The sequence below is a fragment of the Cyclopterus lumpus genome, chromosome 21 (assembly GCF_009769545.1).
Source record: "Cyclopterus lumpus isolate fCycLum1 chromosome 21, fCycLum1.pri, whole genome shotgun sequence".
In the NCBI taxonomy this organism is placed as follows: Eukaryota; Metazoa; Chordata; class Actinopteri; order Perciformes; family Cyclopteridae; genus Cyclopterus; species Cyclopterus lumpus.
In genome coordinates, this window is record NC_046986.1 from 24,669,364 (window position 1) to 24,813,542 (window position 144,179).

Consider the following 144,179-nt stretch of genomic DNA (forward strand, 5'->3'; position numbering starts at 1 on the left):
ACAAGTGTTTTCACATGCTGCATCATCGATTTTAATACTCAAACTTAGAGGCCACTTCATCTCCTACAGCTGTAAAATCTAAAGTGGTCTAAAAGTGTACTCTTCAGTCCCAAAAGACACTGATATCACTTGAGGCAATTTATCAGATTTCACACAGCTCCTTTTGGAGCCACAAAAGGATTAATATTAACAGTACATTGCTCTGTTCGAGACATAAGCATGTACTGGCTTGCTTGGGGGGGTTGGGGTAGAAGGCTCGGGAGGTTCAGCCCTGTTAAATACCAATTACAAAATACTTAAAGGGAATTGTATTTAAAATATAAGTAACAGCAATACTGCCAATCTCTGAATGAAACCTTTGGAGTTTTCCCTGTTCCGATGTGAGGTCCAGGGACAGGGATTGTATGTGTACAGATTGTAAAGCCCTTTGAGGTTAATTTGTGATTTTGGCCTACACAATATGAACTGAATTGAAACCCTTTCAAATATGCCATTTTGGCAAAAAGAAAAATCTTTAGGGGTACAATAGTAGTAAAATGGCTTGTGTTGCACTGTGTGAGGTCAAGTTATAAGTTACCCTGACACAAAACCCAATGACGTTGAGACAATGTGCCGGAAGTGCAACAATGCAGACTCATTCCTGGGTTTTAAGACACATTCCTGCAGCAGACTTATTAGGACTTCAGCCATCATGACAGTGATGCAGAAATGTTATAAGGTCCAACTAAGTAACACTGCCACTTTTACAGAAAAAAGACTCAGGTTCTTATTAAGACATGAGACTAACATCTGTTGCAATCTCATTAGGTAATTGGATAGGGCCACTAAAACATTTACAGTTGCCTGTATTATATTAGAGGAACCCTATGGAGGGTTGGCCACTGTGCTATTGTGCAAATGAAAGGGGGAACATAATATGTGCAACAGAGGAGGATCACTCTCCCCGGATGGACAGAAGCAATAGATGTCATGTGTACAAATGAACAGAGTTACAGAGTTACAACACATTTAATGAATATGACAGAAATGCATGAATAATTAGTAGGCATGGACCACGATCCAGATTTCCACAATCCATGAAACAGAAGGGTGAAGAGAGGAGAGGGGGCATCAGCAGGCCTATGGCAGTAGGCCGGCCCACCAGGCAGGACCCAGGGCCAGCTTTAGACACATCCAGGTCCAATGGACCCTATGAGGCGAGAAGGTACAAAGACTCTGGGGAAGAAGTAGAGTTAGTAATGTGCAATGAAGAGAATAAATTTGACCAAAAGGAGAGAAGAGAGGAGCTCATTGTATCCTAAAACATCCTCCAGCAGCCAATACGCCTATAGCAGCATAACCTGAGCCAGCCCTAACTATAAACACTATTAAAGAGGAAAGTCTTAAGTCTCCTCTTAAATGAGGTTACTGTGTCTGCCCCCCAGACTGAAAGTGGAAGCTGGTTCCATAAAAGAGGAGCTTGATAACTGAAGGCTCTGGCTCCCATTCTACTTTTTAGGACTCTAGGAACCACGAGTTTGTCCGAGTTTAACATCAGGAAGTTGCAGATCATCCATGTTTTTATGCGTTTAAGACATGGTTGAAGTTTAGCGAGCTGGTTGGTCTCCTCTGATTTGATCGATAGATATAAGTGAGTATCATCTGCATACCAATGAAGGTTTATGGAGTGTTTCCTGATAATGTTGCCACAGCATATATAAGGTAAATAAAATTGGTCCTGTTATGGTGTGGTGAGTTCTCGGACCCAAATGCAGTGCCAGGACAGCAGAGTTCTTTCTTAGACCAAGTGTTTTATTTCAGAGAGGGAGAACAAGAACAAATAACTAGGTCCGGGTGTAGACAGAGAACATAAACAATTGTCAATTGGAGGCACGTTCCCGCGCTCCGTGAAGCGGCTGGTGGTAGCGGCAGCAAACTGAAAGTAAACGGAAGCGTGCACCCCGCCCTCCACTTCAGGCCGGAAGGTGGCCGTTAAGTGAACACGTAGTCCTCTCCTGATCCGAGCCAGAAAGTGGCTGTTAAACGGCACGTAATCCTCTCCGATCCAACCCGGAAAGTGGCGTTTTAACGGCAGGCAATTCAATTCAATTCAGTTTATTTTGTATAGCCCAATATCACAAATTACAAATTTGCCTCAGAGGGCTTTACAATCTGTACACATACGACATACCTGTCCCAGGACCTCACATCGAATCAGGAAAAACTCCCCAAAAATAACCTTTGACAGGGAAAAAAGGGAAGAAACCTTCAGGAGAGCAACAGAGGAGGATCCCTCTCCCCGGATGGACAGAAGCAATAGATGTCATGTGTACAGAATGAACAGCATTACAAAGTTACATAAACACATTACATGAATATGACAATGTATGAATGGAACTCCAATCCATGAAACAGAAGGAGGTAGAGAGGAGTGGGCGGGGCATCAGCAGGGCCAAGGTGGGAGGCCGGCTCACCAAGCATCAGACACCTCCAGGTCCAATGGACCCTATGAGACGTGAAGTCACAACGACTCCGGGGAGGAAGCAGAGTTAATAAGGTGCAATGGAGAGATGTACATTCATCCATAAGGAGAGAGAGAAGATGAGATAAGTGCTCAGTGTATCCTAAAACATCCCCAGCAGCCTATAAGCCTATAGCAGCATATCTAGGGGCTGGACCAGGGCAAACCTGATTCAGCCCTAACTATAAGCACTATTAAAGAGGAAAGTCTTAAGTCTATTCTTGAACGAGGTGACTGTGTCTGACTCCCGGACTGAAAGTGGAAGCTGGTTCCATAAAAGAGGAGCTTGATAACTGAAGGTTCTGGCTCCCATCCTACTTTTTAGGACTCTAGGAACCACAAGTAGCCCCGCATTTAGTGAGCAGCTCTCAAGTGGGGCAATATGGTACTACAAGCTCCTTAAGATATGATGGTGCATCACCAATCAAGGCTTTGTAGGTGAGGAGAAGAATTTTAAATGTGATTCTTGATTTTACAGGGAGCCAGTGCAGAGCAGCTAATACAGGAGTAATGTGATCTCTTTTCTTAGTTTTTGATATAACAGCTGCAGTTAAAAAAAAAAAGAAGAAAAAAACGTTTTGTTACAAGCACTTAACACATCTAGTTATTGTGAAAATTCTAATGCCACTGTGATGTCCATATCAAATGAAGTCAAGTTTCAGTCAGTGATAGTCTTAAAAAAGGGTGTTGTGCTGCCCTCTTTGTTGACCTCTCAAAAGCATTTGACGCCGTTGATCTCAACATCCTACTCCACAAACTGAACTCTGACAATGTATGAATGGAACTCCAATCCATGAAACAGAAGGAGGTAGAGAGGAGGGGGCGGGGCATCAGCAGGGCCAAGGTGGGAGGCCGGCTCACCAGGCATCAGACACCTCCAGGTCCAATGGACCTGGAGGCAGGGTTGACTGTGTGATACCCGAGGCTCGACACAGGACATACAACTCACCGCTGACCTCCGCGGAACGAGCGGGAGGTCCTCTTCATACAGCTGAGACCCGAGGCTCGACACTGGCATGAAGGAAAAAACAACAGGTAGTCCTTGGGTTCCCCACATGGAAACTGACGGGCTACTCACGAATGTAGATGCCAGGTTGGCAAACGGACACACTGGAGGCGAGGATGACTGGAGTATTTATCAGGACACAATTATGGAAGATGGGAATCAGCTGTGCTCACTGAGAGGCGGCTGTGGGGCGGAACTCACAAAAAACAAACAGAGTTTAGTCCAAGGACAGAACCCTGTGCAACTCCGTGATTAACATTGGTGGTCATTGAGGCTTCATCGTTTAAAATTGCAAATTGAGATTGATCTGATAAATATGATTTAAACCAACTTAGTGCGGTACCTGAAATGCCAATCGACTGATCCAGTCTCTGTAATAGGATGTCATGATCAATGGTGTCGAACGCAGCACTAAGGTCTAACAAGACCAGTACAGAGATGAGTCCTTTATCAGCACTAAGGTCTAACAAGACCAGTACAGAGATGAGTCCTTCATCTGATGCAATTAGGAGGTCATTTGTAATTTTTTTAAGTTTTAGTGTGAGCATAAAAACAATGCCAATGTCTGGGGCTCTGTGGTGGGGTGGGTTGGATCCATGGCTTCGCTAGTTAATGCTGATGTGTCCTTGGGTTCCCCAACTTGTTCCCATAGGCTGTGCCAGCAGTGTATGGATGGGCAGGTGGTACCTTCCATGGTACTCATCAGTGTATGAATGGGTGGATGACATAAAGGGCTTTAAGTGGACTAGAAAAGCAAATTAAACACATCCACACAACTATGCTATAGACATAGTATTAACCAGTTAAAAAGACTCATATGGTGGGTGGGAGAGCAGGTGTATGGGTCATACAAACATACAAACACAGGACTGGTGTTAAAGACAGGTGTTTGTGTTGCATTGTTGTGAAGTTACATTTGTGACATTTTTCCTTTTCGTTGCTTGACTCTAACCGTTAACTTTTTTATTACGTCACATTGTTTTTGTGGTGCTGTAATTTTAACACTTGTTGGCACCAGCTATTGAGATATTTTATTCTGAACTGTAAGTTTTGATTTAGCTATAAAGGGTTAAAAGTGTCTCCACTGTATATAGGGTGCTTTCTGTAACATTAAAGCATATTGTATAGTTGCTATTAGTTGCAGAAAGTTGAAACATAGCAGAATGTCAAAGCTGCAATAAACAGATAATAATTTAAAAATTGATAATGCTGACTAAAACTGACTAAAAATGATGAGGCCCTGCATTAAAATGTTGATAGAACATTGCTTGATTGGACATTAGAAACATCCAAACCAGTCATTAGTAAAGAAGTAGAATGTGGCTGTTGTAGTCACGAAAGGTAACAAATGGATTCCTATACATGCAGACTGAAATTTGACTGTCAACTCTAATAAATTACAAGTTCCTCTCCGAAAAATAAAAATAACTTTTTACACTCAGTACAGTTTGGTTTGTTTGTTCTCTGGATATCTCTTGTGGTGAAAGTGAAAAATTCAACCTGGCTCCTGTTTCTGCAACCTGCTCAGCGTGGTCTCACCTTTCATCTGCCGTTCTTCAGCATTGTGCAAGGCTGCTAATGAAAGCAAGACGTGATAGACTGCCTGTCATATTTAATTAATTACACTGTGCAAAGAGAAGTCAGAGAGAAGAACCCAAGAAAAAAACTTTGTGTTGGTCGCTTGCTGGCTCTCGTCATTGTGTCCTTTTGAAGTGGCTGCTGATTTGAAAGCAAGTGACCTCGGGTTTTCCTCCCACTTTCATCCCCCTGCCCTGATCCGAGTGCTGACTTGCTCATTACGGAGCGCTAAAATCAAATTAGCAGCCTCTTAGTCAATCACATGTGGATCTTTCACTCATTACGGTGCTCCCACTGCTTACCTTGAGCAAACTCTTCGCACAGATCTTATTGCACCTTGATTTTTTTTCATGCTGTCAGCAAACGAGCACTGAGTGCATCCTAACCGGATTTTCCTCACTGCATTTACACTTCCTATCACAAAGTGCTCTGACCTAGAAGGCCCCCCCAGTTTCTCGTGAGCGTTTCTAATTTAATAAGTCCTTTGTTTAAAACAAAAGAAATAAACAACTTGATGTGACGGTACTTATTTTTACAAAACCATATCAAAGAAGTTGTTCTGATGTGTTGCCAAGTTGCCTGGTAAAAAGGATAGCTTCCTATACATAATTGAAATTGGCACAGTATTGTTGGCCATTGTAAAAGAAAATAGGTCTAAGTGTGAAACTGAGAAAATATAGTAATAGCCTATATGGCAAAGCTAGGGACGTCATTTGTATCATCACAACATAGTAGCATTAGTTGTTGGTTTCCATTGACCACACATTTACTAGACATTCACCTGTCTGTGTGAATTCTGACTTTTTTGAGAGCAGCAAAGGGCTGAAGTAGCATGATATTGTTGCAACACCACAACACCTTGTCGAAAAACGTTCCAGGCATGGCACAGCTCCACTAATCATTATGCTTAACAATTGGGTCAATGACTATACATATGAAAGGTGTTGCTCAAACTGTTAATTTCCACAATCAACTCTGGTCCAATGAAGCTTTAGTATTTTAGCTCACTGTTATGGTTTTACCACCCACAACTTTACTGTTTTGGATAATTCTCACCACTCATCAACCAGGACAGTTGTGAAAAGCCACTTTAAGTTAGCGACTAACTGGTGAACATACCGATCCCTTTAGTAGCTTTTTCAATTCAATTCAATTCAGTTTATTTTGTATAGCCCAATATCACAAATTATCCTCAGAGGGCTTTACAATCTGTACACATACGACATCCCTGTCCCAGGACCTCACATCGAATCAGGAAAAACTCCCCAAAAATAACCTTTGACAGGGAAAAAAGGGAAGAAACCTTCAGGAGAGCAACAGAGGAGGATCCCTCTCCCCGGATGGACAGAAGCAATAGATGTCATGCTTTAACAGACACTTTCCCTTCAGGGGTTGGTAGAGCAGAAAACAAAGCTAAAAGTAATATTGTGCATAAGTTCGGCAGAAATAAGACCCCAAACAAATGCTAATGTACTCTGTGGCGACAATCTCCTAACACGTTAGCCGTTTTAACGTTACAAAACTTTAATTGGTAAAATGTTAATTTGAACTGCTCCAGAATGATTACACAAGTGACTTATGACCAAATATTTTGTGCAAGCACCTAATCTTAACAATTCTTACCAAATCTAAGCCATAGCAGTAGCCGTATTACAATTTTGTGAACTGCCAAACAAAACTTTTTTGGAAAGTAGTGACAAAGGAGGATTTTCATCCGATAGGGAGAAGTAGATTTTCTAAAAACTTGTTAGCATTATCATGTATAGTTGCGTGACATTTTGTTAATTGTTCTCTCTTGTGCCCTGTCCCCTTGTGTCGCCTGTCTCCTCCTGTCAGTCTGTGAAAGTTTGTGTATTTACCTCTTGCTTCATCGCATTCATCCTGAATGTCTGGCCCACACGTCGTTTAAGATCTCTAGACCTCTCTGGGGATTGAGGGGGTGGAATGATTTCAATGACATCATCAGACAGGCACCAGAGGATCATACAGAGTCAGACATTTTGACTGACAGTTGAAAACATCAACTGCACAGCCATCAGAAGTCCTGAAAAAGACCAAGAAAATAAGGTAAACAAATAAGGTTAGCTTTGTTTTCCTTGTGCTTCTGTCATGTGGTGTCTGATCATATTCTATACCATGAAAAATATGCTTCACTTAAACTTCTGTAATTTTACTATGTAATGTTTAGCCTCCAGTGTAAGTTTTCTTAAAGTGTCCCCGAAAGACAATAGAAATCAAGGGACCCAGTTTAAAATTCAGCATGATGATTTGTAGTCAATTCTGAGGTTTCTTGTAGAAGAGTCATCCAGTTTGATATCCACTGTAAAACAGCCACTGCACAGCCATTACATGTGCTGAAAAGGACCAAGAAAACAGATAACCTCTAGTATGGATATTTTTGCTTCAACACAGCCCGCACGAGTACCTAGTGCATAGTTCATTCTTTTTCCTGTAAAAGGTGCGCAGGCTATAAAAAAAAAAACTTCCATTTTTATTGTATCTAGGCTACTGTTGTGTTACCAATACCTTAGTAAAACTGAAATACAAACTTGGTTTACTTTCACTAATCTAGTCAGTCACACATCATAACAAAGTTATCACATTTTGCTCAGATTTGTTTATTGTTGGGAGTCGTTTTTTCTTTTTAACATTCGAGGCACCTAGTCAGTTCATCCAGTTCTGAAGTAGCAGACGGAAAAACAATCCAATCAGTGCAGTCAAAGCAGGTCTGTAAATCCATCGTTTCCCTGTAGGTCTGTCTCTACATTCTTTACCACAAGCTTGGCAGATTTTAGTTTCTGCCTGTTAGGCGGGATAAGGCAAGCCAGACAGTGATCAGAGAGTCTCAAAGCTGCAATAGAAACAGATCGATAGGTGTTCTTTAATACAGTGTATCAATGGTCCAGTGTGTTATTATCCCTGGTGGGACACTTCAATATGCTGTCTGCATTTTGATAGTTTATTGCTTCTGACCTAAGAGGTAAAAAAATTAAAACAACTCTTGGTCCATATTACTTCCCTATTAAAAGCTTGCTTTGCAGCTATTGCCACCACCGTGACCCATGAAATAAACAATTACCTCTTAGTGGCTGTTCTTGACTTCTTTCCTTCTTACCTCACCCATTTTACTATCCTTGGCAATTTCACCCCCATCATCAGTTGGGGTCAGGGGCCAGTCTTGGGGCCCCATGCTGCCCTGAAAAAGATCCATAAAGCCAAACTGCAAACTTGTCCTGACAAACACTTAACATTATCACAGGCTACCAAATGCCTGGATTGCATCCATCCCTGGATAATATGAAAAATAAAATATAACAAATTAGCATCGGAATATGTACAGTATAGAGGTGTAAGGTATAATACAAGGTGCATTATAATAGTACAATATATATATTGTGTAATGTAGTGTAACATAATATAGTTATAAACAGTAGTATAACTAAATGTTGAATACAATATGATATAGTATGGCTGATGTATTGACATTTTAATAGTAAATACAAATACCTTTTTCCCATTAAACTAGACCAATTGTCTTCAACGGTTTCTACTTCTAAGCCGTCTACCTGTCTCTTAGACCCCATCCCAACGAGGCTGCTTAAAGACGTGTTGCCTTTAATTGGCACCTCTCTGCTGGATATTGTTAATGTGTCTTTGCTAACAGGCCATGTACCACATTCCTTCAAAGTAGCTGTAATTAAACCTCTCCTGTAAAAGCCCACTCTTAATCCAGAGGTGTTGGCTAACTACAGAGCAATCTCTAACCTTCCCTTCCTCTCTTAAAATCCTTGAGAAAGTAGTCGCAAATCAGTTGTGTGACTTTCTACATCATAATAGTTTATTTGAGGAGTTTCAGTCAGGATTTAGAAAACACCACAGCACAGAGACAGCACTGGTGGAAATTACAAATGACCTCCTAATTGCATCAGATAAAGGACTCATCTCTGTATTTGTTTCAGGTACCGCACTAAGTTGGTTTACATCCTATTTATCAGATCTATCTCAATTTGTATTTGTAAACGATGAAGCTTTAATGACCACCAACGTTAATCACGGAGTTCCACAAGGTTCTGTGCTAGGACCAATTTTATTGACCATATAAATGCTTCCTTTGGGGAATATTATCAGGAAACAATCCATAAACTTTCATTGTTATGCAGATGATACTCAATTATATCTATCGATCAAACCAAAGGAGACCAACCGCTCGCTAAAATTTAAGCATGTCTTAAAGACATAAATACATGGATGACCTGCAACTTCCTGATGTTAAACTCAGACAAAACTGAAGTTACTTTATTCGGCCCAGAACACCTCAGAAATCAGTTATCTGGTGATATGTTTTCTGTAGATGTCATGTTGTATGTGGAGCTAGACCCAAGAGCAGAACACAGACAGAGTAGAAATGGGTTTATGGCATTTATTAGAAAAGAACCGGGGGCTGGAATCTGGTGAGCAGGCTGGAGGAAGGTTCGGCAGGCTGAGAGCAGGCTGGCGGAATGGTCGGCAGGCGGGAGCAGGCTGAGGCAGAACCGAGTAAATCAACCGGGCGGGAGGTGGGGGAGCTGGTGGATGGCAGAGAGGGCTGGTGGACACCGGTTTCAACTGTGAAACATGGAATGTGGGATGGACCCTCATGGCGCGAGGCAGTTTCACCCGCACAGCAGTTGGATGAATTATTCGCTCCACGACAAAAGGGCCAATAGCCCACAGACGACTCAAACGGAGACAAACCTGTGGCATTGCTGGTCAGGTAATTATGGGTGTATTCAATCCATGCGAGATGTGAACCAGGGGATTGGTGGCGGTTACACACCGTAGAGCAGCCTCAAGGTCCTGATTAGCTCTCTCCGACTGGCCATTGGTCTGTGGGTGAAAACCAGAAGAGAGACTGACAGTAGCCCCAAGAGCTTGACAGAATGACCTCCATACCTGAGAGATGAATTGGGGTCCCCGATCTGAGACGATGTCCAGTGGTATTCCATGGAGGCAAAAGACATTGTGCACCAAGAGGTTGGCAGTGTCATGGGCGGTGGGCAATATGGGGAGAACAGTCTTTGAGAAACGGTCAACGATAGTGAGGGTGACAGTGTTACCTTGTGAAGGGGGTAAACCAGTGATAAAGTCAAGAGTGATGTGGGACCAGGGGCGGCTAGAAACAGGGAGTGAACGTAGTAAACCAGCTGGTGGGCGATGAGAGGATTTTCCTTGAGCACTTACCGCGCAGGCTGCAACATAGGCCCTAGTATCCGTCTCCATGTATGGCCACCAGAAATGTCTCTTTAGAAGAGACAGGGTACGGTTCATTCCAGGATGGCAGGCAAAACGGGAGGTGTGCACCCACTGGAGGACCTGAGAGTGGAACGAGTCAGGAACAAATAAACAATCTTGGGGGCCGTTACCTGGGTCAGCCTGTGTCCGTTGAGCCTCCCTAACTTTGGACTCAATCTCCCAGGCAACTGCAGCAACTACACAAGTTGGAGGAAGGATGGTGTCCTGACTGGACGGAGACTCCTCCAAGACAAACTGGCGAGAGAGGGCATCCAGTTTTACATTTCTGGACCCGGGCCGATAGTCAGTGTAAAGTTAAAGCGCCCCAAAAATGCCCACCAGACCTGACGGGGATTGAGATGTTTGGCTGACTGGATATAGGTCAAGTTCTTATGGTCAGTCCAAACAATAAGGGGTCGTTCTACTCCCTCAAGCCAGTGCCTCCACTCCTCCAACGCAAGCTTAACTGCCAACAACTCCCTGTTACCCACCTCGTAGTTCCGCTCAGCGGGGGAGATGCGACGGGAGAAGAAGGCACAAGGATGGAGTTTCTCGTCAGAGTTGGAGCGCTGCGAGAGGACTGCGCCGACTCCACTGTCTGAGGCATCAACCTCCAAGACGAACTGACAAGAGGGATCGGGCTGAATCAGGATGGGGGCTGAGGTGAAGCTCCTTCTCAGCTCTGAGAAGGCAGATTCTGCCTCTGGGGTCCAAGTGAAAGGGATGGAGGTGCAGGTGAGTCTCTTAGAACATCGTTGAAAAGGGTTTGAAAAACAGCAGGAGCGTTTGTGAGGCCGAACGGCATTGGCAGATACTCAAAATGCCATGTGGTGTGTTGAAACCCGTCTTCCATTCGTCCCCCTCCCTGATTCTGACCAGGTGGTAGGCGTTCCGGAGATCCAGCTTAGTGAAGACGGTTGCACCCTGGAGTGGCTCAAAAGCAGAATTTATTAGTGGTAAGGGATACTTGTTCCTAATGGTTCAACCCACGAAAGTCAATACAGGGTCGCAGAGAGTGGTCCTTCTTGGAAACAAAAAAGAATCCAGCACCAACAGGGGATGAGGATGGTCTGATTATACCAGCAGTCAGTGACTCCTTGATATACTTCACCGTGGCCTCCCTCTCTGGACGGGATAAGTTATAGAGCCTGCTGGTTGGAAGAGGAGCACCGAAGAGGAGATCAATGGCGCAGTCATGAGGACGGTGAGGGGGGAAGGAGAGAGCTAGGTCTTTACTGAACACTAAACCTAGATCATGATACTCAGCAGGAATGGTGGACAGATCAGAAGGCAGAGAGCTGGATGGTGATACGGCAACATCTGCTGGGGAAAGGGCTTACTGCAAGCATGAAGAGTGACAAAATAAGCTCCAGCCACGGACACTTCTTGTCGATGTGTGGGTTGTGAGTCCTTAACCAAGGGTGACCCAAAACCAGCGGGGAGTTAGGGGCAGAAATTATGTTAAACTGAATAGTTTCACTGTGGTTGCCAGAAAGAACACATGACACAGGAGCTGAGCGATGGGTGACTGAAGCAATAACCCTGCCATCTAAAGCGGTAGCTGTGAGGGGGGTTTCTAATTTTTCGAAGGGAATGCCAGACTGGAGAGCCATGTCTCTGTCTAGAAAACTATCCTCCGCACCGGAGTCGACCAGAGCTAGGAGAGGCAAAGAGAGTTGGTTGTGATCGAGAGTGGATTTGCATCCTGGGCGGAGGAACTTGGTCTGGAGAAACAGACTGGCTTGCCAGAACCCCCACTGCTACTGGTGAGCCCCGTCTTTTGGGCGAACTGGACAGAGGGCTAAAAAATGACCAGACTGGCCACAGTAAAGGCACTCACCCTCCCTCATCCTGCGGCGACGACGTTCTGCAGGAGAAAGATGAGCTTGACCTAACTGCATATGTTCCACAGGGGGGAAAACAGGAGTAGAGGATGGAGGCGCAGAGGATGGGTGCGCTCCCCATGTCGCTAATGGGCAGGAACTAGCTAACTGCCTGGGATGGCCAGTCCTCTCTCTGCGTTTCTCCCGCAGGAGATTATCTCGCCGGATAGTTAGGGAAACCAGAGAGTCAAAGTTAACAGGTTCATCAAGAAAGCCAGTTCCTCCTTTATTTGATCACCGAGTCCATTCAAAAACACCCCACGAAGTGCCTCATCATTCCATCTAGAATCCGCCGCCAGCGTTCTAAACTCCACTGAGTAGTCAGCGACACTTCTGGGTCCGTGGCGGAGATTGACCATCCGTGCTACAGCATTCCCAACATGATCTTGATGATCGAAAACCCCATTCATTCTGCAAATTAAGTCAGAATATGAAAGGGTAGCAACTGCCTGATTAGCATTGAAGGCTTCTGCCCAAACTAATGCCCTTCCTCTCAACAACCCCAAAATATAATGCACCTTGGAAATGTCTGAGGGAAAGATCAACGGCCGTTGGCTAAAAAACAAGGAACACTGGAGGAGAAAACCTCTGCATTTACCCCAAGTCTCCAGAGTAGGGTTCCAGGTCCGAAGCGTAGGACTCTCTGAGCGACGGAGGCACTGGGGAAGAAGCTGGAGGGAGCTGCTGGCTGGGCTGTGTGGTAAGTTGAGCGGTTAACCGAGTCACCTGATCAGATAATTGAGCAATTTGGGTTACCTGTTTCCAAAGAGGGTCCGTGGCTTGAAAGGGCCCTCTGGAAGATGGGCTCCTGATCCGGTGGGTCCACTTGGCCAGATCGTTCTGTCATGTTGTATGTGGAGCTGGACCCAACACAAACACAGACAGAGCAGAAATGGGTTTATGGTATTTATTAGAAAAGACGTGTGCAGCAAGATGCTGGAGATGTTCTACCAGTCGGTTGTGGCCAGTGTCTTGTATTTCGCCATTGTCTGCTGGGGGAGCAGCATTGGAGCCGGTGACACCAACAGACTTAACAAACTGGTTAAGAAGGCCGGCTCCATCATCGGTGGCAAGCAGGAGCATCTGGAACAGGTGGTGGAGAGGACACTGAAGAAACTATTGTCCATATTGGACAGCCCGGACCACTCTTTCCACCACCTACTTCAGAGTCAGGGGAGCACTTTCTCCAAAAGATTCATCCAGCTCCGCTGTCACAAGGACCGATACAGGAAAACATTCCTGCCCACGACAATTAGACTGTTCAACAAAGCCCCTGTGGCAAGATCCTCTGTGGACTAATTTTCATGTTCACTGTACATTCACATTTACAGTTATGTTGATTTACACTTCATATACACTACACATACTTTGTATTTTGCACCACTGTTAAACTTAAATTAATGTCCTTAAATACACACTGCAGTTTTTCGTATTCTATTGTGTATATATATTTTACATATTTTGCACATTATGCACACTCTGTTTACATTTAATACACACTGCACAGTTATTTGTATTCTACTGTGTATATATATATAAATATATATATATATTTATTATTTTTTTGATATATCTGAGATCCCTGTTCTTATATCTTATTTTATTTTTTGTGTTTAGTTTATTTAGTCTATTCCATTTCGTGTCTGTAAAGTGTTGGGCGCTACTATGACAACAAGTATACATTTATCAATCTATCAGTTAATCCAGAATGCTGCAGCTCGTATACTCACACAAACTAGGAAAAGAGATCACATTACTCCTTTATTAGCTGCTCTGCACTGGCTCCCTGTAAAATCAAGAATCACATTTAAAATTCTTCTCCTCACCTACAAAGCCTTGATTGGTGATGCACCATCATATCTTGAGGAGCTTGTAGTACCATATTGCCCCACTAGAGAGCTGCGCTCACTAAATGCCTCTTTTATGGAACCAGCTTCCACTTTCAGTCCGGGAGGCAGACACAGTCACCTCATTCAAGAATAGACATAAGACTTTCCTCTTTAATAGTGCTTATAGTTAGGGCTGAATCAGGTTTGCCCTGGTCAAGCCCCTAGATATGCTGCTATAGGCTTATAGGCTGCTGGGGGATGTTTTAGGATACACTGAGCACCTATCTCCTCTTCTCTCTCCTTATGGATGAATTTACATCTCTCCATTGCACCTTATTAACTCTGCTTCCTCTCCGGAGTCTTTGTGACTTCACGTCTCATAGGGTCCATTGGACCTGGCTGTGTCTGATGCCTCTTGCCTGGTGAGCCAGCCTCCCATGTTGGCCCTGCTGATCGCCCCGCCCCCTCCTCTCTATCTCCTTCATGTTCTTATTCATGTAATGTGTTTATGTAACTCTGTAATGCTGTACATTCTGTACACATCTATTGCATCTGTCCATCCGGGGAGAGGGATCCTCCTCTGTTGCTCTCCTGTAGGTTTCTTCCCTTTTTTCCCTGTGAAAGGTTATTTTTGGGGAGTTTTTCCTGATCCGATGTGAGGTCCTGGGACTGTGATGTTGTATGTGTACAGATTGTAAAGCCCTCTGAGGCAAATTTGTAATTTGTGATATTGGGCTACACAAAATAAACTGAATTGAATTGAAACAATACACAAAATAGTGAGCTGGAGAAATACAATGTCCCATTATATCCTAAAGCCCCCATTAATAACATTATAATACATTGCTGAGGGGCAGCTGTAGCTCATGGTCCCATGTTTTTTGTTGCTGGAAAAAGACAGTTTAGAAATGACAGGCTTCACACTGTATCAAAGGAATCTTTATGGTTGTATGTCAATTTTAAATGACTGAGTATCATAATAATAATATACTGTGAAATACATGCCATATTTTTTAAGTACTTTAATTCTGTAACTATTTACATAGTATATTGCCGGAGGTTGATATTCTGCAAAACCTTTCTATAACAAAGCATTTTAATGCCCAATGGTGTCCAATGTTTTATTTGGAAATAATTTCTCACTACAATATCGGTGCATGGCAGCTACAGTATAGTGTTTAAGGAAAGACCAGGGTTATGGCAACTATATGGTAAAAGTATGGTTAGGGTTAGGCAACTAAATAGTGTCTGATGGAATAAAAGTCACATTACACGCCCATCCAAGCAAGTAGTTATTTCCTGTATTGCCACTTAACTTCAAAATCATCAAATTTTTTATTTGTATAGAAGTAATTCCTGTAGAAACTGGTCTGTGCAATTAAAAGATGTAGTTATGGTGTTATTAAGAAGATGCTATTAAAAAGCAAACTTCTCTCTTTACAGGTTAAGGCAACCAATTAGTCAAATGAGATGTCAAGTTAACAAAAAACAGTCTTTTTCTAATCTTATCCAGTGACAAGTCATGTGACTTGCGATTCGTGAGTCACATGACTAATGACATTGTTGTGTTTTTAAAAAACTTTTGTTCACAGGGAACATACAGTTTCCACTTAGTTTCCTTAGGTTTAGGGTTGAGGGTTACTTGCGCAACAAAACTACTTGCTTAGGTTTAGGCAACAGAAGTGCGTTGTAAGGCTTAGAATAGATTGTGGTTGGGGTTAAAATACGTACGTGAGTTACGTAACAAAACTACTGTAAATATGTCACTGTGACAAAGAACTGAGGTGAAAAAATAGGGTTAGGGTTTGTAATATTGTTTTTTCAGTAAAAGTGTTGTCTGTCACTCTACTTTCCCCAAATGTAAGATAGACTGAGATAAAATGGGTGATTGAGAAATGTAGCTCAAGCAAAAGTTCAGTCAGGAAGACACTATTTACACTCGTTCATTCATAAGCAGTCTCTTATGCTGCGTTCACACCAAACGCAGCGCGAATTACTCGCGTGAGTTTCGACGCACGACCAGATCCCATGCAAAGTCAATGCACAGGCGCGTTTAGATGCGAAAAGGGGGCGTGGCTTATCTCCGTGGCTTGTCTCCGTAAACAGTTAGAACTACCGCCGTCCACCATGAAATAAATAACTACTATTTCTACTCTATACTTGTTCTGGAAATACCACAAACATCAGTCCATCAGACAGCCTCGTATTTGGGTTCATAACATCACCCGTCGCCGCACACAGCTCGGTGAATTTCACCGTCTTCACCAGGAACTGCGTCTGGATGACTGCCACTTCCAGCGCTACTTCAGGCTAACCTGTAGTTGTATTAAAGAGCTCGGGGGGTCCGCAAACCGCTACAATGTCCTCCATTTTTTTCTGATTCAACAACGGCAGGACAGTGACGGGCGGAGCATCTCAACGCTGATTGGCTGTCGCCTCGGGCGAATTTCATCGCGCCACCCGACGCGAATTCGCGTCAAACTCGTCTGTGCGTTGACTTTGCATGGGATCTGGTCGCGTAAAAAAATCGCGCCGCGTTTGGTGTGAACGCAGCATTAGTCTTGCAGTGATTACTCCATCAGCTGATTGGGGGCGGGCACGATGAATGAACCAATCGGAGGCAGCGCAGTTCTGTAAGCCAATCACAGCATCGTTGGCAATCTTTTAAATACGTTCTCCTCTCTGCTGCTGGCAGTTGTCTTTTCAGCTCAAACCGATGTGAACCTCCTCCACCCAAGGCTCCTCCAATCAGCGTTACAGCAACTCTTCTACGCCACCACCAGTGTCTGGACTCCATGGGGGGATTCTGCCTCTGCAGATATCAGCATCTCTACCGCGTGCTTATCCTAATTCAGGATGGAGTCCAATCGCCAAAGACTTTGTACTATTTCAATATGCAATTGTAATAAATTATTGTATTACTCTAAATACCAGTCTCTCCTGGTTGAAATGACATCACACTACAGATCAAGCATCATAGGATGTATGCAAATAAACAATTAACATTACAACCGTTTTTGTTTTCAAACAAAACATTTACTATATATTTTAGTCTTTTTTTCAAGAACAGTTTTCTAAACAAGAACAGAAAATGTCCTATATATAAAAACAAATGTTTTACTAACTGAAAATGGCAGTGTCTTTCCAAAGCATAAGGTGGGCAGGTCCTTAGTGATTTCCTAAATGTTCATTGGTTAGTTTCACACAAAATATTGATGGACACACAATTCCACAAATTACATTGCAGTGCGGAGCTCGAAACAAAGTTCACACGGCACAGACTACGGCAACATCCAAACCATATTTCTGTGGCGAGATATGAATATAACTGTTGCGTAAACACCGTAGGATGCGCCGTCGCCTCCATGGACTCCAGAGGAGCCCTGACAAAGCTGTGGTAATTAATGCTTTGGGAGTGAGAACAGGTTGGAAAGGACACACATGTTGGTATCCTGTGTGATGACCTACAACCCTTGCCTACATATCCTTCCTTTCAGTGTGTTACATTAAGGGCGTTCGCATTAAATGTTGGACTGGTCCACATGTGTCGAACATGAACAGAATTCCCTCATTTCTTTGTCCTTGCTAAGACCCTAGCAAAGACCCTATTTGAAGTTGCTTTAGAGTTTTTGTTATGGGAAAGAGAAGTATGGAGACACTTTGCTGCAACATGAGTATACTCAGAAGCATACTTTGTTGTTACCTTTATTAGCTTTGATACCAAGATGTATCAGTTTGGAGTTTTTAAACAGTTTCATGCATTATGGGACTGGTAGTGTATGTAAAGTTCTTTCTTATGAGTTTTCTAGCCTGTCTATCAAGTCAAGTGGCTGTGCTGAATTGAGGCTGTCTTTGGATATAGTTTCAATTCCCTCTGTGGTATCCATTCAGAAGTCTGTGTGTGTTTAAAGCCCAAAGAAATCAGACAAAAATAGTCCCACACAGCATTTAGTTCTATTGTCTCAGTTCACCTAAGTCCTCCAAAGTTTCTTCACAGTGAACAAAGACAAGGTGCTCCAAGTCCATAAGTATAACAACTTAAATCCAGGAAGTATGAGCTGAATGTTTCCACATATACAAACTGCCAGTCATGTCACTAGCAGACAACTTTCAGCACACCTTCTGAAGTGTTACAGAGAAAAGAGTCATTTTATGGACGCTAATGAGGTGCTATCAAGACTCTACCATGTTGGTAGAAGTAGTTTCCTTTGAGTGACTGTACTTTAAAAAAAAGTGCTGTAATACATTTCACAAGATTTGTTTTAATAAGGATTTGTTTTGAATTCTGGATGCTTTGTTGAGCTGTGAAAGCAATACTGTATACTTGACCCAGTAATGCTAGGACCTTTCTTGCATTGATCAGGCTTAATGCACCACCCTGGCCACATTCACTCAGAAGATTTGACAATGTAACATGGATCATCCCGACATAATATCACACCAAAGGTAGGGCAACTACTAACCGAAAACTAACTGGCTGTCTAGGATGTCAGTGTTCATTTTGTTCAAAACTATGGCAAAATATTTGTTACCAACCTATTTTCTATGATAACGAAAAAAGTGAATTTGGCAAACTAGAACTTTGACAAAATGTATTACATTATTAATAAACAAATTGAGACTAAATTATAATGTGAAAAGTACTGAACACATGAATGTTTTAATGGAAAACAACCTGCATGCATCTGTGAAGTTACACAGCGTCGCTCCTAAAGGTATATCCTCCGCTGTCCCAACATACCTCTTGATGTGTTGCCCTACTGTCAGAAAGAAGCAGCTGGCATTCTGTAACGTTCATCCTCTGTTAGTAATGTTCTCTAATTTTAACAGTTCCAGGCAGAAACTGATTCATGGACCAATCTCAACTACAATCCACTGAGAAGTAGTCAAGAGGCCATCCTAAAACTGCTGGGACAACCATGAAAACATGCTGGCATCAGAATGACATTTTCTTAAAAAGTAAGCCAATGCAGTGGTGGAATGTACATTTACTAGCTCAACATGCATTACTGGGTCAAGTATACATACATATTGTGTATTATTTTACTTAAGAAGACTTTTGAGGTACTTTACTTGAGTGTTAATTTGTACGTGCTTTTCTCACTACAATTCAGATGGAGCTATTTTACTTTTTACTCAATTGCAGTGAGTAAAAATAAGAAAAACAAGAACAGAAGAATCAGCAGAACTGTCTGGACCAAAATGATCAGTAAAACAAAGTAATTTGTACAATATGTTAATTTGTACAATAATTAGTTTCTTTCCTAGGAACACTTTGACAGACTGAAGGTGCCAAGAATCCAAAAGTTAATGCAAAATAGAATTTCATGTTTGATTTCACATATTTTGAGTTGGTTGGATGTTTGTTTGAATCCGAAATACAAGGTGACCGTTGTTAGTGAAGGTTTTACAGCCACCGGGCCTTTTGATAATGTCTGACAAATCCTGAAAGTAATATACCAAGTTAATGTCTTTTCATTTTGTTTAGAAGAAACCCATAAAATACTTTGATGCACCATGAGCTTCATTTTTGATAATTAAAAAATATGTCTAGATCTTGTGTGGATGACAGTCAGAAAAACCTTGCAACAAATTTGGTGTCAATTCAGCAATAAATGTGGGAGGAGATTCGTTTGAAAAAATTCAAGAAAAAACAATTGATGGACTAAATAGTTCCTGCCAGCTTGAAGAAGTAATTAAGTAAGAGCTTGGGTGCTTTGGCCCCAATAAACTACTTTCAGTCAGCTATCCCTGGTGGGCAATCAGAAGGGAAGATTACGTTCCAGGATTAATGTCCACAGTCAAACATCCAAATCGTCCTCTCTATGTTTGCTCAAGAAATATTACGATGTTATGTTTTACCTTCTTCTTTAGTGACTGACTAAAACAAAAGTTTAAATCTAAATCCGGTGCCGACATTAACACAACTGGTGGTGGGTGTTTCGCTCCTTCATCGTATGAGATACATAAGGCCGGTTGTCATCAGTGCAAACGAATGCTGGTGTTCATTAATGCCTTGTGTTGAGAGTCACAGCATATCAGAGGAGCCACCCAGGCGCCTATTAGTAGGATATATGATTATTGTCATCTCATATTCTGTCCGTATTTTTCTGACTTTTGTTCTGGCCCAAACATACCAACTAATGTGAAAAACAAGTACTGTTGCTTATAAATTGTCTGTTGGTTGAAGGTCAGACGAGCCATCTGGAAGACCTGCTAGAACCTTTTCCAGTGGTGGTGTGTGTGTGTGTGTGTGTGTGTGTGTGTGTGTGTGTGTGTGTGTGTGCGCGTGTAGTATACTCCAGCTGAAGATAATAAGGAGACCGCCCTTTTGGCACCGTGTGTGAAACAGTGCAGAAAAAGTGCAAATAACTGAAAGTGCAGTACTACAGGATGTTTTCCATGAAAAAAAACAACAACAATGCATTTGTTTCTTTTCTCAATACGTCTCTGCGCTTCAACTGAAGATGTACATCTTTAAAATTGATTGAATATATAAAGTTTTCACACAGGAAACACAGGAGGAAATGGCAGGCGGTAATTGTACGTGGGATTGGCTCAAAATAGACATATGGTCATAGTAATGAAGGTAAAACTGTCCATTATACAACACTATTGTCCATGAAAGTGGCCATTATAACAATGCACATGGTATTTGCAGGCATTTTTGTTGATTATTTTTGTAATTTGTCCGATTTCTGAGCGCTACTTTCCAGTGTCGGAGTCTTAGGCACAACACATCTCCTGACAAACACTTAAGGAGAACAGTGTGCTCTTATTCCACTGATGAGCGTGATCTTGTACCTAACTACGTCATGAGGTGAGACCTTAACCATGATGTTTTGTTTGTAGTTTGTGTAACAGTGTGCTCCATCCTCCTGATTCTGCTGAAGCCGGCTGCTTTCAGCCTGCAGCCACACCCCATCTCCCATTACTAACAGAGACAATCTCATGGCAGACTGTAAGTGCTTTCCATTTGACCAACATGGCTCCTCACTGCTGTCGCTTCCTCCCATATCACATCCTCCCGATGGAGATGCTAAGAGGGAGATGGAGGAATGCAATTTATCAAATGAGACGATGCAAACTCATCATGCACAGCATTTCAGTTTATTTAAGTTTTTTTCAGCCATTTCTGTTCTGATTGTTATAGTATAGAGTTGACAGAAAATGAGAGAAGAGATTGGGGGTGATGACATTCAGCAAAGGTTTCCAGCTGAGAACATCATAAAATGTGTGAGTATATCTGCTGAACACAAACCTTGTAAACTGTCTGAACAGAAATAACCCCAATAGGCAAATAATAATGTATTCAGCATGTGTGCTATCTTTCAAGTCTGTCTTAAAACAATAGTCAGTAGCCCATATTTACATTGAAATAGGTTTTGCTTGATGTAATCTTCCCTCCTGTTAACGCTGGCTGTGAGAAATCACTCCCTAATGCCGTTAAAGTGATGATAACATTGAGCAAAATGTTTGAATAATCATATGGGCACCTGATTGTTGTTTTGAGATGAACTATACAAATTGTGTGATCATTACAGTCAGATGGCTGAGATGACTTGCAGTCTTTATAAATATATGTTATTTTGTATAAAGGGTTGTTTATATGGGGGTTTTGTACATGGAGAACAATACGCTGTAGAATGGTTCAACCAGACTCACAGCAAAGAAAGAGACGACTCATCTGAGCCACAGTTGAATAAGGATAAAATAAATCTCCATTGGCACCCGCCATTGGTGAAATAAACTGGAAGCTTGGCATCAAAATGTGTGCAGATTTAAATGGGATCAGCTTCCTGTTTCAGTGTCAGGTGCACATTATTACAGCCTAGAACAAGATGGAATTAGAACAGGTGTGTTGCTAAAGCAAAGTTATCCTTAAAATGTCACAATATAAATGAAAGTTAGTTTACGGTAATAAGACTAAGCCCTATCGGAATATCAGTTTAACATACGATGGACTGACACATCCCAGTTTAAACCTCTTCACAATTGGTGCCTGAAGTACAATCTTTTTTATTTAATTTGATTAAAATAACCATTAAGGAAGGAAAGAAAAACATCACCATAACAGGTGACTCTAAAACATTTTAACGGTGGTAACGGCATATTTAATGTTTTGAAATACCTAATGAGAACTGTATTAATATAAACAGACAAAACCTTCAGCGATTTACTGTAATCTTTGTGGAGTGCTGTGTGGGCTGGTGATGATGGCACAATTTGTGTCAGGACTCAGCCAGCCGGACTCCCTCCTCAGCCCGTTCACACAGTGACACCCGGTACCTCAGAGCGCTGCCAGGGAGCTACGTGCTTGGAGGCGGGGACAAGCCAGGTGAGCTCCAACTCACACCTGAAGCCACTCAGCTCGTCCCACGGCTGCAGCTCGTCAGCTCGTTGTCTACAGGGAATAAAGATCAGGACTGTCTGTGCTGACGTTGCGAGTTCGTGCCATGATGTCTGTGGACTTTCCCCTCCTCGGGGCTAGTTTTATGTTTCCAAGCATCAACCAGGTACTTTTATGTTATTGCAATATATAACCAAACTTAAACATAGCAGTGGCCAAGAAAGTGGTCACATGAATATTTTTTGTAATGGCAATACATAATTCAGCTAACTATCAAAGCTGTCTTGCTGATGGGGCATCGGATCAGACAATATTTTATGTGTCATGTACGAAGGCAATGACATGTATTTTGTGACTTACTTACAAGGACTTGTTGACGATTCTTCACTGTTGCACCATCTGTGGCCGACAAAAATAGCAGGACCCCCTCCTATCCACTTTCAATGCAACTCCTGTCTTATCGATGGAGAGCCAAGAAGCCCAGAATGGGAATGTTTCCATTATCTTTAAAGTAAGTTCCTGCTTGAAGTATGCATTACAAAATAGTGTTCAGCAAATGGAGTTAGCTCAGGTGTCATCACATGTTCTTAGTGTGAACATTAGACATGTGACGCCACCTGGTCATTTATAAAAATGAAACTGAGAGGTGATTAAATACTCAACAAAACTCGTAAAAAAGGATTGGCTTAATATAACAGGAAAAGGTGCGGAATTAAATATTCACTTAGCTCATTGTTTCAGACAGCATTTTAACTCAGTTAAGGGATATGATCTGGAAGAGACACAGCCCTTTGAATAGCTTGACATCATGTTGGTTCCAAAATAGGCCTATATGTTAATTAGCTAAAACATTTTTGACTTACTCCATTTTCACACCAAACATCAAATTTTACACTGAATAAAAAACAACAAAAGAAGGAAGCAGCTCTTGCCAAGAAAAAAGAATCTGAGATCCGCCTTTAAAATACAAGGAAATCACTCCAGTCAGGATTTAAACTACACCACTTGGCCAAAAATACAGTGGGGAATTGTGGCTGTAATTATTAATGAGCTGGGGTAAGAAATTAACCACATAGTGCTCTGGATAGGATTATAAATGGTGCCGTGCCATTGTTCGGACATTATTCCAAAAGCCCATTTGTTTTAAAGACTGTTATCCCAAAAACAGACTCATATTGTCCTCAAGGCTCGTCCGTAAATACAGAATTACATTATATGACCTTAGCGGTTTTGGGCTTGTCCCACAACTCTGCCTCTTATTACTTGTAAGGTTTAGGCATGAGGGAGATTAGGGTAAATCAGGCAAAGTAGGGCAGATCACACCTTCGCCATGGTAAAAACTATATGGGGGCGGTCTGGTTTTCAATTACATAATTTTGCATAATAGTTAGACATTTGTTCATTGCACAGAAAGTGTGTATTTTTTAATTAATGAGCGATAGCTTTGGAGATAACAAGCTGTCAGAAAAATGGTCTTTCAGTGCAGTGGGGCATTTTTTTTCCAGACTATGTGGGTTTCTGAATAATTGACTGTTGGAACAATTGGCCATCCCTTTATAAATCACTGACCTGCTCAGGTGATAAAACCATCCCACCTCCCCTGGAGAAATAAAATCACGCTTTTGACCTGAAATATTTTGATTGGACAAACAGTATTTTGGTTTGTCAAAGCTTGAATTATTTTGAGTTTGATGGCTGTTGAGCGATGTTGCTGCAGGATGCAACACCACTATGTAGTGCTGGGTGTTCATAGACACTTAATTGTGTGTTTGAGGATTTGTAATCCTGATGAGTACACCACTCTCTATTCCTATTATCGTGTAAGATCATGGCTATAGCTGGAATGAATCCAAAGCGTGGCCTCGATATACTCTGATGTACTCTGTCAGTGTTGATAGAAGGAAGTCATTGATGTTCTGGAAGAAAAGGCCTTCCACAATTCCCCAATCCCCACTCAAGTGGTTATGCATTTAGAGTCAGGGAAACAATAATGATAATAGCATCTGATCATTTGTCTGAGTTGCTTATTTGTATGACTTTGACCAAATATCATTATCTGCTTCTGTGCATATTCACCGAGGGCATACTCAAGAAGAACAAAATGTATCTGTGCACAAACAATGATCTACTTTCCTCAGGAGATGAGGTCATAATAACAGTTTATTCTTCCTGGTGATCAACTTGGCAATGCCTCACTGTCTTCTATGTATATTAGCATAAATCAGGCTGTAATTGAAGGTATAACCATACTAGAGAATCTACCACAAAACAACTTCATTCACATGTCCGGTGATGTATTCTTTTCTTCTGAAGAATAGAGCAGAATTGTGGTTGTGCGCCTGTCATATATTCCAAATGAAGATGTTTAGTTTAGATCATGAAAAACCAGACGTTTCCACCTAGAATAGTCATTTACCACATTAACAATGTATAGAGTGTATTTCTGATTAATTTAATGTTATCTTCATTGAAAAAAAAAACTGCTTTAATTTCTAAGTGACCCCAAACTTTTGAACGGTAGTGTACTTCCTCACGACAGCTCTTCGAGGGTGTGGCCTATACCATACAGAACTATAGCTTTCTGCAGGTGCAACGTTCTCTGAAGGGCGTTGCAAAGACATCGTGGCTAGTACAGGAGAACACTACCCGGCAACCAAAGGGAAAGACCAAACTTAGTAATATAATACTAATATTTTAGTGAAAGCACTGAACACCACAGAATGAAGACGTACCACTGTGTAAGAGCATCGGCATGGGGAGCTTTCTTTGGGGAGTGAAAGAAATTTAGATGTCACATCTGGATTTACCCGCGTCTTCCTCGTTCCCTGCACAGCCCCAGAGAAAAACTCTTCACAAGCCTGTAGAAGCTGCACTGCCTTGTTAACTCAGATGGGGAGGAGAGCAGAAGACTCCCAGAAACGGGCCTTCATGTGACTCACCATCTCATTGTCACAATAAATAATGCCTCAACCCCAAATAAACAAGTGAGTTGTCATGTCGTGTTAGAATGTCTACGTTTGTGGCTGTACTACGACGTGATTTTTATGCTTTTGTGTTGATGTTATTGTTGTGTGGTACTTTCCAGTTGTAGCAGATTATATGGAAAGTGACATTTTTAAACCAACAGCTATGATGAGGTTGCTGTTTGAGAGGCCTGCAGGCTTGGCCTTCATAGCAACCCTTAGTGTGGGTATTAAGCAGAGATCTTGCCTCAAGGGAAATACATTTAAGATTTTAAGATAATACAAAGCAAACTGAAAACATCTATCTGGGAAAAAGCGACAGCAAAGTGAGACTCACAATGAGCTGCCACTGACTTTAATAGCCAGTTACAGAAAAAAAGAAAGAAGATGAAATCCGTTTACTCATACATTTAGTAAAATGAGCCGCAGCAGATCAGCGAGGGAGTTCGAATAGAGGGAGGCGCTGTGGCACATGTTAGTATTTTTACACTAATGGGCCACACCCCCTCCTGCTCTCACTGGGTGGAAAGGACACAATTATTTTGCATTATGTTAAGCAGAAGAGTGGAACTACATCACAGTACAGTGCAAGTTATCATTATGCAAGCTGGTTTAACTTTACATTTCATCAAGATGATTCCTTTTGCTGAGATGAAAAGATGATGACATTCAGACACATGTTAATGACATGCTTAGTACTGGTGCAGTAGTCTCTGGCTCGGGAATAGCACTTGAGGGCATTACTGAGTCTCCGTAGTCCAGGTAATGATCCCTCAAGTCGTCGTGACCTCTGTACAAAATATTTCAAAGCTGCAGTCATAACATTGACATTCAAAGTGTTATTATTTACAAGGTACAAACACAATGCAGGTGAAAACCACCTTCATCCTTTTCTCTAGGTACAAACACAATGCAGGTGAAAACCACCTTCATCCTTTTCTCTCTGAGTGAGTGATGCATTCTCACCCGTCTGTATCTGTCCTCCAAATCATTTTGTAATCCAACAAAATGTTCTGCTTTAATTCTGCCCTTCAAAAACATTTTCACTGCGGTCCAAAACACAAAGAGAGGCAAGCAACTGTATTAACGGAGCAATGGCGTCATATGATGACAGACTTCAGTCAATAAGCTCAGTAGAAGCTTTGAATGCAATAACATACCATCAGTTGCAGCCCTAGAAATGTGAATGTAGGTTCATTTAATTTAATTTGTTTGGGTATACTGCTGTTGGTGAATAAAATCCAGCAGTTGAGATGGAATGCATTCGTTCTCCTGCATCTTCTGTCAGCATTCAACATGTACATGACCAATTAAAAGAGGTTTTACTGGGTGAGGCTCTGTGATAGATAGCTCTCTCTCTCTCTCTCACCCACACACACACTTAGTGTGAGAACAACACACCATTGTTGTCGACCATTAAAGATCTGCAGTTCAAACACCTACGAGAGTTGAAGAAGTTCTTCCTTCTCTGATGGACCATGTAATCTCAATCATTTTTGAGATATTTTTATTTCTTGACATTTTCATGTGTTTTTTTAACATGAATACAATGAATTCCATTTTTATTATGTATTGATAAAGTATAATTGGGAGGTAATATAATTATATATAATATTTAGCTTAGAATGCTGGGCATAATGGGTACTTTGATACTTTAAGTATTATATGGATGCTGACTTTTGTACTTTAGTTATAAATACAAGCCTTGTAACAGATTATTAGTATACCGTGGCTATGCTACTTTCAATGAATATCCAAATTCTCCACCTCTGTGGATAACTAGTGTTGAGCTTTGAGCGGGACAAACGATAAGCTGGGATTTCCCTGAACTGAGTCAGACTGATGTGTGCACGTCAATATCAGTGTTTACCATTCATTTCCTATGTGGCAATATTGTGGAACTATTTTGTCCCGCCGCAAAAATATTTGTCCACTTCTTAACTGGATGTGCTGGCGGCCTCTCTCCATGCACATTTCCCCTGCAGCAGGACACAGCAACCTGTGTCCCAGTTACAGCATCCCTCACCCAGACGTTGCTGCTTCTCAGGGCTGTAAACTCATCCTCAAATGTCCAATTACATTTTTTTTTAAATGGTAATACTAATTCATATTTTTCAGATATTTCTTTCTGAAGTAGGTTGATTCTTTGGGATTAAATTCAAATGACAAAATACAACAGCGTGAATGCACTTTGCAGTGTAATCCAGTGTTTTATATCTAAGAAATGTTTCACATAAAAACGTCTCGGATACAAGCGGCCGAAATGAGCTTCCTCCGTAGGGTGGCCGGGCTCAGCCTTAGAGATAGGGTAAGGAGCTCTGACATCAGGGGGGAGCTTGGAGTCGAGTCGCTGCTCCTTCGTGTCCAAAGGAGTCAGCTGAGGTGGTTCGGGCATCTAGTCAGGATGCCTCCTGGACGCCTCCCATTAGAGGTTTTCCGGGCACGTCCAACTGGTAGGAGGCCCCGGGGAAGACCGAGGACACGCTGGAGGGATTATATCTCCCGGCTGGCCTTGGAACGCCTCGGGATCCCCCAGAATGAGCTGGAAAGTGTTGCTGGTGAGAGGGAAGCCTGGGTCGGCCTGCTGAACCTGCTGCCACCGCGACCCGGAGGTGATCATGGATGGATGGAAGAATAGGGATTATTTATCTGGATTGTTTTTGTGTCTGTAATTGTAAGGAAAATAAACAGACAATTTACTCTTGTAATATCTGTTACATAATGTACCGCTCGACAGACACACAGCCACAACATTTTGAATGATTTGTCCATTTGGTCCAGAACCACTGGCTGACTGGTAACAGGGCTGATTTGTAAGTAAGTAATAACCCAAATACAATATACGGCGAATGAAACAGCAATAAGGAAATCACAATGCCTGCACAATTAGTACAGGCATGAAGCATAATTTATCTGCCACTGTTAACGTTGTAAAATGAACAATTGGCCAGTTTCGGGGTATTGCCTAATTTCGGGGTATTGCCTAATTTCATTGTGCTACTTTCATAATGCCATTGGATGCTGATGCTTGTGGGTTTGTTCTTCGATAGTCGAGCTCAACGTGGTTAACACTTTGTGTTATTGTTGATTTTAATGCACACATGCAATCTAATTCCACCAAAACTTCAGCTTGTTCCATTATCCAACTTGAACAATGAAAACTTGTTTGTTTAGTCCGTAAAAGCAAAAGTTGCTGAACTTCAAACGTGTTGGCTTCAGCAATTAATTTAAGAAGAGTTAAACTATATAAATAAACAAATTGCTTCAATAATGAACACATTATATAACTGTTATTAATTATTCTGCAATTATCAAATTATTTATTTAATTAAGGGACAAAACGGTGGAACTCTCCAAGTTTCATTTCAGTTCCTCATCAGATCAGCTCTTTATTTCATACTCTTTGCATCTATTATTAAGTATGAATCATTATTTCCCATTCCTGTGGAAAATGTGATCTCTTTTCTTAGTTTTTGTGAGTACACGAGCTGCAGCATTCTGGATCAACTGGAGGGATTTAAGAGACTTATTAGAGCAGCCTGATAATAAGGAGTTGCAGTAATCTAGTCTGGAAGTAACAAACGCGTGAACCAGCTTTTCTGCATCTTTTTGGGACCAGATGTGCCTGATTTTTGAAATGTTACGTAGATGAAAAAATGCAATCCTTGAGATTTGCTTAACGTGGGAGATAAAGGACAAGTCTCGGTCAAAGATAACTAGAGATTCTTTACAGTGGTGTTGGATGCCAGGGCAATGCCATTTACAGAAATAATTCATCCAACTGCTGTGCGGGTGAAACTGCCTCGCGCCATGAGGGTCCATCCCACATTCCATGTTTCACAGTTGAAACCGGTGTCCACCAGCCCTCTCTGCCCTCCACCAGCTCCCCCACCTCCCGCCCGGTTGATTTACTCGGTTCTGCCTCAGCCTGCTCCCGCCTGCCGACCATTCCTCCAGCCTGCTCTCAGCCTGCCGAACCTTCCTCCAGCCTGCTCACCAGATTCTAGCCCCCGGTTCTTTTCTAATAAATGCCATAAACCCATTTCTGCTCTGTCTGTGTTCTGCTCTTGGGTCTAGCTCCACATACAACACAACATCTACAGAAATCACATCACCAGATAATTGATCTCTGAGGTGTTCAGGGCCCAGTAAAATAACTTCAGTTTTGTCTGAGTTTAACATCAGGAAGTTGCAGGTCATCCATGTTTTTATGTCTTTAAGACATTCTTGAAATTAGCGAGCTGGTTGGTCTCCTCTGGTTTGATCGATAGGTATAATTGAGTCTCATCTGCATAGCAATGAAAGTTTATGGAGTGTTTCCTGATAATGTCCAAGCACAGAACCTTGTGGAACTCCGTGATTAACATTGAGGTCATTCATCGTTTACAAATACAAATTGAGATCGATCTTAAACCAACTTAGTGCGGTACCTGAAATGCCAATCGACTGATCCAGTCTCTGTAATAGGATGTCATGATCAATGGTGTTGAACGCAGCACTAAGGTCTAATAATACCAGTACGGAGATGAGTCCTTTATCTGATGCAATTAGGAGGTCATTTGTAATTTTCACCAGTGCTGTCTCTGTGCTGTGGTGTTTTCTAAATCCTGACTGAAACTCCTCAAATAAACTATTCTGATGTAGGAAGTCACACAACTGATTTGTGACTACTTTCTCAAGGATCTTAGAGAGGAAGGGAAGGTTAAAGATTGGTCTGTAGTTAGCCAACACCTCTGGATTAAGAGTGGGCTTTTTCAGGAGAGGTTTAATTACAGCTACTTTGAAGGAATGTGGTACATGGCCTTTTAGCAAAGACACATTAAGAATATCCAGCAGAGAGGTGCCAATTAAAGGCAACACGTCTTTAAGACAGGTAGACGGTTTAGAAGTAGAAACCGTTGAGGACAATTGGTCTAGGTTAATGGGAGAAAAGCTATCCAAATATACACCAGGGCATACAGCCGTTTCCAAGGCCACTCATCTTGATGACAGATCGGCAGTAGTTGAGGGCAAGAGATCATCAATCTTGCCTCTAATAGTTAAAATCTTTTCATTGAAGAAGTTCATAAAGTCATTACTACTGAGGTCTATAGGAATACACAGCTCCACAGAGCTGTGACTCTGTCAGCCTGGCTACAGTGCTAAAGAGAACCCTGGGGTTGTTCTTATTTTTCTCTATCACTGTTGAGTAATATGCTGCTCTGGCATTACGGAGAGCCTTTTTATATGTTTTAAGGCTATCTCGCCAAACTAAGTGTGATTCTTCCAGATTGGTGGAACGCCATATGTTTTCGAGCTTTCGTGAAGTTTGCTTTAGGTCGCGGGTCTGAGGGTTATACCAGGGAGCAAACCTCCTTTGACTCACTGTCTTTTTCTTCAGTGGGGCTATCAAGTATAGTGTCATTCTCAGTGAGCCTGTAGCACTATCGACAAGATATTCAAACTGGGACGGACTAAAGTTAGCACAGGAGTCCTCCGTCACATTGAGACGTGGTATTGAATCAAATGCAGAAGGAATCGCTTCTTTAAATTTAGCTACAACACTGTCAGTTAGACATCTGGTGTAGAAACTTTTGACTAACGGTGTATACTCCGGGAGTATAAACTCAAAAGTTATGAGGTAATGGTCCGACAGAAGAGGGTTCTGTGGGAAGACCTCCAAATGCTCAATGTCAATGCCACATGTAAGAACAAGGTCGAGGGTGGGGCCAAAGCAGTGAGTGGGTTTCTGTACTCTCTGACAGAAGCCAATCGAGTCCAACAATGAGATGAATGCAGTACTAAGGCAATCATTATCAATATCCACATGAATATTAAAATCTCCTACAATAATAACCTTATCAGTTTTAAGGACTAAACTTGATAGAAACTTTGAACATTCAGATATAAATTCTGAATATGGACCTGGTGGCCGGTACAGTATAACAAATAGGATTGGCTGTAATGTTTTACAGGTTGGATGTGAAAGACTAAGAACAAGGCTTTCAAATAAGTTGTAGTTTAGTTTAGGTTTAGGATTCATTAATAGGCTTGAGTCAAAGATGGCTGCTACTTCACCTCCTCGGCCGGTGCCTCGAGGAATGTGAGTATTAATATGACTTGGAGGAGTTGATTCATTTAGGATGACATATTCTTCATTGCTCAGCCAGGTTTCAGTAAGACACAATAAATCAATGTGATTGTCTGATATTAAATCATTTACTAATACAGCTTTAAATCTAATATTTAGGAGTCCACATTTAATTATCCTGTTTTGTTGCCCTGTTGCAGTAGTGATGTTAACCTGTATGAGGTTATTTTGTATGACTCCTCTTCTGGTTACTTTTGATTTAATTAATTTAAGTGGCCGTGGGACAGACACAGTCTCTATAGAGTTAAGGTTAAGGGTGGGTAACTGCTCGGATGGAAGTGCAGAGAAGGGTGGAAGACTACAACTCTGCTTCTGCTTCCTGATCTGAACTCTGGGTCATGGATTAAGTCCGCTAATCAACTTCGCCATGTTTGCAGAAATGAGACGCGCTCCATCCCAAGTGGGATGAATGCCGTCTCGACTCATCAGATCAGGCTTTCCCCAGAAAGTCTGCCAGTTATCTATGTAGCCCACATTGTTTGCTGGGCACCACCTGGACAACCAGCGGTTGAATGACGACATGCGGCTATACATGTCATCATTGATCAGATTGGGGAGAGGGCCAGAGAAAACTACGGTGTCCGACATTGTCTTGGCATAAGTACACACCGATTCCACATTAATTTTAGTGACCTCCGACCGCCGCAGTCGGGAGTCATTACCGCCGGCGTGTATAATAATCTTACTGTAACTACGCTCATCTTTAGCCAGCAGTTTTAAACAAGATTCAATGTCGCCCGCTCTGGCCCCCGGGATGCATATGACTTTGGTCCGTGGCTTCCCTATCTTCACGTTTCTGACTATGGAGCTATCTATAACCAGAGTGGGTTTCTCAGCGGGTGCGTCGCTGAGTGGGGAAAACTGGTTCGAAACGTAAAGAGGTTGGCGGTGCTCAGTGGGCTTCTGTTTAGACTTAAAACTCCTTCAAACAGTCACCCAGCCATCCAGCTGCTTGGGGGCTGCCAGGAGGAAGCTAAAAGAGTCTACCGCTAGCGGCTCCGCACCGGCTATGGGAGGGGGCGGGCTAACTGACGTAGCTGTCTGAGCTTCAATGGTGTGGAGCCGTGCATCTAACCCACTTAGAACTGCCTCCAACCAGCAAATGAACTACACTTGTTGCATGTACCGTTATCATCAAGGGAGGCAGAGGAATAGCTATACATGAGACACTCTGAGCAAGAGGGAGCGGTAGGGGGAGAAGAAAACATCGCGATCTGCTAAGCTGGCAACCGGAAGAGATGCAATACGCTTACCGAAAGAGAGAGAGCGATGCGTTCAGGAACCTCAGGCTAATAGTACACGGGCCAATAGAGAATCTGTATGTAATATATGTGCAGCATGTATGTATGTGTATGCTTTTACACTCTTTCTACCTCGTGGGACTGTTCAATTTGTTGTTTTCAGGCAGTTAAAGTTCCTGGTACCCTTTTCCCGCTCCAAACACATTCACAGATCTCTTCCAGGGGCCCACAGTAAAAGGATACATAATTCATATCCTGCCTGCACCCCCGGAGTATTGCAGGGAGAAATCACAGATTCACATTAATGACCAAGCTATAAAATTATGTTTTTGTTTTAGTCTTAGAGTAATCGGTGCTAGACAAACCTCTGGATGAAACGGCAAAAAGCTCAAAGCACATATTTAATTACAGGCTTTTGTTTATAGCTTTGACTGATATTGAAAATGGATTCTCCTTTTTTCTCTCTTTACAATTCTTCATTTCCATTTGTTGTGTATTTCCTCAGATTCATTCCTTTTGAGCTTAACACATTCTGTGATTATTTGGATTTAATGGGAGTACCTTAAATAGCTACTTAAAGGGAACGTCTGAACTAGAACTACTGTTGCACCTTAGGACAGGGCCCACAGCAGCTTTGTTATTGCTTACAAATGAGTTCATAAGTTCCAATCACGCAAGATAAAACAACACAACACAAGTTCGACATTTCATTTGTAGACTAAATATGGAAGGAGAGTTAAGGGAAAAGAGATTGTTTTCCATTTGCAATAAACTGACCTCAGTTGGTTCTTTATTATATCTGAAGAATTGTTCTCATAACGCTGATTTGATGGCAGAGTTCTCAATTGACTTACAAACAACAATTTCAATCCTCTAATATGTTCAGTAGTGAATCATAGTATATCCATTTAAAGCAACTGCTAGTCCTTTGTGACCGTGTTGCATTAGATAGATGACCTCATCAGTAAATAGAATTATTCAGTGATTGTGTTTCATGTGCTAGCAGCATTCTGTACAGTCTGGTAAGTACTGCTGGGACTAGATGGAGCCTTCCACTCCAATATTGTTCATGTTCGTAATATATCTTTGAACTATCAACTGATTCTTTGTTTATTAAACTTTTGATGGAAGGTTCTTATATGTTTGAGTAGGTTTATAACTCCATTTATTCCTTAATTGGAAGCCAATGCCATCGGCACCACCTGATCCCGAAAGCTGTGGATTCAAAGAGGTGGACAATGAAGATGGAAATTGTTGAGTGTAACTTCAACCCCAGGATCTAAGCCCACTCAGTGTATAATTTTGAAAAATGAAAAAAAGGTGGGCAATGGGCTGAGAGATGAAACCATGTAAATTTAGAATTAACAAATATGACAGCCAGAGCTAATGCTATCTAGCTACAGTAGCTTGGAATATAGTACATGTGGCACTGAAGCTGATGGATTTACTTTGTATTAGACCACAAATGAGAAAAGAATCCAACCCTTGCGTTCCTCCATCATTTAATGTCAGCAGTGTAACCTTACAATCCCAACATGGAGGGATAAGCAAACGATTATATCTCAGAATTGGTCTTTCAAGATTTGGAGTGATTAAGACAGTAGATGGTGTTTTGAGCCATGAAATGTTGATTTTTCAAAATTTGGTTTAAAAAATAATAATATATACTGTGTGTGTGTATATATATATATATATATATATATATATATATATATATATATATATATATATATATATATATATATATATATATTAACACCAGCATTGTTGTGTGTCATCATAGTAGAGTCATATCATTTTGTTCATAGCTTAACAAACATTTTTAAGTGTGCTGCTTTTCTTTAAGTGTTCGAGAATTGAGTTCCCTCTCCTCAAAAGCCTAATCTGATACCGGACAATTCTGCAAAACTAACACTATTTTCAGAAGCTATACAGTTTTGCTAATTACATGGTATGGTTAAGGGTAGGCAAAGGTGCTTTTAAGGTGCTAAATTCAAAATTCAGAGCATGTCCATATTTTTTCAGGATACGCCAAGACATATTTCGTAACTGTTTAACATAGGGAACTAAAATTCACGCAGCATTTTGAGTAAAAGGTAACTTAATAACATTACCTTTTTCCTTCTGTTCATTTATGGACAGCATTAATACTTTTCTTCATGTGGGTTTGAGTAGGAACCATCTTTATAACTACTTTGTCAAATAACACCACCAACAGTGATCTATTTATTGTTCATAACTTCACTTTTTCTGCAAATAAAACCAAACCGATGATTGTCCCACTGTACCCTCATTTGTAGCCTTGAGACAGCCTGCAAAAAGAGTATATCTTGATCAAGATTGATTATTATGAAAATGTTTATCCCCGTCACAGTTGATATGAAACAAAACACCACAACTGCAGTGACTGCAGCTCACACACCCAAACAGATATTCCCTCTTTGTATCTCTCTGGAGCTTTCCACCCCGTCTCTCTTCTGTAATTATGAATTAACTTTTTTTTTGGAGAGGATCACTGAATTGTTTATAGAGACAAAAGAATCCATACAATCAATCTTTAACAATGTGGGAAAAGCTCTGGTTTTGTCTGAGACAGCAAATGTAAACTTGCTCCTCGTAGAAAGGGGAGCCTAGATGTTGGATATGGATAAAGGCCGGCTGCCAAGTGCAGACAATCACATCGACGATGGCGGCTTGTGGTAACAGATGAATGAAATTCAGAATGCTTCTGACTTCATGGGAATGATCACAGTTGACTTTTCCTTGATGACTTGTGCAGTTCAAGGGTGTGGTATTCCTCTGTATTGTTCTTTATACTGGAATTCACATTTCTTTTTCATTAAAAGAGCCTCATCAGAGCGATTCAGTTGGGAAGGAATGGTAATACAAGGAAGGATGCAAACAAATAATGGATTAATTATATTCCCGGTTTTGCTTAGCCTATTAGTTTAGCCTATTTTCTAGGTTGTGTCTGATGGCAAAAGGGTGCACTCCTTTTCCCCCCGATACACAAACGTATGCATATGAGTGTGCATGAAAACAACACACACATCCCACCGCACCACACAGATCATAGACACAGCAGAACATGCTCGCCAGGAGGGCTGACATAATTGTATTAATTGTTAACATAATGATGCATTTATGTTTAATGCCTACCTTCTGGTAATTACCAAGGAGGTACCTTAAGGCCTGGAACTCTCTCTCCCCTTGACTCTCCCATGAATATCATTCCCTTTGTTTTTACTCTGACTGCTCCACAGACTTTCATCATGTTGTCTGTTGTAGCCGGTCTCTCTCTCCCTCTCTCTCTCTTTCTCTGTTTCTCTGTCTGTCTGTCTCTCTCTCTCAGGTGCACCACAGAAACGTATCATTAAGTCATCACAGCTTAATTGGTCTGTTCTAGCTCGATGGCACCCTGTGAAGTATTTTGGACACAGAATACTAAATGTCCGGCTTTGATTAAACTTTAAAAGACGAAGAGAAACAGGAGCCAGACTATTCCTTAGGCTTATATTTGCTTTGAGTTGGATATTGCATGTTTTAAGAAAAGCTTAAAGCAATTAAGAAAACACACCGGGGCGTGACAAAGAAACAACACAAAATTTTGCGTCAATGAAAATGTTCAAAATAGATCTGCGCAGACTGAGGACAACCGACCGGGGTAGCATGAGCTACTGTAAGCTTTCTTATTGAGTTTCCTTTTAGCACACCGCTAAGGGAATTTTAGGCAGTGTGTCAAGACCTTTTATTATGAAAGGTAGGAATATAAGGAGTGGATTTGGTCTGAGCAGCATTTGTCAAGGTTGAAAAGAGGGATCAAGTTTGCCCTCTTTGTTGGAACTACAAAGAGTCTCCTTATACACTAGTGCACGTTTTGGTGATGTGTGAGATCTCTGGATGCCTTTATTCACGGTGCAAAAGCTCAAAAATCAACCTTGTTCCGAAATAAACAACCACGGCGTTCCGTGTGAATATACTCACGCAGAAAACAATATATTGACCTGCGAATTAGTCGCACAAACAAATCGCCCCCGGTGTTTAAATGAAAAGAGTTGTTGTTTTAAAGTTATTAGTTATTCGTTTTCTTTGGTCAGAACCGGACTAGCCCCCTGCCTCCAGTTTCGTTGCTAAAATAGGCCTAGCTTTAATCCTGGAGTTGGTTGCATGAGGGTTCACACAACTGACAACTTTCCTGAGTTGATCACTAAATCAAAAGATTTTATCCCACAAACTTTTTCAGAAATAATTTGTTCTTACTAAATATTCATACCAGGTCAAGCAAACCGTTGCATCAAGCTAACTGACAAAACTAATGTTAGCTTGGTAGCACCTGAACCGTTTGGATTAGAAGAAGTATGTGTAAAGTATCAGGGGATGAGTAGTTTTGCTTGCCTGGTGAGGACATAGTAGCCTAGCGGATATTACTGAGAGTATAACTGCTTTTTTAAATGCATATCCGATTACTTCCCGCATATTACCAAGAGGGTCACCATCACTGTTTAATTAGGCTGTTTTCATCATCAAAGCATTCCTCTACCCAGTTATGGTTGATTTCCTTTTATAGATTCTGACGTCTCGCCACATATTGACTCGATTCCCTTTCTTCCTGGGAGCCGTCATGGAGGCAACAATAAGGGCTCGTCGCAGCATGTTAGACATTATTACTCTTATTGATGACTCATCGATCTAGCAGCCCGGCCACAGTAATCAAGCACAATGTCTCCAGGGACCGAAAGGATCAAGGCCTAAATCATGACTCCCCTGGCTCAGAGGCTGCTACCAGAGATAAGAGAGAGCACTGAGTCTCTTTGTGTTTTGTAGGCAAGTTTGTGTGTATGTGTGTTGGTTTCATGCCACTGTTTGTTTTGGAATGGTTTTGTAATTAGATTAGAACATGTGTTTGCGTGTTGCACAGTTCTGTGGGTATAAAGATGTTGCTCATTTCATCACCCTGGGTTTGTGATGTATTGTGTTTCTCATCAGCATGTTATTCTTTTTCTAAACCAGAAGAACAAATCAATTATTTCAAGGGCAGACAGAAATATTCATGTAAATATTGGACTGCTGCGTTGACATATCAGATGTTGCATGTTTGTGCTGCAGCATATTGCATATGATAGATTTTCAAACGTTATTGATTTGTGATGGAGACCCCTGTATGGATGAATGTACTATTGATGTGCTGCTGCCATCTTATTATGGAGCAATGCTTGAAAGATGAAGACGATGGGTCAAGTCCAGGACCTGCCCTTATATCAAATGCATACATTGTATGCAAGCGTGTGTGTGTGTGTGTGTGTGCGTGCGTGTGTGTGTGTGTGTGTGTTACATGTGAATGGGGGGAAAGTAATCTCCCGAGACATGGGCGAGGTAACTCCATTGAGGTAAGCTCATTGATGTTTTGATGTATTCAATGATTGATGACTGGGCCTCATGCAGCAACATTCATATTTCCCTCAAATGTATCTTAATTTTTTGTTCATAGAAAAAACAAGAGACGTCAAATTTTTCTATTCCTAGTACAGTATATTAACAAAGTATTATTGTAAAAATATATTATTGTATAACATATTTTTCAAGTTTATCATGTACTGTATATGCATACCATTCCAGCTGCCTCTAAACTCATTCTACCAGCATGCAATTTGGTTCCCAGCTGTTCCAGGTATTCATGCATGTTCGGCACACAGCCATTCAGGCACTGCAATTCAGTAGTTAACAATCACAGCGTAATTTCCTGAGAAAAAGCATTTTCCAGTTGTTCTTGCTGTTTTACTGGGATTTGATGAGACTAAACACAAGCCGTATCTTGTAGCTGTAGGATTCAGTCAAAGGGAGCATCACTCTTGTTAACATCCCCGATTCTTTCTGCTTTGCATCTGTCAGCCACAACAGCTTACAACGCACCCACTACATTAACCTTCCTGCCAGCCAATCGATGCCATGTCACTGTTAATCTTCATTGCCCATGTGTGACCTTTTACAAACTTCACTGCCCTTGGTCCCAGGTGATTAATACCGGTCGGGGTAATTGGATGTTAATTGCAGAGAATATTGACCAAAGCCCTGAGAAAATAGTGAGCAAGTGACTTGATGATCCATCTCATATTGATAAGCAGGCATGTGGGAGGACACAATCGCCAATTGACCGCATCCATTCATCATCATTATTATTGGTGTTTTGTGGAGGCAGAGGGTCCTGTCCAGGATGAATGTCCTTCTATGATGCGTCTCGTAATAAAATAAAATTGGTCACTTTTTTCCCCAGATGGCAAGCTACCCTGTATGAAATACATATACGTCTGAGAAATTGCTCCTCAACCATTTTGTTTGTTTTTGTAAATAACTATAACAGCACTTATTCTTGTGAACTAAGTGGAGATCTGGTCTTTTCTATCTGGCTCAGCCTGACTCTTGTTTTTCATCTCCAAAGAGACTGCAAGTCGACTGATGTGAACATTTAAAGGTGTTGCTGTTTTAACATGTCACTTCTTCGCTGATTGGATGAGATAGAACATTGATTTTCATATGAACCTGTAATTCAGCCGAACTACGGCTTGCCATCAAGCTGGAACAAATGTGAAACTGGTGTCAGACCAATCAATGGAACTCGGGCTCACTCCTAATAACTGTGAGCAGAATGTTTATTTTGTATATCAATAAAAAATGTCTGACAAAAAGAAGCCTGTCTCCAATACAGACTCCGTGGAGATGGACACGGTCTTGCCAGACAAACTAGGCAGCAGATCTGTGACTTAATCTGCTGGAGTCTTAAATCCAACATCAAATAATTGATTTCTGGAAAAGGTGAAGGTGTAAAAAAAAATCTGACAGACATGAAAGTGTCCAAGTAAGATGTTTATGCCAAACTTGACATGAGCGTTTGAAAGAGAATTAAAAAAACTGCTTCAACACTGAATAGTATTTAAATAAATGTCTCGCTCAAAGCAAAATCAAATACAGTAACAGTATTTTCTCTCAACTTTTTATTACACTACCAATCAAATATTGTCAGGGATATTTATTTAGATAAAGAAAAAATCATACGGCAGCAATGCTATCGAAGAACACGTGAAGGTGTTCGGATGGAGAGCATGTGACTTTTAGGCCTGGTTGGATTACACAAGTCAAAGGTAAACCCATGAGTGGCTGTGGAGGCACATTCATATGTGATGGTTGCTAGCTAGCTTATAACTAGCACAGGGGTTTTCCTGGCTCCCAAGGAGCAGCTGTGTTGCCATCAAGCATGTCCATGTACACACATGCGTTCCAGGCCTTCAACTCACTCAAGCAAACACTTTTTACACCCAGTTAATTCAATAAGAATAAATACACTACTACTTTGTGTCCTTACATTTCACTGGCGTTGTAAGACGGCGTTCAGGCACACATGTTCATAACCGCCAGCTGGTGATATAAAACTATACTAAAACATTGAATGGCAGGTTGGCTTTCCATGTTTATGATTGATCAAGGAGAGTTTTTGCAAAAGAACCAGAGATGAGCCTTACAGGCCCGTTGGTAGACCTCCAGGAGGCTACCCTGTGACATCTCATATGAACCTTAGTGTTATGTGTTGCTGTGTGTACATATTAACTGTGTATTAACACAATGCATTGCAAGTGTCAGCAACACACATCACTTTGCATTGTTTTCCACTGGAATGTTCTAAATGGCTACAACACACGTCCGTTTAGATTTTCAGATTTACTTTTTCTATATATTTCTGTTGCTCGCGTTAAATACGTTGCAATTGACGCGCAATGACTGATTAGTGAAATTGAAATGAGGATATACCACGGGCGTGCAAACCCCACAAAGGAGGACTGGCCAAACCGGAGATGGAACCGGGGCCCCCTAGCCACTACACCACCGAGCATCCCCCAAATATAATGTTTTTATTTTATTTGGCACATTATTGTCCTACATCTGCATTGGCTGCTCCATGCGCTGCCTTTTATTGATCTAGGTTATGTGTCACTTTGTATCTTTGTTTCAAAAGGTAAAATACAAATGACAGTTATTATATTTCCATTAGCTCCAACATTCAGTCTATTGTCTTGACTGTTGGCAATATCAGTGCATTCACCAGCACCTACATTTCAATTTTTTTAAGTTATTATCTAGAATTATTAGAAATAATTAATATTCGACTTTGTTAGTCTCCTATAAACCTGTGACTTAAAGATGAAGCTGGAAAGCTCATTGATAAATAAATGGATAAGGAGAATGACAATGATGCCTGGACAGAACATTTGATCTAATCTTCTGTAATCCCCTGTGTGGGTAGTAAATCCTACATTTCCCAGCAGCGCTGTCATGTTCAAAAACAGCTTTAATCTGGGACATCGAAATGAGTTCTATTATGGGGACGTAAAGTTATTGCATGTCCATTTAAAAGATATCCCAAGGACATTTTAATGTCCAACCTTGCCCCGAGCTGTTCATTCTACTCAGGGGGAGTAAAATAATTAAAGATATGAAATAGAGTTGAACACTATTTCATTTCTCTCCTATAAACACTTCTCATTGAATTCTTACTCGTGCATGAAGCTCTTCTTGGCAGGAGTCGGCGCTTTGAGCAAAGACCCATGAGGTCACTGTTCACCTGTCTCACAAATCAGTCTTTGTCTCTCACTGACCTTTTTCATTGGGAAACAATATCGCTAGAGGAGCAATACCATTTTTAAAAAGCCCTTTGGTGTTTTTGATGGAGAGCGGCCATCTTGATCGGAGCAACAGGAAATTCAGGATGCCACAGCTCAAGTCGCACACCTGTGACGCCGGCACCTCCTGGCTCCCCACTGCGGGCAGCATGAGCCCCGTTTCCACCGTCCTCATGAACTGAAGCGGGTTCTGGTTTCTAATGTCACTCAATGACATGCCAGTAGCATGACCTGGGAGGCTCATTACAACATTTCACTTCCATAACTCACAGCCACGTCAGGCCTCTATACAGTATGACATATGGGGAGCTGCTCATTAGACACATAAGTCATGACTTTATATTTCAGAGAAAAATACTATGGTTTATTTTGCAGATAAGGTTTTAAAAAACTTAGAATGAGCTTGAGAAATACAAGGCATGGTTACACAGTAATTATACAGCCACCTAACAAATGTTAATGATGATATCAAAGAAACTACCTCACCTCACCGGCAATCATATTTGCAATTCTGCTTACATGTAAACATGCTCAGTAATAAGAATCCATTAGTATAACATATAGAAATGTATCATAGACAGAGCCCATTGTGGCTGCATATTACATATTTGTATAATTTACTATGAACACAAAAATAAGCAGCATACGTCAACCTGCTGTTTCATCTAGAAGCAGAAGGATGATGAGAGGAAAAGAGAACAGGGTCAGGGGGGGGGGGGGCTCAAGGTTGTGCATTTGCAATTTACAGAACAAGAACGTGTGATGTGACACAAAGGCAAACTGAAAATACATCATTTCTGTTGTTTAGGATTAATGGAAATATGTGTTCATTATGCAATGCCGCTTACATTTCTGACTGTCGAGTAAAACTAATTAGGCCCGTTGAATTGACCACAAGATAAGAAGGATTTTAAAAATGTATCCTCTCAACACGTCAGAGAGAGAGAAGACATTGTTGAACAATGTCATGGTGAAAATATGTCTGACCTGCAAAGCAAAACACATTTACAAAGTACATCTTTTATTTCCTCTTCATTTTCTTGAACCAACAGCTAAACTGCAGATCCTCATTCTGAAGCTGTTATCCGAAATGAAAAAAAACAAACATTTTGATGAACTCTGACATCTTGGCCATTTAGTTTATTTAGTATATTATCTATACAAAGCTTATCTAGTCCTGCTAGAGCAAATAACTACTATTAGCTATATTTAAATTGCTTATCTAAACATATATTTGAAGATAAGTTATTATCATTATTAATAGTAGATGCACATAGAAACATAGCAAACACAAATAAATGTAGTATGCATATACATTCATATAATATGAATAGAAAATTGAACTGAGATGATGCAATTCAAAAGTCCCAACTCAGAGTAATCAGTCCCATCGAAGCACACATCAATCATAGTACTGTAATGTGTGCAACTCCCTCTGAACACCCCTAAATGTTATTATTGTTCATATACAGTCGGATTCAGAGGGGAACCTCCTTTGTCCACTCGTACCTCTGCTCTCTGCCAGTCAGTCATCTGATAACACTACGGATTTTACTCACACAAGGAGCGTCACTCCTTCACATTTACAGTTACAGTTTCTGAACATGTTTAACCTCTCCCTGAACCAAATCCTTTTTTATTTTATTTCTACAATGATGACATTCAGCAAAGAAGAAATGAATCTTGACCTCTTTCACATGGACTTATTATTCTGTCAAACTCAACTTGTCAATGGATGGCACCCGTTTGATGAAGAAACAACAGAGAAAAATATCCTGGCAGGAAGTCTAAAGGGGGAATATAATTGCTGCTGTAGTGTGCTGAAAAGGCTATTCAAATGCCATTCTGCACACAGTGATTGGCTTTCCTCTCCTCCTCCCATTTGCCCTCTCTCAATGCTTTCCCTGTCATTCAAAGCATGAGGAGGCCTTTTCAGAAGCTTGGAATAGTTTGCATGGCAGAATAACAAGCTAATTAGAGCTCCTCCAGTCATGGATGGTTGAGAGAGGCTACGAGATGTGGGCACGAGGGCAGCGCGGCACCCCGATAGCGTCACAACCATCTGCCCCAGTTTGACGGCTTAATTGGAGGAGCGATGGGAGATATTTTGGACCCGGCCTAATGGCTGGGCTGACCCTGTGTGGATGGCTGAGGCTATTTTGCCCCTATTTGTAGACCATATGTTTGAAACTCAGTCCACCTTTGTTTTGTTTCTCCGATTGTGATTGGATTGTTGAGGTCAACTAGGGTCAAGAAGTGGCCTAAATCGGCCATTTTAGTGTCAAATTCAGAAAGAAAGGATGAGGAGGGGTGAAAGTGCTAGCTGTTCAATTTACCACTTAAACCCAATCTGGATAATCTCAAGTACTTAGTTTCAGGTGTTAGTTCATGTGTCTTTAAAAATACCATTGGATCCAAAAATGGTGATTTATGGCTTTGACAATATTTTGGTAGGGAATGTAACAGCTGCATTGGTAATGTTTACTGAAAAGTTGTTATTTTCCCCAGTATATTCTAGTACCACACAAAAGCACATGAATAAAAACAAAGTAAATTCCTCATGTCCAATGTCACCTTTTCAATATTAAACCACAACGTTGATATTTCCCCAACCAAACATATATAAAGTTAACTTCAGTTTTTTTTAACTAGATTAGCATTTATGTTGTGTCCATCTGACAGATGTAAGAACAATATTCACTTTCCTTTTGGGTCAGGAGTTGGTAAAGACCAAAAACGATTATGGCTTCCCAGCGTCTAAATGCTCCATTATATTCAACAGCTAGTATACTGTTTGGTACATGGAGGTCGTGGAAAACAAAAACCTTGTTAGAACTGAGGCGAACTCAGGTGAGTCAGGTAATACTTTTTTGTTGGTATGTCACTTTTCACATAAGGCCTACACATTCTCATAGGACCCATTGCTAATATAAAGGTAGATATTAGTACAGCTTTAACATCATTTATTTCTTGCTATGAGCAAATATCGTATGACAAAGAAAAGTGAAATATGTTGTCATTGGTTTTGCAGCTCACTGGGACATGTTTCTGTATTTCTGTTTTAAAACAGAATGTGAAGACATTCTTTTGGGAACACAGTTGTTGGACCTAACACCCGATTAATGGTGATTCATGCTGCAGCTTCCTACTTTACTGAACTAATGGAAGTTCCACACATTTTGATGTTTTAATTATTATTTATTTTTCTTGCCTTTTTTAAAATCCAGGATGGATCTAATTTTGCTGAGCCATACGTCTTCCCCACCATCATTCCTCACTAAGACCTCCTAAAAGCTATTTGTCTGGCCCTTCTTCCTCTGCCCATTTAGAGTATACAGGCTAGCCCTGAGAGGTGAGATGCTGATGAGGCGAATATATTATTAAAAACGCATTAGACATCACTGCAAGGGAGATCATTTGTCCTGCAGCGAGCTCTGCATCTAATATAAGGTTTCAACTGTTGGATCTCTCACCGTGGGGAAGGAGCCAACAAGGTTTGGGTGCACTGGGTTTGTACAGACACGTTCCTGACCCCCTGTTTTACCCTCCTTGTCAATTTCATCCATCCAAACACTGACGAGATGCAAAGTGAACCCACACATTTTTTCTCTCTTATTCCATTACTACCTCTCCGGCTCCCTAATCATGTGGACATTGGTCCTAGTAATGCACAACTAAAGCTCAAATATCATTGGTTGTGGAAACATTCCTGAAGCTCATGTGTATTTCCCCCTCTCATTCCTCCAGTGAAAGGGAGAAGAAAAAAAAAGATCCTTGAAAAGAAGCAGATGTCAAATATCAGATTTGGTTGAGATTGTATAACACATAACAAAGTACCACGGATCACCATACTATCATTTTCAAAAGGCGCCGGATCAATGCTGTAACATTAGATGCTGCTAATTCTCGACATCACTTCCTGATTGCATCACTGCTGCCTGAAGCTTTATTGCACTAACAATAGGGTCAGCAAATGCTCGTGGAACTGAGTGATCCAGCTGCCCCCCTCTTGGTGCCCAACGCACATGATTCTCCTGTTGACCCTGAGGAAGGGTAAAAAAAGGGTGACCCAATGAGTTATAAGTTATTTCTGTCCGGTATTGTGAGCCTGATTCACAATGTCACATTTAAAGAGGAGAGGGAGCCCGGTCCAGCCTGGTCCTCATTAGTGCACGTTTGGCTTCAGGTTATAGCCGGACCCAGGCCTATTGTCACACTGGATCACATGGCCAGAATAAACACCTTTAATCAAAGTAGGGTGTCTGCTCAGCGCTGCTCACAAACACATAGTGGCAGCCCAGCTCGGGACGTACAGTAACCGTAAACCCGCTGTAGCATTCCCTCCTAATGCAGCCGTCAGACTCGCTTGCTCCGAGATCTGCCGGGCAACCAACACCACGAGAGCAGCATATTTCCCTTCTGCTTTTCCCCTCCTCGACTCCAGTGGGTGGTTAGTTTTCTTCATTAAGCTTGAGGTCAGTTTAAACAGGGCGGACCAACCATGGAGATGATATTGCCTGCGCCTATCCTCAATCCGCCCATCCTCCACCTACTGACTTCTGAATTCATCACCAGACATTTGCCTCACATAGAACTGAGCTGCCATGTCGAGGAGATGAAACGGGAAAGTGAAACATTTGGTCCTTTGTCATAAGGCTGTTATCATCATACAAAATAAATAAAATAAACTGAATCATGGGAGGCTCTGTTAAAATACGTGGAGGAAAAAAAAAATGGATGGAAAAGGACTTGATGCAGAGGATGAAAGACATTGTTGGGGATTGGAACAGATTAGTGCAGGAAAGCAGTTATTTAGAGTGCACCGTGGTAGTTTTGGGGTGATAAGTGAACGGAGGGCTGCGGGGGCGGGGTGCATCTGCAAGTGGATTGATGAGTCGGCCAATGGGGCCTACGACAGCAGCAAGGGGAGACAGAACCATGTCATTATCTGGAAATGAGTTACACATCCTCCCCTGCGACCCGGTCCCTGTCACACGCCCCGGACTGAATGATAAGAGCTGTCCAGCTGCACCGCAGGGGGAAATCTGGACATAAGTATAATATATTTTCTGGAGGTGGTTGTAAGGGTGATTTACTGGATCGTCATTTGTTCTGAAAAACGTATTTAAGAAAAAAAGGCCTGGCTCTAAAGCTCGTATTTATATTGCCCAGACGCCTCTAAGAAAATGCAGGCATTCGGGTCACACTATTTTGAGGTAAGCTATGACCAGAATTATATAAATTTAGATGGCAATGTATTCTAAATATACGGACTGTGGAGCTGCCCACATATTCACCAATTTCTTGTCTTGTGACAAAGTTAAATTAATCCACAACAAATAGCAAGCTTCAGACTTGACATGGTGGCTTATAATTATTAAAAATAAACTCTACAGAATTTGGTTTTGCCTGCTGGAACTCTGCCAAAATGTCATGAATAATTAATAACATAACCAGGATGAGTACAACATCTCCATAACCTACTGCACCTGAAATGGAGAAAACTCTAAATTCAGATTAGCCTTTTATAAAAAAATTATTAGTTATGCACGAGTAGCTTAATAGTTCCCTCTCTTCATGCCCAGAACACATCTCCTAGTTTCCTCCCTGCAGCTGCACAGATCCTTTATCTATGTTTTCATATTCAAGATTATTATGTTCACCCGCCCTCTTCTATTCTATACAAAACAATACATTCATAATAAAATGTCACTTGTATAAATACTCCTACTGCTTAACGATAAAGGATATTTACTGCTGAATAGTGTTGGAGATACAGTTAGTTACTTTCACACAGTAAAAAGGCACATTGTGTTGGAGATTCAGTCTGTCTAAAATAAAGCAGTGTCGTCTGCAACAACACCGATTTGACCTTTTTATTGTCACTGTGTTTCAGCATTGCACCAACAGATGTAATTTAGTCTTCCCCTTTCGTTGATATTCAAACTCAAAACATATATAATAATTTTATGAGACAGAGGGACTCAAACACATGGACTGGAGACATTGGTGGAGAGCAGTGCAACATTAAAGAATGGTGGATCTAATACACATACAGGCATTATGGAATGAATATAAATCTAAATACTCACCTGTGAATATCTTGTATTTGAAAAGTTTCTTCAATGAAAGGTTCCAATAGATCATATTGACCAAGAGCAACTTCTGAAAATTTAAATGATTGTATATCTCATCCTCCTGGAAGTTTTTTCATTGAGTTTCTCAAAATGGCCAAAGTGCATTTAACTTCCCTCTGGTAAACATTTATGCAGCAGTGCCAAGGGCTTTTATTTTTGAAAGATAATATGGTCTCATCCAGAACAATGATGTATAAAGACTGCTGAAGAAAACACAAGGCGGACAATAAACCAACAGCCATCTTTCAGCCGGGAGAGTTGATTTAGTTATCACATAACTTGTGGTATTTAAACTCAAACGACTTTCCTAAACTTGACTAAATATTTTTCTTGCTTAATCCTAAATTAGTACTTTATTTTGAAATGACTGTATGCGTGTAACTAGCACATGAAAGATGGGGAGTAACTTTTCGTAAGATACCGTACGTAGTGCTGTGTAAGGGTACGTTGCTTTGAGAGTTGGCCGTCTTGGTTCGGCCGTGTTGTTTTCTTCTCCCAGCGTATCGGTGTAACTCATCACTCCTGTGGTGTACGCTTTGAAGATGTACGGGATCATTGATGCCTTTATTAAGTGTGAAAGCTCAGAAAAATCTACATTGTTCCCCCCCAAAAATTGATGAGCAATAGTCATGTTATGCATGAAGGTACTCATGACTAATAAAACTAGATTTAGATGGCAAATTGATGAACCAGATATGACCGTGAACCAGGTTTTTGAACACCAAATATTCATAGCGAGATTAAGTTACAGTTGGAGATTTCCCACCAGTAAGCTAATAGTTGTGTTTGAGGGCTCATCACCCTTTGATTTGTGAAAGTAAACATTACATTTCATAAACAGGTTCAGCTATTGGCCAGCCACTATTTCAGAGAAGATATGTATTTTTTAAATCTTTTGATAGAGTTGTTTACTTCATTCTTTCATCACTGCAGTGCAGGGGAGTCTGTGCATTGGTCCGAGCAAACTTCAGACTGCTCTCATGATCAATAAAGCACTCTGGAGTCATATTCCTGTAAGTTGGAAATTTAATTATGCATATAATGTTTAATAATATATTGTATTTTTTGTATCTACATTTCTTTTTAGATAAATAGGATAGGAGTTTGACATGCTGCCCTTCACTACACTAACTGCTCTTCAGTATGTTTTCTTAGGCTCTACATGGGAGCAACCATTGTAATGTGGCCCCTATCGGAGGCTCTGCAGGATGGGGGGCTGCAGACACACAGAGTACAGTATCCTCTATTTCTAGCGTCACAACAAACACCACTGTTTGCTTTACCAAGGAGGCAGGAAGTTGTTTTTAGCCGGCTTATTATCAATAGAAAGCAGAATGACTGGAGCAAAATGAGATAGCTCCTTTTAAACCCCCCTATAAGCACACAATGAGTCATCCCAAGCCCAGGAGCAGATGATTTTAGAGTGTTGGCTTACATTTATTTATTCTTTTGAGGTTTTGTTATGAGACATGGGTTCACCGTTTAGCTGCTATAAAATGCCAGTTATTTTCTCAGCTGCTTCATAACCACCTCTAACTGAAACCATTTTCAACCCTCTACGTTGTCTAGAAATCTGCAGTCTTTGCTGCGGGTTAGCTTTGGCACTGGTTAGCTCGGCATCTGGCCTGCTAAATAGAACTGCCAATGTGTTTGAGCAGATTTGGACCTAGACTCTATTTGTCTGGTAGCTTTGTATTTGAGGGGAGAGCAGCTACTGTACTGTTGTCATGCTGGACTTTAAAAGTCAGATATTTGTTTTGCCTCTGGTACTTTCTGCTACAGCAGGTACTAGACTCACAAGGTGAAACAATGCCATTGTCCCTGACACAGCTGGTGACGAGGAAGATGTGCCTGCTCTCAACCTGAAATAGTTGCCCCGGTGAGGAAAGTATTTGGCCTCTCAGGGTTTGCGCCTCATTCAGTTTATTCAATTCAGTTTATTTTGTATAGCCCAATATCACAAATTACAAATTTATTTTGTATAGCCCAATATCACAAATTACAAAATTTGCCTCAGAGGGCTTTACAATCTGTACACATACGACATCCCTGACCTTTGACCTCACATCAGATCAGGAAAAACTCCCCAAAAATAACCTTTGACAGGGAAAAAAGGGAAGAAACCTTCAGGAGAGCAACAGAGGAGGATCCCTCTCCCCGGATGGACAGATGAATAGATGTCATGTGTACAGAATGAACAGCATTTACAAAGTTACATAAACACATTACATGAATATGACAATATATGAATGGAACTCCAATCCATGAAACAGAAGGAGGTAGAGAGGAGGGGGGGCGGGGCATCAGCAGGGCCAACGCGGGAGGCCGGCTCACCAGGCATCAGACACCTCCAGGTCCAATGGACCCTATGAGATGTGAAGTCACAACGACTCCGGGGAGGAAGCAGAGTTAATAAGGTGCAATGGAGAGATGTAAATTCATTCATAAGGAGAGAGAGAAGATGAGATAGGTGCTCAGTGTATCCTAAAACATCCCCCAGCAGCCTATAGCCTATAGCAGCATATCAAGGGGCTGGACCAGGGCAAACCTGATTCAGCCCTAACTATTAATAGTAAAGAGGAAAGTCTTAAGTCTATTCTTAAATGAGGTGACTGTGTCTGCCTCCCGGACTGAAAGTGGAAGCTGGTTCCATAAAAGAGGAGCTTGATAACTGAAGGCTCTGGCTCCCATCCTACTTTTTAGGACTCTAGGAACCACAAGTAGCCCCGCATTTAGCGAGCGCAGCTCTCTAGTGGGGCAATATGGTACTACAATCAGTCCGTCCATGCCGGACTCCCTCCACACAGACAGCATCAAGGACATTTTGTTTTTCATCAGCAAGTGTTTTCTGTGGAGCCAATGAAAAGTGTGCTGCATTCTGTGCCGTATGAGAGCCGTATGAGAGCCGTATGAGAGCCGCATGAGAGCCGTATGAGAGCCGTATGAGAGCCGCATGAGAGTCGCATGAGTGCCGTATGAGAGCTGTATGAGAGCCGCATGAGAGCCGTATGAGAGCCGTATGAGAGCCGTATGAGAGCCGTATGAGAGCCGCATGAGAGCCGTATGAGAGCCGTATGAGAGCCGTATGAGAGCTGTATGAGAGTCGTATGAGAGCCGCATGAGTCGTATGAGAGCTGTATGAGAGTCGTATGAGAGTCGTGCGCAGAGTGCCGTATGAGAGTCGTATGAGAGCCGTATGAGAGCCGCATGAGAGCCGCATGAGAGCCGCATGAGAGCCGCATGAGAGTTGTATGAGAGTCGTATGAGAGTCGTGCGCAGAGTGCCGTATGAGAGTCGTATGAGAGCCGTATGAGAGCCGCATGAGAGCCGCATGAGAGTTGTATGAGAGTCGTATGAGAGCCGTGCGCAGAGTGCCGGCCGTGAGCTATCCAACATGCACTAAGCGAGTGGACAAAACACAAAGCTTGGATTACAACACACACAGGGAGAGCTTTATTCTCCTCTCAGGTGGTCATTACTATCACTATTGCTTTACATAGCTGATAGGTGTTTGCTGCTATTATAACGTTATGTTCATGTTCATTTTTCATTGTTTGATTTTGTCACTTTGCCACAGTAGGACCTATTCAATTCAATTCACTTTATTTTGTATAGCCCAAAATCACAAATTACTAATTTTCCTCAGGGCTTTACAATCTGTACACGACATCCCTGTCCCAAGTGAACACATCTGACATGTGATTTTATCAACACCAGTTACGGAAGCAGCATAGTTATTTTACGTAATTAACTTATTTGAATACAAACCATGATCTTTTAGTAAACCTCACCAAGTAGTTTGGTTTGGTTACTCATTCTAAACATGAGTTTATGGTCTCAATCTCTACTTTCAAGTCTTCTTCGATTCAGCATAATTCAGTAAATTATGGTCCATTTAGAGTCAAATAGAACAAATAGTTAAATGATGTTTCACAGGTCGCTTCCGTTACTCTGCAAATATGGTAACTTGCATTCATTGGTTGCAAAAAGTTAAGATGGCGAGGACAAAATTGCCAAACAGAAGGTTTCATAGTGGCAGACCACAAACCAATGGGTGGTGTTACCAAGACTACATCCATTTCTTATACAATATAATACAGTCTATGGGTGGGTGTGACAATGTGTTGACAGTGCATAATACTGTATGTCACATTTTTTGGTTCATTTTCTATTTGTTTGAATAAATCACAAAAGGTATATGTGTCCTTTTTCTATTCTTCAGCATGAACCCGTCCTTATCAAATACACGTATTTTTAAAAATAACTTGTAACTTTAGATTCATATTTATTGTTCCAGAATGATGTTTGTTTTCACAGCAAGTACACAGAAACATGTACACACAGCAACACATAGCAAAGGACTAATGGCTGGATCAAGGTTCTGGGATGGCGATGTCTTCTTTCCTCTTCGTTTCCTTCCCATCCCTTCATCAAGCACACTAGGAAAATGCAACATTTTCTTTAGCTTTTAAGAACCAATAAGAGCTTCAATGTAGACATTTCTAGGTCAATTCACTCACAAAGGAACCCAGCTAATAAAAACACGTTTTACAATGCACACCTCTCTTTTTTCACATGTGAAATGTCAGACTACTGTACTTAGCCAGAGGCCATGAAAAGGATCATCAGCAACTTCAGAACTTTACATCAGAGAAAAATCTGAACACGTCCATCCTCTCTTGATCTAAAAACAGGTCAGTATTGGTGCGGGGGCTGATTTCATACATGAATTACTCCTGTGGTGGATGGAGGAGGTGGGAGGAGGGTGTTTGGACGGAGGAAGGAACCAGCTGTGAATAACAGGAAGGGGCTATGCGATATGAACCAAGATGTAGGACTCTATGCACTTGTGGGACCCTGGGAAAGCTGTGTGTGTGTGTGTGTGTGTGTGTGTGTGTGTGTGTGTGTGTGTGTGTGTGCGCGTGCGCGCGCGCGCATTGGTCATATCTCTCTCTCTGTCTGAGAAGATTCCTCTTTTTTCTCTGACTATGACTCAAGAGCGCCCCCCATGGGAGGAACATAAATACTCCAGTTCAAAGTCAGAGTATTCATCAGACCTGAACACAAGAGAAGCACATAAATACACAGAGGGAAAAAACAATCTTTTTGATCTCAACATGATGTGCTCATTACTCGTTAATTCATCATGTTCACTGTTAAAGACAATGTTTTAAAAGGCATAATTATCCCCATGTGTGCCTCAGTTTGTCACTGTGTGTTAAATCCATGGTGACTGATAATGCTGCTTGTATATTAAGTGAAAACAGCTTGTGGGTGATTTGTCTACTGGTGGCTATATTGTCATAAAAGGCCTTGAAACAAGTGAAACAGTCATCACGGATCGGTTATAAACAATGCATGTATACAAAAGCTGCATTCACATATGGCAGCCGTGAAGGAATCAGCTGAGTGAGAGTGAGGACTGTTTGATGGCGGCCACGTGGTCACCTTTGTGTTATTGTGATGAGAAGTTTTTACTCAGCTGGTAAACAAACACATAATGAAGCTGCAGTGTGCCAGTGATTCGGAGCATGGATGAGGCCCCTGACCACAGCTGTGAGCTGTTAATGCCACCACCACGTCATCTGTCACTGATAATCTGTAATAACAGGAAACTACGGCAAGTGAAGAAAATCAGTGTGATAAACCTGGAAATGTGTTCCCCAGACTCTCCGGGTGCTTGTGTTTGCTGCAGTCTGACAGATGTTTTATGACCGATTGATGTCTGGAGCTAAACAAATCAGAGCCAAGTTAGCTCAATACTAACATGGGGCACAGTCGAGGACAATGTCACTTCACTTACAGTTGAAATTGGAATTTAGTGGCGACTATTCACCACAGTGAAGGAAACATCTGGGTTGGTCATTGGTTTACCCGCTATGTCATCCAGCCTGGCCCTTCACACCCATCACAGCTTCCACGCTAATGTTGCAAAGCAGTAGTGCAAAGCTGCATTTTGAAATGTACATTTAAAAAACAAAGTTACAAAACTTTTTAGACCATCTGAGACCTGTTACAATATGATGATTTCATATACTGGATATATTTTTTGCAACCCCTATTCAGGGGAAGAATAAATGTCAATCACCTTGTAGCCCTGTCCTAAAGCATCCCCTGCTTTATGGTCTGTTGACTCTAAATGACCATAATTTACTAAATGCACTTCTTGCTGTATTGAAGAAGACTTGAAACTAGAGATTGAGACATAGACTATAAATCAAGAGACTCCTTATGGATGAATTTACGTCTCTTCATTGCACATTACTAACTCTTCTTCCCTGCAGTCTTTGTGACTTCACCTCTCTGATTGGACCTGGCTGTGTCTGAAGCTGGTCCTGGGTCCTGGCCCCTGCTTCCTGCATCCAGCCCCTGGCCTGGACCTGGCCTCCTTCCCAATGGCCCCCCCTCCTCTCCTCTCTTCCTCCTCCTGTTTTATGGATTGTTGAGGTCTGGATTGTGGTCCATGCCTACTACTCATTCATACATTTCTTTCATATTCATGTAATGTGTTTATGTAACTTTGTAAATGCTGTTCATTCTGTACACATGACATCTATTCATCTGTCCATCCGGGGAGAGGGATCCTCCTCTGTTGCTCTCCTGAAGTCGCCCCATGCTGGCAAGAAGAATGAATGCAACTTGGCCAGTCAGTGTTATTTCTCTTTACGGTTCTTTACATTACGGTGTCCGACAATTATAATAATCTGTGGCATCAAAAAAACACTTTTAGTGGATGCACATTGACAGTGAGGAGTTGCTCCCAGCGATTACATCACGGCCCGTTTAGCGGCTGCAGACTGCAGCGTTCTCCATTAATACTGGACCAATTAAAACAATTTGTCCACATTAACATGGGACATTACGGTGCAGGTTGAAAAATACCAAAGCTACCCTTTTAGTGCAAAAGGCTCATTCAGCTCTGTGGCGAGCACAGAGCTGAATGAGCTTGATATTTCATATTCACACTACATAATTATTCCCTGCTCTCTGACACCAATGTATAGAGATCACAAGTGAATATAATTTGTTGAGGGAATAGTGAGGCAACGCTACAACGGATGGACTGCCTGCCCCTCATATTAAACAGGCACATCCTCTCATACGTGTAAACCCACAGGCTCAAACAGACATGAAATCAACACGCATGTGCTCTATCTGAGCATCCACCTCATGGTGTGCACACACACTTACACAGTGACACATGTATGCAGTGCACATTGAAAATCACACTCTTATGACATCTACAGATGTGGAAACAGAAGTGTACATGCACATAAGCAACCAGAAAAGTCCATTCAATGCATATCCTTTTCCTACACACACACTCACACAATCACACACTCAAACACCCACGTTCTCCCCACTGGTAGATGCACTCACATACACATGCATGCTAATACACATACTAACCAAACCCATTCTCACACTTCCCACATACACAGTTGCACACACCACATTAACACATTCTCACACTACCCACACACACACACACCCCCCGAGAACAAGCAGAGGTACACAACCCCGCCATAACCAGTTCGGTTAGCATTATCGTCAAAGCGTAAGCCTCCGCAGCACTGACTCAGCAGATGGAAACGCTGCGTATTTTCCCCCCACAGCTCTCCATCGCTGTCTTGCACTGTAAAGAGGGCTTTGTTGGCTTGTGTTTCCTTCTCCCTGGACAGTCTCAAGTGGAGCCCCCCGGCCCCCACCCCAGTCGGGTCTGAGCCTGTCCGCTTGGTGCTCTCCGGCGTCCAGACATGGAGCAGAGGCTGTCGGCCTGCCTGCCTGCCTATCATTCCCCGCAGGGTGTAAATCAGCAGTGGCCGGCCTGGTTCTACCGTGCGGCGCGGCGATGACAGATTTACGAGGGGGCAACCTCCTTGTGAACCTGGCTGTGATTCACGTCCCAGCACGACTTTGAAGCCAATATTAGGAGTCTGACATACTGTGTTTAGTTTTCCATAAAAGGAGAAAAATAGAAAGTCATTTTTCTAGAAAGGAAATTTTTTTTGCAAAATTGAGAAGGACTTTATATTCTTACTAGCTGTGAAAAGTTGTTTGGCAAAAGAATAATGTCCGACACATTTGGAGGTCTGTTTCTTCACAACTATTGTACATCTGATCATTTGGTAGTCTGTCAAGTTCCTTTAGCTGATTTCAGTTTGACTGATATTAGAAATGTGCTGCATCATTAAGTGTCAACACTGTGCTAAAGAATTTTATTCTTTGTAACCACAGGTGGTCCTGCTGGGTAGTGTTTTAGCAAAACGTCTCTTAGATCCTGCATAAATTAATGGATATTATTGAAGCTGCATTAAAATATGTCTAGCTGGAACATTTGCTTATTATCTGCATATAAGGCTTTTTATTGTTTACGTGTAAACAAGCTCTATTGATCTTGGTTGAAGTCTTTTTATTGCAGGAAATGTCTTTCTGGTGTAAATTAAATAAAACTTGTCCTGCCGTATGTCCCCTTGTCTGTCACTAATCTTAAGTCGTTTTCATTGGCATCTTCATGTAAATGACTCTTCTTCTCCTTCTTCTTCCTTTTCTTCTTCTTCTTCTTCTTCTCCTTCTTCTTATTTTTCTTCTTCTTCAACTTCTTCTTCCTTTTCTTCTTCTTCTTCTTCTTCTCCTTCTTGTTCTTCTTCTTTTTCTTCTTCCTTTTCTTCTTCCTTTTCTTCTTCTTCTTCTTCTTCTTCTTCTCCTTCTTCTTCTCCTTCTTCTTGTTCTTCTTCTTTTTCTTCTTCCTTTTCTTCTTCCTTTTCTTCTTCTTCCTCTTCTTCTTCTTCTTCTTCTTCTTCTGCTTTTGTCAAGCTCACAATGGAAACGTCATCAACACAATGAGCTCTACTCACACATGGGCTCAATCAGACATTACAGCGACCTTGTGTTGGTCATGTTGAGATGAGTTCAGGGTTGGAGGTCATGTGGAAAAGGGACTTAACTGTGTGTGGGCTGTCTGGGTTCAGGATGTCGTGTACAGTGGCTTCATTTCTGGAAATGAAACGAATGAGCGCAGTGAGTCTGAACCAAAAGTACATTTGCAGAATGGAACCGAAACGATAGCTGAAAGGGGCTAAAATGCTCCAGTTAAGAGAAACTGCAGATTCCGGTAGTCGATGAGTTTGTCACTACCTAACATTGAGAATATTAGAGTATTGGCTTGTGAATTTAATGTTTAATGATAGCTTTGAAGAATTAGCTGCACCTCTGCAGTACCTTTAACCCTTTCACTTTTCTGACTCACTAAGGCATTTTGCATTTAAATCAGACCTTTGCTCTGAAGAGTTCTAACAATATAGCATTATGAAGATGACTTTGGCATATTTACAACAGATTAACTAGAGATTGTAAAGGGAATGATTTTATCATATGTCGTCTGATGCCAGGATGTGTGCTATGGGATTGTTGCCCTCCATAAATCATCAATTGTTTCAACTAATGGATTTAATTTGCTCTTCACTCAATGCCATAATTCTCTATCCAAACATCATGTGCAACAATACTCCACCGTCTGCTCACCTATCCATATCTCATTAATTAGAATCATACTGCCTATATAGAGCAGGACGTTGTGTGTGTTTATGTGTATGGCAGTGTGTGTGTGTGTGTGTTTTGGGTGCTGATACCATTTTAGATGTACATTTCATTCTCTCAGCAAGGTAAAAAGGAGGGGAATGCCCAGTGAATTCTTTTCAAATGAGGTAATCTGTAGATAATGGGGATTATAGGGAGTGTTAGAGATGGAATAATGAAACAATAACAAACTTTCCACAGACTGCAAAGAAAATAATTAGCCTAATCCCCAAGCTTTTTGACTGTGCTTCTCTTGAGACCTGACAGCTCCAGCTGCAAAGTACACCTAGAGCCTTCAGAAGAGTCTAGTTTGTCTGCCTTTGCCTCCTCCAGAAGGGCCAGGTCTTAGCATTACTGAGTGTGCTTACATGGAAAGGAGCACACACAAATACTTGAGACAAGAGGACCCTTAGCTCTCTGCGTGCGCTTGGCCATATTAGTATGCAAGAACATGTGCTTTCTATTTGTTCCTGTCTTCCTCCTGTCTGTCTGGCTCAACGTGATCATCACCACCACACTCATCAACCACAAACAGAGCACACATCTACAGGCTGACACTGCAAAAAAATTACGAAGTAAATCATGATTAATGTGCTCCAGATCTAAATGAGGAATGAACACACTGGTATGTAAGATTTGGGTTACCTGGCTTGACCCCAAATGCTTGCACAGCCTGCACACTAGATAAGATAACCCCTGCAACATTACACAAATCCCAGCCCCTGTGTGTGTGATATAGTAGGGGAGAGTGACATGTTAACTGGGAATGTGCTCTGCCAAGAGGAAACAGGCAGTCACATCACGGTGTGGGGGGAATTACATTAGTGATAAAATAGGCTCTAAAAACAAGTGACATGTAAATGGTGTTTTTCCACACGTCAGACAGAAATATGCACCAAATCCCCCTGTCTCTTTCTCCTCTTTTTAGCATCTGCCTCTTGTTATTCCTCTGGCTCTTTCAGTTCCCCCCTTCTGGTTTTCTCCTACTGTTACACCGCGGCCCATACTTATTTCCACCCTGCTGTTGCATTCATTGAAAGCACCAGTAAAGGCATGTGTCTCTTCTCCCATCACACCCTGCTGTTTGCATCCAGCCAGACAGCAGCGTTGACTGAACCACAGGTGAAAGGTCACAGACCCCCTATGGACCAATCAGAGTGGAGCCCTGCTGAGACAACAGGCCAGCAACACGAGGGTGAGGTAACGTGCAGACCTTCTAGTTTGACTAGCACACATGGGAATTATTGCATTTAAACTGCAACAGCAACACATACAAAAATATATTTTTTAATCAAATTACATTCACGATTCATCATCGTAGACAGCTCTCAATTAGGCATGGTGTTTGTTGACTAATTCTTTGAAGATTAAATGGTACCCCCTACAGAAAGAAGCTGTTTGGAATGGAGTATTAACTTATTACACATGCTGCTTAAATTGATCCTAATCTCATGAAAAATGTCATCAATTTACATGGTATTAAACAGTAGGTAGACAGTTGCATGCTCATTGCCGGCGAGCTCAATTGCCCCCTTACATCACGGATCAAGTCAACAACCTTGCTGTGCAATTATATTGTCCAGAGGAGCATAATATTATTATATAATGGATATTACAGGGAAAAAAGTGGTCCAAAATAAACCTTTGCTACTTGCAGAGTGAGGTGCTATAACTGAATCATGTTGATGTAAAATGAGATGAAACATTTGAAAGAAAAGAAACAATTAGATATTGTGCAATGTGCGTTGAAAAAAAAGAAGCAAAAAAGAAAAATGTTTACATTTATTGAAGATTTCTGTCTTTTCCTGAGGTTTAACAACAAGACAAATAAGTATCATCGTCAACTTTTAATTAAAGTTGGATTAATTGATTTGTTGGCCACTTGGTGCAGTGGATCAAGCTTTACTTATCTTATGAAGCTCTTTCCCCACAGATGGTGTGGAGGTCTAACCACGAGAAAAGGTTTAATAACGGAGTATATCTGCACTTTATTTTGTCCCCCCCATCCATTTTGCAGGCGTCCTCTTCAGTCCGCCGAGGCAGCAAGGCCAGGGTCTCAGCCTTGGTATGTGCTTGGTAGGTGCTGCTGTCTCCAAGGAAGAGGGTTAAGTGATGAGATCCGGATGACACTACAGCAAGTTAGACGTAAAGTACATTTGTTATTTGGTTTTGGTGAGGTCAGGATGAGCCATATTCATGCACATGAAGTTACATCTAAAAAGAACAGCATTATACATTTCCACAATAGCTCTGTTTTGGTCTCCACCAACTTGTGTCTCTTTCTCTACTAAATGCTCCACTATGTTCACCTGTTAGTTACTAATTTTGTCATGACACGTAATTAAATTCTTAGAATAAATATATCATTAGTGCAGGTTTACAGATAACATCTAATCGAAAATCCATATGTTTTTTACAGATCCCTTTTTCCCTCCTGGAACATATAACACAACATCGGCCCTGCAGTGTCTTGGACAAAGCAAACACAGCGTACTTCCCCACAGTGCTCAGTGAGCTAGCTTGTCTTTGTATGTTTGCTCATGGGAGAGATTGAGGTCTAAATACTTCAGATATTTACAAGGCTTTCAGTAGTAACAAGGGAGATTAAGACAGAATAAGTGGCCACATCTTTAAGACTGCTCTTTTCTTCCTCGCTATAAAGGGTGCCTTAAAGTAAACACAGCTCTCCTCAACAAGAGCCCCAAGCTAAAGAGGTCATAAATGCATATACCAAACACAATGGCATTCAAGAGCCTTTAGATTCTGCACTGACAGTTTTTCCTCTGAGAAAGTCTGTATAAACTGTGCTGGCAATGTGTCCTTGTTTGCACCACTCTTTTGCACCACTCTAATAAAACCACTCACAGCGACTTTCACATAGAGCTTCTTTAATCCTTGAGAAAGTAGTCGCAAATCAGTTGTGTGACTTTCTACATCAGAATAGTTTATTTGAGGAGTTTCAGTCAGGATTTAGAAAACACCACAGCACAGAGACAGCACTGGTGAAAATTACTAATGACCTCCTAATTGCATCAGATAAAGGACTCATCTCTGTACTGGTATTATTAGACCTTAGTGCTGATAAAGGACTCATCTATGTACTGGTCTTGTTAGACCTTAGTGCTGCCTTCAACAACATTGATCATGACATCCTATTACAGAGACTGGATCAGTCGATTGGCATTTCAGGTACCGCACTAAATTGGTTTAAATACTATTTATCAGATCAATCTCAATTTGTATTAGTAAACAATGAATCCTCAATGACCACCAACGTTAACCACGGAGTTCCACAAGTTTCTGTGCTTGGACCAATTTTATTTACCTTTATATGCTTCCTTTGGGCAACATTATCAGGAAACACTCCATCTACGTAACATTTCAAAATTCAGGCACATCTTGTCTCAAAAATATGCAGAAAAGCTGGTTCACGCGTTTGTTACTTCCAGACTAGATTACTGCAACTCCTTATTATCAGGCTGCTCTACTAAGTCTCTTAAATCCTTCCAGTTGATCCAGAATGCTGCAGCTTGTGTACTCACAAAAACTAAGAAAAGAGATCACATTACTCCTGTATTAGCTGCTCTGCACTGGCTCCCTGTAAAATCAAGAATCACATTTAAAATTCTTCTCCTCACCTACAAAGCCTTGATTGGTGATGCACCATCATATCTTAAGGAGCTTGTAGTACCATATTGCCCCACTAGAGAGCTGCGCTCACTAAATGCGGGGCTACTTGTGGTTCCTAGAGTCCTAAAAAGTAGGATGGGAGCAAGAGCCTTCAGTTATCAAGCTCCTCTTTTATGGAACCAGCTTCCACTTTCAGTCCGGGAGGCAGACACAGTCACCTCATTCAAGAATAGACTTAAGACTTCCGTCTTTAATAGTCCTGATCCGATGTGAGGTCCTGGGACAGGGATGTCGTACGTGTACAGATTGTGAAGCCCTCTGAGGCAAATTGTAATTTGTGATATTGGGCTATACAAAATAAACTAAATTGAATTGAAAATTGAATTGAATAGTGCTTATAGTTAAGGCTGAATCAGGTTTGCCCTGGTACAGCTCCTAGATATGCTGCTATAGGCTTATAGGCTGCTGGGGGATGTTTTAGGATACACTGAGCACCTATCTCCTCTTCTCTCTCTCCTTATGGATGAATGTACATCCCTCCATTGTACCTTATTAACTCTGCTTCCTCCCCGGAGTCGTTGTGACTTCACGTCTCATAGGGTCCATTGGACCTGGAGGTGTCTGATGCCTGGTGAGCCGGTCTTGCGTTGGCCCTGCTGATTGCCCCTGCTGATTGCCCCTGCTCTCCTTTCTACCTCCTTCTGTTTCATGGCTGCTTTTACATTTGAATTCGAGCAGTACCGTTGCCTGAGGTCGTGTTGGTAGTGAGATTTTCATCTGCAGCCGTGCTCCCCAATATCCTCAAGCAAGTTTGGCCTTTCATTTTAATCAAACAGGAAATCATTTTACATTCTGGGATCATTCTTCTACCAAGGTATAATGGTTTGATCCATTTTATGAACGGTGTATGGACAGCTTATTCTCGATAGTGCCCCCTCAGCAATGTGACGTGTTTCTCCCCTGTATTCCAGCTGCAATCCAATGAACATGAAGAAATTTGAATTTCTGAATTTGACCTCTGGATTGTCACAAAGGGCACATCTTAAGTCATGTGGCCACATTTCTGCCTCAATTTGCACCACCTCAAGCATACCTGCATCTGTTGATTTGTCTTATCGTTGTTTGTTTGATTTTGTTTAGTTTTCAACATGAACTGGTAGAACATGAAGCACTGGTGTTGGATATGACTTTAGGTCGGGTCTGTGCGATCGCACAGTGCCAAAAATATGACTTCAGTGTATGAGCATGAAAGATCAATCTTGACCTTTGGGAACAGAATATGTGAATATAAATAATCAAAGCTGGCTACCTCTCTGAACTTTCATCTCACAGTCTATATTCAGACCCCCGTCTTCAAAAAAAACCAATGAGATGTGGCTCAAAGCTACAAAAACTAGTGGACTTTTGAGCCTTTATGATTTTGTTACATTTGACTAAAGTGTGTGTTTGTAAGTGTATGAATCTGCATGTTAAACCTTCTGAGATAGTCTTAAGACCTGCTCAGATGTGTCAGATCTGATCACACCCCGAACAGTCAGACAACAGACAAGACAGGAGCCAACATACTGTGATCTGTTCCAGTTTGTACCCATGTTATTTGAGGAATACAGTAGCACAAGGTGGAGGATGAATAAGACATTGTGTTTTGAATGTCTCTCCCCTGCTCAGTTTCAGTGCCTTGTATAATCTGAGTGCAGCGATTGAAATCTCCACACCTGACATTCAGTCTCAAGTTGTGTTGAAGGTTGGCGTTTATCCCCTACTGTGTCTTTTCAGCAGCTTTGGGAGATGTTACTGTAAAAAGTAAAGTGTTTATTAAACATTGGTGTTCAATGTTTTATAATGATTCAGAGAACAAGTCATATTTAAACACATTCAATCACTTGGCATGTGTGTGTGGATGGTTGAGGTCCTGTTGACAGAAATATTTCACAATTCTTTCCAGTGGTCAAGAAGAAAGGGGAAGTTAGGACAAGGTGATGAAGTCATGCTTCAGTCTTCAGGCTGGCATTGACTCAGACCGCTGCCTGAAACAATGAGGCAGGAACAATAGCACAGAAATCCAAAGAGTTCTCCGACCATCAAAGTGAAAACATTAGTATGGTACCTCTCTGAAATATTTTTTTATCTATTAATTAATAAAAGGATTGCCATTAAATGCTGTACCAATACATATTGTCCCCAGAGTTTAAATTCAAATTACTTTGACTTTTTTTCTCTAATGCCACCAGCAACATGCTGAATTTTGTGCATACCTCCATGGTCCATCATGATTGACCCTATCTACTTTGGCAATCCCCTGACTTTTCATCTAGCTCCACCATGACATTGACATTTTGGTTCCTTATTGAAATATCTCACCGACTACTATTAGATGGATTGCTGTAAAACTTTGTAGACGCATTCATGGTCCCAATAAGGTGAGTTGTAATACCTTTGGTGATCCTTGGACTTTTCATCATAACACTATTTTTCCAATACGTTGGTTTATGACCAAATACCTGCAAACCTAAAGACATTCCCATCCTCAGCTGTGTGTGTGTTTTAAGTATGTAAACACATCGTCTCGAGACTTGCTCAGATGTGTTAGAACTGATCACACCCTTAACAAACTGACAAGAGACAAAACAGCCCTCATACTGTGAGCATTGTACCTGCTAAAGATTAACGTGCTCGTATTATCATTGCGAGTATATTACAAATACAGCTTCACAGAGCGGCTAGCATGGCTGAAAACTCTTGTTGCAAAATGAGGAATTCAATTTAAATAAATTAAATTCGCATTGGATGCAAAAACGAATGCACATGGGACTGGTATATAGGCCTTTACTGCAGGGATACGGACGGGATGGGGGACAGGTATGGGACTACTGATCTGGTAACGATGGGAAGCACATGATTACTGCAGGGAAGGTGGGAGTGGCAGTCTGTGGAATGAGAGGGGACTTAGGGATACTGTGATGATACATAGGAGACTCATGACATTAATTACACTCTGCAGGTTGACTGGTGGTTGGAGAGCTGCGTTCCCAGGTATTGACAGACACAGTGACACTTCAGACTTTTGGGGCTTCTCTGAGCACAATTGGAACCTACCACCTGACCCAACTCCATTTAACAGCTAGTAACTGTGCAGCGTGTGCTCTGCATGGTTATAGAAGTCACTGATATGAATTGCCTTATAATGTTGTTAGACATAATTATTAGTGACTTTGAAAGATAATATACTGGACGTATTGTGCGGTATTAGACTGAGATGAAGAAGTAAAAACTGACTGAACTTTTCTAGTACTCAAGATTGGTCTTGGTGTTGAGACCGGTCTCAAGACTTGGTCTTGCCTCGACACACTCTGATCTTGGTCATGAGTACTTCTTGGTTGAGGTTATCATGATTACACTGATGTAGAGGGCAATTTGTATAATTTGCATTTAGAGGCTTCCGGAACCTGAACCAATTGTTTAACACCAGGACCGCCAGAATTCTACCAGCTACCTACAGCTTCTTTTTAATAGAAAAAAATATACCTTGTTGGCAGAATATTTGCATTCTGTGTGAAAGTACTCATGACATAAACAGAAAAAATACATCAATGTAAAATATTACATATATTTGTTGAAGAAATGCCCCCAAGGTGTAAAGTCCTTAAATGTGTGGCAGCTCTGACTTTTACATTAAAATTAAAATGACATTTTGTGGCGAGGTTTAAATAAAGTAAAATGTGGCAACTGCAGTCCATAATCATGGTGGCAGGACTAAATGCTCAGATATCTAAAACACAGATACAGCCAAGGTCCTGGCCTGAAAGGCTTGTAGTTTTTATTTAAAGTTATTACATGATAAGAACCCAAATGGTCATGCAGACTGTCTTGTGGGTCCTAGTGTTAATTGGCTTATGCCTCAGGCTTGCTAGTTATTTCTGGCTCTGATAAGGAACAAACATATAGCTAAATGGGAGTTTACTGCATGTATCATCCTGGATCTATCATGGAGGTGGTGAGCACTGCATTGGCCCTGCAAAGGTTAATACCAGCATAATACCTTCCTTTACCACCTCTGATGTAACACAGCCATAGTGGATTATGCTTTACTTGTGTTGTCGTCTATCCTCCAAGCCTCCTCACTCATCCACAAATGATGTCTACCCCCTCTCACCTAAGGATATACGTACAGCCTACTCATATATCTTTCTCCTCACTGCCAAATGTAACCCTAAGTTGGCTGTCTTTCATCTGGAGAGCACAAGAAATACGCTTTTCTGTGAATAATAGCACATTGCAAGCAGCATATAACAGATAGTTTTCTCTGATTTTATTGATGTTTAATAATGCCATGAATCACTGCTGATTCATTCATTTGACATTGAAAATACAGCTGAGGTTAACAGTAGTCTCAGTGCCAAAATGAAAGTCTCATATTACATTAAGTGCACAGGGGAGGCTGAATGAAATGAAGGGATACTGTGATGATACTTTGGGGACTCATCACACTAATTACATTTTTCATGCTGACTGGAGGTTGGAGAGCTGCATTCCCAGATGATCTCCCTTTTTTCTTCTTCAAATGTTTAGTTCATGCATATCTAGCTTATTCTGTATTAACTCATTTTGAACCTTAGTGCCTGAAAGGAATCAGTGCCATAAGTAACAATCTGGGGACCCGAGAAGACTGCTGAAAAGTAAGGAGAACAAAAGAACTTGCATTGATAAGACTTCCAACACAGACTTTCAGAAATAATATGTATAAATAAAACATACATAGCTTGTACTGCACATAGTGTGTCCTGTTTTTTTTCGTGGGAGAATACAGGGCAACCATGACAGAGATTCGCCGATGATGAGCAAGATGCTCCAGCTGGACTATCACAAAATTGCAGCGCTGTTTACGACCGAGAGGTTGGCCCAACAGTGCGTTGATCAGGACATAGTGTGTTCTGCATATAGTGTGTCCTACACATAGCGTGTCCTGTACATAGTGTGTCCTACACATAGCGTGTCCTGTACATAGTGTGTCCTACACATAGCGTGTTCTGCACATAGCGTGTCCTGTACATAGTGTGTCCTACACATACTGTGTCCTGGACATAGCGTGTCTTGTAGATGGCTTGTCCTGCACATAGCAGCAGTGCAGCAGTGCGACAACAACAAGCTCTCCAGTGCATCTGAGCTGTGTGTCCACTGACTTCTGGGACTTCCTGTATCTTGCTGAGTATATTCTTTAAAGAGGTTTCTCTGCTATATTACTACTGTATCTGCTGTATTTAGTTATACTAGAATGCTAGTCTGTACTGTCTTTCTAATTTGAACACTTTGAGCTGCGATTTCTTGCTTTTTTACACAAGTGTCTGAAAAGTCAACCAAACCAGCTAGGATTTCAGTATTTGCTCTGTAATCCAAATCTACTAGGGACTGAACTTTATTCTACTTTTTACCTTGAGGTAAACAGATCTTTGTCCTTAATCAGTTTGGCAAGAATTTCACATTCTAGCAAACTGAGACTTCACTGTTAGCAAGGATCCCCTGCTTACCAGTATCGATCACTGAGTGGGCAATTCCTTCAACGACCTGTGGGCGGGCTCGACACAGCTGTAACCAATTACCGCCAACTCGGGTGTATAACCAGGTTGGGGCCTGTAGCGTCAGCTGAAGCGTCAAGGAAGACTCCTCGTATGAAGACTCGGAGGATAAAGACCTAGGAGTCTTTCGTTGGAGTCAAGACTCGGAGGATAAAGACCTAGGAGTCTTTCGTTGGAGTCAAGACTCGGAGGATAAAGACCTAGGAGTCTTTCGTTGGAGTCAAGACTCGGAGGATAAAGACCTAGGAGTCTTTCGTTGGAGTCAAGACTCGGAGGATAAAGACCTAGGAGTCTTTCGTTGGAGTCTTCGAGGGCGGCTGAGTATAAACATTTCCTTGTGATAATGTGTTTTCTTTTCATACCTGTGTGCACATCTACTCGTAGATACTATAGACCGCGGACTCGGTCACACATGCACCAAAATCCTTCCTCTCTTATTTATCCCACCCGCTCCACACAGACCCAGCGCCTCGTCACTGGGGGCCTCTGGAACTGCCAGTCAGCTAACCGCAAGGCGGACTTCATCTCTGGCTTCGCTATCAAGCAATCGCTGGACTTCCTGGCTCTCACTGAGACCTGGATCACACCAGACAACAAATCAACCCCTGCTGCTCTCTCCTCGGCCTTCTCCTTCAGCCACACATCCAGACCCTCTGGTCGGGGTGGTGGTTCAGGTCTACTCATCTCACCCAAATGGAGTTTTGCTCTCTACCCACTTCCATTTACCCCACTGTCTTTTGAGTTTCATGCAGTGACAGTTACTCATCCGGTTCATCTAACCATTGTCGTTCTCTACCGTCCTCCTGGTTCCTTTGGAGACTTCTTGGAAGAACTAGATGTTCTCCTATCAAACTTCCCAGAAAATGGCCCCCCGCTCATCCTTCTGGGTGACTTTAACATCCAGACTGAGAAGTCATCGGACCTGCTACTCTTACTGTCTTCCTTTGCTCTCTCTCTCAGTCCTTCCCCTCCTACTCACAAAGCTGGCAACCACCTTGACTATATTTTCACCAGAAACTGCTCTACAGCTAACCTCACTGTAACTCCACTTCATGTTTCTGACCATTTCTTCATATCTTACACTGTCCCACTCTTTGGAACTAACAACCCTCCCACAACGGATTCTGCACCTGTCCGTCGCAACATCCGCACCCTCTCACCCTCTCACCCTCCTCTCTGGCCTCCTCTGTTCTGTCAGCCCTCCCCTCAACCGATTCCTTCGCACTTATGCAGCCTAACTTCGCCACTGACACTCTTCTCTCTACGCTGTCGTCCTCTCTTGATTCTCTCTGTCCTCTTACGACTCGAAAGGTCCGCAAGTCCTCTCCGGCTCTGTGGCTATCCGAACCGGTGCGCGCCGAGAGTGCCACTATGCGAACAGCGAAAAGAAAATGGCGAAAATCCAAACACGCCAGCGACCTGCTTGCCTATCAATCTCTTCTCTCCTCCTTCTCTGCATCAATCTCTGCAGCCAAAAGTCTGTTCTAACCCGAAAAAGCTCTTCTCAATTTTTTCCAACCTCCTTGACCCCCCTGGTCCACCCCCTCCCTCCACCCTTTGTTGACTACTTTACAAAAAAGATAGACGACATACGCTCTTCATTTACTAATCCATCTTCCATAACTACACCTCCAGTAACTTCACCTGCATCCCCCTTGTTTTCCTCTTTTATCCCCCTGTCTCCTAATCAAGTTCTTACCTTGGTAACCTCTGCCCGCCCAACCACCTGCCCCCTTGACCCCATCCCTTCTCACATTCTCCAGTCCATTGCTCCGGACCTTCTTCCCTTTCTCACCCATCTTATTAACACCTCCCTCTCAACCGGCTGTTTCCCTAACTCTCTGAAGGAGGCAAGAGTCAACCCTCTCCTGAAGAAACCCACTCTCGACCCATCTGAAGTCAACAACAACAGACCTGTCTCTCTCCTCCCCTTCCTTTCCAAAACTCTAGAGCGAGCTATCTTTAACCAAGTCTCCTCCTTTCTTCACTGTAACAACCTTCTAGACCCCCACCAGTCTGGATTCAAGACAGGCCACTCAACAGAGACTGCCCTCCTTGCTGTCTCTGAGCAGCTTCACACTGCTAGAGCTCCTCTGTCCTCATCCTTCTAGACCTTTCTGCTGCCTTTGACACAGTGAACCACCAGATCCTCATGTCCTCCCTCCAGGACCTGGGTATTTCAGGCACCGCGCTCTCACTCTTCTCATCCTACCTCACCGACCGCTCTTACCGGGTAACCTGGAGAGGATCTGTGTCTGAGCCTTGTCCTCTGACTACTGGGGTCCCTCAGGGTTCATTCCTTGGTCCTCTTCTCTTCTCTCTGTACACCAACTCTCTTGGCTCTGTCATTCGCTCGCATGGCTTCACCTACCACAGCTATGCTGACGACACCCAACTGATCCTCTCGTTTCCCCAATCCGAAACACAGGTAGCAGCACGAATCTCTGCCTGTCTGACTGACATCTCTCAGTGGATGTCCGCTCACCACCTGAAAATTAACCCGGACAAGACTGAACTTCTCCTCCTTCCAGGAAAAGGCTCTCCCACCCACGACCTAACTATTAACTTCAACAACTCAGGGCCGCGGGTTCGATTCCCGGTCGGAGCGGTCCTTCTGTGTGGAGTTTGCATGTTCTCCCCGTGGCAGCGTGGGTTCTCTCCGGGCTCTCCGGCTTCCTCCCACAGTCCAAAGACATGCTGCAGGTTAATTGATCTCTAAATGTCCCATAGGTGTGAATGTGAGAGTGAATGGTTGTATGTCCCTACATGTGCCCTCGATGGACTGGCGGCCTGTCCAGGGTGTCCCCTGCCTTCGCCCTATGTCAGCTGGGATAGGCTCCAGCGCCCCCGCGACCCTAATGAGGATAAGCGGTATTGAAAATGGATGGATGGATGGATGGAACTCAGTGCTGGTTCCGACTCCGACTGCCAGGAACCTCGGAGTGACGCTCGACAGTCAACTCTCGCTGACTGACAACATTACCGCAATAACACGCTCCTGTAGGTACATGCTGTACAACATCAGGAGAATACGACCCCTTCTCACTCAGAAGGCGGCACAGGTTCTGGTCCAGGCTCTGGTCATCTCACGGCTGGACTATTGCAACTCCCTCTTGGCAGGTCTACCTGCTAATGTCATTCGACCTCTACAGCTCATCCAGAATGCAGTTGCTCGACTGGTCTTCAACCTACCAAAATTCACCCACACTACTCCGCTCCTCCGCGACCTTCACTGGTTACCGGTGGCCGCCCGCATCCGCTTCAAAACATTGGTACTTGCGTACCGTGCTGCGAACAGATCGGGTCCAGTCTACATCCAGGACATGGTCAAACCGTACACCCCAGCCCGTTCACTTCGCTCGGCTTCTGCCAATCGGCTTGTAGCTCTGTCACTTCGAGCTAAACACGCAACAAAATCACAACTGTTTGCTGTGCTGGCTCCTCATTGGTGGAACGAGCTCCCCATTGTCATCAGGACAGCAGAAAGTCTCTACATCTTCCGTCGCAAACCAAAAACACATCTTTTTCGACTATACCTTGAATAGGTAGCACTTAAATGCCGTAGTAGCACTTAAATGTCCCTTACCGATAGCACTTTGTTGTTTAGCACTTTAGTAGCACTTAAATGGCACTTACGGATAGTACTCTGTAGTTTAACGTTATTGAAGAAATTGTACTTGCTTGATTCTTGTTGTTCTGAGTTTGGACTCATGGTTTAATGCACTTATTGTAAGTCGCTTTGGATAAAAGCGTCAGCTAAATGACATGTAATGTAATGTAATCTAATGTAGCGTGTCCTGTACATAGTGTGTCCTGCACATGGCTTGTCCTGCACATAGCGTGTCCTGCACATAGTGTGTCCTGCACATAGCGTGTCCTGCACATAGCGTGTCCTGTACTAGCGTGTCCTGCACATAGCTTGTCCTGGACATAGCGTGTCCTGTACATGGCTTGTCCTGTACATAGCTTGTCCTGGACATAGCGTGTCCTGCACATGGCTTGTCCTGCACATGGCTTGTCCTGGACATAGTGTGTCCTGCACATAGTTTGTCCTGCACATGGCGTGTCCATTTGCCATAATAAGTGGGACAATCAAAACCATCCAATCTCATTTCATGTGATAATACAGTATAGGCCAGTAATATGTTTAGAGATAAAGCTTGTGCTTCAACAAATGATACAAATGTGGAAATAAAGCCATGCAAACAGATGTCTGAGTCTGTATATCGACAGATTCATCAGCATGTTTGAAATTAAAATGCTAGCATGCTGATTTTAATCATATTTGTTATGTTTATGGACTGTACATGCTAACATCTTCTAATTAGAAGTAGTTAGCTTTCCAAATAAGGGATTGATTGGCTGTTTGTAGTCTACCTTCTAAATGCATGTTTTTATTCTGATTGAGCAAGCAATATGCTTAATGTAGATCCCTGTGCAGTTAGCCATAATGTGATTGCGCTCTGTGTTTACTACGACTATAGGCCTATGTTGTTTTAGGAGTTTTCCTGAACCTCTACAGCTGAGGTGGCGAGTAGAAAGTGAGCAGGACCCAAAGAGTCTCTGTGGGTCAGTGGTAAAGTGGGTTGTCCTTCAATCAGAGGATCATCAGTGTGATCCCTGGCTCCACTGTTCAGTTCAGGTCCAATTGATCACGTAGGCTGTGTATGAATAGGTATGTATGGTAAGACAGTTCTGATGTGCAGGTGGCACCATGAAAATGGCACTATACAATTATAAGTCCATTCAAAGTCTAAATTAATTGTAATTTTTCCTTGAACAGTTAAATAGGTGAGTATCATAGTAAATGCTTGAAACCTAACCAAGCCAAAAGTAGACCTGATTATGGACCACTTATGTGGGACGTTTGGTAACACAGGGACAATGACATTCACATACCTCACAGCACCATCTCTGGAGCCATTTTTAGTATCGGAGGCCCACAGGGAATTGGACCTCAGAGACTGGCAGCGTTCAGCAGGGATTCTGGTAGTTACACCGTTTAAATGATATTTCAACAGCCAAGGTTGTCATCAGGTAAAACGGTAGGCTTCAGTTGACCCAGATACGCTGTTCCCAGCTCAACAGATAGGAACAGCATAACAGCATGCACGTATGACTCAAGGGCTTGTGTTGTGGATACCTTGTGATGCATTCAGCATAGACCCAGTTATATAATCAGATCCAAATTGTTTTGTGGCTGGTTTGTCTTGGGTCACCTTTGTATGTTTATCAAGTATCCCTAACCATGCATCATTGGCTTTTTTATGTTGGTGCTGAATCTTAATAATACCTTCTACTTCATTATTACGTCCCATATTCTCACTGAATATTTATTGGAGCATGCTATACTAGTTTGAAACAGGTTTATACACAACACTATAAAAATATATATAATTATATAGAATGGACTGCTAAGACCAGAACGTCTAATTAGCACCATAGTAATATGCAAATATTCTTTCCTCATGCGCGATTTTCTGGCTCAGTGGAGGTCACGGCACCAACCCCGCTGAATACTTATTATTATCACACGTGGGTTGTTAGCTTGAGGTCTCCATTGACTTTGCACATTAAATACCATTATGGCAAGGATAATGACAATAGGAAATCCGAGTTAATGACTATCTTTCATTTCACATTATGTTGTACTTATTGTTTGTAAGGCTATGGCCCTCTAGGAAAATATGAGACAGTATTGTTATTTCCATCCACCTACTCAAGGTTTCTACAGATTGTTTTTTTTTCTATCTGGCAACAACAGAAATTATTAGAGGCAGTTCTATTCACCATAAAGTATAATTAGTCAATAATTACCGAGTGGTAATTACATTTGAGAGGAAACCCAGGGTCGGCTTCACAGTAGGAACGACTCTGAAGAGACCTCCTGCTGTCACTTTCCTGTGCGCACAAACACACACAGACTTGCATACAGATGTGGGAACAAACAATAGACATACATGGTGTACACCATTACTGATTTATTCATACAAATGTGCCCTTATTACAAACACAAACATATCATCTGCATGCACACTCCACTCTGTGGGGTCTGGAGTCATTTATTCTCCCTGACGCTGTCCCCGCACTAAATGTCGCTGATGAAACAGATGATCATGCGGTTGCAGTGGTGGATCGGGCTAATGGTTTGGGTTACCACAGGTTACATTAAGTTCCTAAGAATGAGTTTTAAACCTGTGCATACTGCATTGTTTACAAGTGTACTCATACCTGCAAACTCATAAGGGGGGAAAAAGGTGACACCGAGGGAAGTACCTGACATAAATATCATGATACCCGATACCACAATACCAGAATTCGATACAATACCACAAATACGATACTGGTATATTTATCTATAATAGTAATAAATGAAACATCTGTATGGTTCCCTTTCTGACCAGCTTGTTCCTGCCCAGCTTTTTGAACACTTAACAAATGGCATTAATATTAGTATTAGCCTACAGCCAAAGCTCCGGCACTTGCTGTCAGTGAGCACTACTTGTTGCGAGTGTGAGCACTGTGCAGCCTCGCCCCTTGCAGTCAATGCCTGCAGGCAGAGTGAAAGGGAGCGAAACCAATCGATCCCAAAAAAAAAGAAGCAAAATCGTATCTTTTTAAACTTACGGGTAACGCTTACATTTTTAGTATCGATACACCGTGCAACATTACAGCAGTAGATGTTGCAGGCTGACATTCAAGCTAACCCTAACCCCACAATGAAGACGCTGTAGACATCTTAACGCTGATTGGACAAGACTCGACACGTCACATCAAATATGTTTTACCCCCCCCCCCCTGTTCAGCTAGGTTAGGCCGGATAGCTTCCCGTCCTAAGTCAGGCGGTGGAAGTATGTGTTGGCTAGGGCGTGGTTAGGCTCAGCTGCAGAGGGGAGTGGCTCAGGGAACAGGTGCCGGGAAGAGGCCTAATTGGCCTCAGCTGCATGGGATCAGGGGTTGTGTGTCTCTCACCTATATTAGGTGTGATAGAGATGGAGGCACGGCACCGGAGAGCAGAGACACAGCCAGAGGGAGTATATTGCCAAATAATCAACCGAAGTGTGCTCATTCCTTGGTGCTGGGGTGGAAACCCGGGGATAGTGACAGCAGCGTGTTACAGTAACAAACCCCACAGCTAGGAGCCTTCACCCGGAAAGTAAAAGCATTTGTGCGTCAATTTCAGTCCACCAACTCCGAACCATATTCTTGGCTGACAGCATCAGAGAAGAGTTACAAATGGTATTGCTTCAACTTTACGGACTGGCATGTTTGGGGGTGACGATCCCAATATCCACTGCCTCTGTCGAGCGGACATCTTCAGCCCTGAAACGCAACTGGGGAGGCTCGACTGCCATCACTGGCATCCATTGCCATGGAGAAGGACCTGTTACTGGGACTGAAGCCACCGATACACTGTCCAACCGCGTCATTGAACTGTTTGTTAACAAAGAGAGGAGGATGGACTTTGTCTATAAGTGAACAGCATTTGGTGAGTGAACTGCTTTTTGTGTTTTTACATCTGCAGTAGCGTTGTGTTCATTTGTCTATGGTGTTGTTTTTATTATATAGTTAATATCGTTCCTTCTGATGCATATATTTTTCTGATGTGAATAATATTTGAATGTTTCGTGCTCTTGAGTGTTTTAGTGCAGTAGTTTTGTTGGATTATTTTGTTATAAATAAATGTGAATGTGTTCTTGTCATTTGTGTTAATTCCGTTGATGTGGACTATATATATTGTCTGTTAATGACGCAGCATGCCGTCATGCGCGTATTTATGTATCTGTAGGTGTTGCGCTTCATGTAACATTTTATTTCACTTGTCAAATGTTGCAGTGTTGTGTGAATATGAGGTGTTTACACAAAACAAATAATAACATAGCTGTGGCGTCATAGTGAGGTTATTAGGTTGTTCAGCTGTAGTAAGACGGCACAGAAGGCCCAGGTAGAAAATGCACGGCCCGCGACTGCATAACGGCAACGTGACTTTAACCTCTCGTTAACAGAAACCCAATACACAGAGAGGTTATAGCTTTCATTTAAGCTTTGAACAAATTAATAACATCTATCTATCTATCTAACTATCTAGAGAGGTAGCACCTCCATGTTGCATGCATCGTCTTGGAAACATGCTGCCACTTTTCCCTGTAAGTCCCACATCAATTCATTTAGCTGTGAGGTTGTCAGTGTCTGGCATACTCTGTCAGGGTTCATGAAAGGAAGCCCTGCGTAATATTAGCGAGTGTCGGATCAAGTTAGATCTGCTTTTAACCTGTGATGCTAGTTCTTTTGTTTTATTTCTTACTGTTATGCCATCTCTCATTTACGTTGTTGTTGCTTTTATTCTTTCTTATTTTACCATGTAAAGTGCATTTGAGTACCTCTTTTAAAGCGCTATACAAGAGAGAACATGTTGGATGGTGAGTATTAAGTCAGCAGTAACGTTATGGCTAACCTGAATATGTTAAGACCTTATAGAGACCATAAACTGATGTTTACAATGTTTGCTAAGGTGATAAATCAAGTGAGAGAAAGGGTAGACTTCGATACAAATTGACTAATGTTTACAACCACAGGAGTCACCCCCTGCTGGCCATTATAAATAAAGCCAGTTCATGGCACTTCAGCATTGGCTTCTTTCTTTTGAACTAGGCGTTGCCCCTTGCTATTTATATTCGCTTAACGCCTCTGACAGACACTTTCTTCTTGTGCCCTACATTATAATCAGATTCAAACAAACTTCAACACGTGCACACATGCCTCACCTTACTGAGGACCAAGCCACAGCACAGACACAAACACAATCCCCTCCCTCTCTGCTTTCGCATTTATCTGCAGGTATCGCTCAGTCCATCACCACCTTCAATCCAACTATACCCTAAAGGCTGGACTCATGCTCCGTGTTAAACACACACGTGTTATCCTCATCAGCCTGTGTTATAAACCTGAGTAATCTCAAATATCTGGCTGCTCTTGCACCTTTTCAATTTCCTGGTAAACTAATCCCTTCTGTTTCTCCATACCCCATCATAGCCTGGGAGAAAGGAAAAAGGGATGGCGGGGCAGGGAGAGAAGGTATAATAAATTGTGCGTTTTGATAAAAATTGGAAAAAGGAAATAGCATACCCATGTGTATGCTGAAGTCAGTGGTGGATTGGTTCTAAAACAACAGTACTGTTACTGTGGTTTACAGTAACAGTAGCTTCTACATAGTGTACACATGTGTGCTGTTTGGAGGACCACATATTCTTTTTTTTTCCAGAATTTTATTATCCGATGTGGTGACTACTGTTCACGTTTGTGAGTGTTATAAGACAGAGGCAAACACGTTGTACCATTGTGTAACTGAATGATGTCTGGTGGTAATGAATTAGAATTGAAGTCCTTCATCAATTCTTCATACATGTTAATAATCCATCTATGATTTGGTCATACAAAGTGCCTCTACTACTATTTTAAGCACACTATTGCACTATTGCCTATCGGTCCGTCCTGGAAGAGAGGTCCCTCCTCTGTTTCTTTAGGTTTTTTTTAGGACGGAGAATGCTATACAGATTGTAATAATAATAATAATGATTATAATTATTATATTATTATATGGGCTGCACGGTGGTGTAGTGGCTAGCACTGTCGCCTCACAGCAAGAGGGCCGTGGGTTCAATTCCCGGTCGGAGCGGTCCTTCTGTGTGGAGTTTGCATGTTCTCCCCGTGGCAGCGTGGGTTCTCTCCGGGCTCTCCGGTTTCCTCCCACAGTCCAAAGACATGCTGCAGGTTAATTGATCTCTAAATGTCCCATAGGTGTGAATGTGAGAGTGAATGGTTGTATGTCCCTACATGTGCCCTCGATGGACTGGCGGCCTGTCCAGGGTGTCCCCTGCCTTCGCCCTATGTCAGCTGGGATAGGCTCCAGCGCCCCCGCGACCCTAATGAGGATTAAGCGGTATTGAAAATGGATGGATGGATTATAATTATTTAGTTTGTTATCCTGAGGGTCTCAGGTCAGAGACTGCTGTAAAGATTGTAATAATAATATTTTTTATTATTTAGTTTTTTTTCTTATGGTCTCAGGACAGAGAATGCTATACAGATTGCAAAGCTCCTTGTGGAAAATGTTTTTCTTATGATATCAGGCTATTTAAATGAAATCGATTTGACTTGACTTATGTTCAGGTGTGCATGTGCATGTAGAGACTTTTGTGTTCTTACACAGGACTAACAGGACTGGCCCGATGCCCCTATTTATCCCCACTGAGCTACCAGCAGGTTCTATTGATTTGTTTGTTAAATGGTGACACGGGTCAGAGCACACCCACAACAATAGCTTATGGATGACTTGTATCTTTGGGGATGATTGAGGACACTGAACAGGGACGAATCTTTGCAAACTGTGCAACGGGCATGCACTAGACTAGTGCATGCCCGTTGGGTCCATTGCTTGGCCACAGTATTGTTGCTCGCAGCTTTCTCGAGAACCGTTCTACCAAACAGCTTCACAGTTGACACTGTGCTCCCTTGGATCCTCAGCAATACACCTGCAAGTGTGAAGTTCATCGGGTGAACAGACATACTGACAAAAATACAGACAGACTCATTCCATTTTAGTTTGATGTTTTGGTACGAGACTAAATGACAGCCTTTCAATCCAGAAATGTTACCTTCATCAATCATTAAAACAGAATTTATACAGTTTATTTGAATCGGGCTTCGATTGAAATTGAAGCGGAATATTTTTATGACGTTCCTTTATGGTCTGCGTCTATTTTGGTCACCTTTGTCAGTGGATATATCACAATCCTGGTGTGCAGTTCGTCATAGTACTCTTTTACAGTACAGTATATCACATATTACGACGGAAAGCAAGATGTTTCCAGTTGGAGGCAATTACACAGAATGAAAACTTTAAGCCATGGCTGCCAGTCTGGTTTAAATTATATTACAGTGCAGCATAGGATATATTGTAAATGATTTTTAAGGATGCCCCGTCTGCCCTAAAGAAGGTTTTTGGAAATGCGATCCCTGTCCCTCTCACTTATGGCCCTCTCTGAATAACCACTTCAAAAAGGCTTGTAAAGCAGCTAGCACAGATGGATCTGGTCTCTATTGAAAACACATTGGCTCATAATCTATTCACTCTCATATTGTGGAGGGATCTCACATCAGTTTCAAGGTCAAACACCAATAAAATCAAAGACGGCTATTTGTCAAGAGCCCTGACATCGTCTGTATTCCGGATCGCGAGCGTCCATGCCGAGCTGCAGAATGCCGGTTGAAGCTCAGCTGTAATTTTACTCTTGCCAAGATGTGAATCATAGATTTTTCCCATTACAGATCGGCTTCTGGTGTAACTGCCACAGCTGCGCATCCGGATGATTCTCGATCTGTCATCTTTGGAACGTGAAAGGCTTACGAGCAGGCATCACGAGAACCTGTCATTCGCTGGGAGGAGCGTCCCTGGAAATGATGATTTATTTAAAGGGGGTTAGTCGGTGAGGCAGGCGGGCGGGTGGGCATCTGCTGTCAATGAGCATTCACAAGCACCCGACACACGCGTCCAATCCTCATTAACAAAGTGCTGCAGGAGAGTGGACTGATTTCACGGTGAAGTTATTGTATTGCGGAGATTATTTTGGCTGGCTGGCCCTCCAGGTGGCTTCCTCTGGCTTCCCGGGCCTGCTGCCTGAAAGCCTTTGTGCGCTCTATCAGGTGCAAAGCGGGAGTTCTCTTTTCTTCTTGGCGGTTCGGTGATGCCCAGCAACTGTCATCTGTCAGCAACATCTGTGGGAAGCAGCTTGTTTCCAATGACTGTGGATTTTCTGGCTGTACCTGTCAGCCTGACTCATAGAGCCTTGTGACAGATGCTGTCTTATACTTTTAAACTCATTAACTGCATCCCACACTGTGTTGTGGTTGTCTTTCATTCGGAGTGACATGTGGAGGCTCTTGGTTAAATGTGGTTGAATTGGATCCAAGTGTGTGAGCTGGAAGAAATCATCTAACAGGCAGAGATTTTTTGCATTGGATTATCAAAAACGGCCAAATAAATGATGGCAGTTTGGGCTTTAATATGCTATTTGACATATGAATGACTTACATTTCAATAGAAATAGCTTACATGGTCAACCTTTGCATTAAGGCTGCTGCCTCAGGTTAATCTACACATAGTCGACAGCAGTGCCAAGCAGAATATAACTTCATCTCAAATATTCATGGAAGGAAATTTTCCTTGATTGCAAAAAAAAGATCCAAACCTCCTCAAGCAGTTGGAATAGTTTCATGTTTATCTTATGAATAAGTAGAGGCAGCTCATTCCAAAGCCAGCAGAAAGGGATGATAGATATACATGATAAGTATGTATGACTCCCATACCAATAACTCCTGAGTCGTGGAACAACCCCTGCAGACCTGTGTAATCCCTTTGACGAATTAGCTGCAGTGCAAATCTTTACTGCAGCCATCCCACATCCAATAGCCCTGTTCCAGGACCAATTGGCAGGGGCCATTAGGGGCGTTCACATACATTTAGATGATCCCTGTGTTTGCATTACCCAGGCACAGATAATCTCTGTATACAGTGGGAAATTAGGGCAGAGCAGCCCGAGGCGAGGTAGAAGGAGACCTCCACATGTTCACTTCAAAGGGGCTGGGGCTGAGTGGAAGCAGGTGTGTCTTGTCCGGAGTCAGGCACAGGGTGGGCCAGGCCGGGTGGAGGAAGGAAGGCGGGACCCCCGCAGGCCAGTCTGTGTGTGGTGTACAAGGGAGTCAGTGCACGTGTGTCTCCGCAGGGCGACAGCAGGCCCTCTTCACAACTCATTCAATTTAAAGTCAGTTATGGATTGGTCATGGACAAATATGTTTTTCTCTGGAAAATGTGATATTTGTTGATTTAGGCTGAACTGTTTGTTCAGCCAAAAAAAGTAGTGGTAGCTATAGCAAACCATGTGTCCTACAGAGTAAACTTGCTTAGCTTAAGTATGCTTTGTAGGAAATATAATTGCTGACTGAAGTTGTTTCCCTACTGTATATACAGTATAAAGGCAGGTCTCTCTCCTCTGTCTCTTGACCACATGTACAGTTCATAACTGCCCCTTTAAAACTCTGTAATGTGCTGATAGTGATGACAGCTAACATCCGTTATGAAGGTGGTGGAATAACCATATCCACTACAATGAAGAAACGGAGAGCTCGTTGTTGATTCAAAGATTATTTAATTGTTAACAAGCACTCGGGATCTGAGGGATACAAGCTTGCTCTCAGTAAAACTATTCAGTATATCAAATTAGAATAAGGAAACAACAAATACTAATCAATGATTTTTGTCGCCAAACTCAATAACTATTCAAAGGAGCAACGTTTATGATTTTCACCAGGATCAAAGATGCCATTAATTACAAACTACACAAAGATATTATTGATGCAGATGGATCAGTACGTAGATGAACTCTTTTAGGATATCAATATAATTTATTTCTCTCTTATGTTGACTATACATTAATCATTTACAGATTTGAATTTAACAGTCACACACACACTTAGGTGATACAAGCCCGGTCTGACTTGTCCGGCCAGTGATTGCTGCATCATTACCTTGCTAGTATTATACGAGTATTATATATGAAATATAAAATAACGGCTTGAATATATAAAAATAACACAAATATGTGCACCGTATAACTATTAAATGAATGTAATATTATGGACTAAATGAAATTTTACATGAAAAGGTGTTTCTATTTAACAAAGTAACACCCTGAAAACTGAAATTATGTATTTCATGAAACATTGCAAGAGGCATAAGTTACATATACCACAGAAGGGCCATTGGTTTTTGAACACATGAAATGTGACTTTTGCATATCGGATGCACATCACATTCGGAGCTGGTTTGAAATACGTTTCCAATCTGATTTTTAGGGATACATCTCAGACTCCGGAGACGGTCATGGACATGTCCGTCTCCGGAGTCATGGGCATGTCTTGACAGAGCAATTTCTTTCGTGGGAAGAAGCCTTCATTGTTACCACTGTAACATTTGCAATTAACTAACTGCAAATGAATTAGTCTCTCCAAATGAATTAGTCTCTCCACAGGCTAATTCGATCTGAACTCTTGTAAATAACACTGTGGACAGTCTGTGTTTAGGATATAATTTAAGAGAAAAATTGGATCTGCCTGAAAACATAACACAAAAATCACCACTTGGGGACACAACATGCACCTTTGTTCCATCTGAAAAAGACTTGTGTCATGATACGAGAGTATATTTACAGGACATTGTCTTCCCATGGAGGTGTTTTCCTGAAGAAAATCATATAACATACAGTAAACAATACTGGAATCGCAGCTGTTAGTGAAGGCAACATGCTAATGTCCTGCAGCCCTGGCTAATCTGGCCTGCTCTGAAACAAGAGACACCAAGTGATGCATTAAGGAGCTTTGGTTTGTGAGATAAAACACGAGACTCAGCAGCTTTCAGAAAACTGTAATGCAAATGTACAGTACTTCTCTTAAGGACTTGTTAAGATGGAGTTTCTTGGCCTGTGTGTGATTCATGCAGAGGTTTGTGTGGCCACCTGAATGTGTGCAGGTTTCCCCTGAAAGGGCAGGCCCGTGTGTTTTCCTCGAGGTTAAAGGCTTTGTTTCCTCTCTCATGGCTCCCTCGTTTGGTGCGGTGGAAGAAGGGGACAACGGCTTCCTGTGTGAGCGATTTGTCACCGCCTGTCTGAGTTGCTGGGTCCTCGCTGACTCCATAAATACTTGATAGTAGTTAATCTGGAGGAAAGCTGGTCCTCGTACTGTACCTTCTTCCTGCACTTAACTCATGGTCTTCTTTGGTCCCCCTTGTGTGACTGCACTGACTCTGTGGGACGAGTATATGTATGTATATCATAAATACATGCATTTTCCTCTGACATTTGATATGAAAAAGGTGTTATTCTGGTCCTAGGTCCTGTAGTCGGAGATCTGGCGGAAGGGGAGAGCTCTGTGGCTCGTCCTCTGGCCAGAAGCACAGCTTCTTCTTGCTGCTCCACCGGTTGCCCTCTGGGAGCCAACAGCAACACCACGCTGCTGGAGGCCCAGGCCGTAATGCTGGGCCAACTTGAGGGGATGGGGGCAAGGGAGAACCAGAACCAGGAGGCTTTCTAAAGGGACCCTGGTGCTCAGAAACACTTTAGTCCCTGAAGATTTAGACACGTATTGATTGTGACTTATATAGTTCAGTTAAACTTTGAACTGATGTAGCATATCTTAGTATAACAGAAAAGTTGCTTAACTGTTATTGGAGCACAGAACAAAAAGGGCCGGACTTAGGAAGTGTCAATTATTTCATACATAGCCATACATTTACCACAATGAAAAGAGGCCAGTGAAAGTATTGGTGTCACAAAGAAAAGTCTGTCGCAAGAGGACGAAATCACGCCTTATAAAGAGTTTTATAGGCAAGTCAGCCACTGAGCTAAAGTCCCATTGGTTAGTCTAGGTAGCATGCAGATACCTTTCAATGACAAAGCATGCTATACGCTAACCACTAAAAAGGTGGCGAGGCTTCCCTCACAGTTCGACAGCTGTTCCCCACTTCCGGTTTTCAGAAGACTCGAAATAACATGGCTTCAAAATAAAAGCTTCTTTCGCCTGGAAACAGCAGTTTTTACGATCTCTAAAGAAGCCTACTATGTCCCATTCATTCATACCTGAGTCATCCAATAGTTAGGATAACCATAAAACATCTTACAATTCCAATGCCAATTTATCTCCATTGTGAAAGCAATGGATATATCGCTATTCCTATCACTATTATTCACAATTTCATAAGTACAAAACTTTGTTCGATGCTTCCAGAAAAACACTTTAACTCTGGGCAGTGGATATGACAGAGTGGCATTAGTTCACCAACACTTAGAGGACTTGTAGCCCAGATTACTCGTCCCGTGCCAGTTAGTCTTCTCATATTGATAAAGTCCTCTTTGAAAACACTTGTGATGAAGCTTAAACCTCCCCTTTGTGTCTTGTGGAACTTTAAAACATATATAACAACTGTGGTTCTCACCAACCATCAGTGGGCGTTCTCCGGCTCCGGGGCACAGTAATGAGCTCATTACGGCTCAGCACACCTCCATGAGACGAGGAAGACGGCGGCCATATTCCAAATCAACACAAAGGTGAGACGTATGCTTTTCTAAGCATGCAGGACTGACTCCCACACAGCAGATGATACGGTACCAAACGTAGCTAATGAACACTTAAGCTGCAGCGGGGAAATAAGGTACCGTCCATGCATATTTATTCATGTTGTGTCTCAAGATATATATATATATATATATATATATATATATATATATATATATACATACGTATATAGTTTTTATTAATGGCTCAGGTTTTTGTATTTATAAATGATTGTTTTAATAATTGTGCAGGTTTTTGAACATTACCCTTGTGTTTTTTTTGCAAAGCTGCTGAAATAATTAAATGCTGAAAGAATTAAATCTCCCCCATCCATTCACACCATCCATTCTATTCATCCATTCATATAGCCATCATCCATTCATCAAACTATCCATCTGTCAATTATCCATACATTTACAACAATCCATCCATTCATCTATCCATCCTTCGTTTATCCAACCATCATCCACCCATCTATTCACCATCCATCCATCTATCCATCCATCAATAATCCATCCATCCATGTGTGGTCTGTGCTCTCAGCAAAGCACAACAACTTTTTGCTTTGCTATTCAAATGTTTGACAATTATTTTAACATAAAAACAAAAACAAGGTGTCAATTAAGCTAAAACCGTACATTGAAAATGGAACATGTAACTCTAAAGGTATGTAGCAGCACTCCAGACCAGACTGCTGTAGTTGAAGCACATTGATTGATGAGCTTCATGTAAAGGCTGTGAGATCCCCAATGGGTTTCATGTGTCTGCAAACAGCTGCGGTTTGCATTTGCAAACATGCAGGAAACAGTACACATACATAATGCAGGAAGTAAGCATTCACACATTCAGACAAGTGTCTCCTCCGTCAAAAGAGCTGTTGTACAACTCTGGGCTAATAGGTTTCTGATTAACAGGTGACCTTTTTGATCTGCGCTTGCAGGGGATGTTCACAATTTGAGGATGAGAAGGTTTCTTTGAGAGACACACAAATAGACATTTCAATGACAACACACTGTTTTACCACAGAGCAGTATTGTGCTGCAAAGATGACGAGGACAGATGAGGTTTTTCTGTCTGTGTATGTAGTTGTATGGAGCACGTCCATAACTCACCACAAAAAAACAGGAAACACACTATTTCCTTATGGCTGTAGGTCATGAGTAATATTTAGAATGATGGTGTTTCTGCAAACCTCCGAGCTCCAACTGCTTCCAAAAACATGTCTGATTTAATTACATGTACATTAAGCGTTGAGTACACTCTGGAGTCGTCTTCTGCTGCTAACCTCCGTTGACACGGACCATTATCACACGTTTGGAGAGACATATTTGGCTTTATTCAACGAGCAAAAATAACACCCTACCGTTCTAACTGCCCTCTGGTGTGTCTAATTATCAGGGCCACAGTATCAAGAAACATGTTTTTTATGTTCTGACAAAAGCTATAATATATATCCCTGTTGTGCTCCATGTTGCAAGGTTTTAACCCAGGAGGCTAAAGTACGCGGAAATATGTATATTCTCTTCAGCAGAGGCTGTAACTTACAGCGGGGAAGCTAATTCCACATGCTGAAATTCCATTCTCAGCCCGGCCTGGTCTCCCTGCTGCCTCCCTGGCAGATGTCCCTTTCCTTCCTTCTCCCGTCTGCCTCAGTAAGAGTAGCGCTCTCACTCACGGGGTTTGGGTACGCGTTCTTTAATCATTTCTTTCAGCTGAGCGTGACGTCCATGTCCTTACCCTTCATCATGATTTAAACCACTGCAGACATTTTTTACTCCCTTTTTCCATTCATTGTCTTATCAATCTATTTGTGCATGTTTTTTTGCATTTGTGTGAGGAGCTACTGGCCTGGTTCAAGACCTCTGAACTGCTGTACACATCTCCTGTTCCATTTTGTTATTCTGCTGGTGTTGTGCTCATTTCCCCATTGGAAAAACAGCTGAACCAACAGTGTGATAATGTGGTTGAATTGCCATTTTGTTTCTCTTCATCCATTTGGTCTGACATTGTGATCATATTATATTTGTTCTGCTTTGAAGGGATGTTAATTTATGACTGATCCAACCCGATGACATGGAGACAGTAAGGAGCCGTTAACATGTTTCACAATACTTGAAGGAATATTCCAATTCACAAGCTATCACAACCTAATCGATGTCATCCACACTTTCTGACTCAAGCAGATGGCATCCCCATTTTTATGCTCATGCCATATTGTTTAGAAAATATATGTATTTCCCTCTTAGCTTATATCAGACACATTGTAAACCAGCTCAGCTGAAAAGATCCCGCCTACAAAGGTGTGATTGGTTCTCTGACCACAGGAAACAACTGTCAATGAGCACAACACCACCAACTTCAAGCCAGAGCCAGTAGGATGTGTAATGGGAATATCATCTTGCTAAGTCATTGAAGTAGGAACAGAAAAGTTGGCCATATAAATTGTAACAACCATGGATGAGAGCATCTCTGTAATGTTATTGTAAGACTTACAGATTTCAAATTTCTTTAATCTGCATATTTCTCAAACTACATACAAAATTTAAACAAACAGTTGCATCTTTACACAAAGCACCATTAGCATTCATTTGAAGCTGCATTTCGGTCCACCTGATGAATATATGGTTAAAGTTAATATATCAAACTTTAATTTTGTCTAGGTTCCCTGTGCCTTCCTTCCCTCCAGCAACCCAGCAATACAGACTGGCTCTTCAAGTGCTGCCAGTGTTGACTCCAAGTGGGGCCTGGTGTGGCAGCGAGGCGAAGCTCTTTTCATGGCTCGCTGCGGAGCTTCCGACATAAGGTCTAAGGCGGCAGCAAGGCCAGATCTGCGTCTGAGGGATCAGGTATGGATCAGATCTGAGTCTTAGCTGAAGGAGGTCAGGTGAAGCTACATGATTTAGTTGTAATCCAACCCGGTGGCACCGATGACCAACATTAAGAATAGCTATATAGAAATAGCCAATCTTCCCTCTGATGTTCACGTTTACTTATGTATTTAGGTCATGTAGAGGTTTCATAACCATGTAATTTGTCTTTTTAAGTTTTTTGGTCTCCACTAACTGCTAAATGCTCCAGTAGTTTCACTAGCTAGTCGCTAACTGTATCTGCTGTTCGGTGCAGAGCAGTTTAAGCTGGGAAACCATATTAAATGAGCTGAAAGACGTCAAATGCTTCATTAAGAGTTATGTGATAATTCTCTCCAGGTGCATAAATATGAGTGGATACACAAAGAAATCCAATAAATTATAAAAAAACATTTGTATTCATTATTGCAATAAGCTATCACTTACCGCTTCTGTGCTGACTGAAAATGACGTTGGCAGGACGGATACGTCCCTTACCACAGTGAAGCTCAGGTTTTAAATTGTAGGGTTGGTTGGTGTAAGTGTCATTACACCAGACATTGAACCCCAAATGGCTCCCAATGCTCCATTCGGACAGCATCTGCCAAGTCAATAGAAAATAACTTCCAAACAGAAATCAGCTAACGTGAACACGATGTCAGACTGAATAATGAAGTGAAAAGTGAAATCTGATTTCTAGGTTTTAGATCCTCAGAACAAGGTGCAGAAATATGTCAGTGTTCGCTGTGCCTCTACAACTTTCTGCCTATTTTCTTTAAAGTGATGACAAACTCAGGAGACAAAGGTAGGTCACCGTGTCACTGATGTCAAGGTAGACCCCATCGATGCCTCCTGGGGGAGCTACACAGAGGATATGATGAGCAGAGGGAGCTTGAAGTCCCAGATGGGAGGGGTTTACTACATCCATAAACCGGGTTTTATTCGGTCAGAGCGATCGGAGGAAAGGATAGGCTTTTGAATGCGTCAGCTCTTTAAATGTCCTGATATTTGCACAGAGCACCCATTCGTCACTCCAGAACTAAAGAGTGGCGTGCACGTAGCATTCGACCCCAGTCTGGAGGATAGATTTCTACGGCACCTGATGGAAAAGGCTGATCTTTATAAACTCCCCTGCTACACTGTGGCATTTACTCAGCAACGACACTTGATCTTCATAATGCGTTCATGATGAGGTCACATAACCTCCGGCAGTGTTTGACTGAAGGAGGAAAACACCTTGTGTTGCACCGCTTGTCGCAGAGCATTTGAGTCTCCCACCAAACACACGGCGGAGCTCCACATCAACAACATGACACGTGTATTTGCTGTGAATATCCCTCGTTGTTTCATCTGAAGTGAACTCTGCAGGCTTCTGCCCTGAGAATCTCAGGCAGTAAGTCAGGAGATGTTGTTTTCACCCAGGTGAAGTGTACAGTGTTCAGCTGTATTTTATCAGGTGGAGAACGTCAGTCTCTCATCCAAGGAACAAAGTGCAACAGAGTTCACAGCTCTTCCTATGATAGAAAGCAAGATCTACAGATTATTCAAGTTTCCTTCCCCCTGTTTCACTGCTCTGTGGTTGATCACTTCCTCAATGATCATCGATGATCATGTTCATGTTCAGTGAGCTTATGAATCAACTGATCTCAAGACTCAAGTCACATAAAAGCTGATTCAAAGTCAAATGTGCACTGCACCTTGATTATACAATATTTTAACTCAGCAGAGGGTTTAGTGTTTTACAATAATAGTATTTTATGGGTACAATTGTATTATCTGATGTAGTCAATACATACTATGGCTGTACTGTCACATACTGTAGGTGGATGTCAATGGTTTGACATGTTTTCTTACTCGCAGTTTACTGAAATGTATCTTCACAGACAGATTCTAGTATATTACACTATTTCACAATGAATATGCCTAATTGCATAGAAAGTACCCAATTGTTGGTATTATTGTCACAATATAAACATATGGAATGCCACAATAGGAGGTTGACAAAGACACTAAAAAACACCTTTATCTGCTTACAACCAATTATAATGTGTTAACGTTCCGGTGGCCCGTGGGCGGGCCCGCCAACTGTGCGCTGGAGATCGTACCGTTCATCGTCCATCTATTTATAGTTAGGTACTAGTGTCGTATGTTTCTTGTGATTCTAACTATCCTCTCCATTTCAAGATCGGACCACCACAGCAGCTACAGGCAACGTTTTTGTCAGACAACAACAAACAAACAAATGTTTTTAAAATCAAGCCGATTCATCGATGAAGCTTCGTTTAGAGCCACAGGTCATCACATTCCAATAAAAACGGTCTTGTTACATCGTAAAAAGGTCCATACGATTCAATTCAGTAAAGATTTTGTCCAAAACACGTGATTACATCCATAAATATCCACAAACTGCCATTGCATCATTTCAAATCAGCCGGCAGATATGACAAAATATTTCAGAAAAGTAGCTGTAAAAGCCGTTCTCTGCCACGCACATTTACAACCCGGATATCAAACTGTTCGCTGTAGGACTCTAACCTTTCAATTGACACCAAATGTAAGCCAATAGGAGCAAGATATCCTCTTCTAAACCCACATTAGCCAACCAGAGTCAGCGAAGAAGATTTTTAAAGGAGCACACCTGTGAGCTAGGCTAACCCCCCAATCAAGTCACAACAAATTGCATGTACTGTATGTCTGGAAGAAAAGTTTATTGAAGTTGTTTTCTTTTGTTCCACTCAAAATACTTTTTGGGAAGATTAAAAGAGAAATCCATCCATCCATCCATCCATCCATTTTCAATACCGCTTATCCTCATTAGGGTCGCGGGGGCGCTGGAGCCTATCCCAGCTGACATAGGGCGAAGGCAGGGGACACCCTGGACAGGTAAAAGAGAAATCAATTTTTTTAAATAATGACAAAGCCTTTGAAGATTGATCTGGTTATTCACATCTGCTCAGACTCAGGGAACAACAAGGCCTTTAGCAGGATAAACTTGAAAACCTTGAAAATTAACTAAAGTAGCATGTAAAGTAATAGTAGTTATTGTAGTAACACAAGGAGAAATCCTTGTAATGACACCTCATTGAAGCTATAACACTCACACAATGCCTAACTAAATTATGAGGCATAATAACTGCAGACCATGCCACCTCCATTAAGGTTCACTCAGGAGAACATAAATAATAGTAGACTCTGCTGCATTTATAATAACAACAATTATTAACACTTAAATAAAATCTAGACTTGAAAACCTCTCAACAGCTTTTGACCTACATGTATTATATTTTCCAGCTACTGGGATGTGGGTTAATTATTGTCCCAATATGATCCTACAATAGTGAGCTCAAGTGTTGTTTGGGACGTGACCTGACTCAGTTTAACAGGACAAACGTGTTTAGGGTTTTCAAGGCTGCACACAGGTTTGTAGCCAGGAGTCCAAGACCCCACAACACACCTCACAACAAAAGGTTAATAAATAAATCATTCTGATAATCGATAAAAATGCATATTGTGCTTTTGACTTACCTCCCCTCTGTCCCTGCTGGTCTCATGGAGTTCCAATTCCGCCATTTTCCCTCCCACATGATCAAATTAAATCCAATCCAACAGATGTATTAGAAATAGTCCAGTCTCGCTGCTGTTTGGGATTATGCTTTTTTCTCATTCAACGTATTTGTCGGTTTAGTCAGATTTGATAGTAGATTCTTCATGAATCTCACCATTACGAAATATCACAATATGTTTTAACATTATGGTGTGTAAAATACTGTTACAAAACAATTCATCACGTTTACATTACAGTCATAACTTATTTCAACCCAAACCACAATCTTTTCTTAAACCCAACCAAGTAGTTTGGTTGCTCACAGAAAACCAAGTTGTTTCCTGGGAATACGGAAGTTTATTGTAATGTGTTTATGTAACTTTGTAATGCTGTTCATTCTGTACACATGACATCTATTGCTTCTGTCCATCCGGGGAGAGGGATCCTCCTCTGTTGCTCTCCTGAAGGTTTCTTCCCTTTTTTCCCTGTCAAAGGTTATTTTTGGGGAGTTTTTCCTGATCCGATGTGAGGTCCTGGGACAGGGATGTCGTATGTGTACAGATTGTAAAGCCCTCTGAGGCAAAGTCGTAATTTGTGATATTGGGCTATACAAAATAAACTGATTTGGAAAATTATCACAGTGAACTTGTAATGAATCTGGTATGGCATGGTTGTGTGGAACATGTCCATATGGGAGGATTCATTTAGATGTGTCACCATAACCTATAAAGAAGTGGTATTAGTGCTCACAGGGTGAATGTAGTGGTCTTAATCAGCGAGGTACAGCTTTCATTCCTCAGTCTGTGTTCTTCTCCCTATTCCTGTGGCCAAAAGTGGACAGCTTGACTTTTCCACAGCCAGAGCGTTCATGCGGAGAGTGGGTGCTGAGACTCAGGCCTTGCTGCTCAGCTTCCTGGATTACAAGGTCCTCCTCCTGACCCTCCTCCTCTGTGTCTCTGCACAGCAGTCTGTCTGTTTATATCTGCGCTCTGCAGTAGCTGAGAGGTCACAGAACAGACATGTAACAACTGATATGATAGCATAACAACTGTCAAACATTGTGTTAACTTGTCACTATGTGGCTTTGAAATAAATATATAATTGTAGATGTTCATGTAATAGAAATCATATTCCCAAGAGGATAAAATGAGAATTATTATAACATGAAACAAATATGTGCTACAGATATAAAAGAGTAAGGTCTGAGCAGAGAATTAAGTGAAATATGTGTGCGTTGTTATCAGAACAACTGATAACGCCGTCCAGACAAACGGTGTCGTCGCCATAATTGTCCACCTTGAGACCTCAAAAATAGATCATTTCTAAACCAAGGCTGGGGGTCCACCCATAAAACATTTTAATATGAGGGACTTTGTTCCCTGTATTTCCTTTTATAGAGTGAAAATAATAACCACACTGCAACAGCATTTTTACATTTTATATTGTTCAATTCAATTCAGTTTATTTTGTATAGCCCAATATCACAAATTACAAATTTGCCTCAGAGGGCTTTACAATCTGTACACATACAACATCCCTGTCCCAGGATCTCACATCGGATCAGGAAAAACTCCCCAAAAATAACCTTTGACAGGGAAAAAAGGGAAGAAACCTTCAGGAGAGCAACAGAGGAGGATCCCTCTCCCCGGATGGACAGAAGAATAGATGTCATGTGTACAGAATGAACAGCATTACAAAGTTACATAAACACATTACATGAATATGACAATGTATCAATGGAACTCCAATCCATGAAACAGAAGGAGGTAGAGAGGAGGGGGCGGGGCATCAGCATGGCCAACGGGAGGCCGGCTCACCAGGCATCAGACACCTCCAGGTCCAATGGACCCTATGAGACGTGAACGACTCCGGGGAGGAAGCAGAGTTAATAAGGTGCAAAGGAGAGATGTAAATTCATCCATAAGGAGAGAGAGAGAAGATGAGATAGGTGCTCAGTGTATCCTAAAACATCCCCCAGCAGCCTATAAGCCTATAGCAGCATATCAAGGGGCTCGACCAGGGCAAACCTGATTCAGCCCTAACTATAAGCACTATTAAAGAGGAAAGTCTTAAGTCTACTCTTGAATGAAGTGACTGTGTCTGCCTCCCGGACTGAAAGTGGAAGCTGGTTCCATAAAAGAGGAGCTTGATAACTGAAGGCTCTGGCTCCCATCCTACTTTTTAGGACTCTAGGAACCACAAGTAGCCCCGCATTTAGTGAGCGCAGCTCTCTAGTGGGGCAATACTACTGAGGTCTATAGAAATACACGGCTCTACAGAGCTGTGACTCTCTGTCAGCCTGGCTACAGTGCTAAAGAGAACCCTGGGGTTCTTATTTTTCTCTATTACTGATGAGTAATAGGCTGCTCTGGCATTACGGAGAGCCTTTTTATATGTTTTAAGACTATCTCGCCAAACTAAGCGTGATTCTTCCAGATTGGTGGAACGCCATATAGTTTGGAGCTTTCGTGAAGTTTGCTTTAGGTCGCGGGTCTGAGGGTTATACCAGGGAGCAAACCTCCTTTGCCTCACTGTCTTTTTCTTCAGTGGGGCTATCAAGTGTAGTGTCATTCTCAGTGAGCCTGTAGCACTATCTACAATATGATCAATCTGGGACGGACTAAAGTTAGCACAGGAGTCCTCCGTCACATTGAGACGTGGTATTGAATCAAATGCAGAAGGAATCGCTTCTTTAAATTTAGCTACAACACTGTCAGTTAGACATCTGGTGTAGAAACTTTTGACTAACGGTGTACACTCCGGGAGTATGAAATCAAAAGTTATGAGGTAATGGTCTGACAGAAGAGGGTTCTGTGGGAAGACCTCCAAATGCTCAATGTCAATGCCATATGTAAGAACAAGGTCGAGGGTGTGGCCAAAGCAGTGAGTGGGTTTCTGTACTCTCTGACAGAAGCCAATCGAGTCCAACAATGAGATAAATGCAGTACTAAGGCAATCATTGTCAATATCCACATGAATATTAAAATCTCCTACAATAATATTGTACCCTACTTTTAATTCTACAGGAACAATACAGGACAGTTCACAGAGCGCAGGTCAAACCAGCATGCCAGGGCATATCCAGTGCAGGAAACAGTGATAGTGAACAGGAAAAGAATATGTCCAAATTTGCCATAAACCGGCAGAAATACAGGTGATATGCTTTAAACAAAACAATTAATATTAACTTTGTATTCTAAATCCCACCTGCAAAGCTCTGATTGACTAGCTGTCCAAGAACATGACACCAGACCTATTTGAGCGGTGATTAATAGATGTGCAAGTTCACAGTACACATGCAATGAAAAAACTGGTTAGATTGTTCCAAATTCTGAGCAGCGGTTCTTTTCACAGCATACATGTTGACTTAGGTGTTACCAACAACATGGAGGATGGCTCTGTTCTGTTCAGGTGTCACTGTGAGCCATGTCAGGGTGACAGTCAGCTGGCGTCTGACAATATTCACTTCTTTCTACACTTGACTGCCTCTGTACAGACTACAGAAAGTTGCTTCTAGGTCACTGAATTACTGTTAGTAAATCAAATAACGGTGAATTTGAGCTACTTACTTACATATGTATAAATAAAAGATTTGAATTAAAACATGAAAAAGTAGCATAGTTAATGGAAGGATACAAAGGTGTGATCACACTGCAAATAGAAAAAGGTGTGAAACCAGTAACAATAAGAATAACTAGTGTTCAGACCAAAAAGCAAAGAAACATTTCATATCTGTGTGACAGTGTGACATCATCGTCAATCAGCATTGAGATTCTCCTGACCTTTACCTCGAATCAGAAATGGGAAAACGTTATTGTCTTCACTTGGGTAGTGCATAGTGTAAGCAAAGTCATAGGACTACAGGATACAGTCTGAAAATATGTATTTGTTATTTGATTCCAGCTGTCGGTTGTACTCAACTGTACTAACTAATGTTAGAGTTAGAAGTGAATATTTGCGAGTTGCAGAATACTCCAAAAAACTTGCCAGCAGGGTGAAAATGTGCTTGTTTGACTGCCTTCAGTACATCTCCCTATCCACCTATCTGGTTCTCCTCCAGTCCCAGAGACCCTCTCATGTGGGGCTGTGGACAACAGCATCTTGTCTCACTGTCTCATTGTCCTCAGAACAGATCTGGAAGTAACACCTTACATTTACTCTCATTACTGGAACAGAGTTGGGTTTTTTATGTTTTTGTACTGTGATTTCTTTCGGCAAGCATACTGAAGAATCAATTAATTCAATTACCATGCATGCAAAGTCACTGGTGATAATAAATTGAGGCATCTAAAGTACCCTGATTTTATTGTGACCCTCAACATCCATTGTCTATTGTAACCATTTCTAAGAGTTGTCAAAGTACAGTTTGGAAGTTTCCAGCTTTTTGCAGTAAAGCCCTACACAGTAAATGTATGAGCTGTTGGCCGCATCTGTATGGTAATTCTAAATGCCTTAAGTGTCAAATAATGCTCTGATTGATAGAATGGGCCTGATTGTGAACAGTATGAGTCTGATTGCACGAGTAAACAGTAACAGGGTCCCCCACCAGCAATTTCCGCGATTCAAGCACCAATGTGTTGTTTTTCAGCCAAAATTAGCATGTGAATAGCCTGTAATGGTGATCTATTTCATTGTGTGACTAATACAAAACTCAATTGCTCTTGATTTGCAGTGGTTTCAACTGACTAAAGGTCAGTGATGGCGATATGTTTAGCAAAAAGCCGGCGCAATTAACCTACTTAAAAATACTTGTGCTTAAATGACTCATAATAATAATAATAATCCATTTAATTTATATAGTGCTTTTCAAGATACTCAAAGACACTTTACATTATACACCGTAGACACAGCTACGGGGAGCAATGCAGGGTTAAGTGTCTTGCTCAAGGACACATCGACTAGGGCGGGGATTGAACTGCCAACCTCTTGATTGAAAGACGGGCATGCTAACCACTGACCCATAGTCGCCCCACGCGACTCATGACATGTGTCACTGAGGTTCACATCATTCATTTGGTGTAGAGAAAAAAGGGGACTGTCATTATCTCACCAAACCACTAATCAAGTACAGAAGTATCATTTCATGAGACGCCACTTAATGCTGTTAATGGTTGTCGTATGAAAATAAATCAAAAGATAGTTTGAGAGAGACAGGAATGCTAAGATGCTCTTAGACGATCTGACAAGCACTTTGTGTGAAGCATATTGAGGCAACACTTTCTCACTCCCAACCTTTCAAATACCAATGCTAGATCTGTGGCGCTCTGGGTACCCCTTTAGCATCAGGGATGGCTTTGTACTTTGTCATTGAGCCTCATACAAATGACATGGGAGGGTTTTCATTGGCGCTGGATGTGTCTCATACAGACGCTAAAGGGTGCCTTCAAGCACCTGTATCAGACTTGGACAAATAGCACTGACCAAGGCCGTGAGACTTATGGAGAGGGGTATTCCCCACCACTCTTCCGCCAGTCTGTTTGAACCTGTTTCCTTCAGATCATCGCATGTAATAATATAATAATTTCCTCTTGTTCTGTCAGGATTTTAGGAAGACAACAAGATCCAAAGCGACTTCGTCCTCACATTGCTACAAGTTCAGATGCCAAACAGGACAGTTCCTCATCCGATCTCACATGCAGCACCTTCCGACAAACCTCCCACTGGATACCAGGTTGATCTCACCCGCTGGCAGTGTGACGCTGGATGTTACTGCATACTTGCACAATATCCTGAGGGCCAGGCAGGCTGTGTTTGATAATGACAGGAGGAAAAGAGACAGCTAGTTGTGTGAGAGGATTTGTTTTTGGCACCTGTCTAGCACCTCTGCGAATCCCAAGGCTCTAATGTTAGCAGAAGCTGCAGGGGGGTGTAGCTAAGAGCCAAATGCTATTGCTAGGTGAGCATATCAAAACACTAAATAGACATGATGGAAGTGTTGCACTTGGGTGTTGTCTACCTTACATTCTGCCAGACTTGTCTGATCTCTGTGGTGGAAGAAATATGAATATAGACCTTATTTCCATGGCAACTTTGATGTGTTATTATAGTTTATTAGCATACTTTAAGGAGAATCCCTGCTACCGAAAGGTTGATACATGGTAGCTATTTTAGTGGCAAACGGCAGTAGGATGAGTTGTGAAGTATATCATAACATTAGGAATGTTTGAGCATTTATGTGCATCACAGATATTGTTCCACAATGCCATTATGGTTATTATATTTCTAAACGGAGTGTGCAGCAGATTAATCAAGAGAATTGTCTGGGAAAAAGGAGTTCCTCCAGTTTCTCTCTTTTTTTAAATGTAATTCTATTTGAACTCAAATCTTTCCCCCCACATTCTCTTCAATTTCTAATCACAAAGAGTGCAGGGACGCTTGGTGTTTTGTTGGTTGCCACGGGAACCTCATTGTCATCCGAATTGTTAGGTTTCCTCTCCAAAGGTCAATGATTTGTGTGATTGAATAACACTTTTCATGCAAATAATCAGCTAAAGCGAGTTTTTCTTATCTGGGTTTCAGCGCTTTGTTGCAGTAAATATGGAATAACACATGAAAGTGGCATGCACTAAAAATGTCAACATGTTATGTTAAAGGCGATGCTGCGTCTGGCTAAAGGGTACACCTCTCTCAAGCGGCACAGGAATATTGCTTTGTAACAATGGATCCCATGACTACTCATATGAGACTACTAATTTTCAGTAGCTGGCAATGTAAAAGCTCTACAGACCCACAGAACAGAGCACACAGCAGTTTAAAAGCCTTCTAGATATTTCAGGATTAAAACAGATCAAAAAAGAGAGTGAATGTTTTCCATAAATTCACCAAACCATAACTTCTTTGGAGCTGCTAGATGTGCGCTAATTTATTTGCTTTATCAATTTAAAGGGACAACTTGTAGGATGTAGTGGCTTCTAGTGGTCTCTCCTCGCTTTCTAAGACTGCTGTAACATGAGCAGCTGAGTGCAAATCCATGGTGACGCCCTTCGCCCTCCTAAGAATCATTGCTAGCATGATAACACGACTTGAAAAGCAATGAAAGTTGGTGGTACCAAGATTTTGCACTCTGTGGCTCATGTTACCGCAGTTTCACAAGCATGTTGGAGGAATACGGTGGCTTTCAGGTAATTGTCTCGAGTCAGAGCTTGGTTTGTCCGTTCTGGGCTACTGTAGCATCACATAGGACTTCATGAAGACTACTATGTAGAGGTGAAGCAAGCTAATGAAAACACAATCAGTCTTAGTTCCAGGTGATGAAAACATGCTCATGACCATCAAATTCCATTTATGATAATATATCCCACGAAATTCTGTACACATGTCCTTTTGAAAGGTGATAACATGTCAATGTTTTGTTCACAGCTTGTTTATGATACTAAGAATTAAATTACTTTTAATTACTTACATTTCTAAATTCCGCTATTCTCATAATGTATCGTACAACAAATTTATTTACTGTACAAATAAGTTTCATGTGGCTGAAAACTGGATTTTAGAATGAAGATTAAGCATGAATAGCTCTTCCACTCAATACAAGCCCTGCACTTTTGTGGCCTGAAGGTACAAAGCCTAAACCTTACAAGAATTCAAAAATTTCATTTTTGAATTCATACCTGCAACTGTTGATTTATAAGATTCATCCATGCGTTTTCATGTTCTGTGTGACTCTGTCATGTCTGCATACCCTTGCAGGAGGATTTGGAACATCTGTCTGTGTATGGAGCATCTATTCATGTAATGTGTTTATGTAACTTTGTAAATGCTGTTCATTCTGTACACATGACATCTATTGCTTCTGTCCATCCGGGGAGAGGGATCCTCCTCTGTTGCTCTCCTGAAGGTTTCTTCACTTTTTTCCCTGTGAAAGGTTATTTTTGGGGAGTTTTTCCTGATTCGATGTGAGGTCATGGAGCTCTAGCGCAAGTTCAGACAGGAAGACCATACCCCTCAGCCCACCATCTATTCCTCACATTCCAGCCAATCATTCCTCACCCATGCTCACTCAATGTTTACTTACCGTCATTGTTCTGCGCTGTCAATCATGACACCAGCTGCACAGATCAGCTGATCCCCTCTATCCAATAAGCACACGGAAACAGCCAATCATCTTGCTGCTGTCTCATTTAAATATGACTTTCTCTCTACCTTCAGTTCTTTCATGCTGCTGTTACGCACGATTCACACCGCGCTATCCGTGTTCTCCATCAGCAGCGTCTGCGCGTTCATAACGAACCAGCAAACGTCCATTTCCTTTTTCCAACCTCGTTCCGGAGCCAGCGACGTCCACTCACCAGCAGAGGAGAAAGCACCTCCTCCCAATCGTTCCCCGCGGGGATTCTCACCGGGTACTCCGGGTCACTCCGCGCCGGTAACAAACCGACCGGCACCATGCAGCATCCGGCTAAACTCCAGCAACCATCCATGCACGCATTAGGGCCGATATCCTCAAACTCCTGCCCCAACAGCGTTTCCCGCGGCCGGCTTCGTGCCAGCGCCCCGCGCGCTCCGCAATAATTTAAATTCAAGCGTTCATCACGGAAGGCAAATGCATTAATCAGCACTTCGCACCCGGATCTTCTCCTCGATCATATAAATATGGTCAGACCGCGGTCAGTAGTTTTAGCCGCCGCCCAGACCGTAACAATCTCTCGGCATTTTCCCGTTTGACGGGTGATATATTACCGTAAATCCCGTAATTGCGGCAAGCCCCAAATCTCTCTACTTTAAAGGCATCTACAAGGCCGGTCCCGGATCAGGATTACTAGTCACACAGCTGGATCACATTTAATCCCTCTGTTCGCCAGGTTAAAATAAAATTTAAAAAAGGCACTCATTTACCTGTCTGACTACCTTTTCTCGAGAAACGTTACTTCCTGCTGATGTCGTTCTGAGTTCACTCGCGGTCGGACGCACTCACGGTATGATCCCATCTCAAGCTCAATAAGCATTCTCAGCCGGCATTAAGGCAAACCTTCTCCCATCGTGCGTTGGCGTATTCCCACAAGTCGTGTCCATCGGGGGGCTTCCTAAGGATCACCCTCAGAGGTTCCCAGACGCCGTCCTCCCTCAACTCCGGATTCAACATAATCTGCATCGTGCGAGATGCTCCACCAGAAACTCTCCTGCCCCGGGTGAGTAATAATAATAATACATTTTTTTTATATAGCACCTTTAAAAACAGAGTTTACAAAGTGCTCTACATATAAGCAAGGTAAAAACATAACATCAATAGGCCTACAAGTAAACATTTCAGAAAATACATGAGGCAATGAACACAATAGAGGAATAGAAAATTACAAATACAAAATAAAGCAGAACAGACAAACTAAAATAGGGGAAACAAGGGGAAACTGCATAAAAGGACGATATCACTTAAAAGCAGTTCTATAAAAATGGGTTTTAAGAAGTGATTTAAAAGAAGCTACTGATTCTGCGAGTCTTATCCCCTTTATGCCGGAATTATGCCAGATTCATGCGGGAAAGGAGGGAGTAACAGGAACACAAATGTCACATCACGTGTTAACCAGTTGTCAGAATTTCTCAAGAGCGACGACGATGTAGAGAAGAGAGGAGAGAAGAAGAAAGAGGAGAGACAAGAAAGATGAGAAGCAGGAAAGGGAAGAAGGAAAGATAAACTAAAAAGCGAGAAGACTAAAAGAAAGGGCGCCTCCTAATCGCGCCTCGGCCATCATCGGCGCTAAAGATCCCTAGAAATCCTAAAATGCCGCTAAGCAATGACATAACTGGTGGTTGAGGGCCTACACTCCCCTCCCAGCCGCACCTAATGCACATCATGTCCAGGCCATCGTCGACCTAGCGAGTCCGTAGGATCATTACAGCCTCGATCTCAAATGCATGGACGCCTGAGCAGGTTGGTTCCACGTATGGTTTTTAGTCACGTTATACACCGGCATCCAAGTGAACTCAGAAGCAATTCAGAGGACAGCGTCGACCAAATTAGTCATCCCAAGAAGGACACACAGCCCGTTAGCGATTGCTGGCCGCATCACGCATCCAAGCAGAGCACGCAGCCCATTAGGCATTGCTGGCTACATCACGCATCAACACAGGGCACACAGCTTATTAGCCATCGCTGGCTACTTCACGCAGGGCACGCAGCCCATTAGCCATTGCTGGCTACATCACTCATCCACGCAGGGCACGTAGCCCATTAGCCATTGCCGGCTAAATCACGCATCCACGCAGGGCACACAGCCCGCTAGCTACTGCCGGCTACATCATTCGGCACCAGCAGCACATGCATTCCAGCCATGGCCAGCCAGCGATCACAGCAGGCCACCCAGCCCTCCAGCCACTACAAATCACCAAAGTCATATCTGGTAAATAGCGCTATATCCATCCTATCACTTACTCCCGCTCAGACGCCCACCGTCGTATCCTATCCACTACATGCACATCGTTCCGGGAATTGCCACCGTATCGTATTCTAATAAGTGTCGAGCATGTCGAAATGGCATCAGATCGACAGTATAACGCCTATTTCATGCCTCATCCTAGCAGGTCCGCAACAACTGGCGAGAGAAGGAGAAGCAAAATCATTGCATACATCGAAGGAGCATTGGGCATCCTTTAGCCGAACCGCATACGCCCCAGCAGCATGGGGATTCCCCTAGCGGAATTGCAATATGTATAAAACAAATTCATCTAAATCTGCTTAACCCATGATACTATCCAAGCATTTTTTGCTTTTCCCCGTCATTGCATCTCTCTCGGGCAATCGGTACTGCTTCTAATGGTTTAACAATGCTAAGTGCCGGAAGGGAAGGAGATATACAGCCGGGAGGAAGTGACTCATGCGAGCAAGGGAGCCGAACGAGCGGAGAGGATCGAGCGCAGGGAGATGTCGACGCAGGAGATACGAATGCCAATCTGAATGGCAGCTCACGCTACACTGCGTACTGGGGACTCTACGAGAGCTATACCGAGAGCACAACTCTCAGTATAACCCCCATACCCAAATGCCTGCAACAATCTGGGCCCACCATAGAGTGCCACGCCAAACTCATGTCTATTTCGCCCAGTCATGTCGATAACCGGTCACATCATGTCTCACTAGCCGGAGCCAACAGAGCAAGAAGGATTCCGTCAACCAGGTCGAAGTGGAATATCCACACTCTGTCTGATGCATGAACATGTTGCTGCACGATCTCACCGGCATCCGTGCCAATCGCAGGGAGTCTACCAGGGTGCTTGCCTTAAACTCGTAATCCGAGCTTGCGGTCTAGTATCGAGTATCTCTTGTACAATACCGCATCGACTACAAAAACCTTCTTCTCACCTATAAAGCTCTCTCTCAGCTCAACTTGCTGCTATTTAGGTCACCGCTGACCATCAGCCAATGCCGGCCAAGCCACACATTGCAAGCAGGACATTTTTCTCCAAGCCATTGCTGGCCAAGGAAAATAAATGAATAAAATCATGCTCGGGCAGTGCGGCCTAGTCATCATAGTGGCTTCATGTTTAACTCATTCATGGTATATCGCAGATTCTAATCGCCTAACCTCAAAGTTCTGTCATGCTCATTGTTATGTCTCATCTCTTAGCAGCTCATGCCATCATCGCTCCATTCCTCCATTCCTCTTCTCCATCTACACATCGGACTTCAAACACAACTCTGCCAACTGCCACCTGCAAAAGTTCTCTGACGACTCTGCGATCGTCGGCCTCATCTCGGCCGATGATGACAGGGAGTACAGGGAACTGAACCAGGACTTCTTAGGATGGTGCCAGCGGAACCGCCTCCAAATCAAGACCAAGGAGCTGGTGGTGGACTTCCGCCGGGGTAAACGCTCTCCTCCAACACCAGTGAGCATCCAGGGACTGGACATTGAGATTGTAAAGTCTTATAAGTACATGGGTGTTCACTTGAACAATAAACTGGACTGGTCTGACCACGCTCATGCACTCTACAAGAAGGGACAGAGCAGACTCTTTCTGCTGAGGAGACTGAGGTCCTTTGGGGTGCAGGGAGCACTCCTGAAGACCTTCTTCGGTGGTGGCATCAGCCATCTTTTATGGAGTGGTCTTCTGGTGCAGCGGCATCACTGCAGCTGACAGGAGGAGACTGGACAAACTGGTGGGGAAGGCCAGCAGCGTGCTGGGGTGTCCTCTGGATACTGTGGAGGTGGTGGGGGACAGGAGGATGATGGCCAAGCTATCGTCCCTGATGGACCACCCCTCCCACCCCATGCAGGGTACTCTGGCAGCGCTGCACAGCTCCTTCAGCCACCGGCTGATTCATCCCCGGTGTCTGAGGGAGAGGTACCGCAGGTCCTTTCTCCCCGCTGCTGTCAGGCTACACAACAAGCTGAGCTGAGCTCCCAGTAGCCCACAAAACTTCGAACACTTTGGACTTCGCACTGAACAGCACTTTAGCCCACCCACTGGTGCAATACTAATACGTTTAAGTACTTTTTACACTTTATTCTATTTCTACTCCGTCTGTATATATAATATTCTTCTTGTTTTTACTCTTTTATCTTATTTCTGTTATTATACTACTTGTTTTTTACTTATTACTGTGAGCAATGCTGCTGTAATCCTGTAATTTCCCCACTATCTCGTTGCCGATCGGGGCAGTCGGCCCTCAATGATTCATCATTTCATATCATCTGTTAACAATAAACATGCATCCTTTCTTTATGTAACTGGTCTCTCCCTGATTGTCTTGGAGCTCTAGCGCAAGTTCAGACAAAAAGACCAGACCCCTCAGCCCGCCATCTATTCCTCACATTCCTGCCAATCATTCCTCACCCATGCTTACTCATTGTTTACTTGCTGTCATTGTTCTGCGCCGTCAATCATGACACCAGCTGCGCAGATCAGCTGATCCCCTCTATCCAATAAGCACACGGAAACAATGACCTGGTTAGCCAATCATCTTGCTGCTGTCTCATTTAAATATGACTGTCTCTCTACCTTCAGTTCTTTCATGCTGCTGTTACGCACCCCTCCACCTCCCCATCTCCGCCCAGTCTTCACAGATCCATCAGCTTCATCAACTCATCATTCTATCAGCTCATCACCACCAGGTCTGGACTCCACGGGGGGATCTATCTCGTTGCTGATCGGGGCAGTCGGGCCTCAATTGCAAATCTCCCCGTGGAGTCCAAGCGCCAAAGACTCTGAGACTTCATCATTTCATATCATCTGTTAACAATAAACATGCATCCTTTCTTTATCTAACTGGTCTCTTCCTGATTGAACTGGGACAGGGATGTCGTATGTGTACAGATTGTAAAGTGCTCTGAGGATAATTTGTGATAATTGGCTATACAAAATAAACTGAATTGAATTTTATAGAGTCCCGGGGCGGGTTGAGGGGGCACACATTCCTACATCTCTAGGCCACAAACACCACGTTCCCTTTCATCTGTGATGCCAACACAGTTACCATTCAGGACCAAATGATGCAAACAGAGCATATAGTGCAGTGACATCCTGTTGGAAACTATGCGTGTCTGGAGCTTTATTCCAAAATGAGAAAGCCATCATTAAACAAGAATGGTAGAGTCTATATTTGACATTATTAATGGGAAATAGGTAGTCACAGCACCAACATAAAAAGATGATTATAATGGGAGTTTCATTGGGATCAATACCAATGTTTCACTGGTTTCTTGCCAAGGTGCTGAAAACAAAGGGCATTTTTCTTCCAGACATATTCTCATTAGTTAAATCTGCATTAAGCTGTTTGTGACCAACACACAGAGAAACACAACCACACAGTTTATGTTTAGCTATGAACAATCATCAGATGTACATAATACACACACACACACACACATATTCTATCACTGTCATCATTATCAGCAGAGGTGTGGAGGTGTGTTATTCAGGTCTTTCTCTTAATGTGTCACCTGTTGGTATATTTATGTACAGGCAAAATCTGTCAAATTCATACAGCTTACCACACTGACATCTTTATCCCCTCAGTATTATGTTTTTTTGTCTGTTGTATTTCTGTCAAAGCTCAAGAAGAAACAAAGAGATAACACACTGAGACAACATTACTTCTCTTTCTTTCGCCTCCCCTGCAATGTATTTTTTTTAAACATGAGACACTGGGTTATGATGTTGTCTTCTTGACCCCGTCTGTCTTATGTTGTTTTAGGAGGTTGTCCCACTGCTGGACTTTGTTATGAGGTCCCTCGTGCGCAGCAAACCATTTCTTAGCTCTCCGTTGCTCGGTATGGCTGGACCGACCTATTAATCCAAGCGGGGGGAGCAGGTCACGCAGGTTAAACTAAGAGACTGAGGTGTATCTGTTCTGAAGTCAAACAGATGTTTTAACAGCCTAAACAATCAGCCTAAAATTGACAACAATTTATCTGTGTATAAATATCAGAATAGCTGTCTTCAAAGTGTTCTGTGGGTGAAGAGAGTGGATGAGAGCCATAGTGGGAGTTGTACACCTCTCAGAAACATTCAGACATTTTTAGCTATTCCCAATGCTTTTATGTTCCAATGTATGTGGATAAAAACATTTTTCGCTCCCTTTTCATAAAAGTCCCCTAAATAAATTATAATTAATACCTTATAAATTACTATAATTGAAATGTCTGTCAGTCCTTGACCGCATGCCACTGTCAAGACTCTTATGTGAACATTAATCCTGCGTGGCATTTCTGTTAATATTTGTCATGTTAAATTACATGGCCAGAGAGAGAAGAGTTGGACGAGTCACAAACATGGCGGCCGTGATTCACTCTTACTGAGCTGCAGAGAGCAGAAGAAGTGGGACGGGAGGCAGCTTCCACAGCTCAAAACTACAGAGAGAGTATGACTGTGGTGCTCAGACATACTGTAATACAATGTGTATATATAAATGTATTTAGTGTGACACTGATGTGCTGAACCACTTTGACATGTGACGGACAATATCAGTCTGCCACATCCTCGATGAGTAAAAGTGGACTGTGGGCGGTACTGTGCTCTGAGTCAGTCTTTAGGGCCGACTGTGTGACTCTCATAAGATGGTTTTCCACCCTGAGAGCATAACAACTTGGGGGAGGAAATGGAAAATACTAAGAAAGATTGACTGAGAAAATAGTGCAGCACAAAGGTTTGCTGCAGGTTTCACATGGCGTGTATCCATTGTGATGTAAGACAGCAGCACATTACGCTGTCAGCTCCTGGGACTGACCTCCAGGAGGATGAGGGGTGAAGGAGAGCCCTGCGGGTGCAGTTCAGTAGCAATAAGCTCAGAACACAAACAATAATTTCTGTCATACTCATTGAATGTGTTGTAACTCTGTAACGCTGTTCATCTGTACACATGACATCTATTTTTTTGGGCAGTTTTTCCTGATCTGATGTGAGGTCCTGGGACAGGGATGTCGTATGTGTACAGATTGTAAAGATTGTAATTTGTGATTTTGGGCTATACAAAATAAACTGAATTGAATAATGCAGGTATCTTGATACCATGTCATTTACTTCAGCCACGGTCTAACTCCCTTACTACCTGAAACAAACTAGTACTCATAAATGTAATATGTATGGCAAATTAAAAGGCTTCTCCAGTTCTGAAGAACTTCTCACAATGGCAGCTTGTTTAGCTCGAGAACAGCTCCTTCAGTTCTTCTTCAGAATGAGAGTTGCCCTTGACTCAACTCTTCAAGATGTTCATGTCTCTGGTGTTCTGTGAAACATTTCAAGCTGACTCTTTCGACTCTTTGTCTTGTTCTGTCTTAGAATGAGTTTTATTGACTGCCATGGCAGTCGGGTGGAGCATGCAGCATGGCTTGTGTCACAGGTTCGGTCAGGAAGTTGCAGGTCATCCATGTTTTTATGTCTTTAAGACATTCTTGAATTTTAGCGAGCTGGTTGGTCTCCTCTGGTTTGATCGATAGATATAATTGAGTATCATCTGCATAATAATGAAAGTGTATGGAGTGTTTCCTGATAATGTTGCCCAACGGAAGCATATATAAGGTAAATAAAATTGGTCCAAGCACAGAACCTTGTGGAACTCCGTGATTAATGTTGGTGGTCATTGAGGATTCATTGTTTACAAATACAAATTGAGATCGATCTGATAAATAGGATTTAAACCAACTTAGTGCGGTACCTGAAATGCCAATCGACTGATCCAGTCTCTGTAATAGGATGTCATGATCAATGGTGTTGAACGCAGCACTAAGGTCTAATAATACTAGTACGGAGATGAGTCCTTTATCTGATGCAATTAGGAGGTCATTTGTAATCTTCACCAGTGCTGTCTCTGTGCTGTGGTGTTTTCGAATTCCTGACTGAAACTCCTCAAATAAACTATTCTGATGTAGGAAGTCACACAACTGATTTGTGACTACTTTCTGAAGGATCTTAGAGAGGAAGGGAAGGTTAGAGATTGGTCTGTAGTTAGCCAACACCTCTGGATTAAGAGTGGGCTTCTTCAGTTTATTTACAGCTACTTTGAAAGAATGTGGTACATGGTCTTGATGGTCATTCTAGCAGTTATATAATTCCAGTAGTTTGAGTGACGCAATAGTAAGGATGGTTTACAATGCACACACAAATCCAAGCTTCTAGACTAGCTTGGACTGTCTTCTTCTTACAGAATACACAACAATAGATTAAATGATTCTCTTCTATGAATGTTACCTTGATGTGTTCATGATACTGTGAGTGACTTTGTAATGTTGGATCTGTTGAATTATTTATCAATTAAAGACAACAATAAAGCTACTTCCTGAGGTATATAGGGAATGCATTGCTGCTGGCCACAAAGGATGAGAAAGGATACGGCTCACCATTCTCTGGGAACCCACTCTTCTATATAGAGCCCTATTATGTGGAAGCGGCTGTTATTATTGCCATTATGCTCATACGAATCAGGAAAACTGAGCGTAGCACAGATGTCCCTTTTCTTAGAGCTTGTGTGCCAAGTACAATGCAGCCATGTCAGGAGAACAGAGGGTAAACATCAATGATGTTTACCTTAGCTCGCCGTGCCACCTTCCTGTTTTAATGCCACCGCCATTTTTGTCAAGCATTGTTCAGACACAATGTTGCTATTTATTCCTAAATGGTTGGTCTGAAGTTTCTGTCAGGGCTCTCGGATGAAAGAACTGAGAATGCTGATGTTGTATTTACGTGTGTATAATATATCCAACAAAAGCCCCAGTAAAGACTTCAGTCAAGTTAGCTAAACAACATTATAAAGCAACATCATGCATCCTACTGCACATCAACTATTGAGATGACAAGAACTGTGTGACACATACTTCACCACAAGGCTGAGACAGGTTGTTCTGGGTCAGACCTCTCCAAAGGGAAGATTAAATGGGTCTCTGAATTGTAAAAGTCACTGACTATTCCGACTGATCAGTCCGTGAGAATATTACTGCAGTTGGTTTGACACTGAGGCCTCTCAAGAGGTAAGCATTGTGTCATATTGAGTTGAATTCAAAAATAACTGAAAGTCCTGCAGAAATCTTTGGAGATTTTGTGACCCGTGAAGACAAGTTTGATTTGTTCTAAATTTGATTTGCATCAAATGCAAAAGATGAAGATTTCTCTCAGGTATAAAAGCTTTTCACACTGTCATACTAAGTTGGTTGGAACAAACTGCTGTCAGATAAGAAGCCCTTATTTTCAATTGTAAAATCCACAACATCAATTATCTCCTGGCTTTAAAATTATTTAGAAAACAGCCTGCTTGGTTCATGTTGTGGATTTCATAAGTGAAAGACACTCAGAGTTACAGGTTTCATGGATGTCTGCAGGGGCATATTAGTGAAGGGAATAATACGACTAACTATCAAGGTCCTCTACAATGGGAAGGCCCTTCACCGGACTGCAATCTTTCCTCAGCAGTTTTAGAAACTGATGTCAATGTTTTGTATGCAAAATATTATTTTTTAATCAATATTAGTTTTGCGAGTTTGGGCCATTTTTTGCCTGATTGGATTACTTTTGATTAAAGACAGGTCTTAGCAGGTCTATCTTTCAATCAGAGGATCGGCAGTTCGATCCCCGCTCAGCCCTAGTCGATTTGTCCTTGAGCAAGACACTTAACCCCGATTTGCTCCCCGTATCTGAGCTGTGTCTACGGTGTATGAATGTAAGTCACTTTGGATAAAAGAGTACCGTGTTTTATTGTCATATTATATACATACATATACATGAAATGTGTCCTCTGCATTTAACCTATCCTTAATTATTAAGGAGCAATGGGCTGCTGTGAAACGCCCAGAGAGCAACTGGGGGTTCAGTGTCTTGCTCAAGGACACTTTGACATGCAACTATGGGGGATTGAACCAGGTACCTTCTGGTTACGGGATGACCACTTATCCCCATGAGCTACAGTGTCAATTTGTGATCATTTGGGTACTCTTGGGCAGTGTCCACCAACAAAAGGTTTGGCTCTCTAGATATAAATGAACACCGACCAAGATACATCTGAGTGAAGACTGTAATTGAAAACAAATTGCTAGTATCCCTTACTAGCTAATGCCTTAGTATGCATGCCAACTCTTCTCATGTTACTGAGGATGTGAGACAGGTGCTCATCAGCTGGCAATGAAAAGTGATTCTAAGAAAACATTTGTAGAAATCTATGGAATGTATGGAAGCCCTGAGAGGGAAGTTATAAAGAAAAGTGAAGTCTGATCTAAATTGCTGAAAAGTACCACTACCCCATGTTCTAAATGAAACTGATGAGCGCTAATTTAAATACATTTCTAGCCAGAAGAAAGACAACAGTTATATTACAACTTGTTAAAAAGCAGTATTTGACCCCCAAAAAGAAAAGCATTTTTGTTTATCTTATTCTTACTGTAAACACAAGCGAAAGAACAATTTAAATCAGACTTCGAACATGTAGCTCATTTGCCTCTCAGGGCTTCCGTAGTAATGAGATTTGAAAGGAACGAGTGAACACTTCTTCCAAGAACTGTAAAAAATATTTAAAGAATGACCACAACTTGCTAATGCCATACAACATAACTTCATAGAGTAAACACCACTTGCAAGCACAACCAAATACACACCTTGTGAGCATTGTACAAAATCAGCTTATGTATGTATCAAGGAAGATTGATCGTAGCAAACGTGTGATTTTCTTGGTAAGTATTTATCGTCATCATTAGTGTATCTGACAATCACTCAGGCCTGTTATCACACGGTGCAACCGATATGAGTTTCATCCCAGTGACCCGGAGAGCAGCTGTGGAATCGTTCTCCTCACTATACTAACATAATACACTGAGATGTGGAGGAAGAGAGGAATGGAAGAGGGAAGCAAAAACTAATTGAAGTGTGATTACGGTCCCTCTAGAGGTTGCAGTTTATTAATGTGTCAGTTCCAATAAAGCTCTTGCTTTTCAGATTTAGGTTGTCATGGAGATCTCAGTCGCTGTCGAGATGGAGGCAAAGGTTAGAGTGCCGGTGCATTATTCTGCAGAGACAGAGTGTGACTGCATTGCTGCTAATCAAAGTGCTTTTTACTATACGAAGAGAAAGGGTTGGCCAAACCATGATGTTTAACTGAACCTAAACAAGCAGTCTGTTGTGCTTCAGTTGAGTTTAGTTTACAACATTATCCACCTGTTTTAAACTGCTACCGTAATCTGGGAGAAAATACATTTTCCCTCACAATCCTAATTGATAAAGCAGTTTAGTTGTAGAGGAATTTAATTTTGTTGGAAACGATTGTTCATAAAGCTGACAGAAAAAAGGGATTTCCATTATTAGACTGGTGCATGAGCTCTATCTCTTCGAAGGCGTTTAGGAGGCATTTTCACGAGTCATTATAATATAATTTAGGCATTTTGCTTGTCCTTTATCACTGGGCTGACGTTGTGAAATGGCTTTAATGTGTCACGTTGTTAACGTGAAACAGTCCTGATTATGTTTAGGAAACATAACTTTGCAGGGCACAGTCAGGTTAAGGTGACAAAACTACTTAGTGAGGCTAAGGAAAAACATCATGGTTGGGCTTAAAGAACTAAGTGAAATCAGTATAAAAATAAAATACAGATAATGATAGTTAAAAAAACTAAGCAACAACAACACTTTGGGACACTAGTTTCGAGAACCATTCTCCGGGTTGCAAGTCCTGTGTTTGTTATAGGAATGTCAGACAAACCTCAAAGTTATTTATTGACCTGTAAAGCTGTGTAGAAAGCTAAAGCAAGATTGAGGCTCAAATGTGCATATCACAAAATTATTAAGTGTGATGGGGGCAGAACATGTTCTGTGTAATTTATCTGACAAAACAATGGCTGAAAAAGTGAAGCATATCAAGATGAATATTCACAGCTGGTCTCCAAATACAGTTTCATGTTATTGTCAGGTTGCTATACTTTCTGCCTCACTGATATGAACTGTCATAGTGGCAAGAAGTCCTGTATGAACCCACGATTTATCAATGGTGAGTGTGTGTGACAGTTCATTTCACGTGGATCACGAGAGGTTTAGTTTCCACTGAGGAAACTTATGCTTCTGACACCATTTTATCAAAGGCTACATATTTATTCAGTGAAGAACCTCATTCACAAAGCAAGTCAATCCAAACACTGTTAACTCTCAAAGGAGGCCTGCTAGTAAAAAGGTAGAGCAAGAGGATTCTTTCATACTTGCAGGAGCAAGGAAAAGGGCTATTTGTAATACTTTGAGTATTTTTATCTTACATTCTTGCTTTTTATAACTCAAGGGTATGTATAAATGAAAGACAGACTCACAGTCAGGCATCATAGTAAGCTTTTATTGCATCCTGTTTTACAAATACAATTTAAAAAGATTCAGGCGGCGTTTATTGACCATATTGTCAACTATTCTCAACAATAATTGGCATTTTTAATAAAGGCTCTGTTATTTTATAGAAGCAAAAGTTGCTCAAATGAGAAGAATAATGCATTTGTTGGGGACTTTTGTCAATCGTGTATGAATATACATTTAGAGGAATATGATAAACGTCATTAAGATAGCACATTTCAAGATATGCCACAGAGGTTTACTGAGCAGTATAAACATAACAAACAAATCAAGAAAACTGAGCACCATTAAAACAGAGCGGCACTACTAGAAAAAAGATTGTTAACACAATGTATTGAAAGGCTAAAACAACACCAGCGTCTACAGCTATGCTAGCAGCACTTTAAAGCCGTACTTTAGCACAGCTGTGTTTTGAGCTCAATGCTAACATTAGCTCAAAATGACAATGCAAACTTGATGTTTAGCAGGTGTGACGCTTACTGTGTTCGCCATCTTAGATTAGCATGTTAGCAGTAGTCGGTTTGGACCAAACCATCTGCCAATAATGACATTTTCACATATAAGCACTTACCAGCTGCAGCTGATGGAAACGCCATTCGTTTTGTAGGTATTTACTAAAACCTTTCCTAATGTTGGTTGTCAAGGGATCAACAAAGTTATTTGGTTTCATTCTGTGTGGACCATGACACAGTATTTGTGGCAAGTGACATGGCAAACCATTCAATAGCTGTGAAGAAATGTCAGTCAAAACCACAAATAAGAACCTCAATAGTGGTGCAGTCGTTAGGATACATTTTCTGGGGAACATGAACGTCCACACCAACGTTCATGGCAATCATTTGATACTTAAAATATTGGGCTTACCCACCAAAAGACCAATGGACTAGCATTGGATTCCCTAAACCATGCCAAGAGAATGCTGAAGATGGAACAACAAATCCATGGGGAAAAAAACATGTACATACCTAAACACACACATTACACTACGTTAGCATGACAGGAACAGCTTGAAGTGACTGCTTACAGCAGGGGTCTCAAACTCATGTTCACTCTTTAATTGTAATTACTCCCAAACATATCGTTAAATAACCGTCTTTGCATTTGATTATTGTTTATTGGAGTGTAACAATATTGTACGTGTGTTTTATATAAATGCAAAAATATCTAAGCAAATTTCTCTAATATTATAACATAAATCCATTTAATTTAATTAAATTTATTATAACCCACATTATTGTATCAAAGATCAAACACACGTTATTACATGAACTTTGTTCAAAGCTTTTTTTGTCACAGTTGAGAAGGACATAACTCTGGTACAACAAATAGTGAGCTGCTAAGAATGTGTGACATATTTGGTCCGGGGCAGTGGTTCTCCACTGGTCTGGCTGGGACCCACCATAACCCCTAAATGACAAATCGAGGAATGTTTTCAACTTCTCAAATTGATTTAATGAAAAGATGGTGCAGTCGAACCTGAGATAGTAAAGAATATCACAGTATGCACAACTGGCGCAAAATCAGTTTTAACTTGGGTGAAAAAAGTGTGCTGCGTCGTTACAGCCAATCAGCGTTGAGATGCTCCGCCTGACATCACTGATGTCATGTAGTTGTTGAATCAGAAACTAAGGAGGATACGTTGATTGTCATCCAGACGCAGTTCCTGGAGAAGCTGTGTACTACTGATAATATTATTTCTAATATTAACATAATGAACCCAGATACGATGTCTTAATGTTCTTCCTCAACATGTACAAAGCAGAAATAGTGGTTATTTCTTCCATGGTGGACGGCGGTAATGAATGTTGATAAGCCACCTCCTCTCCGGCGAATCATCACAAATAGTCCGGCGAGTAAACTCACGCGAGTAAACCAACGGGAGAGTTCGCTTCTCTTTTAGTGTGAATGCAGCATGAAGGAGCGTGAACAGAAAAAATGACCTTCAAAATAAAAGCACAAGATTTTTTTCTTACATTTTTTAAGAAAAGTTGATCATATGTCTTTTAAGCCGCCGCGGGGCACATAAGATAACGTGGCGGGCTAGTGTTTGACACCTGTGGATTACAGGATCTCAGACAACAATCAGCCTAGCATATGAGTCATTGGCAGGCATGAAAGTTGCTTCTGACTGAGGCAAGAACGCAGAGAGTTGCAATTGTCAAACACTCCATCACTTTGCTGCAAAGAAAAAGGCTTGACATAAACCCTCCTGTCCAGCTCTTCAAAGCAAAGAATCATTATTACTATCCATTAATTATTTTGGTCTTTTCATTGGATTTGTTTTCAATAAGTAACACATCAAATAGATTAAAACACACGTTTCCTGTGGAAAAAAACATCTGTAGTTTTGAACTTTAGTTGTGGTTTTCAAATGGTCATAACCTTGTTTTACAACATTGTTCCATCAAGTTCTCCCTTTATCTTCTTTTAAAATGACCAGCGACCTATCTGATCTGAACACCCCTCCCTGGATACCCACAATAGAAATGACTACTTGCTCTATTCTTGGTGCATGGGCAGGGATTATACAACAAGCTGGCATGCATGGAAGTGTGTTATCAGCCCTGCTTCAAGGGTGAAGTCACTTCCTGCCTTTGCTTCCAGCCCAACCAGATAAGAGCTCCCACTCTTAGCCCAATGGGAGTTTTTCTTACCAGGAAGTGGCAAAATGGGCAAACCCATTAGCTTGAACGCAGGACCACGGCAGCCTGTTAAACGGTCCATAATACGCATCCATTACATTTCCTCGTCATGCAACATTTTTGGCTTGTTCATCATGGCAAGCACACTGGAAAAAGGCATCTGTGGCTTTTTGTTCCTTGGCGGGGGGGTATTTAGTAGGAAGGAAGTGTAACCGCTCTGTGTTAATCATTTGGTACAATGACATACAGGAATGCTTTTAGGCCAAAGTTTGGGACGTCTGTGCTACACAGGACTAACCACAACAATGTTAATGGCATCTTAAAGGGGGGTAAGGTGTTTTGTATTTTTAAGAAAGGGTAAACACACTTTTGTGTGAGGAGATTGATGTATTTCAATTTTCAACTGTCTAATTGATCTGTACTAAAACCTCTCTAATGTTGTTCTGCTTCACTTTTTCAAAGTCAAACTTTGCAGAGAGACTGGTCCCATATTGTGCAGACTGTTCACATAGTGTGCTATGATCTGAGTGAGTTTAAACCTCTGCATCCTTCCAAGAGATAATCATCTTGAAGGTGCTTTTTTTTTTCTAGGCGAACCTGAAAAAATACTTTCATTAAAATAAAAAAGATTGGTACAGCATTCAGTTTGTCTGCTTTGTTTGGAATCATCAACTAATTTGATACAATTGTTGCGTGTGTCCATTGATGTGTTATTGTCAACACGGTAACATTCAAGAGTGGCTCAAAAGTTGTAAACAAATAATAATAGCAAGCAAGCTGGTCAGAAATGTTACCGAAAGATTTGTCTTAAAACGCCGCCTCCCTTTCCTCTTCGATGTCTTCTTAATTATGGAGCACCAGCAGCGTGTATTGCTCGTTGGGTTTATATTGTTCAAATACCAGCATTTATTAAATGAAGAAAATATTCACCAAGCATCCCGACTGCGACTAGAAAACAATGTCCTGATGCATCTTATTAGAAGGTGTGCTGCCTCAAGTTTTGTCCGTCAGCGACCAGCTCTGAAGGCTTCTTTCCGCCACACATTCGCACTAGGATTTTTATAAGCCTGGTTGATTGGATGGAAGGGTCGATTGCATTGTGATTGCAAACAAACAAAGTCAACAGCCTTTAAGTCAAAGTGAGTAACGTAATCAGCATTATGCTTGCCATGAATTATAGGATACTGTGAAGATGGGATTACAGTTTTATTTCTGACGCTAAGGGTCCACAGGACAGGAGGAGAGCTTTCTTTTTTAAAGAACGAAATAAAACATTCAATAATGTTTGCTCAATCACTCTTTCAGAAAATGTCACAACATGATACATTTACTTATTTAACTAAAGTTATCCTTGCCTTGGGTCTGCTCACTTGCTATTTCAACTAATTTGATCCAGTTCATTTTCACATGTACCCATGTACTGAGCCTTCAGAAACAAAAGGCAGAGAGAGGTGTGGCACACTAATCCCCCGTGTTTAGATGTGGAGATCCTCATATAGTGTAATATACAGCACGGCCATGTACAGCTCCTCACAAGGACCAGAGGAGAAGCTTTACGTCCATTCATTCCAGTTTATTGATGATCAAGGCTACCTTTAAGGACCAGCGACAGGCACATCACTCATCCCACACATAGTGTCTCATGAATATGTATATTCAGCTAAGCTTGTTAACATTCCCATCTAATCCTGACCAGACAGGTGAAGTGCACATGTGGAGCATTTTACAACCCCCCCCCCCCCATGGAATAATGGAACAGGGCTGCAGTGGGGTCATCACAGTCATATGGATGGGAGAACGACACCCACATCGTTTCTCTTCCTCAATTGCTCTGATGAGAAATATACACTTCCCGACGGGCTGCTTTAATAATTCCCTGTCTACTCAATGCAAATAAGCACTCAGCAGGCAACACGCTGTTTATGACCGCCTTGTTTGCCAAGAGATTTATTCTGCATCAATTTATACCGAAACATTTATCACAGCATCTGTCAGGGGCAGCTTGAAATTGGAGGCTTGTTATGATGTCAATACTTTAACAGTCTTATTAGAGTGTGAAAGGCATAATTGTAAATACCATATAAAGCTGAGTTAAATTTAGATCCATCAACATGATTCTTGTGCAGGATGTTTTCTTTCTGAACATTGTACTGCTAGATGACGCAGAGGAATAAAATAGATTTCTTTATCTGTAAATTGAATAAAGATTTGTTTTGTTTTTTAAAGTATGTGCGCGATATGAAGGTGTGTATAGAGCTTGTCTTAATTGCTTCTAACTATAAATGAAGCCTTGCTAAACGTGGAATGGTCTGAAACAAGTGAAACATCATCCGTCTCATGCATCTTATTGACAGTCAATTAATGTTTCCATGCGGCTGCTTCACCCGGATTAGGATCTTGACATGTAAGATGATGTTTGCCTTGACAGCATGTTGGAGGTGTACTCTCATAGACACTGAAGAGGGGCCTGAAGCATATGACTATACAAATAAAGCCCACAAACTGGGCAAAGGCAGAATAAGTTTATCAGTCAAAAGTACCTCATCACAACATACATAAACAAACTATTAACAATCATCCATCCATCCATCCATCCATTTTCAATACCGCTTATCCTCATTAGGGTCGCGGGGGCGCTGGAGCCTATCCCAGCTGACAATCAATACTAAAATAAAAATATTAAAATAAAATGCATAGGATCCATACAGTATCATCACAGTTACTCACTCAACACTGGAGTCGACTGACTTGCTGTGAAAGTCGCTTCAGCACAAGTCTGTCATCCTCTTCCTGTCTCCATACTCACACGACACAGTCGAGTTGTTAATGGACAGGAAGTGTTCTCTGATACACTTGCTTTGACCTACGCATGCTCATGATGACCATAAAGCAGGGTATGATTTAGATGGACAGGGATGCTTGTGATTGACAGGTTGCTACCACAGCGCTGTCTGGTCTGGGAGTTGTCTGTGTTTTCATCTTAGGGTGTTTTTGTGTGTTCTAAGCTCCACCCCTTTGTTTCCTTTCTGGTTCCAAAAAAAACAAGATGATTTGTAGTCTGTAGTCGACAAACCAATGGGTGACATCACAGTGACGACGTCCACTTCTTTAGACTCTCTTCACAGATTCTGCGTGTATGTGCCATCTGTGTATATTTGTCATGTGGTGTGTGTGTGTGTGTGTATGTGACTTTGTGATGGTCAAGGGAGTGAAGCAGAGTTGTTCACACTCACCCTCATGTGTGTGACCTCTGTTTGTTCCACACAGTGAGCTGTGGTGCTTTGCAGGTGGAGCATCATCAATCATGGATGAACATTTCTTATTTCTTTCCCCACAGTCCCTCCCAAGCACTTGACCTTTCCGAGATATTATTTCTGAGGGATTTCTTCCAACTGTGATATCTTAATAAAAGATAAAGATATCTTCTTAGTGCCGGGGATGAAATACCGTCCAGAGAGTGCACATATTATATTCACTCTGACTATTCACTTCCAGGGGTGTAACAGCACCCCGAGGGATGTCTGCATGTGGAAGTGACTCTCCCAGGAGCGTCACTTGACAGCTCTCAGCAGCACCACCATGTGTTCTGTACTCACAGCAGAAAAGAGTCACATAGAAACGCTGTCTCCTACAAAATATGTGCATAACATTTTTTGAGGGTAAACACACATTCTTATGCCGGAGAAGGAAAAGAGAGGATGTCTTCCCTTGTGCACTGTTTCGGTCAAACGCAAATGTTCACAAGCTAGTTGATAACTTTGACTCTCTGCCCTTTGGTGCAGAGCAGGAAGTGTCTGAAAGCAGCTGGGATGAGGGGAAGTGTGGGACATGAGGAAAAGTGTCACCTAACACATTACGCACACTTATTTCATTAGTTTTCATTAGTGCAGCTTAACCAAGCTGTATATTATATATGAATTTGCTTTAAAATTGCTAATCATCTTTCAGTTTTTCAGGAGCAGATCTGCAGGAAAGCATTGAGCAGATATGTTAAAGAGAAAATGTTAACTGGCCATGAAACAGTCGATGTAATACTGATGTCTCTGTGCGGGGCAGACTGGCAGACCCTGCTGTGGTAAGATGAGAGGTTTTCTAAAGGGACCCTGGTGCTGGTAAACACTACAGCTTTTGTCCACAGGGACCACCAAAATCAACACAACATTAAAAGTTCCTCGTAGTAGCTTTAAGCATGAGTATTTTGCATTGGCAGTGAACACATTCATTATGTTTGCTATAATTAAATTTCTCACAAAACATATTTGCTAATGCAAATAGCTTGTATATAAATGTAAATTCTTGGAGAATGGGTTGTACACTGACAGCGAGGCATCTGCATCAGCATGCTGAATGTTTTCCCTGAGATGACCTGAACATAACCTAACATAAAGAAGTAGCCTCCTACAGTAGCCCTTCCCTGTGGAGACACCACTCGTTTTGCCCCGTCCCGCTGAGAACTGTCCTGCTGTGGCCGAATAGCACCATCGAATGTAGCAGGACTCCCCATCTCCTGCACATCACGGCCTGACAGTGGCAGCTTTCCCCCCAGAGAAACCTCTCAGTGTGCATGGAGGACCTCCTAAAAAGCTAAATAGCAGGTAATGTAACTAGTTTCTGAATGTTTAGAGCATGGATATTAATATGCATCCATCCAGCTCCTCTCTTCATTCGGTCTGAGAGAGGTAGACACAAAAAAACATGTTAAAAAACGAGGCGGCAGTGTGATGGACAGTAAGCACTAATTGAAACAGAATGAAGGACAGAAACCTGTAATAAGATGCTGTAATAACGAGCATATTTCACTTTTACATCAACTGAAGGTCAATACACTCAGCAAGTTGCCGTAGCAAAGAGAGATAAATCTCTCCAAGTCTAATCTAAAAAGCCGAGTATATTATCCAGGTTTCACACAGAGAAGCTCAAAGCCATTAAAGGACAGCAGCAGAGAGTACAAAGGCCCTCAGTCGTGTATGTAGCCATGGCTGGCATGAGGTCAGTTTTGAGCCTCCATGATCATTTCAGGAGGAACAAACGGACAACGCTTCTTTAATACGCTCATATCAGTCATACTTCTCAGCCAACGCTCACACAAGTCTGTTGGCATGCAAACATCCAGAGTCCAGATTCACATGAACCAGAGGAGGGGAGACACAGGGTGAGCGTGACCGACCACCCATAAATCCATGTAATGAAATAGATTCACCACACCCCTCCCTGATTGGTCGGCCAGCCAAAAAGGGGGCAGGCCACTGGTTCTAATCTCTTCCCAACCTGGCATTCACTGTCCACGACTATTAGATCAGTTACCAGATCCGATCAAATATAGTGCCGTCTCTGAAGCGCCGCAGCCAGGAACAGAGCCGACCACCTGCAGCCAGTCGTCAGCATTACTGAGGGGAGGAGTCAGCGCTGAGCCAGGATTAGAGCTGCTGTGGGATGGTGGGAAATATCAACAGGAATGCTGTGCTGCAGAGATTGAGTTATGACAAAAAGTTGAAATAAACTTCAGATGTGGCATAAAATGAGCCATGTTTACCAATTCACCTGGTCCAGACAGCACACTGGTTCCAGCATCCTGGCCATAAAACCATATCAGTTTAATTTTATAACTGATGATTCATTCACAAGTAAACAAACAAAAACCATGAGGCTATATTGCATACTGGATCCCTAAACAGTCTTGGAAGTGCCTACATTGGGTATGATTGAAAATGTGGGACTCTTGTGGATCCAATGAGCCTAATTGTCCCCAAAGTATAGCCACTTCATTGCAGTGAGACCATTGTGTGTAACCTTTGGATAATCACAGTCGCTGATAACAACGTTCCAACAAACAGCGTCTTTTTAACCTGTTGTCTCTGCTGACTCTGCTGTCATCCAGGATATAGGATGCAAAGACATATTGTCCAAAAATGAAATCATATTTATTCAGAGAGGGCAGTTAGTGACAGTGTGGACTCCATAATGTAGTAGCTCTGGCAGATTGATGAACTTGTGGCAAGAGGCGGGGCTTAGCATAGGTGACTTATTACAACATTCCCACTGTGCTACTTCTACTGTCAGCACATTGTAGGTTTTAAAATGTGTTATAAGAAACAGTTGTAACATGCATCTTGTTAATCAGTCCTGCATCTTTGCCAAGCAATTATTACACAAATAAAATTATGATAATGGCGTGCATATCGTTGAGAGGAAAATTGCATACTTTTTTTTGGATGAACACGACTCAGGAACCGCTCTGATGAGGAAAACCATGAAAAGTCGGCATCTACTCTTCAGCGTTTAAGATGAGCATTTGTCATTAAATGAGGACCTGTCTGCCTTCTTCTTCTGACTTAATGACGTTATGTTTGTCTGTGTCTGTCTCTGGAATGTCAAGTCAACCACTGTGGATGAAATATACCGCCAACAACAAATCAGCTTTAGAAAGGAGTGGGAGTCACACAATGTGAGGACAAACATGTGGCTTCTGTATGGTTGGCAAAGGGCCATCTCTAGTTTGTTTCCTTTGATTCAGGATTCAAGGAAAAAGCCATTAGTCAATCCCAGGGAGGCAGGATGCCATCGGGGTGAGTTATGCCCTGCATTAATTTCCACAGAAGCAGGAGAAATTGGTTTGTTACAGACTGATGTGCTAAAATATGTGGTGACTCTCCCTGTTTGACTCAGCAGAGTGAGGAGGTTGTCTGGAGCAGATAAAGAAGAATTAGATTTAATTTGCTAATCATGTAAAAGGAGCTTTTATGAGGCTTTGAATAGCTTGGAAGAGGGACATGATGTATTTTTTGCCAATAAAAAAAGAAGAATATTGATCAATACTTTTGGATTTCAGTTTGCAATTTTCGTAGTAGGATTATTCTTTGCCTCATAAATATAATATATATATATATATATATATATATATATATATATATATATAATATATAATGATATATAATAAGACTGTCGCCAGGTAGTGTGTTTAGCACGTGGTATTCTGACTAAGTTATGAAACAAATATTAGCAATAAAGAAACATTCAATTTTCAATTCAATTCAATTTCAATTCAGTTTGTTTTGTATAGCCCAATATCACAAATTACAAATTTGCCTCAGAGGGCTTTACAATCTGTACACATACGACATCCCTGACCTTTGACCTCACATCAGGAAAAACTCCCCCAAAAAAACAACAACAGGGGGATAAATGCAAACAGGCTACCAGCTAGGTCGACTAACAGGGCACTAAGGGGAAATCCCATGTAAAAAGCTAGCAAAGTTAGCATTGTACCAACATACTTAAAATAAACACTAGAAATGAACACATTGTTTGACACACTTCACCAAACAGATTGTAACATATTATAATCTTGCCGGATTCTGAAAATCAATGCGGAGACAGTAAAAAGCAGCTCACCAAGCTAGCTCACACTGCCTCAGGTATTCTGACTACAGCTGACGGCCTTCCAACCTGCACACAATGTGTGATGGAGCTGCTACTGACGCACCAGGGATGTAAGGACACAGGCGACAGTTCGTTTTCTTGTCCCGCCACAAGAACTTGCTGTCTTATTAGAGAAGCTATGACCCTTGTGGCAGAAATTGGAATTATAGTCCTATATGAATTTTCACAAAATGAAATTATACCGATGAAGACTTTACACAATATATACATAGTAAAATGCTGGTGTTCTGCCCTACATTTTCATGTGTTGCATTAGAGACGCCAAGTGGCGTAGAATGCAATTGCATTTTTGTACTAGAATTCATCCCTCCTCTCTTGGTTCCTTTTGTTTCTGATTCTACTGAAAGGACATGCTGCAGCTGCGTTTCCCCTCTACTGCTTGGTAGCCTTTGAAGTTCTAAGTCTGTAAGTATTTATGTATGTAGCATGTACATATCTACTACGATATATTATCTGTGTATTTACTGCTATAGTATAATCTTTGTGGTGTAGCAATAGATGCTAATCGGGATTAGCATTTCATCATTGACATCCATGTTAAAATTAGCTGAGACTCTTAACTAGTCAGGGGGTTCATGTTAATAGACACTAGTAATTTCTGGCATAATGGCGTTATGCTAATCATAATTTATATTCATGTATATGTATGTGGACAGTAAGGTCATGTCATGTTATGTTATGTTTCTACAGTTTTACAAAATCAGGATTCACACTAAAAACCCTACACCCTACTCCGGATTCCTGGGTCTTTATTTCATGGATCTGCTGTTAGCTATCTGCTAAGCTAACTTAAGCGAGAGCAGAATAGTAATAAAAGTGCACTTTTTATTTTATTCAGACAGTCTCTGTTTCCAATCTTTATTTTATATATAACAAGATGAAGGCTTATTATGCGAGCAAATAAACAAACGAAAACTAATTTCTGTGAGACTATAAATGCCATGGCAACAGCACACACTAGGTGATTGTTTTCGTCTTGGAAACAAGGTTGAGATCAGTACTCGGTTGTTTTCACGACGCCATCCAATCTGAATAACACTTCAGCATGCGGAAAACCAGAGGAAAGAAAACAAGAAGAAAACCTAAAACACCTGCGATCTGAAACCGCTAACATTGAACCTGAAAGCATCAATCAGCCCTCTCGCTTCTGTTGTGGTTGGAGAGAAAAATCTCAGGTCCCCTGTTGACTTTATTGCCACTGTATCACACTTCTGAGGGGGGTGGGGTGGGGGGGGGGCTCTTTGTTCTGAGAGTTGCTGCAGCTTTGTGTTGCAGGTGAGGAATATGGGCGCCAACTTTCTAAGACAATTCCAACCTGCGTCTGAATAAAGGTTAGGCTTCTCTCTGCTGGGCCCCGTTCAAGCTTTTTACTTGAAATATTGAGATGCTCTTTGCCAGGATGTGAAAGAAAGGAAAAAAACACTCAGAAGGGATTTGAAAAACATGGAGGCATGGTCGTGACTACGAGGTTGAATCATTCCCCGCTGGGTTTATCTCTGCCAGATGCAGTGTTTTATCATGTTGAGCTGACTTGGGAACAAAACGGGGAGACAGGACAAAAGGAACACCTGCATGTGTGATTATACATTAACACCATTGAGTTATGGCGATGCATACTCTCAATCGCCTGCTGTTGTGCCCGGGCAACTGAAGACATGTGAAGCATCATCAAGCAACACGTGATGCTGGTTATTTCTGCACCGCTGAAGGAGAAAGGCCGGTTTTCTCTTCATGTTGCTCGCCATCCATCAGCTAGGTCAATTGCAGCTAGTAGCAGTACTGCTAGCAGAAACCACACCAGGGTCCCTGCGGATCCTTAAACAGTTTGTTTTTCATATAATCAAGGTCTAAATAATGTCTGGAACTGTAGGAGGGAGGACTTACATTTGGGCCTCTACCCGTGTCGGGCTGCGTCCGGTTGGCAGCTGCTGCCGTGCTGCGGGCGCTGCATTTAAGCCCCACCTGGGCCTCATCTCATCTTCCATATTTCGATCCACATTTTAAAGCTGATGTTAAACAAAGAAAAAGAAGTTCTTTACTCCTCCGGACGCCGCAGGTTGTTTCTATTGTGTCACTTGTTTTCACTCAATTTCTCTCTGTTGTGCACTGTTTAGTTTATTTGATGAGAAGTGAATGGAGACTTTGTTTTCCATTGCACTGGGTCTGCCCCCATACAGTTGTAGTTGTATTAATGAGACTGTTGGTATGTTAGCTATTGTGCACTGAGTATTGTAGTAATTTCAATTCAGTTTTTCTTTTGCAGCGGTCAGGCAGGCAGTAATGTTATTAGTTTTCTAATTTTAGAGGTATTACAAAGGTCTTGAGAGTCATGTGTACTTAAAGAAAATAAAAAATAAAAGTGCAGACCCTGTACACAAAGTCAGCAGGTAAAGAGAAAATAAAGTGTGAGTGGGTCTCAGCCCATCAACAAGCAGCATGAGTTGTGTACAGATTGTAAAGCCCTCTGAGGCAAATTTGTAATTTGTGATATTGGGCTATACAAAATAAACTGAATTGAATTGAATTGAATTTGGAGCACAGAAGCTCCTCACAAGTACTATTATAAAATACTGTGCAGTTGCCTGCTGCATTAGATAAGTGCACCCCATCTTTTGGAAAATAGTAACATTAGCATGCATGGAAATCTCACTGTATGCCAGATGTCTGAACTCAGTGTACAGGCAATAATAATGATATCAATCAGTGTTATCATTATTAGTGTCAGATGCAGATGATCATGAAAAGATCCTAAGCACACAAGTGTGATATATTTTTCTCGATAACACAAGGGCCAGCAGTGCACCTCATCTGTCACCAAATGTCCACTGAACACACTTCAAATTGATCAGCAAATTGCTGTAACTTATATTCTTGAAATGTGATTGCTGGCTGGCTCATCAGTGTTAATGAACCCATCAGAAACAACCACAATGTCAGTGTCTCTATTGGTTCACATCCATCAGATACAATTGAAGGCTTTGAGATCCACTTATTAGACCCATGGTCTTCTCCAATCAACGTGTCAGCTCCTAATAGATGGAACTGCTCCTACAACTAGCAGCACTTCTGAGTAAATGCTAATGAATGTGTTATTTAACTAAGTACATGCAGCTTGTTGCTATGGTAACATAGACGTTGTCATGTCCAGGCAGGTTGTCTGTAAATGTCCTAATGCAAGAGCAAGTGAAATATAACCTGCCTGTACCTGCCATGGGAACCAAGAGGCTGCTCTGCGTTGAGTGGTCCGTGGTGATACGTGACACAACAAGCCGCTCCGGGTTGCTGTGAATGCAGCCGAAGGGTCTCTGTGAGGCTGCATTCAGTGGTGCTAAAGGCTCACAGATATACTGTTTACCCTCTTAACATTTGCAAAAGAGCTAAAACCGCACAGGACCGCTGAGGCTGATAGTGTGCTTAGTTATTTGGGTATGTGGTGATAAACTAAAGTATTGGACAATGTGAAAATGTATTATCATGGTGGCACAAGAGGAGACGCTTTGGGGTCACTAAAGTTATTGCAATTCAGCCCGAGGGGAACTAGGAAGTGTTGTACTGGTGATGTTCTTCCTGCTTCCTGCCTGCCTCGGCCCGCCCAGTCCACCCAGTACAGCCTTGAGGGCCTGACCATTTCAGTCGAGATATTGAGCATATTCATAACCAGATTTGTGACTGATCAAATTTCTATGAACCAACAGGCAGGCAGTATAGGGGACCTCAGACCTGCGGGACCCTGGGGCAGTTGCACTGTTTGGCTCTTCTTAATGTAGCCCATATGTTAGTCAATAATTGGATTTGAGGTGTGCAGTGAACTCAGAGTTGGAGAGAGTCCCCCTTCCACCGATGAGATGTTTCATGAGTTGTTAAATAGGATTCCATAAGAGACATTACATTACATGTCATTTAGCTAACGCTTTTATCCAAAGCAACTTACAATAAGTGCATTAAACCATGAGTCCAAACTCAGAACAACAAGAATCAAGCAAGTACAATTTCTTAAGGAATCCTGGATGTGATAATGTTGAGGCTTGGTCTGGTTCATAGGTTTCTTTGTTTCTTTTCTTCACTAACTTTTGTCAAGTTTTTACTGGTTATTTTCCAGTGGAACTTCTCTGCTTGGTATGTATAGTGTGTGGAACAGCCTTTCTTGTTTCATTTGCGGTCTGCCTGCATGTAACTGGAAGATTAGTGGTCATTGTTACAGTTAATACTGTTTATATAGTATTAGCATTACAAATACCTGGGAACAAATTATTATTATTATTTTTTCTTTATCTTGCTTTTTCCCCTGGGGGACGCATAAGTAACGCGCTGCCTCGTGGGGAATCTCTTGTCTAGACAATAACATTTGAATATGTGTTGCAGCATCTGATTTACATGTATGATTAGTGAATCATATGGGCTCTCTCCTGAAAATGAATGCAGAATCCAGACAAAAATGTTAAAATGTTCAGCCAGATAGCAAATCCTGAGGCAGCTGTTTGGCTGCAGCCCACCAGGACCGGAGGCTAGCAGCTCCCAATCACAGTGAATTAATAAGGCATGTGAGGGGGCGGGGGGGGGCAATGGAAAAGCTCACTCTGTCCTTATTGGTCGAGGGCCCTTCAAGAAGCAGGTATCCAGCCTCAGATGTGGAGGGCTTGGGAGGTAAAGTACACACTCCCACTCTTCATCTGCTGACCTCCAAACGGTGACGCAGTTCATTTGACTGGATTATATATATTCACCCCCGACAGGCTACATTAATAACCTTACCTGCATGCTCTTTCATCAAATACAAAACTATCTGATGTGTGGTTGAGTGGAAACACCTCTACCGTGTAAAGATTGGCGCTCGTCTCGACTGTGAGCGCTAAGCTAAGCAAGATGGCTGCCTGTCTGTGGAGATGATGCATTACTTGGATCGCTGCACCACGGTAACTTTCCTCATCATTCTGGAAGTTATCTGTCAGTGTGATCCTTTCCTTGCTGATCACATGAATAAGTAGACTATGGACAGAAGAATCGGAGAAGCATCGTATCTTTCATCCGCTACCAGCGAGGACTTCATTCAGCAAGAGGACAACACAGTGAAAGAGCCCATAGCTACAGAGCATGCCGCCATTACAGAAGCACTGGGTGCGGTCTCGCCCTGTCTCCCTCACACAGACAGCGGCTTCCTCGGTTCCCCCTCCCTACCTTTTATAGAGTGGGGAGGTGGGATAACGATGCAGCAGTTCCCCATAAACAGGTTGTGTAAAAGAGAGACGGGAAAGAGACAGCAAACAGTGTGTGTGTGTGTGGGGGGGGGGGGGGGGCAATATGAGTTTAGAAGAGACCTATAGAGGTCTGTATGAGGGCTCAGACTTGGATTTAAAGTTCGGGTTACTGAATGGTTAATGGTTACGTTCCACAGTGCTCTCCATAATGAATTGGAACTATTCCGGATATGCCCTAAATGCTATGTCTGATTTATTAAAGAAAGCAAAAAAAGCCTGACCACCAAACCCAGTTGGCAAACGTTTGTGTGACTTGATTGTGTTGGTCATCGAGCACTGAGCCAGTACTGGTCCTGGTGTTGGCTGGCAGTGTGCAGTGTGCTGCTGTCAGGGCAGAAGTGGAGGATCTTTATCACTCCGAGTGACCATGACAAGCTAACATTTATTAAAGCCGGCCTCGAGGCACTTCACTCCGGCTATAATGTCTTGTCAATGAGAGTTAATGCCACCCCAGATGATCTTGTTGAAAGGCTTTTTAATCAGCAGAGCGATTACTGTAGAAGAAGAAAAGAAATGGCACATGAATTCATTTCTCTGGCCTGACAAAGATTTGAATCCCTTCTCATCAAAACTGGATTTTGAGTCAAATGCCAGAATTGTATTAATTATCAAGATTGTAAAATAGGAGTCCCCCTCACCTGTCTTACAGATGCAGATGAACTATGAACTGAAACCGATATTCACGTGAGAAGAATACTGATTTATTGTTCCACATTGAACTCCCTTTGTCATCCTCCCTGTGCCGAGCAGACACTTGTCATGGCCCTGACTCCGACTCCCCTCTCTGACAAACAGGCTGCTTTGTCACAGCGCCATTCAACAAGTTTGAGAGAGAGAGAGAGGGGCGAGAGAAATCGCTCCTGTGCTCCTGTGCACTCTTTCTATTTGACTAGTCTTTGGTGTGAAACCACTCAATATTCTGCGTTTGGAGCAGCTGCTTTCCCAGATCAGTGGAGACTGAATATATTAGGTGGATGTCCGTGTTCAAGCATGGTTGAAATGCAAATATTTCATGCCCTGAAATCGAATCATTTCGGTACCCGCTGAACCCAAGAGAGAATATATATTTTTTCTAACTGGTGAACAGGTACCTGCCTGAAGCAATGAGAGGAAGCTCTGCACAGATCCACAATACATGTTCCACATGGACTCTCTATGCAGAGTCACTCAAGTGTATATTCACACTTTCAAAACTTTATTTGGACTTGACTCACCCATTAACCTCGATATCAATGTCAAAGCTGTGGCGACACTTAGGAAAGAATCATCAATATTTTACACAAGACGTTTACTCACATAGTCCTTGGTCCGTGATGTCATCAGAGTGGTCTCAGCTCTGTTTGGACACTACACATTTATACTAACTGCAGACATAGAAAGACGTGGACATTGTCCAGGCAGGGAGGCCCTAATGATAACACGATGCATTGTGGAAAACGTAGGATCCACAGTTTGTGGGGCCTGGTCTATATCATCCTTGGTTGCTTCAATTGAGACTATTATAATAGTTTATAATCTGTCTCTCAAAAGTTCCCCAGTATTATGGAGGTACTGAAGTAGCACAAGATGTTATCATTTAAATGTCATCGTCCTGCTCTCCGCTCGCCGATGGACCTGTGGCTAACAGACCACATGCAGCTTTTAGTGGATATGTGTTTCCTCTATTCATTACCCACTATCTCTTCAACTCAAGTTTGAATCACATATTTTTCTGAACCATGGAAGTTGTATTTTGAACATTGCAAAAGTATGACTTGCAAAACAATCTCAACTCAAAGGTCAATCAACGAGCTGCTGCCACATGTCATGGTCTTCATCAGACAGTGGACCTCGGTGTGGGTCTTTAGTCCCATTGAAACAGGTACACATGTGTATGGGGCCTCGGCCACTACAAAACCCTCGGCAGCATTGCCCTCACAGTATATACAGGTCAGTCATTGACTTGATGAACAACACCCTAACACAGTCAAATGGTATTTTTAAACATACCCTTCTGTTGTTCTACATTACGCACTGGATGCTAATGTGGACCAGCAGAAGCTTCTTTTAAAGCATTGAGGAACTGCAACACTTGTATTACATCAGCAAGTGTGGAGCATCATCCTGAAAAAAGGCTTGTGAAAGAGCTGCTGGAATTTGAGGGTTTATTTGCGTACGTGAGTGTATGTGTGCATGTGCACCTTCAACAGCGTTTGTATGTGTCGTGAAAGGGCTTTTAAAGTGGTGTGAATGACTCGATAACAACTGTGCGTGATTCAGCTCACATACTAAGAGTGATGTGCTTTACCCTTCTGGCAATATAACAAATAAACTGTGTGGATTCAGTGTAAACAATACTGGGCAGCATATGCAGTGTTCATGTGGCCACGTGACATGTTACAGACGTCCATGGTTCCCAGATGATGTTACTTAATCTCTTCACTTTTCCACCATCCACCATGAGGTTACACTGAGTGTTTCAGTGCGAAACATTTTATCATGCAAACATGCAAAACTAAGATGGTTACTATGCTAAACATTAGAGCTACCATGTTAGCATTGTCACTGTGAGCATTTAGCGAGCAGATCAAGTTTTATTATTGTGAGTCAACGTTAATACGCATTTGGGAAAAAAAATGTCAGTGACTGTGTCTGCCTCCCGGACTGAAAGTGGAAGCTGGTTCCATAAAAGAGGAGCTTGATAACTGAAGTCTCTGGCTCCCATCCTACTTTTTAGGACTCTAGGAACCACAAGTAGCCCCGCATTTAGTGAGCGCAGCTCTCTAGTGGGGCAATATGGTACTACAAGCTCCTTAAGATATGATGGTGCATCACCAATCAAGGCTTTGTAGGTGAGGAGAAGAATTTTAAATGTGATTCTTGATTTTACAGGGAGCCAGTGTGAGTGTGAGAGCACTTGTGGGCTGGAAGCACATATTTGGGGTTAATACATCTTTCTTAAAAATGTATGTTCAAAATTATCTCCATCGCAATTGTTTTAGGGGTTGCTTCAAGATGGGAAGATATATATATATATATATATATATATATATATATATATATATACATCCTAAATCCCACATTTTGTTCCTCCTCTTAACATTCTGTGGCCTGGTGGTTAGCTTTGTCGGGCCGCATGTGGCCCACGGGCCGACAGTTGGCGGTCACTGAGCTAGAGGTATAACTCACACCGCTCTTTGTTGCAGCTCATTATCTATAATTAACCTACACCGCTTCTGTCTCATCTCACCAGCTCTGCATATATGTCCAGCAGCACATAGAGCTGCACCGCACTGCTGCAAAACTATTACATCAGTGAAGCGTTAATCAGTTTTTGGGTTGCAGCCAGTGATTGTAACTGATATGTATATATGTGTGTATGCATTTGGTAAACGCCTACATATTTCATAAGCCTTTTGACATTTGCAGTACAAGCCGCTGTGTTACCAACGTGTCACCTGCCTTTTCGCTGGGTTAAAAAGGGAACGTTAAACAACCTCTCAGGCAGTCGGAGATGATGATATCTGGGCGAGGCGCTGAAAGTGAGGCGGAAACACAGTAACACACAGATGCACACACAAACAGGTAATCAGCCAGCACTGATGACTTGCTACTCCCCCCCAGGTTTCCGACATCATGAAAATGAATGTCATGGCATCCATTTATTTAGCTCAGACTGGGGCTCAGAGGGTCACATTTTGATTCTGATTGTATTGCAATGATTATATATGTATTTCTGCATGGCACCTCTGTATCTCTACGTGTGCTGTCACTGATACAGAGGGTGCGTGAGAGACAGGGGTCTGGATGTTTGTGTGGAAGATGGAAGGGAGTAATCTCTCAAGCCGTCAGTGAGTTAATTTCATTTTTCTCTGAGCCATCAAAAGTTTGTCATTTGGCAATCACACCGTGTCAGGCTTTCTTCACCTCCTGAGGATTGCTCTATTTTATCACACCTGACAAATATTCACGGGAATGCAAGAGCTCAGGAATAGTGATGGAGTGCCATAAAATGATGGGATAGCATTTACTGTGTGTGTGTGTGTAGTGTGTGTTCATGGGCATTCACTTGTAATACCACACTAAATGCAACAGTCTCTCACTGTCTGAGACATATTGTTTCAAAGAGCTTTGGATGTTGCATAAATGGCAAATGCTACACTTTCTGTGTTCATAACTATAAATGTAAAAACTCTCCTTAGAGACATAGCTCAGCATTCTGGGACCTTATTTGCTCTCTTTTTCTTTGTGTTTTAAGTATAGAGCTGGAGTCAGGATGTGGTTAGCATAGCTTAGCATACAAACTAGAAGCAGGGGTAAAAATAATCCTCGTTCTGTGCAAAACTAGGATAGCTTGGCGGATTCATGAATAAAACAATTGTTAAGATATAGACAATGGTGTGGTGACAACAGATGTTTGTAATTTAGAAAAACAGATTTTATGCTTGCAAAATATTTCTGCTGGGAAATAAAATCAGAAGGACCTCACTTTCAGCAATTTTTTGGAATGGGGAAAACTACAAAAGCTAACATTAGCATCCACTTTGGGGTCTGATTAGTATGTATACTGTGTAGTTACTGTTAGCCCCTGAGACATTATGTCTATTTGTTGTGTAAAATGGACATGGGCTCTATTTAGGAGGAACCTCATTGGGGACTATATGACATATCAAGGTTATTTTTGGGGAGTTTTTCCTGATCCGATGTGAGGTCCTGGGACAGGGATGTCGTATGTGTACAGATTGTAAAGCCATCTGAGGATAATGAGGTAATTTGTGATATTGGGCTATACAAAATAAACTGAATTGAATTGAATATCATAAAATATGCATAATCTTACAGCCAACAGCTGGTTAGTTAGCTTAGGCCCACGCTAGCCTGGCATAAAACTACATTAAATAGTTTTTACATCTAATGAAAATGTTTGTCAATAATTAACACCTGACCCAGTCTGCAAAGTTATATGCCCATTGGCTTTTAGTGTAGAACTATGTTTTTCTTCAGTCGGAGCCAGGCTCGCTGTTTCCCCCTGACTTCACTCTTTATGCTAAGCTAAGCTAACTATGCCATGACTTTAGCTCTGTTGCATGGGCACAAGACTAATAATGATCTTGTATTGAAATAACTACACGCTATTTAGCATTAGTTAAGTATGAGTAAACACTAAATTCATCATTTATAAAGCATTGTTCAACATTAACACACATTAGTCTACAATTCATAAACACAGTTATACATGTTTTATTCTTGATTAATAAGCTTTACTATTATGCATTTCATGATTGGGTTTTCATACTTTATTAATGATGGATTCCCCATTTGTAAATTAACTAATATATATTACAATTTTTTTTTGTTGAAATGTCAAATTATTCATTTAATACTGCAATTCATGATTAATTAAGGTAGGTACTAGTCGTTAGTTAAGTATTTTGTTTGACCTCATCTAAAGTGAGGACTATCTATGCCTTACAAAGCATTAGTTAAGTATTTTGTGTGAGGACTATACTCACTTCATTATTAATTCCATATAAAGATGGTGTTAAATTTAACAATGAATATTGAATGAAGTTTGAAACATTTCCCTATAATAATAGTGTGTCCCACTGACCTTTCATCTAAATGTTTTACTATATTTAATACTTTGGTTTAAAATACCTGCATAACTAATGACATTCCCATCAGCCTCAGCTGTACTGTTGGTATACCAACATGATAAGAAAGGTGATGACCATGGGAAACACGTTTTAGCATGTTTCCATGCTAATGTTAGCATTTAGCTCAAACCACAGAGCTGCAAGCACGTCTTGAGTTTCTCCATTTTCTTAACCCACCAAAGGCTTTTCTCATAATGTGCACTTGCTGCCACAGACAAACTGTTGTTATTTCATTGGCAATACCCATCCAATTAATTCAATTCAGTTTATTTTGTATAGCCCAATATCACAAATTACAAATTTGCCTCAGAGGGCTTTACAATCTGTACACATACGACATCCCTGACCTTTGACCTCACATCGGATCATTAATGTAGCCGGCTAAGACCAGGTGCTCTTCCATGATCTACCCAGTTACAAACACTGACTATTCGGCAGCACTGGAAAACCAGCGAGAGGTGATTGATTTTGAAAGTGTCAAATCAAAAAACACAGTGTAGTGTCGCCCACCCTTCTCCAACACAAGAAGTAAGCAGCGCTAGCTCCAACTGTCAGCAACACTGACAGCCCGTCCCTTCAGGCCATCCAAACGTATCATTATTTATGCAAACAAACACAAATATTGTTAGTACATGCAGCTGTCCAGCCAGCAGCTTTTGGAAGGCTGCGGTGATGCATAATGAGTGAACAGGCAGAGTGCATTCAGGTAGGCAGGCAGGTAGACAGGCAGGTAGGCCCTCCAGCTTATTGCAGTCCAAGCATTTGATTAATTGATTGCTGTTGGGATGAAAATAGAATTTCAGCTAATATAATTCAAAAGGTTTAAAAAGTACAATATCAACCCTAGCTTTAAATCAGCACCGGAGAGTTTAGTGCATCATAAGAATAAACTCATATACGGTTCTCTTCTACATTCTGAGGAAAATAAAACACCACCAGCCTATCAGGTAACGGCTGCCTCTCTTTGATGCCATCACCCTGTGACAACCTGTGTCTGCTGTGCTGGGTGTCGAGTCAGCCAATCACCTTCACTCCATTTGACCTCATGCATGTGTTCCTTATGCAGCTCGCACCACTGAGACTCGAAGCAAACACCTGTGAAAACGCACATGCTATACACATGCAGTCTGGGACACACACACACATACAGCTGGGGTTGCTGTGTGCTGCTAATTGGCAAAAGAGCTCAAGAGTTCAAATGTGCTTCTAGCACAACTGTTTTATCTCCCTCTATTCACTCTAATCCGAGGAAAAAAGATGGAGGGGGGGTAGGGGGATTATGAATCAAGCCCAAGTAGGATCTAGCCCTGTCATAAAAGAAAGAAAAAAAATGAAGGGCGCAGATGGGGAAACGATTCAAGAAGCAGATTCATTCTGTGTGTGGAACAAAACAACAAATACAAGAGGGACACAAATCAGATGAAAGAGTATGTGGCATATGGTAACCAAGGAGGCCTTCTCTCAATTTGGAGGAATAGCACAAACACAAATATGAGGTGAACCATATTGAATTGAGTAAAGTAAAGGTCAGGGTGCAGCACGTAGGCAGCAGAAAGCCCACCTTCAACCAGCTTTCCGGCTTGTTATGCATCAATTTCTCTCCGGCAAACATTCCTCTGTGACAGTTGACCTTATCTCGGCACCCTGAAATATGGGCGTCAGAGCGCTTGATCGAAAGCAAATTCATTTTATGAGCCGTGCCGTGATATGTTGAGTTAATCCACAGCTAAATGTCAAGCCAAATGCTGGTCTCAGATTTTCCTTCGCTGGTGTTCTAAACAACGTGTTCCACCTGACGGAACTGAATCCATATCACTGAATTTGATAACTCACACTTGTCTCACACCACTTGTTAGGCTTATTTGTTTCTCGTAAAATGTCATTAATTTCTTCAAATCATTTATAGAACCTTCCTAAATTCTATATGAGCCACATTAAGATGTGAACATGCAGTACACGCCTAATTTAAATGTTACATGCTCACAAACACCTGCCAATATTGCCGTGTGACTGGAGAGCACAGCCTCTTATATTTAAAGAAATGCGGTTTGAGCATTCTGTATTCTCCCTTGTATGTGTGATGTGAGGATGGTTGATTTAACTAGAGGAAAGTGCATTTCCCCATTGTGAGCCTTGCTTCAACCCATTAGAAACATCATCAATAACTCTTGGGAGCTTCCCTGCAGATCCTTGAGCTGAATTGATCATTTGCCACTGGTGGCGCGTGGGGCCATTGGGAGCATGTTGGTCATGTTACATCGCATCACATGAAGGTTTCTCATACGGGTCACTGCACCTCCATGGGCATTCTCTTAATGTGATTTATAGGCTCATGATATATTAGTTAGATTCTGGGGGAACACAGAACTTGATAGTGGACTTGTGCAGTAGGCGGTACAACCAGGGCAAGACAATAAGGGTTGCCATGTTGACATTGGCAAACATTTTGAGAATTATTGTCTTTTGGAAACTGCGTTTAAACATATAAACAACAGCTGGATGTGAGATGTCTCAGTAGAGGACGGACTGGAGGTTGCCTCTGTAAATAGAGATGATGGACACGTTGCTGTTGCTGTCATTTGAGGGACCTACAGTCCAAGATTTCAATGCTGAAGGGCCAATGGATCTGAAGGGGGGTTACTGTAACAAACTGTTGTTCGTTATGTAACCCTTTGATTATTAAGCTTATAACTGCATAGTATCTTATTGCTCCAAATTTAGGGTGACTAAAAATGTCATCTATGTTTTTAGTTTCATCATCATTTAGCCTGGTTGACAGTGTGGCAACTGTGCACTATTTTGTAAAGCCTAATGAGACATTGTTCAACTCTGAAATCTACATGTCAGTCAGATTTAAAAAATTGCATCCATAAAGGCTCTGATATGAAATGAAAAGAAAATGATGAAATCCAAGACCAACATTGGTCTCTACCGTTCCTCTGAATCAGACACTTGGAAACCAGGCATCTTAGTATTTGTTCATCTCAAACCGAGCAGGGAAAGCATGTGTAATTGATGCCAGGCAAACAGGCAGGGGCCCGGCAGTGCTGGGATGGATTCCAGATGAGAGACGTTTGCTTTTATCATCTTCCGCTCTATATTTGATGATGGGGTCTATGCTGTCCAGTATCTAGAGCAAGTTAACAAACTACTGCACTTGACCTGCGATGTAAGCTGAGACAGAGGCGTCCAGATGTGTTCAGGTTAGGTAAGTGTTGAATGTATCTTCGGTTTATTGTGATGCTCCCTGAAGCTTTGACGAGTTTGATTTAAACGTCAAAAAGAACCAAACTGATGAAGGACTTTTCTCAGGAAACACGAAATGAACAAATCTTCGCTGTCGGAAACCTCATTTCATTTTCTTTCAAAGATCAATGTGATTGGTCATCCATTACTGTCTGTTGAATTTATACGTATTTAACCAAAATAAAGTATTAAAGAGAGCTTGTGACCAAATCTTGTAACTCATAGAATACTCAAACTGTCTCTAAGACCTCATAGCTCCACCTTTGTGAATGAAGCGTCACTCACAGGAGAGCTGAAGGTCTGTTCTGACTCTATCTCAGTAAGTGTTCCCCATTGTTTCATATTGAACCCAAAATATATAAAGACTTCTAAACAGCAGTCTGGCCGGGGGATCAAAATCTAACTCTCCAGAACCACCGTCTCTAGGTGGGCTTGGAAAGGCCCGAGGTGAGACAGGGACAGCTGTGATGTCACATTGTGATTGTAGATGATGTCACATTGTGATTGTAGATGATGTCACATTGTGATTGTAGATGTGTGTTTGCTGAACAGACAAACTCTCCAGCCATGTGATCCCACTGAGTGGCCGTTCTACTCAATGAAGGAAAAAACACGTATCTAAACATGCGCTGGTCAGAAACCTTGTAACTCCATTTACACTTGATTTTGGTACATTTTTGATAATATACACACATGTAAGTTTTTGACCTTATGTCAAGACTCAATACCATTTTTAACAAAGCAGTACTCAATTATTTAAAATACAGTTTGTTTTTCTTTTACTGCAAAGTAACGATTCTGAATAAACAAGGTTTCTGCCCAACAACAATGAAATCCTATGTATGCCTTTATGCAGTCATTTCAAGTTATAGTTCATACCATTAATTATTCAGACAAATTCTTTGTGTGCATTTAATTATACAAAAAGTAAAGGTTAACTTCATGAGGATGCATGTGCTCACTGGCATTTAGCAAGATCAAATTATTATGTTATCTTCTTTAGTAAAGCAGATAATTGAATAATGACTTCTTTTCAAGCTTTCATGATTTTACCTCCATAACCTAAACCATTGGTAACAGACAATGATGCCCACCGATTACCCACTCCCATCCACACTGAATGAGATCGGACCTGTTTTCAGTGAGGAGCCAGGAGGGCTCCACGCTAATTACTGCAGAAGTGCAAGGAGCAGAGGAAGTGGTTCTCTGGGTGAGATATCTTTATTCATAACGGCTTAGCTGTGACTGGCATGGCCTCGAGACATCCCTACCTCTCTCCTCAGGAAGCCCGCCAGATGTTATTGATATTCACAAATGGGTAGAATTTGCATTTTGATGTTCCAAAAGAAAAAACTCATCCAGAAGGAAGGGGGGGGGGGCTAGGGGGAGATACTGGATGGGTGGGCTGACTTGTGTTGAATAAACAAAATTAGTCTGCGGATAGAGGTTTGTGTGCTGGGTTAGTCTTTGCAGTTCAATTTTTGTATTTCTTTGTATCCACTTTCTTTGATGGGGCAGGATCACAGCTACACCAGGCACATCTGCCATGTCCCAATGCCATGCTTTGATAGTCACATTTGCTTTCTCTTAGCTCTGTTTGTTTTCGTTGTCTCTCTCGGATAGACAGAACATCCACAGTGTACGCAGCTGTGGATTGTGGTTGTATGGATGCCGAATGATGATCCACCAAACTGTACACAGGTTCTGAGGAGCGATCGTCTTGCTGTTAATGAGGGAAGGTAAAGAAGCAAAACTCTCGGCCAAACGAATAAGCAATGCATTGCAAAGCGGCTCTGTGTGGATGCAGTGACGTACTTGGTGTGGAAAACCAGCAGGAGGAATATGGATACTCTATCAATAAGACAGAGGTTTGGCAGGTTTCGGTTTCCGTCTCTATGAGATGTTTATTCACATGAGGTTATCAGGAAGAGCCGCAATGTGGGGAGTGTGTGTGTACGCTTGGGGTATTAGATTGAGAGTCAGACCAAGGCAGGATATCAGGTGGCCTTTTAATTACTCCTCTGGTGGTGGGAGCGAGGACATGGACGAACATGGCAGATGGATCCTCTGACTTCACTTATCAAGGTCTGGTGATCCGAGCACCTTGAGAGCCCTTCTGGCAAACAATAGAAACTCATCCTGGTGGAATAGCAAGCGGTGCTGAAGGGATAAAGGGAGCGAAAATGCTGCCCTGAGTCTACACCTTCACACAGAGGTGCCCCTTTGACCCGCATACCAACTCCTCAAAACACACACATCTCCCCTCTGGGAAGCCCACCTGCCTGGGCTCAGAAACCCAAAGCAGCTGGCCGTCCATCTGGGGCTCATCAGTTGCCCTGCAGAGTGAAAGCAGGACCCGCCGCGGCAGACCGGGCATCCGTTCTGCATTATCACCAAAGCCGCCGGCCCCTCCCCTCCTTTTTCCACCGCTGCCCTGCCATGCTATTGCACCCGCTTCCCCGAAGCCACAGCAAAGAGCCCCGCTACGCTCCATCCTTCAAACCAACGACTGCCGCTGAAAGCGTTCTCCTGCTAAACCCGTTGATGCTGAGCATGTGAGAACGTGAGCAGTAATGAATGCGGTTGTCGTCATGAGGCAGGAATCATATACATAACATGGGTCTGGAGGAGATATTTATTTATAGTGCTCATATGTTACTTCCTCTGCTGGAGGCACAATGAAAAAGGAAGAAAGAACATTTGAGAGAACTGTTTAGTTTCAACTAAATGTAGCGCAAATTTTAACAGCATTTTCAGAAAGACAGAAAAAAAGGTGAAATAATGCATGTTTTCATACACTATGCGAGTTTGTTCCTTGAAATAAACCATTCACCTGCAACAGTAGAACACACTTTCTAGACACACTGTTAGCATGCAGTAGCTTTACTCTCATCCGCATGCCATGGACATGCATGCCACAGAAGAACAACGTACCAACTACTTACTTGACAAGGACTAAGTTGTGATGTTTCCAAATGGCAGATGGATGACCATCTGATAGTATCTGATATGTGACAACTCACTGATGAACTAGAAGTGCCTTCAGAGTGCAGACCTCCTCCAAGGGCATGCCATGGCCAAATGCCCGATCTTGCAATATGAATATATGATTTGTGCATCCGCCCTGTATCGGATCAGCTGCAAAATATAATAAATATAAAAGTATGTGTAATTCAATTCAATTCAGTTTCAATTCAGTTTATTTTGTATAGCCCAATATCACAAATTACAAATTTGCCTCAGAGGGTTTTACAATCTGTACACATACGACATCCCTGTCCCAGGACCTCACATCGGATCAGGAAAAACTCCCCGAAAATAACCTTTGACAGGGAAAAAAGGGAAGAAACCTTCAGGAGAGCAACAGAGGAGGATCCCTCTCCCCGGATGGACAGAAGCAATAGATGTCATGTGTACAGAATGAACAGCATTACAAAGTTACATAAACACATTACATGAATATGACAATGTATGAATGGAACTCCAATCCATGAAACAGAAGGAGGTAGAGAGGAGGGGGGGCGGGGCATCAGCAGGGCCAACGTGGGAGGCCGGCTCACCAGGCATCAGACACCTCCAGGTCCAATGGACCCTATGAGACGTGAAGTCACAACGACTCAGAGGAGGAAGCAGAGTTAATAAGGTGCAATGGAGAGATGTAAATTCATCCATAAGGAGAGAGAGAAGAGGAGATAGGTGCTCAGTGTATCCTAAAACATCCCCCAGCAGCCTATAAGCCTATAGCAGCATATCAAGGGGCTGGACCAGGGCAAACCTGATTCAGCCCTAACTATAAGGACTATTAAAGAGGAAAGTCTTAAGTCTATTCTTGAATGAGGTGACTGTGTCTGCCTCCCGGACTGAAAGTGGAAGCTGGTTCCATAAAAGAGGAGCTTGATAACTGAAGGTTCTGGCTCCCGTCCTACTTTTTAGGACTCTAGGAACCACAAGTAGCCCCGCATTTAGTGAGCGCAGCTCTCTAGTGGGGCAATATGGTACTACACGCTCCTTAAGATATGATGGTGCATCACCAATCAAGGCTTTGTAGGTGAGGAGAAGTGGTGGGCCGTCAGTGCCATCAAGGCCTTCTATTCCGGCCTACACACTGACAAAACCACAAAGTTATCGCTATTCCCTAATATAATATTGTTTTCTGAAATACACTACATGTATTCTAATTATTTTTCCCATTAGCTTAATATCTCATAGCTAATTTCTCAATTGCACCTTTTCCAGCGCAGCTTGTTTAAAGTAGAGCTTTTATCCAATCAGATTTTAAAAGGTCCGTTTCAGATGGCGGTTGTGAAACAAACTAGCAGAATGTTGTAGCAGATATGTAAGATTTTTTTACTTGACATTACATTTGTTTTTTTTGTACTGCTGGGAATGCATTTTATTTGCAACTGAGCTTCTTGGTGTTTGGAGCCACGCAAACACTTTTGGAACCTTTTGGGGCCCTCTGTAAAGAAAGAAAGGAGGACTTTGTTAAGTGAACTGCTTTTTACATCTGTAGTAGCGTTACTACTGTGTTCATTTTTCTATCAGGTCGTTTTTATTATAGGTTAATATTGGTCCCTATTTGAATGGAGTGTGTGGCAGAACGCATCTTTCAGTAAGCACAGTTTAGCTGGAATGTGAAGAGGCCGGTTAAATCGTGTTATTTGGGTTTTATGTTTTTCTACCTGCTTGTTGTCATTTAAATAAATGTGACTGGTTGTTGTGAGTTTGTTCTTGTCATTGTGTTAATTACATTGATTTTGAATATGCATTGCACGTTAATGATGCAGCATCAGAGCGATAGACCTGCATTCTTTATAGTTTTGTGCAAAAATGGAGCTTGACTCAAAGCATGGGTGGTGAGTGTTTGCTGCCCGGTCCTCCGTGGCTCAACGAACGACTACTCTACATTTAATAAAAATCCCGACCTGACCTGAGACCGAGTACTGGCTGGGTGCCTCACATCCACTGGACTGAGCATGTTAGAACAGAAACTACTGAGAAGACGAGACTCATTGCTGTGAACACCACATACATGTGAGCAGTGTATCATCAGTGTGTCCAGGCCCGTCCATCAACTTACCATCTGTGTCTCCCTTCAGTGTCCCCATCAACCGCTCATCCTCATCAACAAGGGGAAACAAACTGCGAGAGAGGACACGTGTTTCCCTTCACAGTGGAAAGGACTAAAAAAGAGACAGAATACAAGAAACAAACCTTAATTTGTTAAGAACCAAAAAAAGAATCCAGTGCTTGAATTGCATCTTTAAGCTCCAACCGAACTGATTAAACAAGAAGGCGTACTGTTGCACGCTGGCAGTTGGCATCTTGGAATCACTGAATGTGGCCTTTCTTTGCGTAAACAACTTTTAATCAAAACACAAGGGCCTGAAAATTGCATGGAGGCTTTCAAGCCGGGCTTGGCGGAGTTCACCTCGTTGCAGACCAGGAATGCATTTTCCCTCCTTATTTTCTTGGTTCTACATGACTTCCTTTGATATACACCCCATCTGGATGTCGAGGGAAAACTACTCAAACACAAACTCCTACACATGCCTAGAGTTAGAAACCACATGTTCCAACACTACTGTACCCAGAGAAAAAGTAAGCTGTGCTAATTGCTATCGTTAACGACGAGGGATGTGGCCATTTCTGGATGCTTCAATTCCTGGACGGCAAAAAAGCACAACACAATTGAACAAATATTTTGTTGTAAGAAGACAAGCAAGAAGAAACTATAAGGGGAAGTTTAATTTCCACGGTCATGAATCAGCCAGGCTCCGGAGCATATGAATAACCTCATAGAAGTGCCTCATTCATAAATTTCGATTTAAGTCACCTGGGGCTTTTCGGGCGTGATGAGGCCTTGACGTGCATGGCCGCGAGATTGCTCTAGTTGTGTGACACCACAGATGTGCATACAACAGGAATCACAGTGGGTCTAATAGACCACCAATATTTCCCCCCAGCAGCTATTATTAGTGTTGTCTCCAAGGAAACCAGATGTGAGTGTAAAGTGGAAGTTTTGAGAGAAATCAGGAAGCAAATAGACACAGAAACCCCAAGGTTATGAGGGAGGACAAGGCTGTGTGTGTGTGTGTGTGTGTGCGTGTGTGTACCTGCAGGCTTCTGTGTGTACAAAGTGTTTGTTTTTAATGTAGACATTCAATTCAGTTTATTTTGTATAGCCCACAACCACAAATTACAAATTCCCCTCAGAGGGCTTTAAAGTCTGTACACGTAAGACATCCCTGTCCCAGGACCAGGAAAAACTCCCCATATCTGTGTGGGTATGTTTTACAAGCAAGTCTGCTCTTAGTCAAGGGCACATCCCCTCATTTCGTACAGTCCATACGAACGTAGGTATCAGTCCTGTTTTCCAGGAAGGACAGTCGCGGGACAGCAGAAGAGACAAGACTAGATCCGAGGAGACCAGGCCACGCTGAGGTAGACCCCAGACTTTAATTTGATTCATGTCTGTACACAGTGTAGGTTTGTGAAGCTGGCCCCTGAACCCAGCCACGATGTCGTAAACATTACAGGGGATGAGGCCCAGAGGATTGGAGGTATCAGTTAATAAACCGGGGATTTCTTTTCTTACTTCTCCAAAAGAGTGGCGTTCTAGGTTGAGTGACGCAGTGGCTGGAGAAACTATTGTGTTTCTCAAAGGTCACGAGTTCAAAGCCCACGTCGGCCATCTGCAATAGCAGAGTGGTGTTAAGCTAGATTCTGAACTCTACCTGCCAAGTTACTTAGTTTAGGTTCAAGTTGAACAAAATCTAAACAACCACAACAATTATTTTTCAAAAAACATGTTGCCTCCCCATACTGTGTGCTATTTCCTTTTTTTTGACATTACAATGCCTCTCTGCACAAAAGGTCAATGAAGAAATCCCAAACACCTTCGAGATGAATTGGACTGTGAGCCATCCCTTATCGACCCTGAAAGGGAGCAAATCCTCACAGCCAGGTTCCAACATCTGGTGGAAAGCCTTCCCACAAGAGTGGAGGCTGTTGTTGCAGTCGATAAACAACAATGCTTTTGGGATCACATGAACAGTAATCAACGTTTGCTTGTCCCCTTACTTCTGGCCATGTACTTCTGGGAGGATATGATCCTTGTTTCACAATGGCCTCTTGCCAACTATCAGCATCATATTAGAATTATTAGTATTAAAGTCATTTTTTAACACCCATCATGTAAAGCCTATATAAAGCCATCATCTAAAGCATATAAAGCCAGGAATCTGTCTGTATCTGAGTATGTGTGTGTGTCCTTCATATATCTCAAGAATAATTGTTCCAATCTAGTTCACACTTGGTGGGTTTATTGCTGGGGACCTAAAGTTTTACAGGGTCAAAGTTGGTAACATTTGTACACATTAAACATTAATAAACAAGCGATAGCGCTCTAAGCGGCAGTGGGGGCGGGGCTTCAGGCCTCTGAGGACTGAATAAAGCGGTCATCCGCAGTGAGCATGGACAGGCTTACAGACAGAAGTCATTGCAATCACTGCGGTAAATCCTCTGATCTTCTTATCTTGCACCACAAGTGGACCAATATTGTAGTTGAATAATTTGGTTTATGACCCAATGCCTGCAAAACTGTACTTGTATGTGTTTACTGCTAATTACAATGCTAAATTAGCATATGAGCATAGTTATTCTACGCATTTGCGTGCACTGGGATGAGCATTGAGCTCAAAGCCTCATGGAGACACTAGCTTGGTCGAGCTCCGAGCCGTGTTGGAAACCTTTCCTTCTACTTCACTAACGTTTCTCAGTTGGGGTGTATCTTAAAGGAGAGGATGATTGCTTACACATGTAACACACAAATAATATCAATAAAGTCACAGCCACAGCGTGAGGTGAACACAATGAGATTGAATGGATAACCTGTCCAGGGCAACAACAATAGCAGCTTTAGATTGGCGTCACATCCATGACCAAAAGAGAAGCTGTGATATTGAAGCTTCTCTGGCTCCTCCCCTCATTCTGCCGTCCCTTGCAGTAGCTCAGCAGCACAGATAAATTCGCCGGCTCTCAGGCCCGATTCATCTTTCACACAAGAGCGCTTGTTTTGTGGTTCCTCCAGCTCCGGCCACGCACAATTTGCACCCTACACGACTGTGGGTGAAATAACTGAGACAAGGCAGAGTAATAACAACAGGCTTCTCTTCTCCTTTAGTTTTCCTGCCTCTCTCTCTCTTTAAGTTATTTCAAGGGACTGCACAGGCTGGCACAGCTGTTTATTTTTGCACTCTGAGTGTGTGTGTGTGTGTGTGACATTTACACACAGCCAGCACGACCTGGGCGCTGTGGAAGATTCATCAGTCAGAAGGACGTGTTGGATGAATGTAGATTAAAATAGAAGATGGCCGTCTGTTGTCCTGACAGGGCGATGACGGCACCCTGCACAGCAACGTGCTAATGCCTTTTGCAGCTTTAGACAACAGTTTTCACCGGGTGGAAACTCCTCTGCTGTGATGTGAATATAATATAAATCACACGTGGCTCCGTTCATTGTTAAAACTAGTGTTCTAATTCTACTTTCTTTGCGTGGCTTCTCTATTTGCCAACAACAATGACGACATAATGTGTGGATGATTATTACAAGATGAAGAATGGGGAAAGACATCATGACGTATTGCTTGAGTTGTTTATGTGGGATATTGAAAAATGATTTTGGTACACGGCGCTGACTCCGTATAATCACTTACTCATCCATCATGTTATGAGTGAAGAGTTCACAGAGAAATATTCCCAGAATAAATAGATTTCAATGAGGGAACAGAGACGGGAAAGAAAAGGGTTTGGCAGGAGCCGCATGTGGTCTGGAGAGAAACCTCTCCACACTCTCACTGTACCCCCCCATCTCTCTTCTCCATGTCTCCATGTCTCCTCCCATCTCTCTTCTCCATGTCTCCTCCCATCTCTCTTCTCCATGTCTCCATGTCTCCTCCCATCTCTCTTCTCCATGTCTCTTCCCATCTCTTTTGTTCTGGCCTCTCTCTCTCCTCAGACTTTCTTCCTTTCTCTCCATTCACCTGCCTCTGTGTTGATTTATAAGCCCATGCAGAGTGCTTCCTTCTCTAAAATGGGCTGGATATGTATGTCGTACTTATAAGAGTGTGACCTCAACTGTCTGAACGCAGCATTCAGCTGTGTCTTTTTATCGAGCTTGGAAAGCACTCATTTATGCATTTCTTAAAGTCTTCTTATTGGAGCAGATGGTGCTCGTTTATTGACCCTAAGCACAGGAGACGGATGTCAAGTGACCATTTCCAAAGAAAATATAATTTCAGACATTTTACCTTACTAAAAAATAACATGACGTGACATTCTCACCAAATGTTTTATGTGTATCACTGAAGTCGGGACTGATGTTGAAATTCTCCCACAAAAAAACTTTTGGAAAGCAGGGCACCTTTGAGGTCACGGTGTTTTCTTTGAACAAAGAGGCCATCAACCCTGACCAACTGTCTTCAACGGTTTCTACTTCTAAACCGTCTTCCTGTCTCTCTCTTGGACCCCATCACGACGAGGCTGCTTAAAGACGTTTTACCTTTAATTAGTACCTCTACTAGTAATTATCAATGTGTCTTTACTAACAGGTCATGTGCCACAGTCCATCAAAGTACTGTAATTAAACCTCACCTTAACCCTCTGGGGTCCAAGGTCTTTTTCTCGATTTTACTTAATTTCTTAAATTCACCTTTTAAAAGGCACTTGCATTTGATTCATACCCATGTGTTATACATCAGCATAATCTCAGCTATCTATATAATGAAGCATCATTGTCTTTAGACACAGTGTAAACAGGTAATCTGGCCCTAAAGCTGAAAAGTTGAAGTCCAATTTATTATTATTATTATTATTATTATATTTATTATAATTCTTCAAATGTCTTGTGAAAACATACCTTTACTCATGTGGACAAACTGTTTTGGTGATGTGAAATTGGTTTACCAAAGTCTTAGGTTCCCAAAATTGGTGGAATATATGAATAAAATAGTAGATACATGTAATAAATGTCTAAAACCACATTTTTTGTAATTGTTGTTAAAAATGGGACTGAGAAAAAAGAAATAGAACACATGCTGCAATTCCTCAGAAATATTATTGTATTGTATATAAAATAGTCTCTGGATTTAAATGTATGCATATTCTGAATGTAAGTTCACACAATGTCATATCTCTGAGGTGACTGGTGGGCGGGTGGAGGCAGCACCTCACTCAACACTTCCTGTGTCCACACACAGCATGCCACCGAGTCAGGAGAAGCAGCAGAGCAGATTAGAAGATGGGGAATATGAGGAAACAAAAGGCCG